This window comes from Mercenaria mercenaria, chromosome 12, assembly GCF_021730395.1.
Source record: "Mercenaria mercenaria strain notata chromosome 12, MADL_Memer_1, whole genome shotgun sequence".
Taxonomy (NCBI): Eukaryota; Metazoa; Mollusca; class Bivalvia; order Venerida; family Veneridae; genus Mercenaria; species Mercenaria mercenaria.
In genome coordinates, this window is record NC_069372.1 from 57011678 (window position 1) to 57130358 (window position 118681).

The 118681-nt window shown below is 35.7% G+C and overlaps 8 protein-coding genes across 11 annotated transcripts; 3 read left to right on the top strand and 5 right to left on the bottom strand.

The window, feature by feature from the left end:
* Nucleotides 1-3470: 3470 nt before the first annotated feature.
* On the top strand, nt 3471-7462 carry LOC123535063 (vitamin D3 receptor-like). Its single transcript, XM_045317594.2, has 2 exons — nt 3471-3628; nt 4968-7462. Exon 2 carries the CDS (start codon nt 4994-4996, stop codon nt 6809-6811), a length of 1818 nt encoding a protein of 605 aa, XP_045173529.2. The 5' UTR covers nt 3471-3628; nt 4968-4993; the 3' UTR covers nt 6812-7462.
* A 1408-nt stretch (nt 7463-8870) lies between these two features.
* Nucleotides 8871-21044, bottom strand: LOC123534020 (uncharacterized). The gene is made up of 5 exons (XM_045316052.2): nt 20418-21044; nt 19282-19457; nt 18170-18285; nt 15756-15972; nt 8871-14819 (listed from the first exon to the last, which is right to left on the bottom strand). The coding sequence occupies exons 1-5, from the start codon at nt 20557-20559 to the stop codon at nt 14475-14477; spliced, it is 996 nt and encodes a 331-aa protein (XP_045171987.2). The 5' UTR covers nt 20560-21044; the 3' UTR covers nt 8871-14474.
* A 1523-nt stretch (nt 21045-22567) lies between these two features.
* Nucleotides 22568-27901, top strand: LOC123534556 (60S ribosomal protein L6-like). Its single transcript, XM_045316843.2, has 5 exons — nt 22568-22676; nt 22993-23133; nt 23298-23346; nt 24802-24986; nt 27701-27901. The coding sequence occupies exons 1-5, from the start codon at nt 22569-22571 to the stop codon at nt 27860-27862; spliced, it is 645 nt and encodes a 214-aa protein (XP_045172778.2). The 5' UTR covers nt 22568; the 3' UTR covers nt 27863-27901.
* A 9311-nt stretch (nt 27902-37212) lies between these two features.
* On the bottom strand, nt 37213-67142 carry LOC123534143 (pescadillo homolog). 2 transcript variants are annotated; one of them, XM_045316237.2, is made up of 16 exons: nt 67040-67142; nt 57152-57231; nt 55517-55670; nt 54964-55073; nt 54262-54433; nt 52262-52351; nt 51397-51513; nt 50773-50928; nt 49744-49830; nt 48938-49071; nt 45809-45934; nt 45326-45498; nt 44281-44460; nt 43739-43809; nt 43069-43245; nt 37213-38106 (listed from the first exon to the last, which is right to left on the bottom strand). In XM_045316237.2, the coding sequence occupies exons 1-16, from the start codon at nt 67058-67060 to the stop codon at nt 38026-38028; spliced, it is 1929 nt and encodes a 642-aa protein (XP_045172172.2). In that variant the 5' UTR covers nt 67061-67142; the 3' UTR covers nt 37213-38025. The 2 variants fall into 2 exon arrangements, with proteins under 2 accessions (XP_045172172.2, XP_045172171.2); XM_045316236.2 differs by having other exon boundaries at nt 45314-45498.
* A 3922-nt stretch (nt 67143-71064) lies between these two features.
* Nucleotides 71065-80700, top strand: LOC123534893 (uncharacterized). 3 transcript variants are annotated; one of them, XM_045317354.2, is made up of 4 exons: nt 71065-71510; nt 71762-72048; nt 75034-75835; nt 76435-80700. In XM_045317354.2, exons 2-4 carry the CDS (start codon nt 72015-72017, stop codon nt 77240-77242), a joined length of 1644 nt encoding a protein of 547 aa, XP_045173289.1. In that variant the 5' UTR covers nt 71065-71510; nt 71762-72014; the 3' UTR covers nt 77243-80700. The 3 variants fall into 3 exon arrangements, with proteins under 3 accessions (XP_045173289.1, XP_045173288.1, XP_045173291.1); XM_045317356.2 differs by having other exon boundaries at nt 71210-71288; XM_045317353.2 differs by having other exon boundaries at nt 71065-72048.
* A 2346-nt stretch (nt 80701-83046) lies between these two features.
* On the bottom strand, nt 83047-83940 carry LOC123533386 (nucleotidyltransferase MB21D2-like). Its single transcript, XM_045315027.2, has one exon. The coding sequence runs from the start codon at nt 83938-83940 to the stop codon at nt 83047-83049; it is 894 nt and encodes a 297-aa protein (XP_045170962.2).
* A 2708-nt stretch (nt 83941-86648) lies between these two features.
* Nucleotides 86649-91310, bottom strand: LOC128547406 (uncharacterized). Its single transcript, XM_053520151.1, has one exon. It carries the CDS (start codon nt 91104-91106, stop codon nt 88830-88832), a length of 2277 nt encoding a protein of 758 aa, XP_053376126.1. The 5' UTR covers nt 91107-91310; the 3' UTR covers nt 86649-88829.
* A 14461-nt stretch (nt 91311-105771) lies between these two features.
* Nucleotides 105772-108799, bottom strand: LOC123534406 (uncharacterized). The gene has a single exon (XM_045316641.2). It carries the CDS (start codon nt 108408-108410, stop codon nt 107433-107435), a length of 978 nt encoding a protein of 325 aa, XP_045172576.2. The 5' UTR covers nt 108411-108799; the 3' UTR covers nt 105772-107432.
* Nucleotides 108800-118681: the final 9882 nt, after the last annotated feature.

Genomic DNA, 118681 nt, shown 5'->3' on the forward strand with positions numbered 1-118681 from the left:
AAAGGTGGGACGAGGGGGGCATTCAGCGGGCGACATTTGGCGGGCGATTAGCCATTATGAAAATGACGACCTTGAATGATGCGTTAGTTCTTAGCAATTGATATACCGTATAGCGGGTTATTTCTGCGGGTGGGATAATTCTGCGTTTCTGCGGTCTCTCGGTATAATCGCAAAAATATTTCAAGCAGAATATTTACCCGGCAAAAAATTAAAGCGCAATTTTTTTTTTCACCAACGTGTTTCACGCTTTGTTACTCGAGGCAATCCGAAGTTCACAATGGGATGGTTTAATTATTGGACATAACCGCCGTCATCTATCAATTACCGATTAATGGTATAATTGAGTGTGACGGTCAATCAAAGTCTTAACTGTTAATCCTACAGAAAACCTTTTTTTCATGTAGATACCGGTAATTTAGTTTATTGTTTTACACGCGCTAGTCATTCTTACGGCCACGCATCATATGCGGGGAAATACCTCCTACTTTGCAGCGAGAATGCTGAAATCTCTCTTCCTTTTATGTGAAAACGCAGAAATTTACATTCCTTTTATGTAAAAACGCAGAAATAAAACACGCAGAAATTTATTCCACAATGTTTGAATCCAAAACGCAGAATTTTTTGACCGCAGAAATAACCCGCTATACGGTAGTTCGTTAAACTATCATTGATCAATTTACTGAAAACATAAAGGCCGAAAGTACAAAATCAGTAGAACACAAATCAATAGTATAATATTAATATTACTAAACATGGAGTTAATACGGCTGCCTAGTGTAAAAGATAATGAAAAGCCGTACCAAGGGCATACCAGTTAAGTTTTAACCGAAACCGGACTATTATGGAATCGGGAACACCATAATGCGTTGTAACTGTAACCACCGCCATCTGCATTGAAATCCTTTTTTCTCTATTTTTCATATGCAGGCAATGAGAATTCACCGACTATAACAAAATGGTTGATGATGTTATACTTGCACGTGTTTTGATGCAAATGCAATCGGGGGTCGTTTTGTATAATTCTACCATTTATATTTGAAATTCCGCAAGAACGGCATTCCCTCGCTAAACTGTACAGAAGTGTTTACATTAAAGGCACATAATTGCACTGATTATATGTTAGTGACTGGAAGTGCTCTTGTTGTTTCCTGTTGATAGCCAAAAAAAAAAAAAAATGAATAAAAAAAGAAAAAAAAAAATAGAAAATAAGATAAGGTAAAACTCATCAGAAAACTTACTAATTACAGCGAAAATACCATCATTCGCCCGTATTTTTCCACCTTTCCTTCGATAGTTTTCCAACACCGCGGCGTTTGAACCACCGCGTCTGTAAAAGCTATAGACAGTACGCATTTATATAATTATAGTCGGAAAGCTTTTTCTACAAATAATATGAGCCGCGCCATGAGAAAACCAACATAGTGGGTTTGCGACCAGCATGGATCCAGACCAGCCTACGCATCCGCGCAGTCTGGTCAGGATCCATGCTGTTCGCTAACAGTTTCTCCAATTCCAATAGGCTTTAAAAGCGAACAGCATGGAGCCTGACCAGACTGCGCGGATGCGCAGGCTGGTCTGGATCCATGCTGGTCGCATACCCACTATGTTGGTTTTCCCATGGCACGGCTCAATTATAATCTAAATACAAAGTCTACAGCTTAACAAAATTTGAAAAATGCGTTAACTAGAACACAAAGCTGATGATTTTGGACAATTTGTTGAATATGCTTTGTGTCAAACCTTGCGCTGTTATAAGCGAAACATTCTGAGCATCTCCCTTTGATTAGTTAGGCTGCGAAACATCAACAGTATTCTCCACCTGCTTTCAAAGTGTTATTCACGTGTAACAAAGGGCACGAGTAATAGAGGCAAAGATGAAAGCATCACAAAAACACATCATTATCTTTAACTTGGGTGGTTCGGTGCTCTAGTGGTAACACATTTGGCTGTACATCCAGAGGCTTGCCCCGGGTCGAGTCCCAATCCAGGCATTGTGAATTTCTGTTTAGTGTTTCCAACCTAAGAGGTCAGCACTGGTTCGAGGGGAGCGGTGGTCTAGTGGATAAGGTGTCGGCCGCTCAATCCAGGGATCGTGGGTTAGAGCCCTATTGGGGTCACGACCATGACTTCTCATATGACACCAGTACTGGATTTTCCAGGAAGCAAACTCGAGAGTGGTTCCAATAAGCTTGAAGCTTTCATCACAATCGAGCTAAAACAAATTAGTATAAACTAAAGCACTGGTTCTTCGATAGAAAGACGGTTTGTCTGTATCGGTGCTACACACCGGGCACGTTAGTGAAGAGCTAGGCTAAGTTAGCCGGACATGCCTGTATGTACTGGTTTCCGTTTTCACAGAATGATTTCGGTAGCTAGCTGGCTTCGAATCCGCTGCGAGTTCGAAAACTTATAGGGTGTAGAAGTCTTGCATTGGAGGAAGCCATCAAACTGGTAAACGAAACTCACATAAGGTACACCTAATAGTTGGTTGGACTTTCGGGCACTTAAAGAAACTTTTATAATACGCTTTACTGTTTTGTAGATTCATTTTTGTTGATCCATTTACAGCTTTACGGCCAGTTCAGCCATTCACTGTATCGCACAAATGGTCCCGTTACTTAACAAAGTGTTACAAAATTTCATGTAGACTAGTTGTAACTGATATGTAGATAGTTACAAAGAAATTCAACGTACAGATAGGGTATCATTACAATCTGTCATGGCTGAACTGATATATTTCGAAAGTAGGACGGCAATATTGTAATATCGAAACAAAATGAAATACAATGTAAAATAAATTATTGATTAATATATTTATAGTGTGCGCCGTCACGGTAAAACACGTGCAATACAGTCGTATTTTCGGTCCCTTACATAAACTGTACCTATACTTTAACTACATATGCATATTAAGGTATATATATGTATTTCTTATTAAACATGTAAACTTTTACTGCAGACATTTCATATTGTAATGGCAATGAAAAAAGACTAAAACGGTTTTATTTTACTTCGTATTTACGAGCATAAACTGTACTTAAAACTGTAGGTGTTCTTAATACTGAACTTCAAGATATGTCGAACCATAATCAGAAGGCCAAGAAAACTATTTGTAGAATAGTTTGTAATATTGCCCCGATTATTTCATGATAGTAAAAAAAGTGTGCTGAAGATCGGTACATAATAATTGGAAGTGGTGATATTACAACGTTTTAGACGATTAATTTTAATTTCAAAACTGTGATATGACCATGACTCGCTTGACCATAAGAAAGCCACGGCCGCGTACTGTGAAGACTCCGAAAACTATTGTATAAGATATTCCATTCCAGTCAGTTCACAGAGTTTTGACATTTTTCTTCGAATTAAGGTCTAGGTTTAAGAATATGAAAAAGGATAAAACCCATTAGCTTTTCAATTTTACGGGTAGATATGATCGGCCTAAAATGACCTAGATTTTACCATATTTATCTTACAATGATAACATGTTTCGTACTTCTCTTAAGTTCTGACTTGTATGAATACTGATAGTGCATATAAGCTGTGCATGCATCCTTTTATCTTGCTTTAGAAGCAGGGTGTACAAAGTTGACGTGCATCAGGATTTTGAGAAAAGGCAGAACATCAGGTGAGTTTTTCAACTTTTTTTTAAACAAATGCTTACACCTTCAAACATGTTCGGGTCAGGCAGGCTCTGTGGCCGAGTGGTTAAGGTCGCTGACTTCGAATCACTTGCTCCGTTCGAAACCTCACTGTTTGTGTAGAATAATTATTCTTTCGTGCGGAGAGTAAGTAATTCAGCTCGTTCACGGAGCTTCCACGGTTCTACCAAGCTGCATTTAACCCGCCGTTTCTAAACTTTACCTATTGCCTACGGATAGTCTATCTCTCGTTCTTCTAAGAATAACATGTGATTCAAAACTGTCTCTCATACTTTAACTGCTTCTCGTACCTTATACTGGACTTACTGATTCTTAAAAGAATGTTCCCTTTCTTAAAAAGAACCTCTTGCAACCTGCTTCTTAACCACATATCGTGCTAACAATTTGTATGTTTTGTGTCGTGAATTATTGAACTTTATAAAAAAAAATAAAATAAGGCTAATACAAATTGGACATATGTTTAGTGTCCTAATCACTTTTTAAGCATGCTTGTTAAACAAACAAATGCCATAAAAATAAATTTAGTGTTAGACCTGATAGCTTGTACGTACATGGCATTAGCAATATTTGATTTTATGTTTTAAACGTCGTCTGCTACAGTTTTTTTACATTTAAAGGGAAAAAAAAGATTTCAGTCTGAGACCCGAAAGCCTAACAGCCCGAGGACGGTAAACATATATCCATTTTGTTACGACCTGACTAAAATTATCTTGTTCAATTTTCGGCTGGTAAGATCCTATATTACTCAAATGTCAAATACTATGATGTTTCTTTCTAGTTTTAAAAACTTTGATTAATCGACAATCAGCTGAGTACTACTTGCCACTGTTTAGATAAGAAACCGAAATTAAACATAAAATGGCTTATAGATAATCTGAATCATTCGACACAGTCCTACTTTTTGACTACATGTATGTATTTTACTGTAAAGGTTGACACAGCAAACATGCAAACATAAAATTCAGTTAAAATCTGTGACTGATACAGATCAAATACTCGTTTAACATCCAACAATAGTCTTAGACAGTTTGATATACCCTCGCTTTGGAGTTTGTATACTGTATTGAATTAATTTGTCTTAATACTGCTTGTTAAATCTATATAAACTGTTTTACATGTTGGATATGGGTCGTTTTTTGTTAATCTTCCTTTCCCCCAAGGAGAAATGTATTAATGCTTGAAAGGTATCAAGTTTAAATGTGAAATATTATTCGATTTTTCTTCATACTTTACTGATCAAAGTTCAGTTTAAATAGAGCATCAAGGATATTCCCTTATTCATATTTCTACTTCATTCTGTTTCAGGTATCAGAAAGACCAGTGACTTACAGATGGACTCGATGGATCTATTCGGAGAATTTTTCTCCTCTGAATATATAGCGGACAATCAAAATCTATCTGACAATATCCTTGACTCGAGTATTAGTCCGGAAGAGGAATTTTTGAACATCTTGGAATCGGCAGACGAAATGGATGACCTCGGTATGTCGCTTCTTGAAAATAATCACGATCTAATAGACATCATGACACCGATGTTTGCGACGCCATTCTCGCCCGTGCCTTATGATAACATAGAATTTGTAGATACCGACTTTCAACAAATGCATCAGCCAGTTGTAGAACAAGAAAAGCCTGAAACAACTAACTCCTTATCTCCATTGAAACAACTGCTTTTAAGTAAAACTAAAACACCACAAAATAAGCCCATGCCCACGCCGAATAAGATATCTAGCAGGCGCGGCTCGGAGAGAAATTCTAAAGCTTTGAAATCGTCCATGGAAAATTCCAGAAAACATACGAAGGATTATTCAGAGGATTACATATCGCACTCATCAACAAACACTTCCCAAGAAATGAGTGGCGTAAAACGGGACAGATCTAAAGGTAAAAACACGTCAAAAGCCCTGAAGTTCCCACCCTGTGCAGTATGCGGGGGTAAAGCCTCTGGGTTACATTACGGGGTCAATAGTTGTGAAGCCTGCAAAGGCTTTTTCAGACGGTTCATTATACGAAATGAAGAGTACAAATGTGCCAAAGACGGTAATTGTAAAGTTGTGAATAAAAATCGGGAAAACTGTTCTGGATGTCGCTTGAAGAAATGTCTTGAACTCGGTATGTCGAAAGAAAACTCTAAATTGGGGAGATACTCTCTTTCTCGAAGAACAGAAACTATCAAAAAGGTGAACGTCCTCGAAGGCAAAGAAAAGAAAACTGAAAAGGTGAAAACATTTGATGTTAATTTAGATTCTTTTAAATTTGATCATACTTACAGCGAAAGCGAGAGCGGCAAATCGTCTCCGAGTTTGCATGATATCGTTCCCGAAGATTGTTGCCCGGATAATCTTCTTCAAGAACTGGTCCGAGCGATGGAGGAAATTCAACCATATGGACCCAACATAACCAGCAATGAGCAGGTGCAGAGTGTGATCAAATATCACCATCAGCGTTACCAGATCAAACTGCAGACCTATGGGGAAATGAAAGCTGTTCCAAAAGATGAGTATTACAAACTTTTAAAAGAATATGGGATCGATGTGGACGGAAGGATTCAAGTGTTCAAAGAGTATGTGCTGAAAATCAAGCGACTAACGAAAAGTTATTATAACTTTGCGCATCAAATCCCAGGATTCAAGAAATTGCAGTCACGTGATCAGTCAAATCTTTTAAACGCTTTCCGATGCGATTTCTTCGTCATACTGATGCACGAGGGTTACAATGAAGACTATGGTGTGGTACTAGCGAGAAATGGCGTTGCGTACCACGTTAATGAACTGGCCGACAAGTGCTTCTCGAGAGAATTTATCACCAACATCTGCGAAGCATACGCCCGATTTCAGAGCCTCGCCTTAAGTAAAGAGGAACAATGTCTTCTAATGGCGCTGACCTTGACCTTTACTGATCGCTGTAACCTTGGAGATCCAGAATTCGTTGACAAGATCCAGTATCTCGTATCGGAAGTGATACGTTATCATCTTGAACGAACGGTTGGACCACAAGCGCAACAAAGGTTCGCTAAGTTTGTAGACAGTCTTGTTTTCCTTAGAGAAGTTTCTGAACAATACATGGCGGAGTTTAGACAATTATGCAAAGACGAAATGATGATAAAAGAAGTTCCGATGATGACCGAGTTTTTAACTGACGAATGGTGATAGGTCAAAGATTGTAGACTATGTGATAGCGCATATTAATCATATTTTAATCAGAGTAAAATCTCTATCTAATGGAGATAAATTCATATCGCAGTACTCTTGGCCTTTGTCGGCGGTAACTTTGTGTATGATATGAATTAAATGTATATAACACTCTGTCATATCAAGATTAAATCGTGTAGGTTCTTGAATTAAAATTATTCCCATCTTTGTACATGTACAATGTCAAACTCCAAAACATTATTACAACCCTTTATTGGTATTGTTTGACAATATTCTTGCACGGAGGTTGGGTACAATGTGTATTATAGTAATACAAGTAGGCCTTCGCAGCTAGAAAAGTGTTCATATGACAACAGTAAAGGCTGGTATGTGCCGGTTATGAAATGAACGATGTAAATGTGTATCAAATGTTGAACATAATGTATATACAGTAAACATTTTTTACGAATTCTTTCTCCAAAACAGCCTTTTAGAGTCTGTATGTTGATGTGTTTGTTCATATGAAAAGTTAGCAAAAGCTCAAGCCTCTGTTCTGTGCTTATTATTTGATCCATATATTAAAGGCCATGAGGGTAGAAATGTTTTTATTGTTTTAAATAATGACGCCACGTCTAACGAAAATAAAAGACTAGATGGTAACAGCTTTAATGGATTTCTTTTGTTTCATCGTGCCATGACAGCGATGCCTATATACAAGTATTCTTAATTATTTAGATCTAATAGATTCCGGCGCCAGTAAAAACATGATTATAAAATTTTCTCATTTTAAGGAGATAATCAGCCATTTTCAGACCATATCTTTTTTAATTGCAACTTTACTCGACATTGAATTCTCATCTCTTATCACTGATATGTAAATAATCGAATTATGAACAACAGATTTGTTGTGAATTTTTCCATCAGCAGGGATGGTCCGATTTGATATGTGATATAATCATGTACATGATTTTAAAAGTTTATAGGAATATTTACCTGGCTGAAATAGTTAAGCACAATCTTACAGGATCCTTTGCATGTCACGCCCGTTGCATAAATGTAATTTCCACTATTTTTTTCTCAAAAATTATTATGACCTACGGAATGCCTTATCTGCCTCTTTTTCACCATACGGCATAAACTGTTATACACTTTTTGAAAGTTGTTCCATTATGCAAGCTGTTTCATAACGTAACATTTTGCAAGCTGTTACGTGCATTTAGTAAGATGTAGGGTGTTTGACAGAAGAATATGCATATTATAAAGTTGTTCTTTATAGTATGTATAAGCTTTGTTCTGTATTTTATGTTGTTCTGTATTTCATGTTGTTCTGTATTTTATGTTGTTCTGTATTTTATGTTGTTTTGTTCTGTATTTTATGTTGTTCTGTATTTTATGTTGTTTTGTTCTGTATTTTATGTTGTTTTGTTCTGTATTTTACGTTGTTCTGTATTTCATGTTGTTTTGTTCTGTATTTTATGTTGTTCTGTATTTTATGTTGTTTTGTCCTGTATTTTATGTTGTTCTGTATTTTATGTTGTTCTGTATTTTATGTTGTTCTGTATTTTATGTTGTTGTTCTGTATTTTATGTTGTTCTGTATTTTATGTTGTTTTGTTCTGTATTTTATGTTGTTCTGTATTTTATGTTGTTTTGTTCTGTATTTTATGTTGTTCTATATTTTATGTTGTTTTGTTCTGTATTTTATGTTGTTCTGTATTTTATGTTGTTCTGTATTTTATGTTGTTTTGTTCTGTATTTTATGTTGTTTTGTTCTGTATTTTATGTTGTTCTATATTTTATGTTGTTTTGTTCTGTATTTTATGTTGTTTTGTTCTGTATTTTATGTTGTTCTATATTTTATGTTGTTTTGTTCTGTATTTTATGTTGTTCTGTATCATTTTTTAAGCTGAGGAATCTTAGCTAGAAGTTGTGGTGTTCATAAATTGTTGTTTATGTTGCTAGATATACGTTTTAAAGAATGGGTATACACTGTTTATGTATTATCCCACATGTTAAATGTCTGCACCAATTTATGTTCTATTGCAGAAGTTCTTAGGAAACCATGATAAAAAGTATGCTTTAAATTGTAAATCACCATATTATTTTCTTTAAACAGATAACAACATTTGTACATTGTAAAACTTATTAATATATATTAATAAGTTTTATTACGCACATCATTAACTTACAACAACGTATACAGTGACCAGAATAAGTTGCAAAAAGCACAGAATGTTTTGTAAAATATGCATAATATGTTGTACACTGTAAAGAACACTTTTCAAAATATACACAACAACTAACAAACTGTACAGAAGAAGTTATAACAAGTACAAATTAACTAAAAAAATGTTCATATTAAAAAACTTGCAAAATGTACAGGCCTAAATGTATAAACTGTACTGTATAAAATGTGTAAGACAATTTGGCATAAATATGTTCAAAAGGAGTCAGATTAGGCATTCCATAGTGATCTGCATAAGCCCTGAATATAGTAATTAGTGTTTGTTTATTATAGTGTCACCCCTACTGAAAGGGCCAGCCAATTTGGCTTATGAGACACATTCATACATTGAATAGCTTTACTTCCCGATTCCTATTTTCTTTTAATGCCAGGCACCATTAAAGGTAAATTTTTCATACTCAAAATGTGTTTTCACTTAAATTGTACCAGTAACCTAAATGCATGGAAAAAATACCAGTTTCAGTTTGATACAATCAATTTTCAAGGTTTTATGGCTTTTTCAGTAATGTATGCTAGCGCCCCAAATTTCCTGGAAAAAAGCTGTCGTGACATCATTTTTGACCACTTTTCCTTGCTTAGGCTTATTTTTGCCATATTTTATCAAGTTTTACCATAAACTGCACTCAAATCACACACAGTTACTGTAAAATATACCCAAACTCACCCCTGACACCTAAAATTTACCAATATTTAGTCAATAAATATGCATTTTTTGAAAAAAATACACCCAAAACAGTGATATTGAAATATTTTTAGTTTTTCTTCTTTTTCTCTGCTAAATTGCACTGAATTTGTCATTTTCTATCATAATCTGGCCAAACTAGCCTATTTACAGCCACATCTAAACAAGTTTCAATTTTTACCCCTGCACAACATATAGGTTACATTCAACCAATTCAATTCCTTATTTATTTCATATTAATAACAAAACATTCAGACCTCATTTTCAGCACTTTAGAGCATTTCAATGATATGAAAACCATATATGGTCATTTAGTATAACATGTCTTCTTATCAAAAATAGAAAAATATTGACATGTTATGTTGTATATAAGAAAAATAATCTGTTCCGAGACACATCACCCTCTAAAAGTGCCCTCATGAAAACAGCCGTTTAGCAATTACGCGTAGGTAGACATTTTTCACAAAGAATAAAACTTATTCCAGGAAATTTACAATGAAAATGGTCTAGATCTATTCTCAATACAATAAGCAATAAACATAAGCCAAAAATTTAACTGTCACCTCCTCATGTCACTCATTATACCAGATTTCTCCATAGCATGGAACTACATTTTGGACTACTTCACATGTAACACTGAGTAGTCACTTCCGGTTTGGTGTAATCCGTCCACCAGGCAGGTAGGCAATCGGTAACAATTATTTAACTTTCATTGGGGCTATGGTTTTTAACAAATAAATATGACCCAAATATTTTAGTAGATGGTCAGCTAAGGAGAAATTGTGTGAAATTCAGTTTCAGACAAGATGATTTTTGAAGTGCACCCTCGATACAAATAAAAGCCCAGTGTATTCTTGCCATGCGTTTTAGTAATCAGTTTCAGACCAAGTTTCATTAAGACTGGGCCAAAATTGTGACATTGTTTACAGTCAAATTAATGATGACAGACACAGGGTGTATCACAATAGTTCACCTTGACCACTGTGACCTTGATCTTTGATCTACTGACCCCAAAAACAACAAAGCCTCATTAGCTAAACCACAGACAATCACCCTATGAAGTTTGACATTTTTGTTTTGTCTTGTTGGGTTATAAACAGACACAATTATAGGCCATATGGCAACTATCAAAGCTTTTGATGGAGGAAGACCCTATGTGCCCTTCCAGGTATTAATTATTACAGACACAGGTAGGCACCTGGCAGCTAGATGGTTTCCTCAAATGAAGGAATTCTTCACCTTAAGCAAAGTTTTCAAATGAACAGTGGCAAGGGGCATGTGATTCAAAGTCATCGGCCATAACCATTGGATAGAAAGGCACCTGGAAGATTAGGCTACTCCAAGTACTGAGTTACTTAACTGAAATAAAAATTGTTTAAACTAAATTACTGGGTTAAAACCATTTTCAGCTAACTATGATTTTCACCTTCTGATCTTCAAAACAATAGGGTCTCACCTGATAATAAGTTAAGGATAAAAAACTATTTTCAGTCCTGAGGTCACTGTGACCTTAACCTTTGACCTACTCATCCCTAACACAATTACAGTCATTGATTTATCACAGGCAAGCTTCCTAAAAAGACTGCTTTAGTACCAAGCATGGCTGAAAGACAGACCATGCATCTATCTATACCAACCAACATGAACAAAACAATATACATGTATCATATCAGGACATAAACTTGGGAAATGTACAATGTACAAAGTTCCACTAAAGTGCCACAGTTCAAACGACTGTACTGGTAAATCAACAATGTCCGTTATGGTAAAAAAAACTCGATTTTATCATCAAAATGTTTTTTTTATATTAACAGGGAATACTTTGTAAATAATTTCTGATTAAAGGGAAACAACTGCAAAAACATTTAAAAACCTGGTTCCTTGGTATGACAAATAAAAATAGATGTGTTTGCAGCTGGAACTTACAGTCAGAACAGGACAGTTGGTAACTGATCTTACAAGGAAAAACATTAATGTGTCAATATGTCAAATATCAAAAACACAATTTCATTCATTTATTATAACAGATGAAATGTAACATACATTAAAACATGCATATTAAGACAATGACATTAAATTTAAAAGATTTTTCAACAAAATATTATATTTCTAGCTAAAATATTTTATATAATAATAAATATATACAAAAAATTACTAAAAATTTAATGCTTTCAATTTTCCAAATAAAGGAAACCATTGCATAACAACCAGTGAGAAAAATGTGTAAAAGCGTATAATGTACAAGTTACGGAGAAGTAAAGTGTTCTCCAAGAATGTTTCTAGATGATTAAAGGAAAAGGTTACAGAAATGTAATAATGTTCTTTTCCTGTTACTTTATTAGTGCTTTACAATATACTATAAAATATATATACTATACATACAGTAACATACTTGATTTAAATTTAATGATTTCTCGTAATTTTACTATTACAAAATGCAACTAGACAAGAAAAAAGCTATCTAAACTAGTGTGTATGGTCAGTGGTTCTACACAGGTGAAAAACACCAGTTTCTAAAGTAATGCCCTATTGAAGTAACATTGATCATTCTACACTATCAAACAGATCTGGGTCAATTTTTTCTAAATTCACGAAGTTCTTCCTTTTGTTAGTTATTGTACATAAAAAGTCAAAAGAATGTAAAATAGCTGGTGCTAGGCTGTATTTATCACATGTTTGACATTGTGGGACTGAAATAAAGCCATGATATATTTTTAGTATTTAGGAAACTGTAAAAAAATATTTTGACATTATCAGATAGATTTTGTCTCTAATACTTAAAGAAAAAAGATTTTTTGATGTTTCATGAGAAAAAGCTTACATATGATGAAAAGATTCCCATATTTGTGTCTTTCCCAATTAATTTATTAAACTTCTTGAAAAAACATGACAAAAATACTGTAAATCACTTTATATTAGTGTGATCTTTATTTCGCGAATTCCGACACCCTGAATTATTTCACGGATTTATGAATTCGCGATGGAAGGGTCAGAAATTTAAATTCGCGAAGGTTCTTATCTCTTGTTAGCGAAATTTCAGTTCCGGAAGTTGTGATTATATCAATGCCAATTTTTCAGTACCGTACCGAATTTATGCATGCCAAAGACTCGTCAAACACATGGTCCGTAACGCTTATTTCGTTTTAGCAATCGGTTACTTTATTCATACAGACTGAAATAATTGAGCCTTTAAATTCTTTATTCAATTTACTGGCGATTATTCTTAATACACTTAATAGCTGATAAAATGTTTGTTACAGCCATTTCATAAATAATCAACGTACAAGTATATAATACAATGGTGTGATAAATTGTCTGCTTATCCCTATTGTTGTCTAAACAAAATGTGTAAAAAAAATCAGGTTTGTTGAGAAGATAAGGGATGATATAGATCTTCTCCTCGTACAACATGCGCTCTGCTTGTTTGACACATACGAAGTGCATCCAGGAGATGATCCGTTAAAAACTGCCAGTGCATGTAAATGTAACCTTAAGCAGTATATTCTACATGAATTATTCATAATGTATTGAAATGTGAAATGAATTGAAATTCATTCAATAAACTTCGATGTATAGGCGGCTAGTATTCATTGCTGAACTGATATTTTCGGATATGTCTGTATTTTATGGAAGGATATTTACACAAATTCATGATTTCGTGATGAACCCAATTCGCGAAAAAAAGCGAAAATTAAAACATCGCGAATAATACCGGATTTACAGTACTCAGCAGAGCCTTGCATTGTATCAGTTTATTCAGTTTGTTTAATGTATTCAGTATTAAAGGACTGCATGTCTGTCATAAGATCCTGTTACTATTTGATTTATTACTGATGGTCCAGATTATTTTTCCACCGTAAATTGTTCTGGAGAGTCAGCATGCCTTAAAACGATTAACAGTTGGGTCAGTGAAAATAGTGACCACTGACCTCCAAGTGTGACCTTCAGACCAAAGAAGTATAAAACCTTTATTTTTATAGCTCTTTGCCTTGACTCAGAACAAATGACCTTGATTGTGCACTCCACAAATCATATCTTAAAGAGGTAAATAATTATATCTTATTGAAATAATATGTATTTAGAATTCAAAATAATCTCTAAACTTTCACATAATTTTGTTTTGACAATATGGATATTCTAAATAACATTCTTACAATAACATACACTCATACAGGAGCTACTAGTACTAAAAGTTCTTGTAATATTCACTCAACAGAAAATAACAAATAAATGTTGTATTAAATGGGGCTAAGGCTGCTTTATCAATAAACATATAGGCAGATATTATTCTTCAATATACCTATATAAAGTCTGTCAAAAATGCAGCTTGCATTTCACAAGGAAATACAAACAAGCTGAAAAAAAATCCCATATTGTACCTTCCAAAAATCCCGTATTGTACCTTCCATATTGTATGTTGCTGGACTACTTTCATTAATATGCATGAGCTGACACAGTTATATAAATAGCGTGCACAAAACATCATTCGTTTTATTTTAACGTCAATAAATATTTCAGATTTCGTTCGATTACAAATAAAAAAACAAAAAGGTGGAGGTATATATTAAAAGGGTCATTACAACAGTAGCTGGATCTGGGATTTTGTATTAGGCACTTGTGGATTTTGCAAGGACAGATATCACACTTGGCACATGCGCGCCTTGTGAGACCCGACCTGGCAAAATCCACTCAAGCCGAATACAGCATCCCAGATCGAGCTATTATATTAACATCATTTAAATTATGCACTCTAAGCTACCAAGTTTTTCCAAAGTTTGGTAACAACATTGACGGATTTTCTATCGTTACATCTGGGTCTGACTCCAGTAGACCCTTTAACACAATTTTTATCTCCCTTTGTCGAGCTGCTTCAATCACTAACTCCCTTGTTTCTCCTTTCAAATGTAAATCGTAGATATCTAAATGTTTAAGGCTCTCACAGTTCACAATAAGATCCAATATTGCACCATCAGATATAGTTTTTATCCAGCTCAAATTGAGTTCACGTAAGTTTTTACCATACTTGCAAATGGCAGCCAAGGATTTATTTGTTACGTGCTTGCAGGCAGCTAAATTTAGGGATTCTAATTTAGTCAATTTCTGAAAAGATAAAAATAATGAAAAATATACACAATTGAATCAGCAGTGGACGTTAAAAGACATTTTGAATTTGGACGATGTCTTTAATCATCTGAACAGTCCAAAAATGTATTTTTTTGTTGAAAATTCCAGATGAACAATTTTAGCAAATGAAAATATCTAAAAACATTCTTTCTTACAGTAATTTTTTTTAAAAGAACTTATTTTTAAATTAATCTGAACATCATTTCTTAAAGTGTTATACGCATCCAACAACAAAACAATGTAGTATTGTGGGTACCAGATTATTTTTACTACAGTTGACTTCCATTTCACTGTATGAAATTCAATCTGATTTTGTAAAGCAAATGTCTTGTATAGATTAGGTCTATAATTGAGTAAAAGCCTAGAAAGTATATACAGGTACTAATATTGTTCTACTAGTAAAGTGATTCAATTTTTAAAATCATAGGATCTGTTATTGGTTTATGGTTGAACCTGTTCAGCAGCCACTTGCCTAAAGCAGACAGTCAGCTAACTTCCCAAACTGTCTATCTGTTCTAATTTCAACTTGCCTAAAGCAGACAGTCAGCTAACTTCCCAAACTGTCTATCTGTTCTAATTTCAACTTGCCTTAAGCAGGCACCTGTCTTAACCCTTACCATGCTGGACACGATTAATTCTGCCTTTGTGACCAGTGTAGATCATGATCAGCCTGCACGTCCATGCAGTCTGATCAAGATCTGTACTGTTCGCCATTCAGTCAGTATCTTTTTGGTAGGCACCCCTTTTAACAGTTAATGGTACTGTCCATATTGAAAGATGGACAAGTTCATTATAGAAATTTAGCAGGGTAAGGGTTATACTCCTTGACTGGCTGCTTAACAAAGGTTAGACTGTATAACCATAAGCAGTGCAGCCCTAAATACTGTGAATAAAACTAACTACAGTACTTACCCTGAGTATTGTTTCCACAATATTGTCTGTGACAATATACCCACAATCCTTTAGACTTAAAACTCTTAGATTAGGGCAATTAGTCCACATTGTTTTAAGTATAGACTGTGTTAAGTAGACATCATTGAGGTCTAAATGTTCCAACACTGGTACCAACAACTGACGTAATGCCTTTACGTTCAATTTCTTCTTTTTCTTCAGTTGTGCTATCATTGCACTGAAGTTGGAAAATAGGACTCACATATCTGAGACTTTAGATACATAAAGTCAACAACAAGAGGACCAAATGGTCCTAGGTTGCTCACCTGAAAACAGCTTGATAAAATTTTATGAATATCCTGCTTAAAATGCAACCCCTTTTGCATAGGCAAAGTATTTCTTTGATTTGACCAGGTGACCCAGTTTTTGACCCAACATGACCCATATTTGAACTCGACCTAGCTTTCATCAAGACAAACATTCTGATCGAATTTCATGAAGATTCAGTGAAAAATGCAGCCCCTATTGCACACACAAGGTTATTCTTTGATTTGACCAGGTGACTTAGTTTTTGACCCAACCTGATCCATATTCGAACTTGACCTAGATTTCATCAAAGCAAACATTTTGATCAAATTTCATGAACATCCTGCTTAAAATGTAGCCCCCTATTGCATTCACTAAGTTTTTCTTTGATTTTACTGGGTTACTTAGTTTTTGACCCCAGATGACCCCTATTTGAACTCGACCTAGATTTCATCAAAACAAAGATTCTGATCAAATTTCATGAATAATCAGTACAAAATGCAGCCACTATTGCATACACAAAGTGTTTCTTTGATTTGACCGGGTGACCTAGTTTTTAACCCCAGATGACCATATTCTAACTTGACCTAGATTTCATCCAGACAAACATTGTGATCAAATTTTATGAATATCCAGTGTAAAATGTAGCCCCTATTGCGTACACAAGGTGTTTCTTTGATTTGACCGGGTGACCTAGTTTTTGATCCCAGATGACCCAAATTTGAACTTGATCTAGATTATATCCAGAGAAACATTTTGATCAAATTTCATGAAGATCTGGTGTAAAATGCAGTCCCTATTGCATACACAAGGTTTTTCTATGATTTGACCAAGTGACCTAGTTTTTGATCCCAGATGACCCATTTTCGAATTTGGCCTAGATTTCATCAAGGCAATCATTCTGACCAAATTTCATGAAGATCAGTTGAAAAATACAGCCTCTATTGCATATACAAGCTAAATGTTGACAAACGACAGAGAGACACTGGATGGAGCGATCACAATAACTCACCTGATCATTGCTCAGGTGAGCTAAAAAAGATACATAGCAAAGAGTCAGAACTGAAATGGAAATTTGCTAGAAATACACATTTTAGATAACTGTAATAATATGAGCTCAAAAAAAAAAAACAACAGCAATAAAGGGTGTTGCATTTTGCTGAAGTAAACAAGAGCTGTCACTAATGGTGACAAATGCCCCTGCAGCGCCTTGACCTTTGACCTGGTGACCTTGACCTTTGACGTGGTGACCCCAAAGTCAATAGGGGTCGTGTACTCAATAAGAACTATTAGCATGTGAAGTTTGAAGGTCCTGGTTGCAGTGGTTCGCAAGTAAAGTGCCTTCATGCAAAAAGTTAACGTTGGACCCTGTGACCTTGACCTTTGACCTGGTGACCCCAAAGTCAGTAGGGGTCGTGTTCTCAATGAGTACTATCAGCATGTGAAGTTTGAAGGTCCTGGGTGCAGTGGTTTGCTAGTAAAGTGCCTTCATGCAAAAAGTTAACGTTGTGACTAACGAACGAACGGACGGACAGTTGAAAACTAATATGCCTCCCTTCGGGGGCATAGAAATGGGGAAGGGGTTAACTGAATTTAAAATTTAACTTTGTAAGTGAAAACAGCTGTAAATCAAACTTCCTATCAATAAATCTGTTCAATGCTTACAAAATACCACTGAAATTAATATTTATTTTGTAAATTCAGGGGTGGGGGCATCTATTAGGAGGCTAGCATTTATGCAGGGTAATACAGTTTATAATTATAAATTCTATCTCAAGTGTAAGTCAGGGAGCACTGTTCATAATGTCATAAACTTAAAAATGAGATATGACAAACGGATAAGAATATGTGGCAGTAATGTCAAACATGGGGTCAATATCGCCTCTGAATAAAGGTTACTACATGTACTAAACAAAACAGCTTATAAAGGCTGTAAGTAACATTTGTCCAAGTCAATCCCCAGTAAAATTTGAAAGCTTAATTAGTAAAGGAACAGTAACAGTGTATAAATCATTGTATGACTTACTTGAATTTTTATCTAAACTGATCCAAATAATTTGTGTGCTCATGTTTCCAGTTGTATAGGTAGCTATGCAGTTGTATAATTTAGTACCGGTATGCAAAATTACCTTATAATATGTTCATCAGGAAAGTCTTCTAGGTCATAATCATCTAAGTTGTCCAGTATGTAACCCATGCAACACTGATGTAATGTTGTTACATTAGTTCCTTCATGAAATGGGCTCTGAAATCCAAAGAATCAAACTTATTTTGAAATAGTTGTTACACATGTATGAATTTCTGCAGACCTTTTTGTGTTTTTAAAACAATGATGTTAAATAACATTCAGACAATAGAACAAGTAAACTTTGTTTTGAATAGTCAATACAAATGTTTCTGATGTATCCCAATGTTACTATACAATATAGTGCTATCTTGTTTTAAATGCGTGTTACATTCCAGTAGTGCATAAAATACCTTCTAATAACAAAACATTAAAATTCTGTATTTGAAAAGCCACGGCCTGTTCTTCACTTTGGGCATCTTGTGCAAGTGGAAAAGGCCAAATACTGGCCAAAATACATGAAAAAGGGCAGGCAACAGACATAATCGTAGCATTTCCAGCACACAAGGGAAAATCAGACTGAAATATGATCATGTGATGTAATACAAAAGTAACGAAAACGGCTTTTAGCCTGTAGACACTATAAATGATGAAGAGACTCCATCAGCAACTTTATTCTAATTTATCCTCTCATATTATTTTTATAAATAAAATGTTTCCCCAAATCTGGATAAACTATTTAATCTTACAATCTCTTTCACAAACAAACTGCCCTTTAATTGTATTAGATTCTAAGAACAACGTCACTTATAAGGCCTAAAAAAAAAATTCTTTGTTTCTGGTAACATGCTAAAAAAATAGGGTAGGTAGTTTGGAATTTTTTTTTTGGAATTTTTTTTATTGAGATTTTCGGAAATTATTTTCGTGTCAAAAAAAATGAATACAAGTAAGGGGGTTATGCCTTTAGAGCATCAGTAAGTTGATTTCTAACATCACTGACCATGTTTAAAGCATAAAACGTGCAGTTCTACAACTTTTCGTTAAAAGGTTGAAAAAAATATTCTCCAAGGGTTGGGCTAAAAATTTAGGGTAGGTCGGGATACCAGAAACAAACAATTCTTTTTTATGTCTTATGTAACAACCCCTCAAAAAGCTTATTAAAAGGAGTATACTTACAGGCTCAAAGTTACGGCAAAACAGAGATCTGATCAATGTTTTCCCATTGTGCTGTTTACTTTCAAATCTTTTAGTGTTTCTATGACTAAGTGATGTGTCAATTTCCTTTAAAACTTCCTCCTCTGTGTGATGGCGCATCATGTTTACTTCCATGACCTCTTTCACATCAATAAAACCTAAAGGTACAAGTAATCAGTCAGTACTTGGTACTATGAAATATTCAAATTTTAATTTGGTGGGAATGAATAATTTGCATATTAAGCCTTTAAATAATTTACATCTCAGTTTTACATGTATAAGGCAAAGAACTGCCCAAAATTATCTATTAAAAATAACACTTTAAAAAGTCATGAAGATAAAGAAACATAATAATGCTCATGGACTAGTGCGTCAAATTTATAATTGCGAGAAAGGATCGAACCAGTCGCAGTAAACCAATAAAAGAGAAAATAAACAACATTTCTAATGCTTCAGAAGTTCAGATATCTCCAGATCTTTCTAAATAATATATACATATTTATGGACAGTCCAAATTACAACAAAGTCCTTTGAAAATGCATTTTATTTTTTCTAGCAAAAACCAGTCATTTCTTAACACATAACTGTCAGCTGGAATGACGTAATTATTTTTGCTATGAAGCACTTCAATCCAATGCTTAGCATTTGCGATTTATCAAGACTGCTGGAAAGGAGTATCACGCAGATCATAATTATATATCTATCTAAAAGTCTTTAGAGTCACTGGCTCCTGTCTGCCATAGAATCATTTTAGTTTCACACTTGATCACACTTATTATTATGGAATGATAAGATACAATTTATTTAAAGACGGTAAGATAGTAAACAAGTAGCACATAAGCTGGTCACTTGCTCCTGTCTGCCGTTAAATCATTTTAGCTTTTAAGTAAATATGTAGGTATCAGCAGAATATCCTAGCATCTTCCACTACCATTGTGGAATTAATGAAATTAAGAGACAATGAAAATAATTTAAAAAAAAAAAAGAATATAAGTTTTTCAACCCATCTCATTATTATTTACTTCATAAACATATGGTAAAGGTATAAATGCTATGAAATTGTGGCCATATTAACTTAGCTATCTGAAAAGCAAACAAAAATGAAAATTGCTACAGACCTCCATCATGGACAGTTAGCCCTTCTTTCAAAGCACCGTATCGGAGAATGTAGCACAACCGTTTACTAAGACGACCTGCATAACGATCTTCTGCTTCTCTGCTATCACTTCCTTTTTGATTATTGTTGTTTATATGTGGCATTATTCTAAACTTGTTTTAAACTCCTATTTCCAACAATGGGAATTTTAATACATCTATTTAATGATACATCAAATAAAAGTTATTTTTCCTCTAAATATTATTTGGCATAAATCATTGAGTTATTGTACAGTTATATGCAAAACGAGAGTTTGAACTTTTATATATCCTGTTGTCATGCTATTGTCACATATTGTGCAATAATACTGGGGCCCTAATACTGTACGAGCAGTTTAGTGCCAGTTTCAGTAGGGTTTCATCATCTGCCTTGACATTGTCATGAAATTGTTTGGGTAATTTTACAAAAAAAAGAATGTTCTTGATTAAGTTTGTCACACTGGTTTATAAAGTTTCTATTTTATTTTGCTCAAGAAATAGATAAAACAATTATTTGGCTGACCATTTCCTGCTAAAATGTTTGTAAACAAAGGGGACGTTACTCTTATACGTTTTCAAAACAGGAAGTCGTAAAACGTCACGACTTTGTGTGCCTCTTACTCCATACTGGGCAAAGTGAGTAGATGTAAATACTGATCATGAATTAGAATCCATAAATATCCCGTGATCTAACGTCCATCTGTCGATAATTCTTTTGCGAAACAACTTGTCAATGATTTTATTGTGCTTTTATGTTGTAGGAGAAACGTTATCTTGCCCGAATCGTCGAATAATGCCCTCCTAACAACACCACTGTCCATTGCAAAAAGCATGAGTTACATTATTCTGGAATGAATTTCGATATTTACCTGATAATTTACATGTACTGGAGTTGCAATACCGTTATTGTAATCGTAGCACTTGAAGGCACATCATATCCGAGCCGAAGGTCTGCCGTAAAAATGTCATTTCAGTGGTGATTCCCACTGAAACAAATTTATTACTTCGAAACTGGAAATTGACAATTTTGTGAAAGGCAGTGGACTACTATGGGTCCGATAACCTCACCTGCCGACCCGAGTTTAGAGGTCCGGTAATCGGTATGAATACTGATAATGATATTCTCAGGGTAGTCCAACTAATTTGACGCTAGCTAAATAAATTCAACGCAACCTGAATTGAAGCCATTTCCGATGAAATTTTCATCGCTGCGGACGCTTCACATGCTTTAGGTTTAAATGCCGATTATTTTACGAATAAGCCATAAATTCAAATAAAACTTGCATGTATTGAAAGGGATTCAATCCCTTATTGGTTATGCCAAAATTATCAAATAATATCCAAAATTACGAATAATCAATTTTCTGGTGATTTAAACCACATAGAGCAAATCTCGCCAACCTCCCGTGACAAAAAAACGAGATCTTGTTTACCGGAAGTGGCGCTTTCTCCACGCGCGAAAGCAATTATTCAGCGGTAAAATAATTATCACCGTATGACCACGCTTTCGATGGCAAAAAAAGACGTGTACTTCGTGTCTTAAGACCATTTCACATTAAACTAATTTGTTTAGAAGCTAACATGTATTTAAGTAGTTTTAAAGTACAAATTGTACTCATGCTCGCGATGTTTGTTTTTAGTAAGATAACCGAATCCGCTTGACACGAGCTCACGCAGAATTACAGCCAGTGCCATTCTGTGTATTATTCTTCTTTGGTATGTACAGATTAACTTTACAGTCTACAGTCACTACATGCCCAAATTGCGCAAGCGATAAAACCAATAACTTTACATGAGTGTATGTGATTTTCTTCCATTATTTGGTCTTCAAGTTTGACGTTTGATTGCCTACAATATAAAACAATCTGAAATGGATTATTTGACTATTTAGGAAACTTTCATTTATCTTTAAACATTAGCTACATTATCTTTGAACAAAGTTTGATAGCAGTGTATAACTATTAAAGAAGAAACACAGGTTTTGGCTTTGACAAGTTATATACTTGTATTGGTCAGCAAATTTTCTGCCATATATGTATCCTCACACGGTGAGGACATATCTGATGACATGGACAGTTTCTTAGTATTTTTGAACTAATTTACTATTGGAACTTTTAAAAATGATTTATTTCAGAATGGCCCCGAAGGCAGGTGAAAAACCAAAAGCAGCAGCTCGTATGGTCACCAAGAAAATTGGTGGTGACAAAAATGGTGGGGAAAGGACTGTCAGAGCTAAACGCTTGGTAAGCATTTCAGCCAGATAAATATGCTTTGAAATTTTTTATGTTAGTAATGTAAATATATTTACCATTTGAAATGCAGGTATTTTAATATGAAAAGTCTGATTCATATTAAGCTTACTATGTTATTTCCATGATACAGAATGCAGTTGATTGAAACATCTCATAATTGGAGATTGGATATTCAAATGAATTTTCTGCAAGACATGAAGAAAAATTTAATTGCAGTTTAGAGCTTGCTGTGAGACTCGTGCTGTATTTTGGAAATAAATATTGAGAACTTAAAGGTGATTTTTTAGTGTTATCTCTTGCTTCTCAGCCAAGATACTACCCAACAGAGGACCGCCCTAGGAAGCTGTATAACAGGAAGAAGAGTTTCTCACAGCACAAGTCAAAGTTGAGGGCATCTATCACACCTGGAACCATTCTTATTCTGGTTGCTGGCAGGCACAAGGGAAAGGTAAATCATTGATGATGACATTTGAAACATCGTCTTGCAGGCTCAATAAGTAAAAAAAAAATGAAAATGAATGGGATTTATTTCGATAAAAGTACTAAACACTGAAATATATTTCTCGCATACAAATTTACATAAAATATCCAGATTCTGTCTTTCCTTTTCAGCGTGTTGTCTTCTTGAAACAGTTGAGCTCTGGACTATTGCTCGTCACAGGTTGGTTAAATTGATATAATATCATTGATATCGTAATAACTGAACAACTCATTTATCAGTAGAAGTAAATTTGGGCTAGTTACTAGTAGAAAGCTCCAAAATATTATAGATGTTTGTGGGCATTTGACTGTGACCTTGACCTACTGACCTATTTTGTTTTTTAAGATACAGCCTTGAATTTTGGATTTCAGTGACCATGAATGTGACCTACTTCCTAATATTTTAGCATCAGTTTGCCATTTTAAACATGTGGCTCATATTACTCCGGTGAGTGATTCAGGGTCATCATGACCCTCTTGTTATAAAATTCGGTAATTACTCCCCTTTTTAGCTCGACTTTTCGAAGAAAATGTAGAGCTATTGCACTCACCCCGGCGTCGGTAAAGTCAAATATCTCTGTTACTATCAAAGCTATTGACTCGAAACTTAAAATAGATATTAACTATCAAAGTCTACAGCAGGAGAAACAATCCCCATAACTCTGATTTGAATTTTGACAGAATTATGCCCCTTTTTAACTTAGAATTTTTGGTTAAAGTTTTTGATAGTCAGATATCTCTGTTACTGTCAAAGCTATTGACTTGAAACTTAGAATAATTATTTACCATCAAAATCTACACCAGAAGAAACAATCCCCACAACTCTGATTGAATTTTGACAGAATTATGCCCCTTTTTAACTTAGAATTTTTTGTTAAAATTTTTGATGAAGTCAAATATCTCTGTTACTATTAAAGCTTTTGACTTGAAACTCAAAACAGTTATTTACTATCAAAGTCTACACCAGGAGACACAATTCCCATAACTCTGATTTGAATTTTGACAGAATTATGCCCCTTTTTAACTTAGAATTTAAAAAAAAAATGGATAGTCAAATATTTCTGATACTATTAAAGCTTTTGACTTGAAACTCAAAATAGTTATTTTCTATCAAAGTGTACACCAGGAGACACAATTCTCATAACTCTGATTTGAATTTTGACAGAATTATGTCCCTTTTTAACTTAGAATTTTTGGTTAAAGTTTTTTGATAAAGTCAGATATCTCTGTTACTGTTAAAGCTATTGACTTGAAACTTAGAATACTTATTTACCATCAAAATCTACACCAGAAGAAGCAAAGCTCTAATTCAGTCAAGCACTGAGAAAAGTCGAGCGCGCTGTCTTACTGACAGCTCTTGTTTATGGAAGTATTGCATCCCACATAACAAGTGGGGGCACCATTGTCCTATGGAAACACATTTGTTCCTCACTGAAATGCAGTATGACGCATGAAAAAATCTAAGCATCTTGTCATGCAGGACAACTTGCCAACACTGAACAATTTGTTGGGCTCTGTTTTATTATCTGCTTGAATTCCAAGAAATCGAGGCAGATGGGAAGATATTTATAGATGCCTTTGTGATGACACTTTTTGCTTTTTGTCTTAACTGTGAACTGATTTATTTCTGCTACAGGTCCATTCCACCTGAATGCTTGTCCGTTGAGGAGAATTAACCAAATGTATGTGATTGCCACAAAAACAAAGATTGACATTAGTGGTGTTAAGGTTCCAGATCGTGTCAATGATGAATATTTCCGTCGCAAACAGTTGAGGAAGCCTAAACATACAGAAGGCGAAATCTTTGATACAAAGAAAGAGGTAAGATAACATTTTCGAATTTCAAAAAAGAAAATTTAGTTACTCTGGAGTCTTTTTTGGACTACTACCATTTGTGGGACAGGGGATGGTCAGTTTGGACCGACATTCTAAATGATTCGGTTAAATTTTAGTCACACCTGATGGGAAGTAGGACAGAACCAACTGAGTTGTAGTATGACAAGTTGTGTGTCTTTGAAATACCAAAATGTTTTTACATAAAGGAATAGAAAGCTGTACAGGTCTATACTAACTTTCAGATTAATAATTTTTGTTATGCAGGAATTAGTGCCTTTTTAGCTCACCAGAGCAATGCTCAGGTGAGTTTTTCTGATCGCTCGATGTCCGGCGTCCGTTGTCTGGCGTCTGTCGTCTGTCTGTCAACATTTAGCTTGTGTATGCGATAGAGGCTGTATTTTTCAATTAATCTTCATGAATATTGGTCAGAACGATAACCTTGATGAAATCTAGGCCGAGTTCGAAAATGGGTCATCTCGGGTCAAAAACTAGGTCACTAGGTCAAATCAAAGAAAAACCTTGTGTATGCGATAGAGGCTGTATTTTCAATTAATCTTCATGAATATTGGTCAGAATGATAACCTTGATGAAATCTAGGCCGAGTTCGAAAATGGGTCATCTCGGGTCAAAAACTAGGTCACTAGGTCAAATCAAGGAAAAACCTTGTGTATGCGATAGAGGCTGTATTTTGTAATTGATCTTCATGAATATTTGTCAGAATGATTGCCTTGATGAAATCTAGGCCGAGTTCGAAAATGGGTCATCTCGGATCAAAAACTAGGTCACTAGGTCAAATCAAAGAAAGACCTTGTGTATGCGATAGAGGCGGTATTTTTCAATTAATCTTCATGAATATTGGTCAGAATGATAACCTTGATGAAATCTAAGCCATGTTCGAAAATGGGTCATCTCGAGTCAAAAACTAGGTCACTAGGTCAAATCAAAGAAAAACCTTGTGTATGCGATAGAGGCTGTATTTTTCAATTATTCTTCATGAGTATTGGTCAGAATGATAACCTTGATGAAATCTAGGTCGATTTCGAAAATGGGTCATCTTGGGTCAAAAACTAGGTCACTAGGTCAAATCAAAGAAAAACCTTGTGTATGCGATAGAGGCTGTACTTTTCAGTTGATCTTCATGAATATTGGTCAGAATGATTACCTTGATGAAATCTAGGCCTAGTTCGAAAATGGGTCATCTGGGGTCAAAAACTAGGTCACTAGGTCAAACCAAGGAAAAACCTTGTGTATGCGATAGAGGCTGTATTTTTCAATTGATCTTCATGAATTTTGGTCATAATGATTACCTTGATGAAATTTAGACCAAGTTCGAAAATGAGTCATATGGGATCAAAAACTAGGTCACTAGGTCATATCAAAGAAAAACCTTGTGTATGCAATAGAGGCTGTATTTTTCAACTGATCTTCATGAAATTTAGCCAGAATGATTACCTTGATAAAATCTAGGCCGAGTTTGAAAATGGGTCATCTGGGGTCAAAAACTAGGTCACTAGGTCAAATCGAAGAAAAACATTGTGTATGCAATAGAGGATGTATTTTTCAATTGATCTTCATGAAATTTGGTCAGAGTGATTGCCTTGATGAAATCTAGGTCGAGTTTGAATATGGGGTATCTGAGGTCAAAAACAGGTCACTTGGTCAAATCAAAGAAAAAACTTGTTTATGTGATAGAGGCTGTATTTTTCAATTGATCTTCATGAATTTTGGTCAGAATGATTGCCTTGATAAAATCTAGGTCGAGTTTGAACATGGGTTATCTAGGGTCAAAAACTAGGTCATACCTAAGAAAATGCTTGTTTTATCACAAGAGACCAATTTTTTGGTTCAGTCTTAATGAAAATTGGTCAGAATATTTGTTTCCATGAAATCACAAGGTCAAACATGTTTTACACTGTTATGGTGTGTTTCTTAGGTGAGCGACCTAGGGCCATCTTGGCCCTCTTGTTTTAGTTTTAACAAAATTTGATGGAAAGATTGGTACCAAAATTGTAGATATTCTAATCAGAATGGTAATGGAAACGCACCATTTTAGGCAAAGACAAAAATGTTTGTACAGGAAGACAGCCTTTCTGTTTTACTATGCAATTTCGTTACTGGTCCAAAATTTATTTAAGGTTGGTTAAAGTCTGTTTGAATCATACTGCAGCATTTAAACATGCTTTATTTGTGCAAGAGGAGGGGCCTTGTTTCTGAGTTGTGAAGGATATTGAAACCTCCCTTGAGGTGTAAAATTCTTACAAATAGGGAAGCCATCCTGATGGTTTATTGAAGGTCGTTGGTTCTAACCAGCTAACTGCCTGTGCCTGAAATGATGATCAGAGGGATCCTCGGATCTTTCCTACCATGTAAATTTGCTATATGACATATTACCTTGATGGTGTGGCGGTAATCGAAACAAAAAGATAGGAAAGAGTAAAAAAACATTTGAGGTATGCAGTTCTGAATGTGTGTATTAACTGTTCCATTTTCATGAACAGGCTCCAAATACCTTGGTAAAAATCTGTTTGGCCCTAGTATACCTGCATTGAAAACCTATCTCTAGAGCAATGTAGGCATTTAGCGTGCCTTTCTGAAAGTTTAAGACAGTAATGTCTTCAAAAATGAAGGAATATTTTCCTCTGCTACAAAATCAGTCAACTAATCTCTTAAATCTGAAGAAAATGTTTCCTCTATTTTAGGAATACACTGTCAGTGACGAGAGGAAAGAAGACCAGAAAGATGTAGATAAACAGGTCCTGGAAGCCATCAGGAAGAACCCTGATAAGAAATATTTATTTGGATACCTTGGAGCTATGTTCTCATTGGGCAGCAGTCAGTACCCACACAAAATGTTGTTCTAAATGCACTGTATAGACGAGCAAAATAAAGAGAAAAATCTATTTCTTGGTTATAGATGACGATTTCTTGGTTCCATCACTATAAAACTTGTACATGGAGACCAGTCTCAAAATATAAATTTTATTACGCTAAAAATTTTGGGCGTCGCACTTAAGATTTACCTTTGTCCATGGCTGCCCGCTTAGCTCAGTAGGTAAGAGTGTTGGTCTACGGATTGTGGGGTAGCGAGTTCGATCCTCGGTCGGGGCGTATGTTCTCCTTGACGATTTGATAAGACATTGTGTCTGACATCATTCGTCCTCTCTGATTCATGTGGGGAAGTTGGCAGTTACTTGAGGAGAACAGGTTTGTACTGGTACAGAATCCAGGAACACTGGTTAGGTTAACTGTACGCTGTTATATGACTGAAAAACGGCGTTAAACCCAAATCACTTCAAATCACTTGCCCCTCATCGATGTGGGTTCGAGCCTCACTCGGGGCGTTGAATTCTTCATGTGAGGAAGCCATCCAGCTGGCTTACGGAAGGTCGGTGGTTCTACCCAGGTGCCCGCTCGTGATGAAATAATGCATGAAGGGGCACCTGGGGTCTTCCTCCACCATTAAAAGCTGGAAAGTCGCCATATGACCTATCATGTGTCGGTGCGACGTTAAATCCAACAAAATAAAAAATAAAATAAACCCAAATCAATCAAACAAATGTCTGTCCGTCTGAATGTGTGGTGTATATTTAAAAGGTATTTGACCTAGAGCCATGAAACTTAATTGGATTGTTATTCAGCATAAGTTGTGAACCTGTGGTTTGGGATTTTACTCGGCAAGACCAGAATTATGGTCCCTGACAGTAAAAAAAAAATGCATAAAGGGCCAAACAAATTGTCATGTGTACCGTATACCAAAAGTATAAAGTCATGAAATCTAGGAACTGGGATTTTGTTTGGAAATTGATCCGAGGTCTGTATAAAATATGCATTAAGTTTGAAGTATTTGACCTAATAGTGAAACAGGGTTGTTACTAAGCATGTGAGGTTGTGCAGTGTTGGCTCACCTGAGCCAAAGGCTCCTGGAGAGCTTTTGTGACCGCTCAATGTCAGTCGTTTGTCGTCGTCTGTCAACAATTTCTAAAAAAGTCTTCAAAACCACTGGGCAGATTTACACCAATTCACTGGAATGATCCTTGGGTGACAGGTGAACCCCTTTCAAAATTGTTCAAAGAGTTGAATTCCACATAGAACTCTGGTTGCCATGGCAACCGAACTTTTAAAATCTTCCTGTCCAAAACTGCAAGGTATAGAGCCTCGATATTTGGCATGTGACATCATCTAATGGTCCTCTATGAAGATTATTCAAATTATGCCCCTGGGGTAAAAAAGAGGCCCAGCCCCGGGGTCTCTTGTTTTACATAGACTTGTATACTAAGAAACAACTGAAAAGATCTTGTCAGAAAGTTCAAGGGCTAGGCCTTTGATATTTGGTATCTAGCATTGCCTAGTGGTTCTCTGACAAGATTGTTCACTCTTGTTACTCTTATTGATGATTTGTAGTAGCCAGACTCGCGAGGACTCCCCCACCACACGCACACAAAACTAAGGTTATAATACTTTATTATGCCCCCCTCCGAAGAAGGAGGGGTATATTGTTTTGCAGATGTCGGTCGGTCGGAATGTAGACCAATCCATTTTCAGATGATAACTCAAGAACGCTTGGGCCTAGGATCATGAAAGTTGAAAGGGAGGTTGGTCATCACCAGCAGATGACCCCTATTGATTTTGAGGTCTGTATGTCAAAGGTCAAGGTCACAGTGAACCTGAACAGTAAAACGGTTTCCGGATGATAACTCAAGAAAACTTGGGCCTAGGATCATAAAAGTTGATAGGGAGGTTGGTCATCACCAGCAGATGACCCCTATTGATTTTGAGGTCTGTATGTCAAAGGTCAAGGTCACAGTGACACTGAATAGTAAAACGGATTCCGGATGATAACTCAAGAAAACTTGGGCCTAGGATCATGAAAGTTGATAGGGAGGTTGGTCATCACCAGCAGATGACCCCTGTTGATTTTGAGGTCTGTATGTCAAAGGTCAAGGTCACAGTGACACTGAAAAGTAAAACGGATTCCGGATGATAACTCAAGAACGCTTGGGCCTAGAATCATGAAAGTTGATAGATAGGTTGGTAATGACCAGCAGATGACCCTAATGATTTTGAGGTCTGTATGTTAAAGGTCAAGGTCACAGTGACCCTGAACAGTAAAACAGTTTCCGGATGATAACTCAAGAACGCTTTGGCCTAGGGTCACAAAATTTGATTGTGAGGTTGGTAATGACCAGCAGATGACCCCTATTGATTTTGAGGTCAGTATGTTAAAGGTCAAGGTCACAGTGACCCTGAACAGTAAAAAGGTTTCCGGATGATAACTCAAGAACGCTTAGGCCTAGGGTCATGAAAGTTGATAAGGAGGTTGGTCATCACCAGCAGATGACCCCTATTGATTTTGAGGTCAGTATGTCAAAGGTCAAGGTCACAGTGACCAGGAACAGTAAAATGGTTTCTAGGCAATAACTCTAGAATGCTTGGGCCAAGTGTCAGGAAAACTGATAGTTAGTTTAGCTATGACTAGCAGATGATCCCTATTGACTTTGAGGTCATTAGGTGAAAGGTCAAGATCACATACAAGGTACAGTTAAAACGGTTTCTGATCTTCTTGTCCAAAACCATAGGGCCTAGGGCTTTGATATTTGGTATGTAGCAAAATCTAGTGGTCCTCTACCAAGATTGTTCAGATAATTTCCCTGGGGTCAAATATGGCCCCACCCCAAGGGTCACATGGTTTATATAGACTTATATAGAAACAAAAACTTTGAAAAACCTCTTGTCCAAACCACAGGGGCTAGGGCTTTGATACTTTGTATATGACATCATCTAGTGGTCCTCTACTAAGATTGTTCAAATTATTCCCCTAGGGTCAAATATGGCTCTGCCCTAGGGGGTTACATGGTTTACCTAGACTTATACAGGGAAAAACTTTGAAAATCTTGTCCAAACCACAAAGGCTATGGCTTTGATATCTTGTAATGTAGCATCATTTAGTGCTTCTCTACCAAGTTTGTTCAAATTATCCCTCTAGGGTCAAATATGGCCCAGCCCCAGGGGTCATATGGTTCATGTAGACTTATATAGGGAAAAAACTTAGAACCATCATGTCCATAACTTACATCATTCAAATTTGGACCACATGTCGTGGCCTCAACGCGAAACTAGTCTATCTGCTTCTATTTCTATATACACATAGACTAGTTTCGCGTTGAGGCGACGATGTATAGTTTTGAGTGGCAAGATGAACCTTGACATGAGTTGACCTTGATCTTGACCTACTTTCACATTTCTGTAGCTACAGCCTTCAAATTTGGACCACATGCATAGTTTTTTGTTCCGAAATAAAATTTGACATTGATTCTGACTAGTGACCTACTTTCACATTTCTCAAGCTACAGCCTTCAAATCTGAACCACAAACATAGTTTTGTGTACTGAAATAAACTTTGACCTTGAGATTGACCTAGTGACCTACTTTCACATTTCTAAAGATACAGGCTTCAGATTTGGACCACTTGCATAGTTTTGTGTTACGAAATAAAATTTGACCTCGATTTTGACCTAGTGACCTACTTCCTCATTTCTGAAGCTACAGGCTTCAAATTTGGACCACATGTATAGTTTTGAGTGGCAAGATGAACCTTGACATGAGTTGACCTTGATCTTGACTTAGTGACCTACTTTCATATTTCTGTAGCTACAGCCTTTAAATTTGGACCACATGCATAGTTTTTTGTTCCAAAATAAAATTTGACATTGATTTTGACCTAGTGACCTATTTTCACATTTCTCAAGCTACAGCCTTCAAATTTGAAGTACATGCATAGTTCTGTCTACCGAAATGAACTTTGACCTTGAAATTGATCTAGTGACCTGCTTTCACATTTCTCAAGCCACAGCTTTCAAATTTGGACCACATACACATTGTTTTGTTCCGAAATGAAATTTGACATTGATTTTGACGTTGAGCAAGTCTTGAAATTTGAAACATTCAAAAATGACTCATTGGATGGCCCCAGGATCACTCTGTAATCTCTTGTTAGGTTAAAGGTCAAGGTCAGATTAAACCAGAATGGTAGAACTTTTGTTTTATATAATACAGTGAGCATATAATTTCTGTTCCTTGTGCAATTACTGAATGCATCAAGGGGGGCATTTTGTGTTCGACGAGCTCTTGTATTTAGTCTTGCATTGTGAATAACATAACAGTATAGTGACAGGAAGTGGTGGCACCAGCATTTAGTTTCTAGATCAAGTTTAGAGGTAACCAAATTTAGCTTATTCGAGCATAGTACTGGAGGCCTGCTGTGATCACTGTCTTTTGTTGACAATTGTACTGCTAACATTCAAGAGGTCTCAGTTTTGCCTATTGGGCTAATCTTGATAAAACTTCCACAGTATGCTTCCCTTTATCAAATCAGACTAGTTGCAAGGTCAGACAAAAGGGTCCAGGGACTTGATCCAATTATAAAAGATTTCATATACGGGGCAGGAGAAAGTTGACAATTTTACAAACATGATGGGAGAAAAATGATCTTTACAAATGTTTGGGTACAGTAGAATGTTTTGTGTATTATCTAGAAGACTCGTGATGCATTATCTGCAATTGACTCTGCCTCAAGTGAAACTATATTTACTGTGTTGCTTACAAATTGAACCCAGGTTAAAATATGAGTTGTTCTGTTGCCATTTGAACATTCTGACCATGTTTAATGTAAACAAGAGTAGAAAATGCGGCTTCTAGAGTATTCAACCAGGTTTTTGAATTACTGGATGGCTCAGTTTACTATATAAAGGACATTTGGACATGTGGCTTCTAGTGTATCTACAACACTGCGGAAAATATGTGCATATACGGGAGTATACGGTCCCGAATATGTCTAATATACGAATGTCATATAAAAGGTATCTTTCCTGAAAGTATGATCAAAACTTACACCTTAAACATACTTTTGGACCTTGACAACCCTAACTTTGAATACTGACATAAACTGTTGAAACGTATTTATGCCAAATATGAATGAACGGATCCATGTGAGAAAAAACATGAATGTCCAATTAAAGAATACGGGATTCCTGTATATGGAATGTTCCATATACGGGAAAAATGTTTCCGTATACGCCCGTATATTAGGAGTATACGGAATGCGTACACTTCCGTATACGGAACCATTTTCCGCAGTGCAATTTGACTTGACCTAGTTTTTCAACTTGGATGACCATGTTTTGAACTTTACAGATTTTTTAGCCTAAGACACACATTCTGACAAACATTAATGAAGATCAGGTAGAAGTGGCCTCTGGAGAGTTCCCAATGTCTTGATACCTGTTTTTGACCTTGGATGTCCAAGTAATTCTAGACTAGTTTAAGGCGACCTACTTTCAAACTTTTACATAGATTCATAGAAAACGATAGGTTAAAAGTGCAACCAAGATTTAAAGGTCCATTACTAAGGGAAAGTGAGTTGGCAATTTTTTTCATAGCCAGTGCATAGACTTCTGCAAGACACTAAATAATGAAGATTGGCAGGTCAAAACTTACAGAAGGTCTTTGGAACTCAAAGAAATGTATGTGTGTTATGTTGAAATTTCAATGAATCGACAGAATGACCCCCCAGGTCTTTTTAACTTTCTTCATACTTCATAGAAAAATAATTGTACATATACTGCGATTTATTTCAAATTTCTACATACCAACTTTCATTTTCCAATAAAATGAAATAGTTTCTGTGCTTTTTAAAAGAAATTAAAATGTTCACTATCCTAAGTATTGGACCTTAAACCTAGTGACCTAGTTTAGGCTACAGATTTCCAAATTATTAATCAATCCTAGATGTTAAAGACGACATTCTGACTGTTTCATAGAGACCAGGTAGAAAATTTGTGGTGTTTACAAGATTTCTATCACTTGGCCTACTGACCTAGTTATGTCTCCCCCAGGAGACATATTGTTTTTGCCCTGTCCGTCCGTCCGTCCTTCCGTATGTCACACTTCATTTCCGAGCAATAACTGGAGAACCATTTGACCTAGAACCTTCAAACTTCATAGGGTTGTAGGGCTGCTGGAGTAGACGACCCCTATTGTTTTTGGGGTCACTCCATCAAAGGTCAAGGTCACAGGGGCCCGAACATTGAAAACCATTTCCGATCAATAACTAGAGAACCACTTGACCCAGAATGTTGAAACTTCATAGGATGATTGGTCATGAAGAGTAGATGACCCCTATTGATTTTGGGGTCACTCTGTCAAAGGTCAAGGTCACAGGGGCCTGAACATGGAAAACCATTTCCAATCAATAACTAGAGAACCACTTGACCCAGAATGTTGAAACTTCATAGGATGATTGTACATGCAAAGTAGATGACCCCTATCGATTTTGGGGTCACTCCATTAAAGGTCAAGGTTACAGGGGCCCGAACATTGAAAACCATTTCCGGTTAGTAACTTGAGAACCACTTGACCCAGAATGTTGAAACTTCATAGGATGATTGGTCATGAAGAGTAGATGACCCCTATTGATTTTGGGGTCACTCTGTCAAAGGTCAAGGTCACAGGGGCCTCAACATGGAAAACCATTTCCGATCAATAACTAGAAAACCACTTGACCCAGAATGTTGAAACTTCATAGGATGATTGTACATGCAGAGTAGATGACCCCTATCGATTTTGGAGTCACTCCATTAAAGGTCAAGGTCACAGGGGCCTGAACATTGAAAACCATTTCTGGTCAGTAACTTGAGAACCACTTGACCCAGAATGTTGAAACTTCATAGGATGATTGGTCATGAAGAGTAGATGACCCCTATTGATTTTGGGGTCACTCTGTCAAAGGTCAAGGTCACAGGGGCCTGGACATGGAAAACCATTTCCGATCAATAACTAGAGAACCACTTGACCCAGAATGTTGTATAAACGTTCATAGGGGATTATTGTCATGCATAACGTAGATGACCCCAGTATGCGATGGTTTTCTGGGGAACATAGCCCGCCGGGTCGAACTCGGACCAGTCGTGACCAAGCTTTAACTGAGCTCACGGCGGCTCCAGAATGTTGAAACTTATAGGATGATTGTCATGCAAGTAGATGACCCCTTGATTTTGGGGTCACTCATTAAAGTCAGGTCACAGGGGCCTGAACATTGAAACCATTTCCGGTCAGTAACTGAGAACCACTTGACCCAGAATGTTGAAACTTAATAGGATGATTGGTCATGCAGAGTAGATGACCCCTGTTGATTTTGGGGTCACTCTGTGAAAGGTCAAGGTCACAGGGGCCTGAACATTGAAAACCATTTCCGGTCAGTAACTAGAGAACCATTTGACCCAGAATGATGAAATTTCATAGGATGATTGGTCATACAGAGTAGATGACCCCTAATGATTTTAGGGTCACTCTGTTAAAGGTCAAGGCCACAGGGGCCTGAACATGGAAAACCATTTCTAATCAATAACTTGAGAACCTCTCAACCCAGAATGTTTAAACTTCATATGATGATTGTTCATGCAGAGTAAATGACCCCTATTGTTTTTGGGGTCACTCCGTTAAAGGTCAAGGTCACAGGGGCCTGAACATTGATAACCAGTTCCGATCAATAACTTGAGAACCACTCAACCCAGAATGTTGAAACTTCATAGGATGATTGAACATGCAGAGTAGATGACCCCTATTGATTTTGGGGTCAGTCTATTAAAGGTCAAGGCCACAGTGGCCTGTTCATGTAAAAACATTTTTTGGAAATAACTTGAGAACCACTTGACCTACAATGTTGAAACTTAATAGGATGATTGGACTTGCAGAGTAGATGACCCCTATTTATTTTGAGATCACTTGATCAAAGGTCAAGTTCACAGAAGCCTGAACAGTGACTTAAGAACCACTAGGCCAAGAGTGTTGAAATTTAGGGGGATGATTGGACATGCCAAGTAGATGATCCCTATTGCAACCAACCATCAGTGTCTCTTTGACTTTTGCTCCTGACCCCTACTGACTTCTTGCCTATAGGACTTTGCATTGGGGGAGACATGCGCTTTTTTACAAAAGCATTTACTAGTTTAACTTGTTTTGTACTAAGATTTCAAAGAAAAATACAGAAGTTTCATGGAGATAAAGAGATGTAGAGAGTTTTGTATGAATATTGCAACACATCCATCCTTTCTGTCATGTGTATGCCAATCATGTTGCCATTTTATGAGAAGGTTCGCAGTTCTGTTAATTGCTGGGCAGCAGGGATTAGTTGTATTGAAGCAACTAGTTTCAAGTTGAGATGAAGCAAGAAACTTGAAAAAGTGCATGTCCCCCACGTCGCTTCATTTGAATGGAAGTGGTAACATAATGTAATATATAGGTAAATGTTTGGTCATTTTTTTTTTAAACCTGTATGTTATGGAACCCCTATTGACCTTTGACCTCGGTGTGACCGCAATCTTTTTAGCTAGGGGTCTGGGTGTGTGCATGACAAATTGTCTCATTCTGGGAAACTTGTGCCATGTCATATTAAAATCGCTACAACAATGACACAGTTGTGGACTGGACAAGAAAAAAACTAGCTCTTTTGACCACCAAGTGCGACCTTGACCATTGGGCTAGGGGTCTATGTGTTGCCAGTGACTTTTAGGGCCCCATTCCCGTCCAAAAAGGTTGTGGTTTTCCCCTATTTTTGAAAAAAATACGCAATTTTCCCCTTATGCATCGCGTCACAATTCCCCAAAAACTAAAAAAAAAAACACTACTGACCTTTGACCTCAGCGTGACTGAGCTAGGGATCTGGGTTTGCCCACTATACATTGCCTGATTATGGGGAACATTTATGGTAAATAATATTAAAACCACTAGATAGATGGCTGAGTTCCAAGACACGGCAGGAAAAAAGCCATGTTGACCGACAAGTAATATTAAAATCCTTTGATGGATGATAAAAGTTACAGACCGGACAAGAATTCAGAATGAACTGACGGACAGACCATGCGAATACTATATGCCACTCGCAAAGGGTGGGAGGGGGTGAATAAAAATGTGAATTTGGTGTAGAGGGCTCAAGTTTTGTATCTTACAAGTACAACAACTAAAGAACACCAGGGTGCAACTTCCATTTCTTGAAGATAGTTTCTACGGAGATTGTATAGTGTCCTTCAGTCACATCATGAGTGACGTCAGCGATAAGGGATTGTAAATGAGAACATCATGAATTGTTCAACATCATCTTCAATCAGACGCACACTATCATGCACATTAAATTAGGGAAAAAGGAAAAACTGCCAGCTCTTACATAAAATCATTTCATTTCTTCATAAAGCATTGTCAACAAATAATATACAGGTATGTGGTTTTTTGAACGATGAACCAAGACATAAATTTCCAAGATATCCTCATCTTTAAACAATTACAAACTTCCTTTGCAAATGTTTCCAAGGTTTGGAGACTATAGTCTCAAAGCTCAAGCATTTGATGGGCTGCTTCCGAGTACAGTTTTCAAATTAACCAATGGCACAGCAGTGTTCCAAGACACGACTTTATTATCCTGGCTAGAAAACAATGATAGGCAAACATTATCAATAATGCATGCTACAAAGTCAGCTGCCACTGTTGAACAAGGGAATTGTTCCATTCTATTAGCAAGGCAAACAATTGTCCATATAGTATAAGGTATTTGTAACGGTCTTATTTGCAATACAGCAGCTAATACAATGAACTGTTAGTATTGTTTAGACATGAGGTGTATCAACATTGTTCAAACCAGTATCTGTTTTCTAACACTATGGGTGTCATATCATAGCATATATTTTTAAAACTTGCCAACAATTCCCCATTTTCTTTTTCATAATGGAAATTGACAGATACTCAAATGCATTACTTGCATCTGATATGTGAACATGTGGCTGCAAGATGGGTTACAGTACAAGTTTAACTGCTTCCTAATAATGTCCAATAGTTGTACTGTTTCCAATATTCTGACATATTTCACAGCATTCAAAAGATGTTCCATGTAATATTTTTTAAATATACAGATCTTTGTATACTATCCTTACAGGTTTTATCACATTTTATTACAACTACAAATTTACTGTTTGCAAATTTATTGTGAGACTTTTTGTTTCTTCTTTTCTAGTTTTTGTTGTTTGTCTATTGCATGTCTCTTCTGTTTTAGTTTTAATGCCTGAAATAGATAGAAAAGGAAACAGGATCATTGTTCTATTATTTGTAAGGTTTAGAGTCACACTCACACATTATTATGAATGCAGGTCATATGGTGACTTTTCAAGCTTCGATGATGGCAGAGGACCCTTCTGGCATTATTTCACGCATGGGCGGGCACTAAGGAAGAACCCCAAGTCTTCTGTAAGCCAGCTTACACATGAATTCTACACCACAAGTGAAGTTTCTAACCCACATCGATGAAGGGCAAGTGGTTCAAAGTCGGCAATCTTAACTACTCGGCCATGGAGAACCCTATAATCACTACAAATCATTTCATTTTTAACATGCTATAGTGACAAATATCTTTTACAAAACCTTTGTGGGAAAACCAGTTTGTTGAGTTAAGTCTTACAGACACAGCAGATATTGCACCAGTGTCTTTAATTAAATAATAAAATTTGAGGGTCTGCTGAGCATTTTATCAATTTTATTCAAGTTCAACAAGCAAATTGGATGAATTGGTATCCCCCGCCGAAAGGGTTTGTGGTAAGGAATGGCAAAAAGATATATCCAGCAAAAAGTGAAAGGATGTTAATAAGAAGCAAATAATTTCATTAGTCAAAATCAATTTAACAGAAAACAAATGTTTAATTAAAGAGTATATAATAAATGTATGATACTTTGATCCTGACTAAAGAATTTATTTTGAATGGGATATGCTTACTGTAATAAGCTTAGCTTTTAAAATTAAATGCAGTTAATTGAAATATGAGCTTGAAGTTTAACTGGAACGAAATATTGTCTTCGAGTGGTTTGGCACCAGGTGTTGCTGTTTAAAATGTACATTTGAACTTAAAAGGACAGTTTCCTTAAGAGAACACAGGTAAGATATCTTGAACATGGCTGAGGGCAAGGTTTGTGCAGTCACAACTTAACATGTTGAAGGTTTGAACTTTAAAAAAAAAAAAAAACAAGAGGGCCAAGATGGCCCTAGGTCGCTCACCTAAGAAACACTCCATAACAGTGTAAAACATGTTTGACCTAGTGATTTCAAGGAAACAAATATTCTGACCAATTTTCATTAAGATTGGACCAAAAAATTGGTCTCTTGCGATAAAACAAGCATTTTCTTAGATATGACCTAGTTTTTGACCCTAGATGACCCATGTTCAAACTCGACCTAGATTTTATCAAGGCAATCATTCTGACCAAAATTCATGAAGATCAACTGAAAAATACAGCCTCTATCACATACAGAAGTTTTTTCTTTGATTTGACCAAGTAACCTAGTTTTTCACCCCAGATGACCCATATTCAAATTCGACCTAGATTTCATTAAGGCAATCAACCTGACCAAATTTCATAAAAATCAATTGAAAAAAAACAGTCTCTATCGCATACACAAGATTTTTCTTTAATTTGACCTAGTGACCTAGTTTTTGACCTCAGATAACCCATATTCAAAATCGACCTAGATTTCATCAAGACAATCATTCTGACCAAATTTCATACAGATCAATTGAAAAATACATCCTCTATTGCATACACAATGTTTTTCTTCGATTTGACCTAGTGACCTAGTTTTTGACCCGAGATGACCCGTTTTCGAACACGGCCTAGATTTTATAAAGGTAATCATTCTGGCTAAATTTCATGAAGATCAGTTGAAAAATACAGCCTCTACTGCATACACAAGGTTTTTCTTTGATTTGACCTAGTGACCTAGTTTTGACCCCAGACGACCTATTTTCGAACTTGGTCTAAATTTCATCAAGGTAATCATTCTGACCAAAATTCATGAAGATCAATTGAAAAATACAGCCTCTATCGCATACACAAGGTTTTAACGTGATATGACCTAGTGACCTAGTTTTTGACCCCACATGACCTATTTTCGAACTTGGTCTAAATTTCATCAAGGTAATCATTCTGACCAAAATTCATGAAGATCAATTGAAAAATACCGCCTCTATCGCATACACAAGGTTTTTCTTTGATTTGACCTAGTGACCTAGTTTTTGACCCAGATGACCCATTTTCGAACTCGACCTAGATTTCATCAAGGCAATCATTCTGACCAAAATTCATGAAGATCAATTGAAAAATACAGCCTCTATCGCATACACAAGGTTTTTCTTTGATTTGACCTAGTGACCTAGTTTTTGACCCGAGATGACCCATTTTCAAACTCGGCCTAGATTTCATCAAGGTTATCATTCTGACCAAAATTCATGAAGATCAATTGAAAAATACAGCCTCTATCGCATACACAAGGTTTTTCTTTGATTTGACCTAGTGACCTAGTTTTTGACCCGAGATGACCCATTTTCAAACTCGGCCTAGATTTCATCAAGGTTATCATTCTGACCAATATTCATGAAGATTAATTGAAAAATACCGCCTCTATCACATACACAAGGTTTTTCTTTGATTTGACCTAGTGACCTAGTTTTTGACCCGAGATGACCCATTTTCGAACTCGGCCTAGATTTCATCAAAGTTATCATTCTGACCAAAATTCATGAAGATTAAATGAAAAATACAGCCTCTATCGCATACACAAGGTTTTTCTTTGATTTGACCTAGTGACCTAGTTTTTGACCCGAGATGACCCATTTTCGAACTCGGCCTAGATTTCATCAAGGTTATCATTCTGACCAATATTCATGAAGATTAATTGAAAAATACAGCCTCTATCGCATACACAAGCTAAATGTTGACAGACGACGGACGACAGACGACAGACGACGGACGACGGACGCCGGACATCGAGCGATCAGAAAAACTCACCTGAGCATTGCTCAGGTGAGCTAAAAAGGAATGGAAATATATATATGTATATATACATATATGTATATATTTATTTTTTTAGGGGGTGGGGGTGCAGGGGAACGGGAGAGGAAACAAAATTTCACATGCTGATTATAAATATTGATTGAAAATTAAACATGAAAAAGAAAGGGTAAAAGGGTGAAGTTGGTGGGGGGTGGGGGGGGGGGGGGGGGGGGGGGGAAGAGGATGCATGATCAGTGGTGGGCATGACTGGGTGGAGAAGTGAGGTGGGGGAATGGTACAACTTGGAAGGTTTGAAAAAAATCTAAAATAAGAAATGAAATTTTTTTTTTTTTGGGGGGGGGGGGGGGGGGGGGGGGGGGGGGGGGGGGGGGGGAGGGGGTGTGACCAAGGCAAGTGGGTGACCAGGTGTGGGTGCGCAACTTCACATGTTTATAATAAATGTTCATATAAAAGAATGAAAGAAATTTAATGAAATTCTGCCAAATGGTAAGTTTGTTATGTACAAATAAATTATGTGGATTTTTAGACAATTAAAGGGCAATAACTCTGAAGTTACAAAAGAAATCCGTACAAAACTGTCTGTGCACAACCACATTATAGTGCTCTAAATTCTGTTAAAGTTTCATAGTTCTAGGTAAAATATATCAAAAGTTACGATGCAGAAATTGCCATATCTATAGATCTATAGTACCCTATATAGTTAACACTAGAAATTTCTAAGGGCCATAACTCTTGTGTTACTTGGGCAATCTGTCTGAAACTTGATGGGCCCCATAACCTCAGAGTGGTGAACATGTGATGGGCCCCATAACCTCAGAGTGGTGAACATGTATATGAAGTTTGTTTGAAAAAAATCTAAAATAAGGATTTTTTTTTTTTTTTTTTTTTGTGTGGGGGGGGGGGGGGGGGGTGTGAGGGGAGGTGTGTGATCAAGGTAAGGGGGTGACCAGGTGTGGGTACACAACTTCACATGTTTACAATAAATGTTCATGGAAAAGAATGAAAGAAATTTAATGAAATTCTACCAAATGGTAAGTTTGTTATGTACAAATATGTGGATTTTATACAATTAAAGGGCAATAACTCTTAATTTACAAAATAAATCCGAATGAAATTGTGTGTACACAACCACATTATGGTGATCTAAATTCTGTTTAGGTTTCATAGTTCTAAGTCAAATATATCAAAAGTTATGATGCAGAAATTGCCATATTTATAGTACCCTATATAGTTAATACTAAAAACTTCTAAGGGCCATAACTCTGGTGTTACTTGGGCAATCTGACTGAAACTTGACGGGCCGCAAGAACTCATAGTGGTGAACATGTATATGAAGTTTTAAATAAATATTCCCAACCATTTCCTAGATATGGCTCCGGACGGACGGACGGAAGGACAGACGGACGGACGGAAAGACGGACGGACGGACAACGCCAAAACTATATCCCTCAGACTTTCGTCGGGGGATAATAAACTAGGAGGACATAAATGAAAGATTCTTTTATCACATTTCATGCTGAAATATCAAAATTTCTTGAACTGACATTGACATTAAAATGTTATTACACTGGCATAATACTAAACTTGTTTTGGTTTTAGCACCATTTTCTAACATTTTTTTAGTTTATATATGTAAAAGGCAGACAGTTAACATAACCAGTGTTGTAACATGCTCTCAATAAGTAACTGCCAACCTTCCCACCTGAATCAGAGGTGGAAGATGAATGAGTTTAGACACATGTCTTATCAATCGTCACTGAGAACATACACCTGGCCTGGGGCTCAAATTCAAGAACCCATGATCCATAGATGTAGCTCTTCCTATTGAGCTAAGTGGGCTGATTCTAGTATTATGTATTAAAATACTTTATTTAACTAAAACTGAAAATTCAGAAAATTAAGCCTGCATTAATGATTTCTAAGTTCATGGAGACTGAGCAATGAAATCAATAACCCAAAACCCACCAATCTGTTGGGGTTTTTTTAATAAAAGAACATGAAAATAATCATACTTTGACATTTCATTCAATTTATATCCTTTTACTAAAATATATATGGACTCCAAGTACCTTGGCTTTAAGCTAAGGGACCAGAAATAATGCCAACACAGAGTCAAAGTACAGGGCGACATTTACAACTTCTATACAGTGCTGCAATATTATACTAAAAGTAAAACACTACAAACCTCTTGTGATTTCTTTTTCCTGGAGTACATGATTTTCTTGTATAATCGTTTCTTCTTTTTTGGAATCATCATCTCTGCTAGTCGTCGTTCTTCTGCCGTCTGTTGTTGTAAACGTCTGTTAACATCCTCCTCTTCCATTGTCCCCGCTTCCACAGACATTGTACTAGTGTTCTGTTCCTGTGGACAGTAAAATAAATCTCTCTTTTTTTTTTTTTTTTTTTTTACTCTTGCTTGCCTTCATACCATGAACATCTTTTCACAAACGCAGATTTTTTCTTTCCCATTAGATTAACTTTTTAATGAATTAATCACTCCAGAGCAAGAATAAAGAGTACTTGTTCCTTCTAGTAATAACAACTTCAGCTTGCCTAAAGATTGAACTTTGGACTACTTCTGAACTCCCTACTACATTGTCAGGATAGTTTTCTTCAAACAGAAATACATTTAGTATTTTATTTACCGCTAATACTAATACTGTGAAATCATTTTTATTTGCGTAGGACGAATTTTCGCGTATTTCGCACTATTACTATTTTTTGATTTTATTTCTTCATTTCTAAAATTGAAAATGCGCAAATTAAAGCCCACGCGAAACAGTCCTTTTTCACGTTTGCGCGAAGTTTCATGCCAGCGAATTTAAATGATTTCACAGTAGCTAATAATTACTTACATCCTTCTTTTTCTTCTTTTTTGGAGGTGTGGATTCTTCATCATTTTTTTTCCGCTTCACTGTTTCCTCTTCTGAAAGAAAGGGTATTAAAATGTGTCAAAATTAATTGAAAATACGTTCAAACCAACAACTAAACAAGGATGTGACCTTGATCTTTACCTCCCAAACCTTAGCTGCCATCTATTTACCATAGACAATCATCTTACAAAAGATTTTTGGCCAAAGGGAACAAACATTCTCAAATTATTGATCAGAAATCATTTTCAGTCTTAATGTCAATTAGACAATGCCTTTGACCCCCAAAACGACACTGGTGATCTACTGATCCATTACTCTATAGGCAGGCTGGAAGGCTTCTCTGGAAAGTCAAACACGGTAAGGCTTAAATCCCAAGTGTAAGGTGAAGTTATTTGAAGTACAGTCTCATAATCTAGTACGATTTTAGTACTGAGTTTCTCTTCCAAGAGACCGACATAAAAGCAATTTTCTTTAAAATTCATGTTTTTACAAAAGGTCCAAGTGTGTTTTAACTAAATTACTACCTGATTCATCATCATCACTGTCTTCATCATCATCATCACTGTCTTCATCATCTTCATCACTATCCTCATCTTCCTCCTCCTCCTCACCCGACTTTTCTTTAGCATCTGCTTCTCCTTCATCATCATCATCCACATTGTCTCCAGATTCTACTTCACTGTCAGAATCTTCCTCTTCTATACCTGCAGATTAAAGTACGAATTTATTTAATAAGTGGATAGTTTTTATAGAACATAAAATACTTTTAAACAATAATTTTATTTAGACAAGTTTTTAACTGATATATGTTAAAATCATTCATGGTAGGACATTTAACAACAGGACGTGCTCACTATACACATGTAAGTTTAGGTGTGTCTTATAAGGGTTTTTAGGTATTTTAACTTGTCAGAATACTGCAAACTACTGTTGCAAAGTACAGCAACAGCATTTCGAAATGAGTAAAGCATATATTTCCTTGAAAAATGATGAACCAATTCAACATGGATTTCAAGAAATATTTAAAATTATTTGTCACTCATTTTGCTATTTCTCAATGTCAATATCATATTGTATATACCAAATGTTTTGTAAATAAAAATACTACCAGTAACTTTCTTCATCTGAAATATCAACAAGTTGCTGTATTTGTTTTGATGCATTTTTAAATCAAAACTAGTGCTGCTTTTGAGAAAAGCGCACGTCTCCCACAACTGCCTAATCATCTAGATTGGCATTTCTTCTCCATTATGTATCTAAGTCAACCATGCACCGAGACCTGTATCACTGACATCAGTATTTTCGGTAATTCAAGGGCCATAATTCCAAAGTGATAGAACCTTAAACCTTCCCCAGGCCAGCCAGATGGCTTTTTTACACGACTACCTGAAGCAGGCTCTAAACTATAGAAAGTATTGAGTTTAATGATCTAAATACAGCAGCTAAAGCACTCACAGAGGCCTCAAACAAGTAACTTTAAGAACTTGTCAATACAATAAAGTGTTATTACTTCATACAATTTTAACCACCTTTCAGTCAGACATTTTAATTACATACCCGAGTCTATACCTCTCTGCCTGTTGAGAAGAACTTGTTTTTCTGGAGGTACATAATCTCCTTCCTGCTCGTTTACAAACGGAGATAGATGTGGCGGTAATACTGCCCCCATAAAATAGTCATCTGGTGGTAGTATCATCTGAGCATTTACGCAGTCAATTAACCACTGTGGCTGTACATAGTATCTGCAATTAAATTGGATGTAGAGTGTTCAAACAACAAGTAAGCTTTTTTTTCTTTTTAATGCCATTGCCACTTTCCTAAAAGTCAGCAGGTATTCTATCTATCTCGGTGAATATGAACTGTTTATCTGTTAACTGTCTATCTACAATCTGATGCATGATTTTATATCACTTACCCAGAATGGACCTGTTTTTCCATCAACAGTGTGTCTACAATCCAATGCATAACTTTATATTACTAACCTCGAAAGGAACTATTTTTCCACTGACTGTGGTTTATATACAATCTGTTGAGTAATTTTATATCACTTACCTAGAAAGGAACTGTTTTTCCATTGACGGTCTATCTACAATCTGATGTGTGATTTTCTCATCTGTTTCTTTGTATGTAGCACCAACAGCCTGGGTTTCAAACCATGATACTTCTCCTCCAAATGATCTACATTAAAATAGATTCTAAATATCATCTCAAATGAGTGTTTCTCAAAGCATAATTTCATGTAAATGCAGAAACAAGATACTTTTACAATCCTGAGTCGTAACTTCATCACACAACAGGATCTTTTTGTTTGTTTTGGGTTAAATGCCATTTTTCAACAGTATTTCAGTTATATAACGGCAGGCAGTTAACCTTACCAGTGTTCCTGGATTCTGTGTAAGTACAAACCTGTTCTCCACAAGTAACTGCCAACTTCCCCACATGAATGATCTGAGGTGGAGGACGAATGATTTCAGACATAATGTCTTCTATCAAATCGTGGCAAAGAACATAATTATGCCCCGCCCAGGGATCAAACTCAAGACCCCGCTGTCTGTAGATCTGTGCTCTCCCTATTGAGCTAAGCGGACGGGCTTCACAACAGGATCTGAATCTAATCGAAGTGAAAACCAACATGAGTGAAGGCTATGAGTGCCTGTCTACCAGGCCTAGATAACTTAAATCCATGTAATTTATACAATACAAAATTGGACAGCTATTGCTTTTTAGTTACAGTTGAACCTGTGTTAGCGGCTACCTGTGTTAAGCAACCACCTGCCTTAAGCAGCCTGTCAGCTAACTTTCCTAAATGATGTTGTTTGTTCCAATTTCAATTTGTCTTAAGGTAGTTCTGTACGTTTGAAAAACCGGAAGTGATGGCGTAACGTCATCTATCCGGAAAACGTAGAATAAAGCCTGGATTCGGCGTACGGAAATGAAAATCAATTTATGAATTAATCAAAACCTGTAAGTAAATTTATTACAATGGCACTGTTGCTATATTTGTAAAGCCAAAATATGATATTAAAACATATGGTACGTTAAAAAATTAAAAATAATGTCTTACAATTAACGTGAAATGTCCAGTTTCCTTTAATCATGGTCAGATATCTCAAAAATAAGCACACGGACCTATACATTTTATTTCACCAAATTATTGGCCATGTGTTTATTTACAACTGTGAGAAGTTTCACCAAAATCTACATTGTAGAAAAAATTCTATTTGCGAAAATGTTATGAAATTATGATTTTCCCATATACTCCCATTATGAAATATTGCGTGAGGTCCAAATTTTTCAAATCAGTCTAGCAAAAAATCAAGCACACGAACCTATCTTTTTTATTTGCTGAATTTTCTAGGTATATTCTAAGTTTTGAAAAATTAGAGTTTAATCAAATTCTACATTGTAGAAAAAAATTCGATCCAAACGTGCAGAACTACCTTAAGCAGTCATGCATTAAGCAGCCATGTTATGTCACTCTGGTTGCTTTTGTTGGTTGTATGCTTAATTTGCAATTAAAGCAAGAGTCATGATGACCCTGAATCCCTCACCTGAGTAATATAAGCCACATGTTTAAAATGGCACACTGATGCTAAAATATTAGAAAGTAGGTCACATTCATGGTCACTGAAAGTCAGTTTTAAGATCGGTGTGCAAAACCACATGTCATACATATTTCAAGGCTGTAACTTAAAAAACAAGAAGTAGGTCAGTAGGTCAAGGTCACAGACAAGTGACCCCTAATCACTTGTGGCCATCAGGTAATTATAACTAAACAGTCTAGGAAATATGATCTGATAATTTTTTAAGTATTTATTCCTATATAACAAGTGACTCCCAGGGCTGACCCCAGGGATCTTGTTAGAAATCCACTAGGCAATGCTACATATCAAATATCAAAGGCCTAGGCCTTGAACTTTCAGACAAGAAGATTTTTTTTCTCCCTATATAAGTCTATGTTAAATTTGGGACCCCAGGGCAGGGCCTCTTTTGACCCCAGGGGCAAAATTTGAACAATCTTGTTAGAAATCCACTAGGCAATGCTACATATCAAATATCAAAGGCCTAGGCCTTGAACTTTCAGACAAGAAGATTTTTTTTCTCCCTATATAAGTCTATGTTAAATTTGGGATCCCCAGGGCTGGGCCTCTTTTCACCTCAGAGGCATAATTTGAACAATTTTGGCAGAGGACCACAAGGCAATGCAACATACCAAATATCAAAAGCCTAGGCCTTGCAGTTTAAGGCAAGAAGATTTTTAAAGTTTTTTTCCTATATAAGTCTATGTAAAACTTTTGACCCCCGTGGGGGGAGTGGGGGGGGGGGGCTCTTTTCACCCCAGGGGCACAATTTGAATAATCTTCATAGGGGACTATAAGATGATGTCACATGCCAAACATCAAGGCTCTATGCCTTACGGTTTTGGACAAGAGGATTCTTAAAGTTTTTTCCTATACAAGGCTATGTAAAACTTGAGACCCCCCAGGGCTGGGCCTCTTTTCACCCCAGGGTTACAATTTAAACACTTTTGGTAGAGGACCACCAGGCAATGCTACATACCAAATATTAAAGGCCTAGGTCTTGTGGTTTTAGACAAGAAGATTTTTAAAGTTTTTTCCAATATAAGTCTATGTAAAACTTGTGACCCCCGGGGCGGGGCCTCTTTCCACCCCAGGGGCATAATTTGAACAATCTTCATAGAGGACCATTAGATGATGTCACATGCCAAATATCAAGACTCTACGTCTTGCGGTTTTGGATAAAAAGATTTTTAAAGTTTTTCCTTTCTGTTGCCATGGCAACCAGAGTTCTGCATGGAATTCAAGTCTTTGAACAATTTTGAAAGGAAGCCACCCAATGATCATTCCTGTGGAGTTTTATGAAGTAATTCTGCTCAGTGGTTTTCAAGAAGATTTTTTTAGAAATTGTTGACGGACGCACGACCCACGACGGACTACGGACATTGAGTGGTTTCAAAAGCTCACCATGAGCCTTTGGCTCAGGTGAGCTAATAAAAATAAAAAGCAATTGGAAACAGTCTGTCCTACAAAAAAAAAATCAAAATGTTTAGGTCATTTAAGCTACATTGTAAATTCTCTTACAGGCTATACTCACTGCACAAAACGAAAACTTGAAACTTACATCTTGTATTTAAAAACAGTTTTTGCATAAATGATTTACCTGATAATAAATACAAGAGGCTCTCTTGGAACTTCTCTATTCAGAAAGAATTTGAGGCCCTTGAAGAGGTTCTGGAACTTGGAAAGTTTTTCCATTTCTATTTTTGCTAGTTCAATACCATCTGGGTTGTCTGTCTAAATACAGAAACAGATTACACTGAATTAAGTACACAGACAAGTTCTTAATAATTTAAAGAGGGGACTTTGTATTTGTGTATTTAAATACAGGTTATACATGTCTAATGTTTGTTTTGGGATTAAGTCAGATGAAAAGTTCAAGAAATCCAAGCAAGATTTTGAACCCACATTGATGACGGGCAAGTGAGTGAGCCATGGAAATCTCTGCTTAGAATTTTGGTGATAAAACGTTACAACCTGAACTACAAGAACGCAACAGATGACAACAGCTTGAGTTCACCTGCCCGCTCAATAGACTTTAAACAGCTGTTAACTTAAATGAATGTCTTACTCCTAATAAAATGTGAGAAACAAATATCAAAAAATGTTTAAAATGATAAAACATTACTCTATCTACAGCTCTATTGAAATTTAATTAACAATAATTCATAAACCTTATGCAAATTAATCAAACTAAATTCTGTGAAATAATTTACAAATGTGGGGGATTCAATTGTGGATGCGTCTATCCATGAAATTAAATCCAAACAAATAAATAAAGTTGCCATTAATTTCTATCAATCCCAAACATATGAAATCCATAAATTCGTATCCCCACAATGTAACCAATATGGATGAAATCTTAAAATTTCATGCCCACAAACATAAATGATTTAACAGTATATATACCTCTGATGAGGGGAAATGATCTAACTGCACATCTTCATCCAATGTTGATCCTATTGTTTTTAAAGACTGTGTTAATGCAGATAATCTCTGAAACAATCAAAATTTTATACACATATTAACAAAATGACTGCTATAAAAAAGCTACACCTCAAACCTGGAAGTAACAGAACTAAAGTTTAAAAAAATCCCCAATTTGGTAAATCAAGCCTCTTCAAATGTCATGCAACAATACAAGTTCTTGTCGGGCAGTAATTACAGCAAATTTTCTGGTTTTTTTTTAAGATCAGAACTGTGGCTTTTGAACTTTACAATGTAGCCATATTTTTTTTCTTTGGGCAATATGTTTTGCCCATAATATTATTCTCTTGAATCTCTTAATTTGGCCATGAACTTTCTGCTTGTTTAAACTTGTAGAAATTTTCAGTTTGTTGGTCTTTGTCCTGTTTCCTTAGATCTTTACAACAACGCACTTCTGCATTTTGCAGGTGAATTGAGGTTACAGATAGCTAAATGTAAAATAACTTTTTCTTAAAAGGTCGCTTTCCATTACTTTGTTAACAGTTATGGTTTACTTGTCAGGCTGAACATTACTTGCTCACACAAAAAAATTGGTGAAAACTTTGTTCTAAATGTTGATGTACAATAACTTGCCTTTCATTTAGTTAAGGTCTGAATATTAAGGGAATGAAATAATTAATTAAACAGAACATGTTTACCTATGTACATGTACATTAAACTCGATAAAATGATTAATTAATAACTTTTTGAACGAAACAGACAACTGTTTTGTCAATTCTTTCTTCATGATGACACAATACAGCAATGTTTATAAAGATTTATATACTTTAGAGCTACATATTTAGAAAGTACAAATACACAACTCCAGTAAAGCATCAACACCCTATGGCAGAACAGTCAATAGTTCATCATTTCATCAACTGCCATTCCTAACATTGATATACGAGTAACTGCCCATTTTAGTAAATAATTGTAATATATTTTGCATTCAAATTTCAACAGTTCACATACCTCTTCCAAAGTTTCTTTCTCTACAAATCTGTTTAGTTTTGCCTCCTGTCTGGGGTCTTTCTTGCCTTTCTTCTTTGGTTTTTGTGTACTTTCCTTGGTGACCTCTGACATCTGTGACTGATTCACACCTTCATCCTTTTCACTGTCCAGCAGTAACTAAAACCAGTCAAAATGTGAAATTAAACTGAGAAATCAGAAAAAAAAAAGAAAACATTAAAGATTATGTGTTTGAATTCTGTTGGGGGTAGCTGTAATTAACTGAAACAAATTATTTCTGATTAACCCTTATCACGGTGGACACAACTGATACTGCCTTAGTGCAGTCTGATCAAGATCTGCACTGTTCGCCATTCGGTCAGAATCTTTTTGGTTAGCACCCCTTTTAACAGTAAATGGTACTGTCTAAATTGAAAGATGGACAAGTTCATTATAGAAATTTAGGAGGTTAAGGATTAGCAGAATTAAAGTATCAGGCCTGTAATGACATTCAATAACTTCTGTTCAATAACAGAAAGCAACATGCTTGCCAAGCTGTATAAACTACACAAATGGCCGAAGAAAGAAAAGTAAAATTTCATAATCAAATGAAGGAAAAAATCAAGAATGTACAGCAGTGTTACCTACTTTAGGGGGATATTTCAGGTTGATAGAATTATATAGTTTGAAGTTGACAAAACCAAGTAGTGTGGTATAAAATTCTGCAAACGTCTTCATAACTTTGTAGTCTACATCAGTGGGATGCTGAAAAAAATTAAGAATAATATTAAATTACTATGAAATATATATTTTCTTTAAACATATCTACCTTATTAATATGTGAAATAAGCATCAACATAAAATTATATTCCTTTCCATACTCCATTAGTTTTTTTTTTTCAAAAGGTACATTTTATTTTAAACTACTCCATGGAAATATAAATATACATCTTCATAAAGAACTAAAAGGGTGATTACTATGAGAAAATTCTAAATTTCTTTTAAAAAATAAATTAGTTTCGATTTTAACAAAAATACTCTTGGGGTATTTTCCAGTAATTTCCAAAAAGTTCTGAGACATTTTTAGAACTTTAATTTTTGATCTGTTTTTTATTTAACACTTATGCTGAACACAATTGATTCTGCCTATGCGACCAGTGCAGATCATGATCTGCACTGTTCACCATTCAGTCAGTATCTTTTTGGTCAACACCCCTTTTAACAGTTAATGGTACTGTCCAAATTGAAAGATGGACAAGTTAATTACAGAAATTTAGCGGAGTAAGGGCTAGACAATATTTCAGACACAGCTGGGCACCATGGTGAAACCACCAATCTTCTGAAAGCTGAGTTGTACAAAGCAGTGCTTGAACCCACAAGTATTCTGAAAACAGTGACCGTAATCATTTGGCCATGGTGCTCCTGCCAATACAGTTTCTACTCAACATTGTGAAATTAAACTTAACAATTTTCTGTAAGCATTTTCTAACTATGTTCATACATAAATACTTACAGCAAATCCAACTTTATGTGGTGTCACCCAAGTCACTGTCTGACCCATTATTTCAGCTTGGTAATAAATACCTTTTATTGAAATAAAAACCTGAAAACAGTAAATTATTGTTAATATTCAACCATATACACAGACACAACAAAAACACATCTGCTTTCCAAACAGGATTTCTTTATATCCTATTAAATTCATACAAAAAAAAACAAGGAGCTGCGTTCAATAAACGCTTGATGCCCCCGGTGGCATCCTTGTCGATACAAAGCAACCTAAGTCCAAAACGAGGTCAAGGTCAAACGGAGGTCAGGTGATGTTTGAAGATGAGGAATGGTCACAGGTTACATCTGTATTAGTATCAATTCATTCTTGTAAGCGGTATTGATGCTAGGCGAAACGGTCCCATTTGGTTAACCAAGAGATGGCCCATATAAAGCAACCTAAGTCCAAAATGAGTCAAGGTCAAGGTCAAACTGAGGTCAGGTGATGTTTGAAGATGAAGAATGGTCACAGGTTATATCTGTATTAGTATCAATCCATTCTTGTAAGCGGTATTGATGCCAGACGAAACGGGCCCATTTGGTTAACCAAGAGATGGCCCATATAAAGCAACCTAAGTCCAAAATGAGGTCAAGGTCAAGGTCAAACTCAGGTCAGGTGATGTCTGAAGATGAGGAATGGTCACAGGTTACATCTGCATTAGTATCAAGTCATTCTAGTAAGGGGTATTGATGCTAGACGAAACGGTCCCATTTGGTTAACCTCGTACGGATGGACAGGACGATCACTATATGCCTCCTGCATCAGTAGATGCCGGGGGCATAATAATGTTTTTTTCCTAGTAAAAGATCACTTTGTAAGCACTAGGTAAACCAGTACTGAGTAACAGATTCTATCTTTATTTTTTGTTTTGGGTTTAATGCCATTTTTAACAGTATTTCAGTTATGTAATGTCGGGCAGTTAACCTTACCAGTGTTCCTGGATTCTGTACCAGTACAAACCTGTTCTCTGGAAGTAACTGCCAACTTCTACAACACATGAATCAGAGGTGGAGGGCGAATGATTTCAGATACAATTTCTTTATTTAAGGCTAAATATTAGATTATCTATAGGCATCTATTCTTGCTAGTTTAAATGGTAAAATAAACAGTAAACAATAACAAACTTATAAGGCCAATATTGTCGGAAGTCTTCAGACTGCCCTGTCTGAAGGGAATTGACTGTTCAAACTGTGAAATATCTTAATTTTGTACTGAAATGGCCATTTTTCTGGAGGCCATGAACTCCTGGATTTTGATTTTTCAACACAAAAGCTGTCACAGGAGACAGCGTGCTCGACTATTTCGATGCTGGATAGTTAAATTGGGCATATCTGAGTAAGCTGGAGCTGTCACTAGAGTGTTTAATGACTCAAACGTGGGTGAAGATATTGAACAGTGGCTTAAGTCTGTGTCAAATGTATTTAGTAATAATTTTATTTTATTTATTTTGTCGGGTTTAACGTCGCACCGACACAATTTTAGGTCATATGGCGACTTTCCAGCTTTAATGGTGGAGGAAGACCCCAGGTGCCCCTCCGTGCACTATTTCATCACGAGCGGGCACCTGGGTAGAACCACCGACCTTCCGTAAGCCAGCTGGATGGCTTCCTCACGTGAAGAATTCTACGCCCCAAATGAGGTTTCGAACCCATATCGATGAGGGGCAAATGGTTTGAAGTCAACGACTCTAACCACTCGGCCACGGAGGCCCCTATTTAGTAATAATAGAGATAAAAGTATATCAAAACATTAATATATAAAGGGACATAATTCATTGAAAATTGCTATAAAAGTAAGGCACAATGTGTGATATCATGTGGCTCATAATGTGAAATAACAACTTCAAGTTTGAATCAAATCTATTTAGTAACAACTGAGATACAGGAAAAGTGCATCACAACTTGATCCTGAAACTCTAAGTAAAAATAAGGCACAACTCATAACATATTTAATCATTTACTTACTTTTCTGAGAGACTGTGAAGCAATTACATAATGCATAAACTCCACTGTCAGTCTCCGACATAGTTGTATAAAACGTGAATCTGTAATGTTTGTTTGTGGAAATGTTGAAAACAAGAACACCATAGATAAACAATCATCCAGGTCTCGTACTGCATCAATAAATGATGGATATCTGAAAATAGTGTGGATGTCAGTATAGTATGACATTATAACAGATCTGCTACTCATTGCTGTTCATAGGTTATTAACCCCTAGCCTGCTAGCGGCAAGTGATTCTGCCTTTGCGACCAGTGCAGACCAAGATCAGCCAGCACATCCGTGCAGTCTGATCATCGTCTGCACTGTTGGCCATTCAGTCAGTATCTATTTGATAAGCACCCCTTTTAACAGTTAATGGTATTGTCCAAAATGAAAGATGGACGAATTCGTTACAGAAATTTAGCTGGGTAAGGGTTAAAGGACTCAAATGTGTAACCTCTTAAAATAGCAGTTTCCAAGTTCCTTTTTCAACTTAAATCATTCCTTTAGAACTTGGCACAGAGACTTTGCAAAAAAATATTTGTCAATAAATTTATACATAAGTTCACTTTCAGAAAACAGAATTTTTAAGATTTTAGACAACTTCAATTTTACCCAACAAAGAAAACGAGTCACTTTAGAGAAAATTCTATTAATAACACCAAGTTTCTACAAGAAATGTACCTTTCTTTGACAATATGATCAAGTTTGTATTTTGGCCTGTTCTTTCGTATCCTAGCAGCGGCATTCAGATTTTTTCGGCCATAAGCTTTCTTCAGCCTTCTCATAAAATGCTGCAAAAAAATATTCAGTTCATAATCTAAAACAGAAACATTCTAAAATTAAACATTTTCCATTTTTTATATATATACATGTAATCGACTGCCACTAATTACAAGTTTCACAGTTCCTTAGTCAAATATGTGCTGTTGTTCCTTAGTGTAAACTGACTAAAACAGCAGCCATTAATACCTAACTTTAATTTTATGGTTCAACATATTACCTGACTGTATTTTTGTACAGACTACTCTGAACATTATGTACCTAGATATTTTGTAACTGGGTGTTTTTATAAATTTTTTTGACCAAGTATTATCACTCCACTATATGATGTCCCCTTTCATTGTGGCAAAGTGCTGACAGAGGCAGTAGGCGGAGTTGGTGTCAAATGTGCCTGGTTTTGAGGATAACAACTTACAAAGTTCAATATCAGTGAAATCAAATGGTAAAAGTTTACCTTGAATTCTCTGAACTTATTAATGAGTGGCTCGTGTAACAAGAACTGTATATCTTTAACGAAGTAGTATGTTCTGTTTGATGTGCTGCCCTTTCCTGCCTTCTTTCTGTGTAAAGGTTCTACAGGATATATTCCCTTCAATATACATAGTCGTCTGAAATAAATACACGGTAAAATCATTATTTCCTAGACATAACTAGTTCTATTACCAACTTGTTAACAATTAGCGTTTTGAGACACTAGTCCAAACTGCTATATATTTAAATGAGCAACAAAAACTGATACTGGACTGGTACAAGCCAGAGTCTGTAAGCTTATATGAATTTTCAAGAATTGTTACTAGCCAAAATTTACTTTTACACGGTTTTTACCTTTAGACCAGTACTAATATCAAGCATTGCATTAACTGCTTAAAGTCTATACGTTATACAGAAATGTGCAAGGGAGGAGCTTAATCATAATCACCTGAATAAATTTATCACTATTTTTATTTGCTTGGACCATATTTTTACTACCCAGTTGAACAATTTACAATTACAGTGAAGTAAAAATAACAAGAGCTGTCACTAATGGTGACAAATGACCCCGCAGCGCCTTGACCTTTCCCCTGGTGACCTTGACCTTTGACGTGGTGACCCCAAAGTTAATAGGGGTTGTGTACTCAAAAAGTACTATAAGCATGTAAAAGCTGAAGGTCCTGGGTGCAGTGGTTTGCGAGTAAAGTGCCTTCATGCAAAAAGTTAACATTGGCCCCTGTGACCTTGACCTTTGACCTGGTGACCCCAAAGTTAGTTGGGGCCGTGTACTCAATAAGTACTATCAGCATGTAAAGTTTGAAGGTCCTGGGTGCAGTGGTTCGTGAGTAAAGTGCCTTCATGCAAAAAGTAAACGTTGGCCCCTGTGACCTTGACCTTTGACCTGGTGACCCCAAAGTCAGTAGGGGTCATGTACTCAATAAGTACTATCAGCATGTGAAGTTTGAAGGTCCTGGGTGCAGTGATTCGCGAGTAAAGTGCCTTCAAGCAAAAAGTTAAAGTTGGCCCCTGTGACCTTGACCTTTGACCTGGTGACCCAAAGTCAGTACGGGTCGTATACTCAATGAGTACTATCAGCACGTGAACTTTGAAGGTCCTGGGTGCAGTAGTTCGCGAGTAAAGTGCCTTCATGCAAAAAGTTAACGTTGGCCCATGTGACCTTGACCTTTGACCTGGTGACCCCAAAGTCAGTAGGGGTCGTGTACTCAATGAGTACTATCAGGATGTGAAGTTTGAAGGTCTTGGGTGCAGTGGTTCGCGAGTAAAGTGCCTTCATGCAAAAAGTTAACGTTGTGGCTAACGAACGAACGCACAGTTAAAAACTAATATGCCTCCCTTTGGGGGCATAAAAATACATTCTATTTATACAGTTGAAATCAAATGATTAATTTTGAGAAATAAATACAATATACAATGTCATACAAAATATGTCCATTTCAGAAATAATGGAGAATGGGAGAATAAATTATACTTGCTTCATAAAGCGATGCTTTTAGAAATGAAAGATTTAACTCACAGGCCTGTGCAATGCACATGATCTGAAAAGGTAAAACTTTTCTGCAATAAACAATAAAGTGAACTGATTTACAAATATTTATACCTGAAATCCTTCAGTGAAATCTGTAGTCGTTTTACAGCTTTGGTTCTTGTGATGAAGGCTGTAGCAGCACCACTCTGATGCTGAAAATTTTGCAAAGCAAATTTTACCATGTTAAGAGCAGATTGCTTGTATTTATAATACAAAAGTTGTGTATCTTAGTTGATATGCAGTTCTACTAGTTTCTAACTTGCAAGACTCCTTTGGAAGAATAACAGTGGTGTTAGATGGAGGATACAATATACCTTTATTTGTTTCATTTCAATAAAACCTTGACACATAAATGATAATGCATTACACAGTTGATAATATGCTCTATACACAACTTGACTGGATCTCTGAATAACTGTTGATCTTTTGTACTGAATTCTATTGACCAAGGAATTTTTAGACACAGACTATTTTACATTTCTTATAAGATTTTTCAATAACAATGGTTATTGTGGTATGTTATACTATGGCAATACCATGTCAAGATATATATCAATATATATTATTATTTGGACAGTGGTGTTTCAAATAACTCCAATGGCAGAACTCTACATTTTTCCATTTGCCTATCTGTTGTACCAAAGTGCAATATGCTAATTAAATCATCAGATAAACAAGTAGAAATTTTCAACAAACATGTCCATTGAACAGCAATCGTAAAACTAAAAGGTATATTTAAATTCACTAACATATGAGCAGGTATATTCGTGTAATTGAGAAACGCATCTGCTGTAGCAACGTAACACACTGCTGTTTCACTCTCACAAATATATAGATGGAGCAAAATCAACAGCTACTTGTAATAGGATTCAATTATATTTACAACTTTTGTAAGTAAATGATCATGGTTTTCTTTATACAGAAATGCTGCAGACAATCTAATGTATATGACACAACCTCATCCAATAATTATAGCAGGTCTATTCTTAGCTTTCTCAAAGAGCTATAAAAATAAATAGATCGGCAACTGGAAAAGTCTAAGAAATCAACATTAACTGTTGTCGTTTGAAAATTGGACTATAATAAGGGTCTGTTGACTTGATCACGAGTTATTAAGTCAGCAAACGCTTCAATAAGATAATGCGGTGACATGTGCTTACGCGAGATTATCTCCTGTTGCCATTTTGTGCATTTTATACTTCTTTGGCTTGCTGCAGAAGTTACAATGTATCTAATTCTTGCTTTGTCTCATGAAAATTACTGCAAGTAGTGTACACAGTTAAGACTTGTGAAATCACTCTGTCTTGCAGTCAAAAAGTAATTTGAGACTAAAGTCGACCCAGCTGGTAAATGGGTACCAGCAAATTGCTGAAGGTATCTTAGAATAGGGTCGCTCAAAAGAGCTTATGTTCATTGTTTCACAAAGTGATGGTAAATAAAATTTACCTAAAGTTACAGTGCTTTAGGGTATAGCGGATAGCTAACTAATCTTTCCTGCATTCCAATTCAAAGAAATGAAATTTAGTAGCTTTTTTTTCTGTATATCAGACAGAAAACAGCTATAATTTTCAAAACATTCAGCTTTTAATAGAAATTTGTGTGTTTTTTCACTCAATGCCATTGTTTACATATGCGCTGATTTAGAGTGTACAGGATAACTTTAGTCATTTTTTACATTATTAATTTAAAATCCTCATCTAAACAAACTTCCCAAGATTTTTTTTACTATAAATCAGAATAATACTGTATTCCCTTTTCAAAAACATTTAGCTTTTTAATTTTCTATCAAATACTTTTCATTCACTGACATTCTTTACATATAGCCTGTTTGCACCTATTTTCGCCGTACTAAGGAAATAAATTAATAAAGGAAAGAAAAACAATATTATGTTGCTATTATTTCCTATTAACTTCGTAAACCTTTTCTTTTCTACTATTATTTCAAGCAGAAAATCATTTTTCTAGTCCTTGTTTACTTTCATTCCGATCATGTTTCCGGTGTATGTGACTTTCACTTTGGCCAAGGGAGTTAATTCTAATTTCGCGGTACGACATCCGACTTGATAAAGCGCTTCCTGTGAAAGTGTAAAATGTATAGGACCCCTAAAGTTTCAAAATAGATTTCATGAGTAAGACATTAAAAATTATTGCAATGTAAAATTAACACAATGGAAGGATAATTCCGTCAAATATTTGGACAACACACGATTCATTACCAATTTTACTTTGTCAAATGATCGACGAGGGCATTTAAAAATAATTGACCTACGTTTACAAAAATAGGGTGTGCAACATAATCAGCTTCCAAAGTAGGTCAAATGTGTTTACTGTAGAGAGCGCTACAAATTGTTGTTCTTACAAAAACCAAATACCGCGAGACCAGATGTAACGCGAAAATAGCAGCAAGTGGTATACACCGATTTAGTCAGTAGCGGATAACTTCAATTTTCATACAATAACGTATGAAAAATAACACAAAAAAGCAAACATTTAAAATATATGTCAGAAAGTCTGTCTGCATGCTAGTCTGGCATTTTTGCAGCAAAGAAAGTACAAATAAGTTAGAAACACTTCAACATAGGGCTTTGAACATTGTTTTTAATGATTATACATCTAGTTATGATTCTCTACTATGTAAAGTTGATATGCCAACCCTCCACACAGGTAGACTTAGACTCATTGCTTTGGAGGTTTTTAAAAGTTTAAATAAAATTTCTCCTTTATATATACAAGAACTTGTTTCAGTAAGATCATCAAATTATAATTTCAGATATACAAACACTCTTGAGGTACCAGCAGTAAACACAACCACTTATGGTAAGAAGAGTTTTCGCTTTGAGGCCACAGAAGTCTGGAACAGTCTTCCGAATAAAGTTAGATGGACTACGGATTACATGGAATTCAAGCGACTGATCCAGACTTGGAGTGGTCACAAGTGTGCTTGTTCTATGTGTGCCTGAATTATACCCAAAATGCTTAGTATTCTTTCTTTTGCTTTAACCCTGCTATGCATCCCTCCAGATTTTGATTCTGTTGCTTTTGATTTTGCTTAATCTTATTTAAGTTTAGTTTGTCCTAGCTGCATTGCTTCTTATTTATGTTTTTAGTTTGCCTTGACTGCATTTGACAACATGATTTGTATCTTATTTATGTTAGTTTGTCTTAGCTGCATGCTTTAGCAAATGTCCTAGTTATTTTTAGCTTTAGCTACACTGCATGTGTGATATATGTATTTCTGTTTGTTTAAATAATACTATATCATGACTTATTTTCATCCTGAATGGTAGCTGCTTATCATTTAATCTAAATCTGTTAAGAATTTTATTTCGCATGTCCTGACTAAATTTTCTCTATTATAGAAGTATTTTTAGACTCTTTTTTTGACCAGCAGATACTACACAGGTCTTAGCTTTTGTAAATTTTATCTTCATTTTTCACTGCTTAAATAAACTTGTATCTTTTAGGAATTAAATTCTTGGCAGTGGCTAGAGAACCGGAATCGGTTCCCTAGACTGAGAACTTATTCGTCCGGAACCGGTTCTCTAAGCAAAATACCGTATAAGGCTAGGGAACTGGAATTTTATTTCTATGCATAATACTGCCTAAATCCACTTTGTTTCTTGGTAAATGTCATGCATATTATTATCTTAATTAATTTTACCATGCCCTTGCATTTATCTGCGTTTACTGTCTCCCAGAGTGTACTCGCCGCATATATACCATGTCTGCCGTATTCAAATGATATAAACTATAGTACGAATGAATACGTGAAAACTACTTTGCAGTTTTTAAATGTTATTTGCTTTAAACTTGTACTATGTTTAAATTATTTAAATCTAAAATATTATTGGTTTGTATTTGCGTCATTACACGTTTATAGATGAACAAACTAATTTAATTCCCTTAAAACTTTATACATATTCTTTGATCACTTTAGATACTGGTTTGTAACACCCCGGCATTTCACGTTCAAAGATATGTAATCAATACTGAAATTACTTATTTCGTTTTAATCGTTTCTTTTATTGTCTTATACCTTTTAAGTTTAAATTTCAAATTTATTTCGGCTCCAGTGTCGACGATTTCGCATTCATTCGTACTAGTTTATTTTATCATTCCAATATGGCAGACAGTATGCTGCGAATACACTTCTGAAGACACAGTAAACACAAATAAATAAAAGGACATAGCTTGCTGAAATGGTAAAATTAATTAACTTATTAAGATAAGAACATGCACATGATACTTACCAAAAGAAACAAAGTGGATTTTGGCAGTATTATGCATAGAAATAAAATTCCGGTTCCCTAGCCTATGCACGGTATTTTGCTTAGAGAACCAGTTCCGCACGAGTAAGTTCGCAGTCTAGGGAACCGATTCCGGTTCTCTAGCTACTGCCTAAATTCTTAAGTAATCTATGTGCTTACCTCTATCACTATAATGTAATATATGTCTCTCAATTAAATTTTTAGGTTTGATACTCAGGTTTTAATCTGAAGAACTTATCTTAATAGCGAGGGTAGCTCACCTTACGGCAATGTGTAGGCGAATATAACAAAGGTGTGCCGAATGGGGCAAAGTGATGTAGGTGAAAAATTTTCCTCTCGTCTGGGCGCCGCCATTTTGGATGCCGCCATTTTGTTCTACTTCCGTCAAAGTCGGGAAAATTGTTTTTGTTTTTTTTAATTTTATATTTGAGTTACAATCTCTATGTTCATTAGGTGTCTTTATTTTTAGAAAGTTATGTTATGGAAGTAATTTCAATTTTGCTTTTATTTACAAAGTGCGTGTCGCTAGAGGACAGGTGCTCACAGGAAATGCTTTGTTGGCAGTGAATACAGAACTTCATTTGATTGCTGAATATTATCCATCACTCAAAATTAATGCAAGAAAGATTTCCAGTTGGTAGAAAAAAAATATGATTTTCTTTTAAAAGATCAAGCATTGGCCAGAAAATGGGATAAAATGTCATAAATAAGCATAAAGCCATAAGAACGCCACAAACTGGTAAATGACGTCACCGTGACACCGGCTTTCCATAAATTTTGCAACGTATGATATTCGCTGTTACAGGTATAATGACACTAAAATTTTGTTTCTTTTCAAGTGAATAGGTTCTCGGAATTGTTTTAAGCTGTGAATAGTTTCTTTGCCGTTTAAGCTACGCTCGCTCAGAGGCTTTGCCTTTTTCATTTTATGTCTTAATGATGCTTTTATTTACAGTTTGTTTGTTTGTATGTTATAGGATAATATGTTTATGTCGGATACATCAGGGTTTCAGAAATCCCATGTTCGGAGCCCGGGGGCTACCAGAAAATTCTGTCGGGCTACTAAATTTTTTCAGAGCGTGCCCGCCGGACTACCTTGAAACTCCGTATCGAGTAGCCCGGAAATCAATGATTTAGTATTCAAATATAATTTTGAAAGTTGTCTATAATCCTCTTGTTTATCAAGAGATACACGCCCGAGGCTTAAATTATTTTACCACCTACTGTCACAATCGGCAAACAATTAACGGTTTAATCGTATCCGCAGGCAAATGTTTACAAAAACATGTGCACGGGTGATTTTAGACTGATCTTATAACATCAAATACGCTGATCGGTATTGTTTAAAACAATATGCAAACCAGTCTTAAAATTACGTCATTTTAGCGCCACCTGCCAAAGTGTACTTTCGGTTTCGCTGACCTCAATATTTATCGAGCGATCAGAAAGAATAGATGTTTGATTTTGAGGCAGTTTAGTGCCTACACTAACTGTTTATGCTTTTCAATTTAAAAACTAACATGCAAAAACATCGACCATGATTAAACAGAATTTTGGACAAACATAATTTCGGATAAGTGAATATACAGTGCCAAGAAACTGAGAGACGTTATATACGCGGTTCTAGTCCGCTTATTAGACATTTGCGAATTAATCCGATACCGAATCCGAGGTTGTAATCCGATGTTCATACTGTATTTTAAGGGATAATCTCAAAACATTTAAATGCATCGGAATCGGAAATATTTGCCATCGGAAGTATTAGTCAATTTAATTCAGTGTTTTATTTTCAAAAAACAACATTAGGCCGAACAAAAAATGTTTGTTTTCGGTAACATGCTTAAAATAGGGTAGGTAGGTGGGTATCTTTGTTATATTTTTATTGTGTTGGAGCATTTGAAAATTATTTTTGTGTCAAAAAATGAACATAAATAAGGGTGTTATGCCTTTAGAGCATCAGTAAGTTGATTTCTAACATCATGACCATGTAAAAAGCATAAAAAGTGCAGTTTGGCAACATTTTGTTAAAAAGTTGAGAAAAAATCCCCAAGGCCATAAAACATTAAGGTCGGGCCAAAAATTTAGGGTAGGTCAGGATACCGGAAACACTTTTTGCTATGCCTCATAATGTTTGGTCGTTATTGTTTTATACAACAATGAAATTTAGTTGACACTATTGTGTTAAGTGTTAAGAAAAAGCCACACAAGACGGAGATTCTGTCTCGGACGTTATGACCTATTATCCGAGGAAACACAAAGGGCGGACAGTAGACATCTTCCTTCCTATTTATGGCATCTTGTCGTACGTTATCCAGTGAGGTCCTTGGAAAGCTTGAACTAAGGGATGTATATTATCCTAATACCTTAGTTGTTTCCTGGAGTAAATGAGAGATGACTCTTTTGTAATTCTTACGGACTTTTATGTCATTAAATAATAAAGATTAGATTTTCTTAAAAAGATCAGTAAAGAATTTAGCATAACATGAAAACGTGTTATAGTTATTTTTTAATTTCTTACACAGATAATCCTGAGCATATTAAGCTCACCTATCATGCCGTACTCGTAGTGTATCTATGATCATGAGACGTCCGTCGTACGTCCGTCATCAGTCCCCGTATTTATTGCTATGAGCATCTTCTCCTTAACCACAGAGTCAGATTGATTACTCCATAATCTCACATCACCTTTCTAAATTCCAGTTTGTTTACTTCTGTCCATTGTTTTCTCGTTTAGGGCAAACCCATTACTTAATCTGGGGACCAAACGCCGCTCTTCAGGGAATTACACACCACAACACGTGTATCATTGAAAGTTCAATGTTCATCGCTGTTTGAATACATCTTCGGATGTCTCTAAATTGCATTTTTATCATGTGTAAATGTTCAGTTCTGCTCAACCCAGGGCTTGATGGCGTGGACGGTAGCATGCATTTCCACTACCGTCCATGAACTGGCTCAATCAAACCGAGCCTGCAACATTTTCGTCTTTGTCGTATAATGAAAATATTGTGTCATCCATGCAGAGTTCTAGTTGCAATAGCATTCGAAATTAAGAACTTTTCTCCTTACTGACTCCTTTTTCAACATATTTTCACAGAAATCGTATCTTCACCAACATTTCAGTAAGTCCTGATCGCAAGTTTCTTGTATAGAATGGTCAAATCTTTCCGATTTTCTTAGGATGTTTTGCATAAATTTTGATTCGGTGGCCGTAAGATCATTCGCTATGTTAAACATGACCGTGAGGGGCAAAACAGGTTTCCATATAGTCTATAACTATAACGGAACTTTTTAGAATCGCTTTTTTCAAGACTGCTAAGCTGATTAAAATATGATTCCACGGAAATGTTTTTGTTTTTTGGGAGCCTTTGTCAGATTCATTCAGATCATTTGGTACATTAAAGAATGTGACTGTCAGGAAGCGGAGAAGTGTTTACTCACACAGCAAGAGCCTAAAATTCTGAGGTCTTCGAGATCTTTGTCATAAGGAGAACGGCATAAATTTTTTACTCTGCATTTATTGTCGGGTTTTCAAATTTACTTGGCAGAAATATGTCTCTTCCAAAACTCTGGAGTTGTGGCGATTTTCATGAGTATATATTTTTTACAAGCACGTAAGTTCGAAATAATTTATACGACATTTTATTTAACAAATAATCAAGGCCTTCGAGTGGATTATCGTCTGATTTACCACGGTTCAGAGTTCAGACGCGTAGGAATTGAACCACAAGGGTGTTAGCCCGAGTGGCTTAATACTGAAGCTAAACTAAACCTACAGAGACAGCAAAATCATCAATGGAATCCGTATCCTTTACTTTATTCAAAGTCAAATTTCTCCATTGCAATGGAATTTGTCTATTTATATGGTAGATGGGTCTAACAAAAATCAGCAACATGTTTGTGATCATGGCAATTAAAGTGTATTAACCATGTATTATGAAATAAATAATGTGACAGGTTTAGTTCCATATGCATTGAACAACACTTTAATGTTAGATATATACCTCTATAGCATGTATAGATATCATGTTTGTGAGCTACGGAACTATTAACATAAAAAGTAAAAAGTTTTCTATTTGGACGACAGCTTAGTAAATATGGTAGTCAGTTTAGCAAAATATGTAGTCAATCGACAAAAACAGCTCAACGTTAAATTGTTAGTCAAGAACCATTATTAACATTTGAACCACTAAATGTTTTGAGAAAGTCCCTAAAATAGATCCCATGTCAGATTCGGATTCGGCATCGGATCAATTCGCAAATGTCTATTAAACCAGACAGTTGTTTAGAATCAGACAGAATTATTATGTCAACTTTAAATAATTTTGAGATAAATCACAATTCATACAGCTCTAAAAAAAAATGCAAGTTTATGAAAATTGATTTGCATTCCTTTTACACTGCCATGTTGCAATAATTTAACTATCAGGAGTACTCCTTGTAATATTTCTCAGTTTAAATACATCTAGTTTTATCTTTTAAAATGATAAAAAGGAGAAATGATAATTGCTATTTAAGAGAACAAAATTTATAACAATGTGCGTATGGCTAAAATTATGAAATTTAATCATTCCATCCACTGTAGTACAGAAGCACATAGTAAATTAACTGAAATGACCATTGCCAAATAAACTTAAATGTTCGGGCTACCAGATTAAAATTTTGGTAGCCCAATGGGCTACCAATAAATTTGCAGATTTCTGAAACCCTGGATACATGCTTCAAGCTTATGTTGTAACTTTTATATATAACCGACGTTAAATAAATATTATCTTATCTTATGCCAGTAAAATAATGATATGAAAATTTGCACAATAGATCTAATTCAAGTCTGAATATAAAATTTATTGTCATATCCTTTATACCCTAAAGCACTGTACGGTGTTACCCCGTGTACCTATGTCCAGCCCAGGCCTAGTCTAAATAATGAGACCTCGGGCAGACTGATTTTACATTTTGATATTTTACGTTGTCTACCTAGAGGTCTCAACCAGAAACAATCAAAACTGTGGTGGAAACTGTGGTCAATTGAAATTACGATTTATCAGTAGTCACGATTTTTCTTTAGCCCTAACTGCTTACCTGTTGTTTTAAATCATAAATAGTAAATAAAAAACATAAGAAGAGGACATATTTATCAAGAATTTCTGTTGTAAAAAATTTAAACCTCTAACGTTTCAATTGTCTTCATGTAATGGCGGTCGGAGGCGTGACCAATGAAAACGCTTCGTGCAGTAATGTGTTTACCGGTGATCGGCCATTTTCCAATATGTAGTACACTCGTGTTAAACCTTGGCATTTTTTTAACTGCCATAGTTTGAATTTTTCTTAAGAAATCTCGGTAATATATACATCATTGAAAAGGAAAAATTACAGACTTTCTATGTATGTATTTCCTTTTTTTATCCGTTGCATTATTATAACATAATTCCCGCCCAACGGATTCCATTGGGTGTTACTTACGCAAAGAGGACAGTGCTACCACATTCTTTACCTTTTCTGGTTTGTACTCGGAGGCGGATATCGAAAGTCAAAATAATATAACGATATTCAACTCTCGAGTACAATTATTTGGACTAGCCCAGGCCAAAATTTTCCGAAACTGTTACCTGTAAATCAGTTTTCAATATGAAGATGACCGTAACATAGAAAAAATGCCGTTCTTGTGTCTACACATTGTAAAACGCCTTACCTTCTTCGTTGGTCTTCCCATATTTGACTTTTGTTTAATGGACTAACTTCACACGTGCAGGTTTGTAAAATTGTGAAATTCTCCTTTGCAGAGAGTATTGTAATGAAGGGAAATAATAAAAATAATTAATACAAAGATTAAGTATTATCCCAAAGGACATTTATAAACTGATGAACAAAAAAGTTCGTTTTGTAATTTCTAGAGACTTTCTGTCCAGTCTTGACTATTGAAAATTTAGGCTAGACTTTAGAATCTGTCCGTAGCTATTCTCGTTATTTGGGCATTCTTTTATTTATCGATATGGTAGCATGGATATATTTTCCTCGCCAGGTTTAGAAAATGCGGGGGGTGTGGGGGGCAGCAGCCCCCCAATTATGAAATATACAAACTAAAAAAGCCTTACCTTTATTTAAACCATACAGGTACTGGATATTGCAAATTATGCAGATTTTACCTACGGACAGATTCTAAAAGTGCTCCAAAATTTATCTTACTTACTGCAAACAACTGATAAGTAAAAACCTAAAGTTTGACTTCATTAAGTTTAATTATTTTAAGTCCGTCCATTTTAAAAGCTTGAAAATCCTGGTTCTTTAAAGAACCAGCTAGGTGTAAAGCACCGAAACGCATGACTCTTATCCTTATGTTAGTTGTTTTAAGTGGAAGAGCGCGGGATCTAACTTACCATCCCTGGTTTCCTAGTCAGAGAGTGTTACCACTAGACCAATATGCGACCGCTCTATAAAACATGGGTACATTGTAACTTTCCCAAGTGGGTACATTTTGACTTTTTTATTGGTTTATGTACGATTTGTCCTGTACCCCTAAACACAGACATTTGGAGGTCAAGCCCCCCCCCCCCACCCCCTCTCCCCTCACCGCCCCTGTCAGATATCAGCCAATATTTTTAGTCTTTTAAAACACACTGAGCATATATCACGAACACTGAATACGAGGGGTGTTCCAAAAATAATGTCATTTGTGTTTTATGTCGCGGAAATCGTGTCATGTGTACACAAAACTACCTCGTGTCGACAGAATGATCACTGAATCGTAACATAGGTAAATATCTCGCTCACACGTTCACTGACCTTGGTACAATATACATTGCTTTATAGCGTATTCATTACACTTTACACAAAATGACTGGGAAAAGAGCTGAAAATGTGCTTGAAATTAGGGCCTACATAAAAGGTTGATCGCAACTCGGCATGAAGCTTGTAGATATTCACCGTGAGGTGTGCAACATTTATGGGGAGGGTCAAATGTCTCATAGGACTATTTGTAGGTGGGCAGCTAAACATAGGACCGGACAGCAGCAACTCAAAGATGCTGCTCGCACAGGTCTTCCTGCAACAACTACGTCGAAAGGTAACATAGAAAAAATCTTCAATTTGCTGAAAAAGGATGCCCGATTCACCGTAAGACACTTGAGCCAAATGACAAACTTGTCGTTAGCACGAGTTCATGGAATTATGAAGAAACACCTAAAACTTAGAAAAATAAATGCAAGATGGATACCCCACTGGTTAACAGATGAACAAAAGAGGACCCGTGTAACAATTGCAAAAACATTTAAGAACATGTACCCAAATTTCAGCAAAAAGGTTTTTGATAATATAGTTACTGGTGATGAAACCTGGGTTTATTATTTTGAACCAAAGCGGAAGTATTCCAACCGAACTTGGGTCACCAAAATTGCGAGACGCCCAAGTATTGCCAAACGAATACGAACGGTGAAGAAGGTTTTGTATGTATTTTTTCACTCATAAGGGTCCAATCATTCAAATTCCGGTACCAAAAGGCAGTACGGTCACAGGAAAATTCTATAAAAAAGTTGTTCTAAGAAAATTGAAGAACTACTACAAAAGTCGCCGCCCAAAACAGGACTTAAGTACCTCCGACTTTTGCATGATAATGCACCCGCTCACAAGGCACGCATTGTGACCGAGTTTTTGGAGTCAGAGAAGGTTACCGTCCTTCCACACCCTCCGTTTTCGCCAGACCTGCCCCCCTGCGACTATTTTCTGTTTCCCAAACTTAAATATCATCTGTCTGGAAAGAGATACAAATCGAGAAATGCCCCTGGATCTGCTGGGTGTTCCCATAGAAGAGTATGAACAATGCTTCCAAAAGAGGATTGACCGGCTCAAAAGATGTATTCAGGCTGACGGAGAGTATTTTGAAGGGCAGAGCAAGTTAAAATGATCAGAACATTTGCAGTATAGGAGAACCGATGCAAATGACATTACTTTTGGAACACCCCTCGTATGTTTTGTTACAAATTCAGCATGTTTTAAAAATTACCATTTACTATCAAGGCAATAAAAGCGAGCATTGATAGAATATGGGAGTTTTTAAACATGTTGAAATTGTAACAGAAATTGTTGTATGATCGAGGCATGTGCTCAGTTTGTTTTAAAAGGCGAGAATATATTGGCTGAAGGTTGGCAGGGACGGATTGGGAGGGGTGCTGACCCCCAAGTGTCTGTGCCCCCAAAAGGCGCAGATAAGCTGAACAGACAGAGTCAGAGTACTTTGCGAATAGACCCCTTGGTTTTTTTAGAGCGCTCGTGAGTAAAGCACCGATACACCCGAAGCACTATTTCCAGGATGTAACCAGTATTTCGTCTTCTAGTTCGAAAGAAGACACTTCAAGAGCATCTTAGAAATTTCAAGCAGCCATGCAGTTCTGGGATTTGAAGCTCGATTGTTTGACAAATGAAGACTGTTGTCATTAAACTACAGGGTCAGTGACAAAATAATTCACCACTGGAGATAGAACACTGTTTTCTGCAGAATCTCAATTATTAGGTATGTCTCTAAAAAGGATCGGAAGATGTTTGTTCCTGGTTAATGAAAAATGGCCCATATACATACCAGTTTAGCTAGTTAGGGTAGGGACACAAATATATCCCGAGGGATTCTGCAAATACTCTGGCAGCAAACAGCGTGTAACCAGTGGTAGGTAGTGGTAGGTAATTGTTTTATTTTGCTTTTTATTATTTTAATTTTTATCTATGGCAGATTGTTATATTATTTGTGCGTTTTATAGAGGATCGTAGTTAGTCCAACTCGTTATCACAGACGGTCAGGGGAGGTAACCATATTTAATCACGCTTGTGAAATTCATGAGAACCGGAAAAAAATAATCCTACTACTTCTATGTAGATCTACACAAGTTTCCGCACCGACTTTTTCAACTTTTCAATGACTTTTCTCTCTGCCAAATTTTAAATCGAAACATTGATCATCGGATAGAAAATATCCAACAAAGAAAATAAAAGCTTCAGTGTTCCTTTCAGAAACGTTGCTGTCGCATGAGATAATAGAATTTCATTCTTTATTAGTTTAAAGCCATCACATAAATTTGATAATACACTAGTGTAATAAAACGTTGACGTCTGTTTATGTGTCGGATGGAAAAGCTAACATGTGATAAAAAGAATTTTACATTTGTGACTTCCCACATTGAATTTATTAAACTCGCATTTTATTATCTTATTCAACTCGTTTAATAAATTCAATATGAAAAGACACTCATGTAATATTCTCTATATACATTAGTTGTTAAATAGTCCTTTTTCATAAATTGCACATATTTTGCACAGCGTAATTTTGACGTATTTTAAGATTTAACAAGGACGTCGTCAGAACAGTTACACGTTATTATCGTTAGGCGTTATGGTAACTTTTGCGTCTTTCCCTTTTTGCGGTTCGTACTAAATTTTCAATGGAACGAATGAAGAGAAATATAAATGTTCCGTTTACAGTTACAGACTTTTTACTGCGGAGGTTGTCTCTACGTTGGCGTTGCTGCAGTTACCTAAACTATTTCCTGTCATCGGATTGCATATAGATCTATATATCACGTGTCATTGATATAATTCAGCTTAAATAGAAATTCTAAGCCGCCCAGAAAAGAAACAACAGTGCCTACACATATCGCATTAATAACCACAACACGTTCTTAATAAGAAAATATCGACCTAATTAACACCTGTAAAGAACGACCTTTCATACAAGAACAAAAGAAAACTCGTTACTTCAAACCATTTACGGAAGAGTTAACCGATAGAAAATCATTTCATGGAAGGAATATAATATCTCCATATCTCAACATGAGAATGTACAGTATTAATGACGCGAGACTTTCTTATTACGCTAATAATTCAAACATTAGCAAATACATAAAATAGCTGTTCGTACTGAAAACATTAGCGGGACATCATTATAAAATCGGGATTATGTAAAGCTTTAAGGATGCTTTAGAGATATTATTGAGCGGATTATAGCGCTATTCTGTGTATCATTTGAAGCAGAAGAAAGACATGATTTAGAAACCAATTTATTCAATAAATCAGAATATCTAAAATAAATTGCTGTGAAATTCTAGTTTAGTGCATCAACTTGTACTTTATTTACGCGAAAACCGAATAAGTTTTCTCCGCTCCGTAACAACTAGCTTAGGGTTGTAACTTGATTTAGTTTATATCAATATTTACCTTCTGCACTCGTATATAAACAGTAGTGATAATTAATTCTGATTCTATTGTTCTAAGTATTTGCTTTTTACCCTACGTCGAAGCAGAGTTATCATTATTCAATGTGGACTTTGTAATCCTTACGTTTTCTTTTGAAGTTAAAGCAAATATTTTTCAACGGGTTCTATTTGAACACAGTTTATAAATATGAAAACGACTACATTTTAATATCTTGCAGGGCTCGTGGATGTATTAATCAAGCAAAATACGTAATTGCGGAAGTTAACTCGTTGGAACTTTATTGAAAAAATTGTTACAAATTTGATAAAATGTTAACATCAGTCGTTAGATATACGTAAATTTTTGAGCAAACAGGAACTTTGAGAATAATGGTGGCGACAATGGGGATTTTGTGAGGATTGGGTATTGCTTATAAATACCCACATGAGATCGCTTTTCAGAAAAATACGTTGAGTATTGCAATATCTAACATGAACGGAATAAGTGGACTACCGGGTATTGAAGGTTTGTATATTTCTTAGACGAATGATCTTTAATTCTCACTGATATATATAGAAAACAGTTATATATTATTATTATTATATTATAATATTATATTTTATTATACGGTATGGGGTGCGAGCTCCCTTCTCTTAACCCTTATCATGCTGGACACGATTGGTTCTGCCTTTGCGACCAGTGTAGATAATGATCAGCTAGCACATCTGTGCAGTCTGATCAAGATCTGTACTGTTCGTCATTCAGTCAGTATCTTTTTGGTAAGCACCCCTTTTAACAGTTAATGGTACTGTCCAAATTGGAAGATGGACAAGTTCATTAAAGAAATTCAGCAGGGTAAGGGTTAATGATTTCGCGAATCTTATACATGCATTTTGCAGTTGTGGAATGTGACACAAGTTATGATATTTCAATTCCCTCAGAGATTCTAAGAATGCGTATACAATGATGTATTTTGGTTTATAGTAATCAATTTATCCATAATCAGTCAAGCTTTATTTTTAAATGCGGCAAGTACGATTTATATAATCAAGTTTTGAAGAATATTTGTATCATTGTATTCAATATGGAAATATAAAATACAACATTTGCATTGGACAGGTCTTATGATAGTATTAATCAATTGCACGAATTCCACATTTATGAATATATATTTTGGTGTATTTAATTTAACGTATAACTATTTAAGCAGCTCACGTTCTGAGCAAGAAGAGAAGTTAAGATTTCAACAGGCGTACTCGAAAAAAAAAAATGAAGTATACCTTTATGTTAAAAAAACACGTTTTAAAGTTCAGTTTTCGGTTTAGCAAGTGCATTTGAACGTGTAAATTTGGTAAAATTGAAACGTTTCGATTTTTTTTCACATCATACGTTTGTTGGAATCAAATAACCACGCCTAAACCAATCATTTACTGTGTACTTATATCAGATTTAGTACTTCGATCATATTTAGCGCATAAAGTAACTATTAGCACGTTATTTCAAATATCTATATCAATGCACACGTCATTTACAGTCAATGGCCAATATCACCATGGCAATGATTGTTTCAGATGTAGCCATTAATCAACGCTTCCTCGAAACTATTAACAAGTATAAATAAAATATAAAGAAAATAAAAACAGTGCAGATCCCTTCCAAATGCCAGGAGTCTGCTTAGCTGTGTAGCAACGCAATAAAAGCCTGATCAGAAGTGGTAATTTTGATAAAAAATCAAGGCATTTTCTCGCCATACCATATATGCCGCATGATCATGACATGCATTTGGATCTTTATCTTAATTGATATTTGCTATGATGCGCTTTTAGTGCCTATATTCTTGGCTTTCATTCTTTCTACATAGATGCATTTATTGCAAAAGTCCTTGCCGACCTTCTTATGTGTTTTAGCGAAAATGTTTCAACTCTGTTTGCATAAAAGTACAACAAAATAGTAAATTGAGCCGCACCATGAGAAATCCAACATAGTGCCTTTTCGACCAGCATGGATCCAGACCAGCCTGAGCAGGATCCATGCTGTTCGCTTTCAAACCCTATTGCAATTTGAGAAACCTTAGCGAACAGCATGGATCCTGACCAGACTGCGCGAATGCGCAGGCTGGTCTGGATCCATGCTGGTCGCAAATGCACTATGTTGGTTTTCTCGTGGTGCGGCTCAATTGTGGAATACGATTATCTTCTTCAGCTTTATTTTCAATGCGCATGTTGTATTTTATCGACTATAGTTAACACTTCAACATTGAATACAATGAAATAAATATCATTCAAAACATATTTACACGAGTCGGGCTTGATTGTATATCAAGACATATTTTTTGATGGATTCTTGGACGGTCAACATATGCACAGTTAAGGCTTATGCCTTGCATCGGCAGATCAATGTAGAGAATTGAAATATCATAACTGCAGCAAATATGGTATTTGAATATCTGAATTTGCTTTATCCCCTTAAACTACCTTGTAAAATATACATTTATGTCACAGAGTGAAAGACCTAACAAATATCCCCTCGCCCTTCCCCCATCCTCCACTCCATCCCCGCCACACACAAAATAAGAAAAACTAATCGGGTATTGCATTGCATGTATTGTATTTCCATAAACCATAAACTGATGCGTTATGTTCATTATTTTTTCATTTTTCTATAATATCATTCACATGTTTGTGATCTCGGGCCATAACGGATAAACTTATTTTTCTCATGACCCGGTATAGTAACACTGTCAAAGGGTTAATATCACCAGTATTAATGAAAGAGTTATAGGGTTATGTGATATCGATAGTATATCAATTATGATACATCACACATTATATTCATCAAAAGCCCCACGCCACCGGATAAAATTGAATTTCGAGCGCTCGTAACTCAGATCGCGTGACACTTGATTAAATTATTTGTTCCTGAGAATATCTAGTCCCGAGCCACAATAAATTCATCACAAACGCATCGACGATCTATTCAGACAGTTAAGAATAAATATGTCCGGTATGCTGACTCTTTGTTTACAGAACTGCTGATTCATTGGTGTTTCGTGCACCATTGATGATATCAAATGCGATAGTTATTTAGATCATTTTGACCCAGACATAATTGTAAAGTAACATCAGATTTTCGTATCGGCACATTAGTCACCAAGAGTGTGCGTTTCATAGTTATTCTTGGGGCACGGATAGCTTACAACTATCCACTATCTATAATACAAGGAGGTAAAATAGTTATGTTTTACCTTGTATTGCTTATACCTTGTATTGCTGATATTCTTTTTCTTCGGATACAGACAGTTCTGATTCGGATGGGAACATAGCATATGACGCACTTGCTCTCAACCGCGCGTCTGTTTCTCATTCCCATGTCCATTTGTCGTTCCACAGTGTAAGAATACAAAACAAGATTATCTATAACCAACTGTTTCACCAAAAAATCCTTGTTTAGAACTAGACAATACTTTTAAAAGTCTCTGCAACTGAAAACAATTTTGTTTTATGTTTTCAGCCCTATTCCGGGACCACAAACGTCTTGCCTCAAAGCTGACCTCTGATGAACTTAGAGCTATTCGGGATTATATCGAAGAACGAATCAGGCAGGAGCAAGCCGATATCAACTTTCGTTTGTATGCTTTACAGAATGATTTTGACGTAACTGTTCGAAAGAGTTCTGAAACCATTTCGGACTTGTATCAGGAGGTCAATGAAAAGAAAGAGGTCATAGAACATTATAAAAAATCAGACGAAGCAATTTCAACGGTTCACAAGCAAAGAGAACAAAGATGGGAGAAAAAGCAAGAATTGTTAGTGACGGAAATAGAAAAACTGGAAGGAGAAGCAACGCGATCGAAAACGAGATTACAACACGCGGAAAAGGATTTAGAAGAAAAATCAAACGACATCAAAACTCTCGAGGAGAAACTTGAAGAAGCCAACAAAGCCGTTGAAACTGTAGAAGAAGCAAAACTTGTTCTAACCGAGAGAGATGAAACGAAAAAAGAAGTACTTAAACTGAAAATGGAAATTGACAAGAGAGATCGGCTTGTGCAACACCACGAGAGAAATATAGCTGCTCTAAAGAACGAAATAGAAGAATTCAATCGAGAGAAAAAGATGAATGAAATGAAAGTTACTTCAGTGCAAGATGAGTTAAGAAAGCAAATGAAAGAGGTAGCTGAGAAGTGTAAAAAATTATCAGAAATACAGTTCCAGCTACAGATGGAGAAAAGACAGACAGAGAAACTACAGAAGCAACTGAAGCAGGCTACAGAAGATGTACGAAATTACAAACATATGCTTGAAAGTGCAAGGTATAAACACAAATTATTATCTATTGTTTTTGTTTCCATTTATATATACAATACGTCCAATATTGAACTTGCCAAATTTAAACCAAAATATTGAAATCTGTGGCAATCATGTTGGTTCAAAGAGACAATCAGACAGACAAACAAACAGACGGACAAAATATGCACTTTTTCTGTTTTCATACATTATTATGACTAGGTTTTGCCCATGTCTACATATCAATAAACATGATGTGTATGTCTTGTGATGTCCATACTAAGGTATATAGGCAGTATTTTGCTTCCAGCACTTCTTTACAAAGTTTTCGATGACAGTTGTCTAATAAAAATATACTTGAAAGAAGTACAAGGTTTGTGCGTATCTATATCAACGTTATTAACGTTTCGGCATTAAATATTGACCCAGCAAGGGAGTTATTTACAATAAACTAAAAATGCAAAAATAAATACTAAAAATCTGCATGATGTTTTCATACCCGTCCGTCAAGTGGTACATGCACTAGCATATTACCTCAGATATCAACAGTTTTGAAGAATTTAAAGTACGGTTAATTTAATACAATATGATCTCTGTTCTCTAATAATGTATTTATTTTTTGCAGGCCTCCATTGAATGCCAATGATCCAGTTGTTATTACAATGCGGAAGGACCTAGATATTATGGATATTCGAATTCGGTCCCTAGATATTGGTGTCAGATTAAGAATGGACGAGGTTAAAAGAGTTGAGGATCGATCGGAAGACCTTAAAGAAGATGAGAGATTAGCGCATCAAATGAGAAGTGAAATTTATCATCAAGGTGATACGTTTTTAGAACTTACTGCTACGGAATTAGTGAAACATTTGGAATTTAGACAACGTATGTTGCAAGAAGAGCTGAAATATGCGCGCGATTGGGAACAGCCAAAACGTGATGCAGACACACTAAGGTCTGAGATTAAAGCATTCATGAAGCAAGCAGCGATATGCAAAGTTACTGACCTTGGTGAACGTGCCGCAAAACAACTACAGAAAATTGACCTAATTATGAGAGGAGTCTCTGACACAACCAAGATGCCGAGGATTTATCGTGTTTCAGAACGATCAAATGCAGACCAAAGACAAAAGCAGAAACCCGCCAGCAAACCAGCTTTTCTGTCGGCATCTACTCCTATTGGCGCGTTTGACAATTCGAGTCTAAAGACAACCTCTAAGAGGAACCGGAAGCGACCGGAAGTCAATAAAGTCAGTACCTTCCGGCATCCGTCTCTTGAAAACCATACAGACGATTCGAAAATTCACTATATTGATACAGTAGAACTGGACCTTTCACGCGTGACGCCATCAATTATGTCAAGACGAGAAAGTCAGTCCGATAGAATGACCATGAAGTCTGTGTCATCCACCACGATTCCTGCGATATACAAGTAGCTTCATATTTCCATTCCTGCCGAAAACAATATGGGATATATAAAAGAAATAGTAGTGATGTTTACATGTGTTTATATCCAAGCTGTGTTGTTCATTTTGCCTTTCGTTAATCGTCTGTCTGAACTATAACAAACGAATGAAAACCCGTTACTTTTTTAAGTGTCGTATCAGTATTACTGAAATGTGTTTTAGTCTGCGTGTTGGAATTTATATCACAGTGGCGAGGTTTTAGGTGGTATGACCTAATTGTAGATTTAGTGATTGGGAAAGACCCGATGTGTCTCTCCGTACATAAACGTTACACATGTGTATAATCACTAACCTTTCGCAAAAGCTTCGAAGGAATTCAGTACCTTGAGCGAGGTTCGAACCCATTACGATGATAAGCGGGAGATTCTGTAAGTTACCTTCCCTACTGTGAAAATGATGTGGTCTTTCAGGAATTCCAACAAACATCTGTAAAATGGATGCACTTACGATGCAATACTAAATGTCTATATATCGACACATAGTATAAATAGTAACTTGTCCGTGAAATTTTCGTTGAAGAACCACCACTACTTTTGACAAATACCACATTGTTTCACGCAGTGACGTACACTAACACTTCTATGTTTTGCAAGTTTGGAAACATCAACTTCTTTTTTGCTTTAGCATACTCGCACGTTCAGTGTTTTCCCACGACATTTTTGGTGTCCAAAATGATTGTAAAGGCTTTTAAGTGAGTGAGTTTTATCTCCTTTAACGATACAGCAGAAAGAAGTTATAATAGCCAAACTATATTATTGTATTGTATGTTTTGTTTAAAAGCTTGTTTTGATGTGTAACAAGAACCGGTCGTATTGCTTTTGTCACAAAAGGAAGTACTATACATATCTTTTCTAACAACACTTGAAATACATACATGAAATTAATAAGCATTAGAGGCCTTGGTCAATTTTTACAAGGTTTTCGACATTTTTGCATACACTGTGCATCAATTTCTATAGCTTCAATACATTTTTTTTTTCAGATTGTGCGAATGATCAGTATATTTCTATTCCATCTTAATATTCAATGAAATTATAAAGTTAAATCAACCTGAAAAGAGAAAAAAAAAATATAAGGAAATCGTAAATTCTGATCTAAGTGATTTCTCCTACCAAAATGCAAGGTTATAGGCAAATATGAAAGCATGAAAAATATAGGTATATTCCAATTCTAATGCTTACAGGTACAGTCAATGTCTGCTGAGGCAAATATTTCAAAATAATAACTTTGAAGTAGAATCTACTGCTGTTTTATTTAAAAAAAAATCTCTGCAATAATGACACATTCTTTCAAAGGATATGCTTATGTGTAGACTGAATTGTGCATAAAACAATCAAAACGTTTTGATGGTGTTAAATAGCTTTTTTTTACTTGTATATGTATCACAGATTGCGATTACTGAATGTATTACCTTATTGACTTAACAATGGTAATCTAGTAATATAACGTTAAGCTGAATGTTTTATCTGTTAAGGATGTAGGATCGTTCTTTTTCTACCTTTAAGATTTTTTTCATACTCTATGAGCTTGAAGAACATTAGTATCTAAGTCAAACAAGACAGGAAAAAGCGCAGGTCATCGAACTCGTTTTAATCTTATAGGGTATTTTCCCCACCAACTGTTAAAGCATTTCTAAAATTGAAAAAAAATGGTGATACTTTATAAAACATACGAAATCAAAATTAATGTTATAAGAATTTCAGCTCTCACAGGTTGCTATGACATCATACAAGGTTATATCATTTTTTTCATGTTGACATTACTACCCCACCCACTTTATTTTCAGTGGTAAAAAACGTAACTAAATCTAAAAAAAATCTGCCGTTTAAGAGTTTAAAAGTATTTTACAACATTAATGACACACAAAATTCCTTCAATATGGACAGAAAAGAATTAAAGTTTTAAAATTAAAGATTTATTTAGAGAAAAAAAAAACGTTTAAAAACTGATGAACTTTTATATTTTTAATTCTATTTGTTTAAGTTTATATTTCTGAGAAAATATAACGTGCTATGTCCAAACATTAATTTCATTTTAGTCAGAAAACATCAGAACCAAACCTGATCTACTTTAAGGATTTACGAGCGATTTTTTTCTAACGTTAAGACTTTTTTCATACCCTGTGAGCTTGAAGAACATTAGTTTCTAAGACAAACAAGAGCAGAAAAAACATAGGTCACCGAACTCGTTTAAATTTTGTAGGGTATTTTCTTCACCCACTGTTTACGCATTTCTGAAATTTTGTAAAATTGAAAAAATGTTGGTACTTTATAAAACATATAATATCCTATTTAATCTTATAGGGATTTCAGGTCTTTCAGGTTAATATGAATATATGGTGATGTCAGTTATATATAAGCATAAATGTCACTAACAAATCTCTTTAATTTTTACATGTTGACATAATTACCCCACCCACTTCATTTTCAATGGAAAAAAATGTATTTAGATCTAAAAAAAAATTCCGACGTTAAGATTTTCAAAATATTTTGCAGCATTAATGACACATAAAAATGATTCAAAATGGAAAGAAAAAAAGTTGGGGTCACCGTGCATCTAAGAGATTTATTAAGGAAAAACTGTTAAAAAGTGGTGAATTTTGATATTTTTTGTTCTTTTTGTTTTAATTTATTTTTCTAGATAATATAAAGTGCTATCTTGAAAACTTTTATTTGATTTATAGCTTAACATTATATGTATCAGTCAGAAAAATATCAAAACCAAACCTGATCTACTTTAATAGATATTTGAAATTACCTACCCCTACCCCATTGTAAATCTTACGTCAATTTTAGGCAAATGCCAGCCAAAAATAAGGGTGAAATTTTTTTTCGCAAAAGCATAATATATTTGGTTAAATGGTACATTATTAGCCATATTTTAATTATCTAGCATTAATTTTTGGCAAAACTTTTGTTAGAAAGCAATATTCGAAGAAACATTTTTCAAAATGGCGGATATCCTGAAAAAAAAAACGCTCGTACATCCTTAATAGATATTTGAAAATACCAACCCCTACCCCATTGTACATCTTACAACAATTTAGGCAATGCCAGCCAGATATGGGTGAAAAGTTGTTTTTTTTTCGCAACATGTAGAATATGTTTGGTTAAATTGTACAATATTAGTCATATTTTATTTTTATTATTTAGCATTATTTTTTGGCAAAAATTTTGAATTTTGTTAGTAAGAAATATTCGAGAAAACATTTTTCAAAATGGCGGATATTCCGAGAAAAAAAAACGCTCGTACATCCATAACATATTAACGCCGCAATAACTTGTACAATGTTTTGTATTAGATTGTATTAAATACATGAGCAAAAAAAGCTTAGCCTTGCCAGTTGACACACTAAAACATGATGTCCAGATAGTATATTGTTGAATTATGAATTGCTCAATATTTCTTAATAAAGTTACGAATGTTTACTGCGTTGGTTATTATAGCTTTAGTTTAATCATACTTTATTGCATATCTTGTCATAGCTTTGCTGGCTGCCGGTGAAGGTAATTTTTCTAGGAAGAAAAACAAAGATCTCGATGGTACTTGTAGGAGAAGGCGTTATTACAACACAAAGTTCGATTACAGGAAATCATAATTCCAACACGATCCGATTCATTTTCCTATTAAACAAAAAGGCTGAAAACAGTGAATTATGATACAACAGTTCTGACATCACAATCATTACGTCATGGCGTCAAACGGCATAGCGGCGCGCTAGAAAAGAAACCGATTGAAAACGGGCAAATATTTATTGAATGCCGTCAATGATGTCCTTTAAAGTCGCTGGTAACGTGTTAGAATCGAAATGATATATCTCATTTAGTGATTTGCTCTTGAATAAAATCATTGTCGTTCAGATAAGTATTATTATATCACTCGGGCTACGCCCTCGTGATATAATTTCTTCGCATCTGAACTCCAAACAATGATTTATTCAGCGACAAATCACTAAATGAGATACATGTATATTATTTAAGTGATGATTCCATGTTAAAGCTGTATTAGATAGCTATTAACACCTTAATGTTTAGTCTATATTAACAATTATATTTAGAAAACTGCATTATACAACTAAATACTATGATAATCTATTTAACTATAATTCGTTAATATTGAGATGTTTGGCAATGTTTGTCCACGGCTCAATGCCAGACTGCTGCAATTGCTAAACAAGTCATGGATATTTCAAAAGACAACTAAATAACGTAAAGAAAATGAGCCTACTCCTAGAAAACAGCATAACACAACACAACACATTTATTTATTTCGCAAAAATCGGCAATTATTTGCCATTGACTAATGAACAGAAAAAAAACAACATTTTATGTCTTAATCAAAATACGCAGTTACAGGAATATATTTAACAATGTGTTTAGATAATATAATTAAATAAAATTGTGGGTAACCATAAATAAGTTAGACAATTTTATCACAAAGTTTCTTCACCAGTTTTGGAGAACAGAGTTATAAAGCTGCATTTCATACATTATACGCTTCTTTCAGGTATTTACAAATATCTAATACTGTTTTCTTCTTATCTGAAGACATCAGTCTGTTGAATAAGTTGATATTTGGCCATGAGATATGTGGTATAAGATTAGTGCGAATATAGTTACTAGTATTCCAGAAATGAAGTATTCTACTTTGAACGTGACATCAACTTAAATAGTTTTAAAATTATTAATTGCTCAATATTTGTTAATAAAGTTCTGGTTGTTTTTGATTACTAGCTACTGTTTACTGAGACAATTATCCGGATGGGACTGCAGCATGACCCGTGGATTAAATGAAGTCATCATCGCTAAGTAGCTGCACAGAACGTATGGAAATTCCCTAATTTAAGAATATCCGCATCCACCTTATTTAAGCGATGCGTGGGTTCGTACGTCGGAGCAAATGTAACAAACACACACATATATGCAACTTAGTAGCATTGTGATCCCGGGGGCTTTTCACGTAAAAACGCGCTTCACTGGCTGGGAATCTGTCAGGGTTATCGCTTAAGTTGTAGTCTAGTGATCTGATAAAACACATCAGTGCGGCCTCATAAAACCCTTGTTCAAAAAAGCAATGACCTAGAATGTTTAGCGCCGTCTCCATGTGTCCAAGATTTTGGTTAAGAAGGGTTTCGTTGAGTATTTTCAAAAGAGCCCTCTCTTGGTTACACACGTCTCCTATCTGCCGATAACATAGAAACTGGAGGTAGAACAACATAATTACTGGATCAACAGCAGCATGTCTCATCCAGGTGGTTCTTCCATTTTCGAGCTCACTCTCATGTCCGAGGGAACGAAACATTTCATATACAAGAGCTTTTGGTGTCATCGGATGATCAGTTCGCAAGTAAAATACACAGCGTGCTGTAACATTCCCTATAAGAGCGTCGAGAGAATGAGTTGATAAAATCTTGATGTCTTTATCATATATTTCTTGCGTTGTATCACGACATTTTCATACTGGTATCGTTTCCCTTTTGTAAGGATTTACCAATTTTTCTTCGATTAATTGCAGTTTAGATAAAGCTTCTACGAAAAATCCACATTTATACAGAACATTCGCGCATTTCAAACCGTTTGCCATGCTATCATCATGAAAACCTTCGCAAATATATTGAAATCCCATACGGAATAGCATTTTGCTCTGATCTTCATTGATATTATTTGCTTGAACGGCATATGACAAAATGTGATGTCCTAAACTTGAGGATACATGTGACGTCATTATGTCCATCAATGAAGCTGCGTTCAAAGATCGTATATTACTAAATTCGATTACAGATTTTGTAGCTGGGACATAAGCTTGAAATTATTTTTAATTACCAAGCCCAGTGTCTCAGTTAGGTTTGTTCTGTTGAACTCAGCAAGCTTTTCAATAAGCATTTTTAATCTCCAGTGGACGTACTGTCCAATAAGTTGCAATGCTAACGAGCAGAGCATGTTTCTAATCTTTTTCCATTCACTCCCTTGTTTTAGCCGATTTTTGGATAGACGAAAATACAGCATGCTGCCTATACTGTCGATTTCTAAACACAGAAAAAACTTATAATCACAGTTTTCAATCATTCGTCGTAATATTGTTTCAACTTGCAAACGGTTTCTTCCGTTGAATTTATGTCTAAGGAGATTGTTTTCCGGGATAAAATATTGAGGAATGTTTCCCTGTGCAACGAAATGAAGCAATCTCACCAAGCACGTGTGAACGCACATCACAATTTTCCCTGGCTGCCACATGTTTTCCTCCGTTGTTTCAATGACTGAAAATACAACATTTTTGCAATGATACGATGTGATACTGTTTGGGAATTTTGCTTTGATAAATTGTTTTGTAAGAAGCTTCATCAGCACAATGCATTTAAACTGCGTTTCATTCAAAGTCCAGATGAGTAAACGTTCTGCTTGGGAGAGCGACAATCGCCATTCGACAGCTCGGAATTCGCTTTCTGTATGCCCGACTGGTGTAATAAAGCCACCAAAAGTACGTAGAAGGTCTTGAACTTTTTTTTGTGGCCAAAACTGCCGTGCCTCTTTCTTAAACCAACCACTTGCTTGTAGAGGCCATGTTGAGCATTTCAGGGCAAAAATCCGATCAAGAGATGTTTTGGTTTTTGATGTCGATAATATGTCAGTCCTGGCTGGTCCATTAAGCTCATCACATGTTAATTTCATCTTTCCATATCCATTTTTCAAAAGTAATTTATCATTATCCGAAATGAGATATTTATAAAACGTTACGATTGATCTGAAAGTTTCTAAATGGTCGGCACCCAGTGGAATATCGTGTGCACATAATTTACGTAGCCAGGATGCGTTTTGTCATCGTTGAATATATACCCATAAAATGTTTTAAAATCTTCCCCCCTTTGCATCAGCGAGTGATTGTATTAATTCTATATCCGTATAACACTCTAGTACATCGCGGTCTGATTCCATTCCCTCAGTTGTTGTACCTTCAGTTCGACTACCGAACACAAACAATTCTACTGAGTGATCTCGGTACATCATACAATTTAGCCATTCTTCCTGGTTGCAACAATATTTCCGAAACCTTCGAATGAATGGAGACACTCCGACCCGATTTAGTATATCCACCAACAATAGGGATTGGTTGGACTGATTTTGGACTTTTGGCTTGTCCAACTTCATGTCACGTCATGTAATACATCTCGTAGTATTTTTACTGTTTAATGTTTAGTAACTTTTGGTATCAATTTGTGCCTTTTAATAAATCGTCTGGCTCTACAGGAGTCAGACATTTTCAATCCACCTTATGCGTTGTCTTCCTTTGTCGTGTCATAAATAGAACTGCAGTGGCGAGAGAGAGCAACTATAAAATAATAATTTATGTAGTGTAACGAAATAAAATTATTTATATTTGCTAAGTCAGTATTATATTATTCAGGGTAGTACCGAGCAGGTGGCTATAAGTCCTTTTACCTATATACGAATTTAGTAGTCTTAGACCTACCAACCTAATCGATATTCCAACCTCGTTTTGATGTCACGGCGTCCCTTGCAAAAAAAAAAAAGAATTTTTTACCGAGGATTTTAGCTTTCCTCGTCCTTCCCCACCACCCACCTGCTTGGTCGCCTCTATTACATTTTCACATTAATATGTATTCTGGTGTTCTTCTGCTCCCACATTTTGCAAAGTTATTCATTGTACATTTCAATTTAACATCGCAATCAGAGTAATGTTAGTACATTGTAATGTAAGGGGTGGGGACACCCTTCTGTTTGCAGCATTGGAAATCCACTACCTCCCCCCTTGCTCTCCAAAAAAAAAAAAATAGATTAAAAGATGAGGGTATAGTTAGGGTTGGTGCAGCCGGCTCGCAGTTTCTTAGCTTTCTTATGTACATTTAATTCATATAATATACGTTATTTTCAGGAATGTTAACCTGGACTTTTGGCTTGTCCAACTTCATGTCACGTCATGTTATACATCTCGTATTATTTTTTAATGTTTAATATTTAGTAACTTTTGGTATCAATTTGTGCCTTTTAACTTCTGGCTTGTCCAACTTCATGGACTTTTGGCTTGTCCAACTTCATGTCACGTCATGTAATACATCTCGTAGTATTTTTACTGTTTAATATTTAGTAACTTTTGGTATCAGTTTGTGCCTTTTAATAAATCGTCTGGCTCTACAGGAGTCAGACATGTTCAATCCAGCTTATGCGTTGTCTTCCTTTGTCGTGTCATAAATAGAACTGCAGTTGCGAGAGAGAGAGAGAGAGAGAGAGAGAGAGAGAGAGAGAGAGCAAATATAAATAGGGAGAGCTTAAGAACGAATTCTTGCGGATACATTTTCTTTCCATGAATGAAATTTTGTTGATAAAGAAATAGATATAATATGAAAGTGTATGTTCAAGACTATATTCACCTTTATATTTCGCGAAAAATCAATAGTCTAGTACCTGTCTTTTAAAACAAAACTTAAAGGTTTTAAGCTCCATTATACCACAATCTATTGGAATTTAAACTAATCCAGCATGTCAAAAGATAATAAATAAGAGTAGATTTCTCAGAAGCACAGAGCACCAAAATCATAGCCCCAGAGCCACGCATTTGCAGAGTAAGCCTATAACAAAAAGAAGCTGTAAATCAAAAATATTACAGACGGGTTGCTTCAAGCATCTAACAAGTACATATAAATTTATGCCAAATATAGACGGAGGGGGAGAAAATGGTAAAGGGGTAAAATGGGGGTGGGGCGGATGAATTTGAAGGGGAAAGCAGAACAAGGACGAACACACAAAGGGAAAGCCACGTTCCTTAATAACAGTCACACCACAACGTAAACCACAATAGCGCAGACACTCATGTACCAAAAATAAACACACAACCACACCCAACTAAATAACATAGAAAAACGAACAAGTATGATACAAGAAAACAGTAGGGCACCGTTTTAGACTCACAAGCATACAAACGCACCCACACAAGTTGGAAAAAACAATCGTGTACCGTCTTAGGATTCCGACAGTCAAAACAAAAGGGGAGCCACGAAAACTTACTCAAAGTAAAGAGGGAGGGATGCAAAAAGTAGCGTAAATGCAAGCCTTTTTAGGGGAAAGAAGGGGACAATAGGGGGAGTGAGGAGGAGGAAAAACACTTACAACAAACAAGAAAACATACGCAACAGACAATACAAGACAGACAAAAAACCAGTTGAAAATAGGGGCACTGCCTTGGAACGGTCAGTAACCTGTATAAAGGAAACTGGGGGTTTAAACGCGTTTAGGGCATGCCAACCTCGACTTACCCTATTTTCAACAAGTTAGAGAACACAATGTAAATAGATCCCCTCTTCAATATTTTCCTTGAAAATTAAATTAAATGAAATGATATGTGTACAAGACTCGCTCAAAGATACAATGTTAAGATACTGTATTAACATGAATAGATATTATAACCGCAAATAGAAATAAACACGTATTGATTACTTGTATTTATTTTTAGTCGGAAGCAAAAAATAATATTATTAAACCAATGTGTTGACTGGAAGCCCTGAAGTACGGAATTCCGTTGGGGCCATCGCCTTTGAATGTGATGATCTGAAACGCGATACTCGATAGTACGATGATAAAAACGTGAAATCACGAAACTACGATAACGAAAACGCGATAGTACGATGATGATAACGCGTTACTACGACAACGAAAACGCAATAATACGATAATATGATGACGATAATGCGATATACGTATTATCGCGTTATCATTATCGTACTATCACGTTATCATCATCGCACTATCGTGTTATCATCATCTCACTGTCGCATTATCACCATACACTCAGTTCCGAAAGAAAGTGTGCACTTAGTTTTCTGTTATTTTTTCTCGGTTATTTTCATGAAAACTTATAATGCTTGGTACCAAAATTTAAATCAATTCGTAAAGAAATTGGTGTGCATTTTAGATTTTGAGTTATACCTGAGAGTTAGTGTATGAAAAAATGAAACAGAAACGTCGGGGAATTTTTTGAAATATTTAAACTTAAAAAGTGCACACTTTCTTTTGGAACTGAGTATAGTACTATTGCGTTATCATCATCGTACTGTCGTGTTGTCACCATTGTACTGTCGCGTTATCACCACTGGACTGTCGCGTAATCATCATCGTACTATTTGGTAGCGGATATTGATGAAAATCGACAGCTGATTTATTGATAACGCTCCAGGTACAAATACGACTAAATATTTGAAATTATTTATTTAAGAAATGATATATCTCCTTTAGTGATTTGTCGCTGAATAAATCATTGTTTGGAGTTCAGATTTACTTCGTTCAGAGACTTACAGCTTTAACTTTCAATTAAGACAGTACTATCAACTATTGAAAGGGGTGTATACATACAAGATTCTGACTGAATGGCGAGTAGGGAAAGACACGCAAATTCGAGACACTGCCAATATTTATCCACAAAGTACGTAAATAGTTGTCCAAATTTATTTCCCTACGTCCGAAATATATGTATGTTTGACGCTCGTGTTTTTCAATCACAAGTTATAGGCAGTTAATTAAAGGTTATGTTGATAGGAAACTAATTTTTACAGAAATTGAATATGTGAACTTATTAAGTAAGTAAATCCAGATCCACTGTTTAAGCTGAACTGTATATATAATGATATGTGTACAATATCGCAATATCGCAGATCATATATAAAAAAGCAAGTTAAAAACTCTTCAATATTTTCCTTGAAAATTAAATTAAATGAAATGATTTGTAACCAAGTTTTTAATAAAACAGTTAGTTCATTGTTCCTTTAAAGTGGTGTCATACAGAGGCATAGATAAATACCAGGTGGGATTATCATTTGTGTCATATATTAATCTCCAGCACTTTATTTGCACGCTCTTAAATGATTGCAATAGATACATACGTGCATCACTCTGTTAAACTAGGTTTATCTCCAAATACAGAAAGTTTGTATAAAAAGTGTCTTATACTTGTTTTAACAACTCGAAAATTAGACAGTAAACAATGATACAATCCAAATCTAATGATAACAAGTACAGGCGATGGTTGTTAACGAAAACTCACAATAGACAATTACTAGTAATAAGGAATCAAGTGCCTTTTCTTTCACAACAAAACCCCAAATTCATTAAGTAAAATGTGCATAAACAAAAAAAATGCTTTTAAACTGTGCAGTGTTTTTTCTGTACGATGATCCGTTAGTCGACCTTCATAAGATTCTCGAATGTGCTACTGACCAACCCGTTACTGACAGGCTACAAGTCTGATACAATGAGCTTTATCCATTCCACAGTCTGTGATACGACTTTAAAATTTGTACATTGTACAGTTAGAAATGGAATATTCTGCTTCAAACATGACACCATATTACATAGTAGTAAGATAATAAATTGCTCAATGTTTGTTAATAAAGTTCTGAATGTATTCTGCGTTGAGATTTCTTAGCTGGCTAGTGCGTTAATTTTCCCAGCAAGATACGTGGGTTTAACGAGGGCATCAATGCTAATTGGCTGCACAGAACGTATAAATTTTCCGTAATTTCAAATCCCCACCATGGACAAACTCATCCACCTTATTTAAGCGATATACATGGGTTCATACGTCGAAGCAAATGTAACAAACACACACATATGTGCAACTTGGCAGCATTGTGATCCCGGGGCCTTTTCACGTAAAATCGCGCTTCTCTGGCTGGGAATCTGTCAGGGTTATCGCCCAAGTTGTAGTTTAGTGATCTGATAAAACACGTCAGTGCGGCCTCATAAAATCCTTGTTCAAAAAAACAATGACCTAGAATGTTTAGCGCCGTCTCCATATGTCCAAGATTTTGGTTAAGAAGGATTTCGTTGAGTATGTTCAAAAGAGCCCTCTCTTGGTTACACACGTCTCCTATCTGCCGATAACATAGAAACTGGAGGTAGAACAACATAATTACTGGATCAACAGCAGCATGTCTCATCCAGGTGGTTCTTCCACTTTCAAGCTCACTCTCATGTCCGAGTGAACGAAACATTTCATAAACGAGATCTTTTGGTGCCATCGGATGTTCTGTTCGCAAATAAAATACGCAGTGTGCTGTAACATTCCCCATAAGAGCGTCGAGAGAATGAGTTGATAAAATCTTGATGTCTTTATCATATATTTCTTGCGTTGTATCTCGACACTTGCATATTGGTATCGTTTCTCTTTCGTCAGGATTTGTCATTTTTTCTTCGATTAATTGCAGTTTAGATAAAGCTTCTACGAAAAATCCACATTTATACAGAACATTTGCGCATTTCAAACCGTTTGCCATGCTATCATCCCGAAAGCCTTCGCAAATATATTGAAATCCCATACGGAATAGCATTTCGCTCTGATCTTCATTGATATTATTTGCTTGAACGGCATATGACAAAATGTGATGTCCTAAACTTGAGGATACATGTGACGTCATTATGTCCATCAATGAAGCTGCGTTAAAAGATCGTAAATTCCTAAATTCGATTACTGATTTTTGTAGCTGGGACATAAGCTTGAAATGATTTTTGATTACCAACCCCAGTGTCTCAGTAAGGTTGGTAATTTCGAACTCTGAAAGCTTTTCAATAAGCATTTTTAATCTCCAGTAGGTAAACTGTCCAATAAGTTGCAATGCTAACGAGCAGAGCATGTTTCTAATCTTTTTACATTCTCTTCCGTTGTAGCCGATTTTGGATAGACGAAAATACAGCATGTTGCCTATACTGTCGATTTCTAAACACAGAAAAAATTTATAATCACAGTTTTCAATCATCCGTCGTAATATTGTTTCAACTTGCAAACGGTTTCTTCCGTTGAGTTTGTGTCTGAGGAGATTGTTTTCCGGAATAAAATGTTGAGGAATGTTTCCCTGTGTAACAAAATGAAGCAATCTCACCAAGCACGTGTGAACGCACATCACAATTTTCCCTGGCTGCCACATGTTTTCCTCCGTTGTTTCAATAACTGAAAACACAATATTTTTGCAATGATACGATGTGATACTGTCTGGGAATTTTGCTTTGATAAATTGTTTTGTAAGAAGCTTCATCAGCACAATGCATTTAAACTGCGTTTCATTCAAAGTCCAGATGAGTAAACGTTCTGCTTGGGAGAGCGACAATCGCCATTCGACAGCTCGGAATTCGCTTTCTGTATGCCCGACTGGTGTAATAAAGCAACCAAAAGTACGTAGAAGGTCTTGAACTTTTTTTTGTGGCCAAAACTGTCGTGCCTCTTTCTTAAACCAACCACTTGCTTGTTGAGGCCATGTTGAGCATTTCAGGGCAAAAATTCTATCAAGAGTTGTTTTGATTTTTGATGTCGATAATATGTCAGTCCTGGCTGGTCCATTAAGTTCATCACATGTTAATTTCATCTTTCCATATCCATTTTTCAAAAGTAATTTATCATCGTCCGAAATGAGATATTTATAAAACGTTACGATTGATCTGAAAGTTTCTAAATGGTCGGCACCCAGTGGAATATCGTGTGCACATAATTGTAACTTTACATAGCCAGGATGCGTTTTGTCATCGTTGAATATATACCCATAAAATGTTTTAAAACCTTCCCCTTTTGCATCAGCGAGTGATTGTATTAATTCTATATCCTTATAACACTCTAGTACATCGCGGTCTGATTCCATTCCCTCAGTTGTTGTACCTTCAGTTCGACTACCGAACACAAACAATTCTACTGAGTGATCTCGGTAAATCATACGATTTAGCCATTCTTCCTGGTTGCAATAATATCTCCGAAGCCTTCGAATGAAAGGAGAAACACCGACCCGATTTAGTATATCCACCAACAATAAGGAGAGCTTTAGAACGAATTCTTGCGAATACATTTTCTTTCCATGAATCAAATTTCGTTGATAAAGAAATAGATATAATAAATTATGAAAGAGTTTGTTCCAGAGATATTCACCTTACTATTCTGCGAAAAATCAATAGTATAGTACCTGTCTTTTAAACAAAACTTAAAGGTTTTAAGCTCCATTATACCACAGTCTATTGGAATTTAAACTTTTCCAGCATGTAAAGACTCGCTCAAAAATACAATGTTAAAATATTGCATTAACATGAATAGATATTATAACCGCAAATAGAAATAAACACGTATTGATTACTTATGAAATAATATATCTCATTTAGTGATTTGTCGCTGAATAAATCATTGTTTGGAGTTCAGATGCGAAGGAATTATAATATGAATGATATAATAATACGCATCTGAACGACAATGATTTTATTCAAGAGCAAATCACTAAATGAGATAACCGTCGTTTATATGGCTGAAAAATTGTTGAAAAAGACGTTTAACCCGAACACACACACTCAATGAGATATATTATTTCGATTCTAACACGCTACCAAGGACTTTAAAGTACATCCTTGACGGCATTTATTAAATATTGGCCCGTTTTCAATCGGTTTCTTTTCCAGCGCGCCGCTATGCCGTTTGACGCTATGACGTAATAATTGTGACGTCAGAACAGTGAATTGTTGTATAATAATTCACTGTTTTCAGCCTTCTTTGTTCAATAGGAAAATGAATCGGATCGTGTTAGAATTGTATTTATTTTTAGTAGGAAGCAAAAACTAATATTATTAAACCAATATGTTGACACCACTGCAAGATATGGAAGCTCTGAAGTATGGAATTCCGTTGGGGCCATCGCCCTTGAATATGTTGATCTGAAACGCGATACTCGATAGTACGATGATGAAAACGCGAAATCACGAAACTACGATAACGAAAACGCGATAATACGATGATGATAACGCGATATGCATAATTATCGCGTTATCGTTATCGTACTGTCGCGTTATCATCATCGTACTATCGTGTTATCATCATCGTACTGTCGAATTATCACCATCGTACTGACGCGTTGTCACCACCGTACTTTCACCATCGGACTGTCGCGTAATCATCATCGTACTATCTGGTAGCGGATATTGATGAAAATCGACAGCTGATTTATTGATAACGCTCCAGGTAAAAATACGACTAAGTATTTGAAATTATTTCTTATTTATTATACCAGATTTATATAGCGCTCTTTTCATGATAAACACGTTCAAAGCGCTTTACATAGCACAAAGGCAGCCACTCAGGGCGCCGAATTAATCCTCTACTAGTACAGACACAGAGCAATCTGACTAGAGGGACATAGTGAGATAGAGCCCCCAGATCAGAGAGATACAGGCATGTCCGGCTGACTTAGCTAGCTCTCTGGTTCTTTAACGTGCTCAGTGTATAGCACTGATACACGTGAAGCCGTCTTTCCCGGGAAGAACCAGTACTGGCCTCTTACTTAGGTGGGAGACACTCAAGAGCATCTCAGAAATTTTCAGTAGCTGGACCAGGAATCGAACCCCGGACCTCTTGATTGGCAGTCAAGCATGTTACCACTAGACCACCGGGCCATGATAAATGAGGCCTGAACATTGAAAACCTGAAAAAATGTTTTATATATGTATAAGTCTTTCATATAAAATGCATAGATGCGTCCAAAATATAGTACTTTTAAAGGTACTAACTGGCAGATTGAAGTTGTGCGCCGACTACGAGCGCCCAGGGTCAAGGTCATCCGTGAAGGTCAAAGGTTTGGAAATTTAACGAAAACTACATATTTTAATCTTAGGCGTACAAGTTCAATGGCAATTAAAATCTACAAGAAATTCGGAACTTGACACTTTGTAAAATTCTGCTAACGAAAGACTAAGTATTGCCATACTTGTTTGTATTTGCAAAATTGTTAGCAGAATGCTTATGGTCAGCTATTGTTATAGATGGGTAAAAGTCAGGCGTGCGGCATCTGGCGTGAAGACGTCCACATTTTCCTTTTAACCATTTTTATGAACTCCCTGACAAATCTTCACCAAACTTATTTTGTAACATTCATGCAAGTTTGTTCAAATGGTTATGCGAGGCGTATATACTCCGTGACGATTAATTCATAGATACCTACCGTATCTGAAGTCATTCGTCCCTCCACCTCTGATTCATATTGAGAAGTTAGAAGTTACATGCCGAGAACAGATTAATGCACACTGGTTAGTTTAAACATACTTATTCCCAGAATACAAACACTAATACATACATATGTCATACTTTGATCAAAAACGAGAGAAGGAAGAATTAAGACTGTCTCAGGGTAAGGGTAGCTAAAAGAATCTTTAACTTTCGGATATGTCTGTACATGAGTAAATATAGTCATGTTATCCTGATCAGAAAGGTCTGAGTTACCAAACTGAACAGTGTCCAAGTAAATATCGAAATTCCTCACATTATTTAAAAGATTGTTTCGACAATCGGTAAAAATGAAAGAAGAAGTGGAAGTTTGTTTCTATCTGTCCACATTGGCACAATGGTGTAGGAGAGATATTTAAAAATCAAAGCGCTCAAAGCGCTGATGGTGGCTGCTAATCAATGTTTAAAATATTACAAAGAAAGCGACAACTGAGGAATTGTTAATATAAACCATAAGAACATTTTTTTTTGCATTTTGTTTTTAATATTCGGCTTTGGTTTCAAAATTAATCCTTTTTCACTGCCAATCATTGCATACATACTGATTCAGTTTTGATCCTTTTTGATTATTTGTGACGAAAACTACAACATAAATTACATCGAAGATGTTTTACTATGAATAAATAATATAGCTAGGCTTTTTCTCCAAATCATTCAGCTTTTTAGATTTCTTTTTAAAGCTTTTGGGCAGTGTCTGTCATGAATTATTATACACACTGATTTGGTCCGTATCAGATAGCTGTGGTTTTCATGAGACTTTTGTGAAAGAAAACAACACAAACATGTACCACAAAATTTTAATGCACCTCAGAATGTCAGTTCTGCAGCCAGTGTATTTTAGAGGTACATTAATTATCACTCCATCTGTTATACTCAAAAGTTCGCTAGACATAACAGCAGGCTTCCCAAAAATGCTGGACATTAAATCAGACAAAATTACAACTTTAGTCAGACCGAGAAAAAAGTCGAAAATATGTAACTGGCGAAACGAAACCGTTTTAATTTTTATACATATATTTGTATCCAGATATATGAGCCGCGCCATGAGAAAAACTAACAGTTTCTATAATTCCAGTAGGCTTTGAAAGCAAACAGCATGGATCCTGGCCAGACTGCGAGGATGCGCAGGTTGGTCTGGATCCATGCTGGTCGCAAACCCACTATGTTGGTTTTCTCATGGCGTGGCTCATATTGAGACGCATCATGAGAAAACCAGCATAGTGCGTTTGCGACCAGCATGGATCCAGACCAGCCTGTGCATCCGCGCAGTCTGGTCAGAATCCATGCTGTTAGCTTTCAAAGCCTATTGCAACTAGAGAAACCGTTAGCGAACAGCAAGGATCCAGAGTGGTGTGCGGATCCGCAGTTTGATCTGGGTCCATGCTGGTCACAAATACACTATGTTGTTTTTCTCATTGTGCGACTCGAATGAATTTAGCTGAAGGGAGCTGATTCTGTCTTGAAACAATTTAATTTTTAAGTTGGTCAAATCTGTTAATCGACGACTTGCTACAGTCTGACAGATTGCAGTTTCAAAAAGGCGAGTATTAGTATCATCGCTGCGCCCACTTTCACGGGCTTACAAGTTGATGAAATCGTGATACAGTAGCACCACTTAGTCAAAGCGAGCTTGTTGGCGACCTGTGGGTTTCCACGTTGATAATTCGTGTTTTGTCAGACGAAATTATACCGAATACATGTGTATCTATGCATGTATATAGTATCTTATATTGTACATTTGGTGAAGGAAGGTTATCCGTGAGGGAATATTATTTAGAAAACATACATGTCTTTGATTCTCACGGCAGGTCACATTGCAAACAATATCGAATGAATTTTAACTGAATGTTCTTTTATTTTTGTTCACTCTCGTATTGCTAAGCATGTTTAAGTATATTTTGTTCTTGATAGTGATATAACGATGAACTGTACACATGTTCAAGTTATATCAATAAAGTACTTTCCTGTTCATAAATCATCTCACTAAATTTGCGCTAATTAGTGTTAATATTGGCAGTATCAACGCCTGAGAAATCCATATCACTGCTGATTATCGATTTTCTATAAATAGCCTAATTAACATGTGGTCATATTTTTGCGTGCTTGATTCAGTAACATTCTTAGATCACTAGGGTTGCATTAATATAATATCTTACAATTTGATAGCTATGACGAACATTTAAGTTTGTTCTGACATATCTGAAAAGTGTTACAACTTGCTGGAAAAGCTATCAGAGGTACAAACTGGTATTGTCTACGGACCGGAAATGTTTGGAAACTTTTCCGTTGAAATTCCGTTTCTATTTTTAGCCGCGAATTATTACTAGCAGAAGTCATTGTTCTTTATCAAATAAAGCCTTAAATTTCGGGAGTTATACATGTGACACTGCGGTTAGGAAACATTTTTGAATTGTCTCTGGATTCCCAGGCTAGGTTTCTATATATATAAGCTACCTTTTCTACGTTATAAGCTACGTGACCCCTGGGGCAGTACTATGCAATAGATAATCAATATCATCGCTCCAGTTCAGGTGACATGAAGTCATCGTTTATTCACGTGACCATAAATTTGCATATTTGTATTCATACACGTGGTTGTTTTAATTAAAACGTTGACTTCAGTTTGTATTGATTTTAGTCGCCGAATTTACATTAAAAATGGTATTAAGGCATATATTGTAGCTTTGCATATTCTGCACGTTGTGTAGATAATTGTTTACCTGGAAAGCTTGGAACTATTTTTGGTTGTGTTGTTAGGATGGTCTTAAGAACTGACAAGATTTCTCAAACGGAGTATTCTTTTTGACACTGGTGGCAGCAGCCACCAAAAAGACGATGGTTCAGTGCACTGCATATAGTACGTAGTCGCGTGTGGAGTACCTGTAGTTTCCTTTTTCCGATGTAATAGTACTCTGGAGTCCGTCGCTTGTTTTTGTTTATATTACTTTAAAATGATGATAGTGTTTCAGAGGTACGGATGTCTGGTCTCAATTAATTCCAGTCACGTACAACACAGGGCAGACGAATTGAAATATAAGGTTGCTCTTGCAGGTACACCGTGGATATATTCCGAGTTTCTTAAATTGTAGCAAGTTTCATCTGAATCAGGAACAAGAGAGGAAAGATAAGCTGGAGTCAGATTAGATTTCATTTTGAAAAACATGATAAGCCGGTGTTTATAACGTCTGTCTGAGAATGTTTCCCAGGGTATTTCTGTCTCCAGGTTATCTAAAGAAACAAGCTTGGTAGCTCAAGAGACGATGCGAGCGCATTCGTTTTGAATTTTGTCGAGTTGATCCAGTTCATTCTTGGTACAGTTGCTCCACACTACGTCAGCATATTCCAGTATCGGTCTAATGAAAGAAATATAAATAGTTTCAAGGAAGCGACAGTCAAGTTAGAATTTCAATTTACTCATTATATTTACCCTCTTCTATGCCTTTTCTAGAATGTAGTTGATATGAGAATGCCAGCAACAATCGTTTGACAGGAATACACAAAGGTGTTGTTATGTTCGAGTACCTCAGGAATAGTCTGGTTAAACATCCGAAGAGGGGGATGTAATTGAAAATTTCTTTTTCTTGAAATTAAGAGAGCTTCCGATTTAGACGGGTTAAATGAAATTGTTTGAATATCAGACAGGAGAAGATCTGCCGCAATGTCCGTTGCTCAACTATTATATAGAGGCTTGTGTCATCAGCAAACAGATTAATGCATGATCTGATTTCTTCTACAAAGTCTTTGATAAAATTAAAGAAGAGAAGAAAATCGAACCCTGAGGAACTTCAGCTTTTACAAAATGCCCAGTTAGATTTGACTCCAGTAAGTACAACACGTTGACGTCTATGTGAGAGATAATCTTGAAACCAGTTATAAATAGATACTGTAATTCATGCCTGTTTTAGTTTACAAAGTAAACCTTTGTGCCAGACTTTGTCAAAGGCTTTGCTGATATCGAAAAAGACCACTCGTACTTCCGAAACTATTATCGAGAGCTTTGTAGAGAGTATCGTATATGAAAACAAGTTGATTAACTGCGGAGTCGCCAGGAATGAAATCTGATTGTACAGGTGTTAGAAAACGAGAATCATGAAGATGGTTAAAGACGTTCTTGAAAATGAGGCGTTCAAAATACCTTTTCAATAGTATTTATGAGAGAGAGGTTGGACAATAGTTATTAGGAAGAGTTGCATCATCTTTTTTGAAGATTGTGCTAACATGAGCTTCCTTCCACGTGGTTGGTACAGTAGAAACTTGAAGTGAAGCATTGAAAAGGTCACAAAGAGGAAAAGAAAGTTCGTGAGATTCTGTTACTTATACCATCAGGACCTGCGGCCTTATGAACCTGTAGAGACGTCGAGACGTCTTCTGTTTAGTTTGGAGAAAGATGTATTTCACTTAACACAGTGGCTGAATTTGTAGGACCGGGATCAGGTATTTCTATATTTTCGTCAGCAATGTATGTCTGCTCTTTAAAGTAATCATTTAAAAGAACAGCTTTTTCGAAATCAGAAGATGTTGTTTGACGAGTGTTTGAATTAAATAGAGGGGAATAGTGTCATTGTTCGTGGTAGAGATGAAAATTTTTAAGGTATTCCACCAGTCTTTGGAAGAGAAAGGGCCATTTTTATGTTTGTCTGAAAGTTTGGTGAAGAACTGTGATTTAGCTTCACGAATTAATAAAACAGTTTCATTACAGACATGTCGAAATCTTTGCCAATGATGAGAGGAGTATGTTTTTTTAGCTTTTCTGTAAATTCGCATATGCTTGCATAGTTCTTCCATATGTCGTTGTTCATCCAAGGGGCGTCTGAAGGTCTAATTGTGACATTTTTGTTAGGAATGTTATGCTTTGCACTGGTTGTGATTTGATTAGTTATGCTGAAGGCATATGTATTGATATCAGGGTTGATACAGCTATTCCAATTGAAATTGTAAACTTCCGCTCGTAGAATATCATAATCGCCTCGATCATATTCCCATAATAGTCTGCCGAAGCATTTTTGTTTTTGTTTAAGAAATTTGAGAAGTCCGAAAACTGGAATGTGGTAACGTTGGTCTTGTTCAAGAAATTGTTCGCCAACACCAGAAAGAAGAATGTTATTTCTGTTTGATACGAAAATAAGATCTAAAGGTTAAACTGTTGTGTAATGGAGAGAATGTTCCGATGTGGAGTTGGATATAGGGCATTGTAGTTGAAATCTCCAGTGATTATGATATCAGGAATATTTTTGTCAGCTGCGAGACCAGTAGACTTAATTAGGTTATTGTACACATGTATGGTGTCTAAACTGGGAGGTCGATAGAAGACACCGAAAAGTATATGTTTATTGTTACAAAGTAATATTTTCCACCCATAGACATTCAAGACGATTGATCTCAAGGTCTGGTCTGCGCAAGTAATGTATATTTTCTTTAACATATAAAATAACTCCTCCATGAGAGTCACCAACACGGTCTTTTCGTTCGGGCTTATGATATGAGCGCAGCAATAAGTCTTCAGATGCAACTGAGAAATTCAACCATGTCTCGTCCGCCCGCTTAGCTTAATAGGGAGAGCGCAGATCTACGGATCTCGGAGTTGCGAGTTCGATCCCCGGACGGGGCTATGTTCTCCTTGACGATTTGATAAAAGACATTGTGTCTGATATCATTCGTCCTCTACCTCTGACTCATGTGGGGAAGTTGGCAGTTACTTGTGAAGAACAGATTTGTACTAGTACAGAATCCAGGAACATCGGTTAGGTTAACTGCCCGCCGTTACATAACTGAAATACTGTTGAAGAACGACGTTAAACCAAAAAAAAAAAAAAAAACAACAAACAAACAACCATGTCTCGGAGAAAGCCAGAATATCAAACATATAAAATATCAAGTTTGTGTTGTATTCTCTGGACATTGAAGTGAAAGAAGAAAAGATGGTTTGATATCAATTTTAAATGAGGTAATGTGTTTGTTTGAGAAGATAATGAAGAAGTTATTGATTCTGGACCTAGATTCTTGTGAACATCTCCAGCAATAAGTAGGAGGCAAGCTAGCCATGCTGAAAATGTGAAAACAAATAAAGAATTCAGAAGACGCCTATTGAACAAATGGTTATCGTGGAGTCGTGGCATATTTAGCTGAACGGTTTTTCGATGATATTTGATAGTGTTAGAAATGAGAGTATTTGCTAGCAAAGAGTAATGCAATGATAGGACATATTCAGGACACCTATGTTTACTTAAGAACAGAAGGAAGTGCCTAAAAACTGGTAGGAATCCGTAGTATCGATACGTGTACGTGACGGCTTGCTTTGATGATGATTTTAAAATCATGTAATTGAAAGGGTTGATAGTATAAATTCAAGAAAGGCCGTCATGCGAATGCGAATAGTATCAGGAAAACTTTTATAGCTTACAACCCCGAATGAGTCAGTAGTGAGAAAGTACATTAGACAAAGAAGACAAAGTATATAGAAAGAAAGTGGCATTCTAAATGGGTGGAGTGTGGATCAATGAGGGACAAACCGCGATATTGAAAACGGGCCATTTTGAATACGTAATTCGTCACTTAAGAATAAAGGTAAGGACAAAATTTATTCGCTTACTAAATGTTATAGTGGCAATGTTATTTGTAAAACATGTGTAATTCTGACGCTACAACGCACAGTCTGAGAAGAATTCTATGGACCGTTAATCATTTCAAAATTGTGAGCAACATGTATCATTTCAAGGTAAAGTTTCGCACAAAGCACAATAAGGATCAGATTTACATCTGAAGTACCAAGACATTTAGGAAAAAGTTCAACACGCAATATGACTAGATACTTGAACAAAAGTACCTGTTACACAAATTACTAAGCAGTGTTTTTAAATAAACATGTATATAAAATCAGTGCTTAACATAAAATAAGTATGCACACTGGTTATTTAACTGCTCGACGTTACTTATTATCTGAACATGGTTCTGATCCACTGCATACATAGAACTCTAAAGCTAAAAATCAAACATTTAAGATATCTAAAATATTTTTTTTCTCATCAAACATTTGATTGGACTTCTATTGCGTCAATGCATAAATCTCTCCAAAAAATAAAAATGTTTTAGTACGCTGCACAAAACGGGTAGCTCTACTAGAGCTGAAAAAGACAGTCATTGAAACACCTTCTCTTTAACAGCTAGAAACTTTGTATGCATTACGTTTGCATGGACTTCATCACTCACGACAATCAACAATATCGAACACCATATCCAAATCTTATTGCCAGTTTATTTATATATCGGTGCTGATACATTCAACTATAGTGAGTAGACCGAATCACACTTTGATGTGTATTAAATTTTTATACATAAAAAAATAAAAACCTTTGGAATCACAGATGACGTTAACAATGCAGCAGAATGACAGCATTGTATTACAATTTTAATGATTTCAATATCACTTGGATTTACATCCTCATTTTATATTTTAATTTGCCACTATAAGTAAATAAAATTGAAAATGTATGTATGAGCAACAAGGTGCAAAAAGACAGTGAAAGACGTTGAACTCAACAAGTAGCAAGGCGAAACAAACATACGCGACATTATGTATTCTCATACGGGCATCTCAGAAACGTTTTTGAGACCCGCGTTTTCCGTCTTCTGCGTTACTGATGACATTCCAAAGACAATGAGGCAGGCAGAGATTTTAGACATTTTTCCACGGAAAATTTCTCTTTATATATCGACATTCAGTCTGACACCAAAGCCCAGCGTCATAGTGTTTTATAGTGTCTTAGTTACGTATCTGCAAGTAAAAAAACTAAAACCTGACACAAGCACAAAGTCTTACATAATTTATATACTATAAGCCAATGCTAATCATTTTTACAACCATTATTCTAACCAGGGGTTAGGACCAAAGACGGCTGATGTCTTAAAACAGTAGCACGGGCAATTGCTTGTTAACAAACACTGGTTAACTGAATAAGTGTGGTGATAAACTGGGATTGAAAATATACAGAAACGTATGAATTCAATAAAATAATAATCATATTTGATAGTCTAGGCTACATCAGTTCAACGTCATCACTTCTCATACACACTTTCTCGAAATCTGGTTCAGAAGACGCACCAGGAGACGTATGATTTTGTTCCTGGTGTTCAAAACGCTCTTGATCAAGTTGTGCAAGATTTTCTTGATCATGCTGTCGAAGATAATGTTCATCAATATCCATTTCGTGATTTATCGTTAGAAATTGTCCTTCTTCTAGTGTATCCATTTCCGACATTGTCGGCATTCGTGAGTGCTGCATCATTCTAGACAATGCCGACGACCGTAGTGTGAGAGTGTCCGACATTTCATAGTTGTAAATCTTTTCTCGGAATTGACGTTCATCTCCTTTCGATTTTGAATAAATCCTCGGATCCACAAATTTCAGGGACATTTTCGGTCTCAATGACCCATCATATCCTCTTCTCCAATTTCATGGAAAATAGAATATCATTTAACCCTAACACTGCTAAATTTCTATAATCAACTTGTCCATCTTCTAATCTGGACAGTCAACTGTTAAAATGGGTGCTTACCAAAAAGATACTGACTGAATAGCGAACAGTGCAGATCATGTTCAGACTACACGGATGTGCAGGTAGATCATGATCTACACTGGTCGCAAAGGCAGAATCAATCATGTCTAGCATGGTAAGGGTTACATAGTAACAGACATATATAGCAAAATATGTGTAGATCACGTGAAAAGGCATAGTGCAAAACTTGTTTCAAAAGCTGCCATAGATGGAAAAGACTAGTAGACAAATAGATCCTACATTAAATGACGCTAATTTTGAAGAAAGCATATCACTGAAAGAAAAAAAATCATTTTATGACATGGCACTAGAAGATAAAAAGTTCCATATATTCACTTTACTAGTCATCATGTATCCAGATCAACAGCTTATTCACTGAAGAACAGAAGAATTCGAACTAGACAACTTTAACAAGAACAAAAGTTGTAAAACAGTAACAGTGGCCGAGTGGTTGAGATAGCTGACCTCGTATCACTTGCTCCTCATCGATGTGGGCTTGAAACCTCGCATTGGGTGTAGAATTCTTCATGTGATGAAGCCATCCAGCTGGCTTACGGAAGATATGTGCCCTCCCGTAATGGAATAATGCCCAGAGGGACACCTGTGGTCTTCATCCACCATGAAAAACTTGAAAAGTCGCTATATGACCTAAATTGTTTTGGTGTGACTTTAAACATGCCATCACAAAAAAAGGAAAAGGTTCACTTTAGCTTGAAATGGTCTACACATCTTGGAAAATTAATTGAAACTATTATGACATAGTATTATTTTCTAGAACTTTTAACTTCTATACAGAACATTTCTAAAAGGAATTATTAATTTGATCAAAACCTGTTTATGAACTATGTCCAAATAAATTTTTGTCGAACACGCTTGCGGAGAGCGAAGACATAGTCGTCCATATGATAGATAGATTTCTTTATTTCCTCCAATAGTGGAGAGCATAACGTATATATATGAACAACATGTGTCTAATAATATATATACATGAAAACAATTATTAACACAATTATTTCAAGTTAAAATGCATAAGCATCCATGGGCTAAGAATAATGAAATCGAAATAAACGAAATTAAAAGTTTAACGCCATGAATACCACATGCTTTGACATAACATAATATAGCAAGAGGAGTTTATGTAATTTCTCATTTAACACCACTATATGTACAGCCTAAACGACGAAATCGAAAACGTTAGACAGCTACCAAAGGTGTATATTTACAACTTGTATAGAGCTGATAACTCCAGTAGAAAAATTAAAGCTGCTCGGTGTATGTCCGTTATATAGTGCGTTAGAGCAATCGTTTTTTTTTATTCGGCATAAATGTTTGCCTAAGTGAGACGGAGTGTCGCGCGCAACACCTAGACTCCTACCTTACAGATCAAGGTCACACTTAGGGGTAAAAGATAATTTTAGAGCTTGTCCGTGCCATGACTTTGACATGTATGGAACAATCATATCTAAATTGGCATACTAGTGAATGTTTGCCTCAATGAGACGGAGTGTCGCGCGCAAACCCCATGCCATTATCTCAAAGGTCAAGCTTACACTAAGGGGTCAAAGGTAATATAAGATCTGATGCTATAACTTTGACATGCACTGATCAATGGATTTTTTTTATTTGAAAGATCCCTTTTTGTAGACTTTCATATATTTTTAATTGCTTCCCTTTGCTGTTACTATAAATAAATTATTTTGTAACATTTTTAGTTTTCGCCAGGGGGAAACACCGAGATCACTTTTCTATGGTACAACATGGATGGTACCTCAATTTTTTACTTGTACTTGGTAAGATTTTTTGTGGACTATGAATATTTTTTGCGGACTTATATTTTTTCAAATTACTTCCCTTTGTTGTTCCTATAAATAGCTTATTTTGTTTTGGCCATTCGGAATAAACAACACCATTTTTCTGTGGTGGAACATGGATGATACATCAAATTTTTAGGTGTATTTTGTCCTATATATACCTGGTAAAGATTTTTTGTGGACTTTTTTGTGGAATTATTTTTTTTGTGGATGATCGTTTTTGTTAAATAACTTAAGTTGTGTCAAAATATTGAAATAAAACTTGTTTTAATTGGCTGTTATGTTTGAGTCATTCAGGCGGTGTGTCAACAAATAATGGACTCGATATTATTGCCCTTTGGGCTTCCGCATTATAGTTTAAGAAACTTCTCATAATTTGGACATATCTGAATGCTTTTCGTAAGCACAATCAAGAACCGCAAAATATTTTAATAATACTAGTAGGTCCAGCTTCATTCTTAAAATTATGGTAATTTTTGCGGTCGACATCTTTGACATATTGAAAATTTCAGATTCGAGTCTCCTTACCGTGATAAATAAATCGAAAAATACTGCATGCTGTTTTTAAGTTCTTGGTGAAAGGAAACGTAGAATTCACTCCATTTAGAGACTTTAAGGCTATTTGGAGTGAGGGTGGGAGGGGGGAGGGGGTGCAAACTGATGGAATCTTCTCCATTATTACGGGACGACCTGACAACATATTAATTACTTCACACAGACGGGGATACATGGGTAGAACCACTAACACTCCGCAATCCAACTAGATGGCCTCCAGCGAAGTTCAAACCCATTGCGGCTACAGCCAAGAAATTCAGTAAGCGATCTAACAACCCGCCTTCCTATTGTGAGAATGAGGTGTACTTTCTTGAATTATCAACGGCTTACACTTACATAATGCAATTAATCAATTCCATTCAACATATGTATAGCTTATTGATTCATTAGGTGACACATAACAATTTGCTGTTTTACTATTTAACATGTTTTGGTGCATTAACATTCTTTTCCGCTTTAATTCTCAAACTTTCAATGATTCCATAAAAACTGAAACACCCACTTCTGTGTATATATTCACAGGCATTTAATATCCTGATATTATGAAACCGAATTAAAAAACAACGTCGGGTGATCTTGACTGATCATTTTGAAGCACGTTGTTTTAACGCTGAGCGCCAAATCAAATGTAAGCCTGCGCTGGTTTATCACAAGTAGGCCAAATATAAATAGCCATTATCTTTCTTCCTTTCCGGCTACGGTGTCCGTTCTTGACAGCATCGTGTGTTTTCTTTTACTCTACTGCGTTTCAGTATGTATATGTAGCATTTTATCGAAATTAGCATGTTCCTATCACATGCTAGATAAAAATTGCGGCGTTGGAACTTCAAGTCTCGGGGAAGATCAAAGAGTTGTATTTAACGAATAGTAGCTTTCTTATATAAATCATCAGTGTTAACACCATTTTTTTTCTTTTTCTATATTAGTGATATATTTCTTTACGGGAATATAAGTCTCTGAAAATCTGCTACGCTCGAATAAACGTTACTAATTATAATTAAACGGATTTATATGAAATACAAAACAACCGGATTTTTTGTTCAGCCTTTTAAAAGCTCTTCTAAAACGTCTGATTTTATTTTTCATGTAGTTCCCCGTGCAAGCAGTCCTACCTTTTAAAGCATGACAAAAACATAATCCCCAATTATAATTGGAACTTGTCTGACTGTGAAATAGTTGTCCAATACAAGTCATGCTATTCATATAATATTATATGTACCATATTGCACAAAATACAAATACAGAAAAAATCTTCAATCTTCAATATTTACCTTGAAAATTGACATTTGAATGAAATGACTTACCACAAAGTTTTTAATAATACAGATAATTCATTGTTCCTTTACAGTGGTTTCATACAGAGGTATAGATAAATACCAGCTAGGTGGGATTATTAGTTGCGTCATTGATTAATCTCTAGTATCATATCTGCATGCTCTTAAATGATCGTAAGATCACACATGTGCGTGTACCACTTGGATAAAACAAGGTCTCATATCCCAATCTATCAAAGTAGTGACACAAGATGCGGTGTCAAGCAAGAAAACACGAAGATTACACAGTAGACATCGGTATTCTCTAAATTTAATGATAACAAGTACAGTTGATGGCTGTTGAGGAAACCTAAATATAGACAATTTTATCACGAATCAAGTTTTAACAAGAAGTTTTTTTTCTTCACACACAAAATAACGAACGCATTTAGTAAAATGTGCAATGCTATGAAACTGTTCAGTGTTTTGTTCTTTGCTCTTTTGAATAATGACCTGTTATTCAACCGTCATAATATTCCTGAATGTGCTAACCAACCAATTACTGACAGGCTACAATGAGTTTTACCCATCTCGAAGTCTATGATAGACTTTAAAATATATACATCGTAAAGTTAGAAATGGAATATTCTACTTTAAACATGACATCATATTACATAGTTTTAAAATAATAAATTGCTCAATGTTTGTCAACAAAGTTCTGAATGTTTTCTGCGTTGAGATTGGCTACCGAGTCAATTTTCCCAGCAAGATAAATGGGTTTAACGAAGGCATCAATGCTGAGTCGCTGCACAGAACGTATAAATTATACCGAATTTCAGAATATCCACCATGGACATGCTCATCCACTTTATTTAAACGTACGTGGGTACATACGTCGAAGCAAATGTAACAAACACACACATATATGCAACTTGGCAGCATTGTGATTCCGGGGCCTTTTCACGTAATGTCGCGCTTCACTGGCTGGGAATCTGTCAGGGTTGTCGCTCAAGTTGTAGTTAAGTGACCTGTTAAACACATCAGTGCGGCTTCATAAAACCCTTGTTCAAAAAAACAATGACCTTGAATGTTTAGCGCCGTCTCCATGTGTCCAAGATTTTGGTTACGAAGGGTTTCGTTGAGTATTTTCAAAAGAGCCCTCTCTTGGTTACACACGTCTCCTATCTGCCGATAACATAGAAACTGGAGGTAGAACAACATAATTACTGGATCAACAGCAGCATGTCGCATCCAGGTGGTTCTACTACTTTCAAGCTCACTTTCATTTCCGATGGAACGAAACATTTCATAAACAAGAGCTTTTGGTGCCATCGGATGTTCAGTTCGCAAGTAAAATTCGCAGTGTGCTGTAAAATTCCCTATAAGAGCGTCGAGGGAATGTGTTGATAAAATCTTGATGTCTTTATGATATATTTCTTGCGTTGTATCGTGACACTTGCATACTGGTATCGTTTCCCTTTTGTCAGGATTTACCAATTTTCTTCGATTAATTGCAGTTTAGATAAAGCTTCTACGAAAAATCCACATTTATACAGAACATTTGTGCATTTCAAACCGTTTGCCATTCTATCATCATGAAAACCTTCTCAAATATATTGAAATCCCATACGGAATAGCATTTTGCTCTGATCTTCATTGATATTATTTGCTTGAACGGCATATGACAAAATGTGATGTCCTAAACTTGAGGATACATGTGACGTCATTATATCCATCAATGAAGCTGCGTTAAAAGATCGTATATTCCTAAATTCGATTACAGATTTTTGTAGCTGGGACATAAGCTTGAAATGATTTTTAATTACCAAGCCCAGTGTCTCAGTTAGGTTTGTTCTGTCGAGCTCAGCAAGCTTTTCAATAAGCATTTTTAATCTCCACTGGACGAACTGTCCAATAAGTTGCAATGCTAACGAGCAGAGCATGTTTCTAATCTTTTTCCATTCACTTCCGTTGTTGTAGCCGATTTTGGATAGACGAAAATACATCATGTCGCCTATACTGTCGATTTCTAAACACAGAAAAAAATTTATAATCACAGTTTTCAACCATCCGTCGTAATATTTCTTCAACTTGCAAACGGTTTCTTTCGTTGAGTTTGTGTCTGAGGAGATTGTTTTCCGGAATAAAATATCGAGGAATGTTTCCACGTGCAACGAAATGAAGCAATCTCACCAAGCACGTGTGAACGCACATAACGATTTTCCCTGGCTGCCACATGTTTTCCTCCGTTGTTTCAATAACTGAAAAGACAACATTTTTGCAATGATACGATGTGATACTGTCCGGAAATTTTGCTTTGATAAATTGTTTTGTAAGAAGCTTCATCAACACAATGCATTTAAACTGCGTTTCATTCAAAGTCCAGCTGAGTATACGTTCTGCTTCGGAGAGTGATAATCGCCATTCGACAGCTCGGATTTCGCTTTCTGTATGGCCTACTGGGGTAATAAAACAACCAAAAGTACGTAGAAGATCTTGAACTATTTTGTGTGGCCAAAACTTTCGCGCCTCCTTCTTAAACCAACCACTTGCTTGTTGAGGCCATGTTGAGCATTTCAGGGCAAAAATTCGATCAAGAGTTGTTTTGTATTTTGATGTCGATATTATGTCAGTCCTTGCTGGTCCATTAAGTTCATCACATGTTAATTTCATTTTTCCATATCCGTTTTTCAAAAGTAATTGATCATTCTCCAAAATGAGATACTTATAAAAGGATACGTTAGATCTGAAAGTTTCTATATGGTCGGCACCCAGTGGAATATCGTGTGCGCAAAATTGTAACTTTACGTAGCCAGGATGCGTTTTGTCATCGTTGAATGTATACCCATAAAATGTAAAAACTTCTCCCGTTGCATCAGCAAGTGATTGTATTAATTCTATATCCGTATAACACTCTAGTACATCGCGGTCTGATTCCATTCCCTCAGTTGTTGTACCTTCGTTCGACTACCGAACACAAACAATTTTACCGGCTGATCTCGGTAAATCATACGATTTAGCCATTCTTCCTGGTTGCAATAATATCTCCGAAGCCTTCGAACGAAAGGAGAAACACCGACCCGATTTAGTATATCCACCAACAATAGGGACAGCTTAAGAACGAATTCTTGCGGATACATTTTCTTTCCAGGAACCAAAATTTGTTTATAAATAAAGATTCAATATGAAAGTTAATGTTTCAGACGATATTCACCTTGATATTCTACGAAAAAATCAATAGTCGAAAACAAAACTTAACGGTTTTAAGCTCCATTATATCGCAGTCAATTGGAATTTAAACGTACCCAGCATGTCAAGACTCGCTCAAAAACTACAATGTTAAACAATATTGTATTAACATGAATAGATAACACCGCAAATAGAAATAAACACGTATTGATCATTTGTTTTTATTTTAGTCGGAAGCAAAAAATGAGAACCAATGTTGTATTTTTATAATGATAACTGCAAGATATGGAAGCGGGACGTTTAATACCACACGCTAATTGCATGGCTTGTTGGTCAATAGTCGGAACTATTGCCCGAGGTCCGAAAGAGCCATGTAATAACAATACTCGAAGACTTCCATATCAATTAACTGATTCAAGATGAATAGCTGGTACCTTCAAATAACCACAGAAGAACGAGAACCGGTGTAATATTTGTAATGTTGGCCTTTTAGAATCATTTTGTTTTCTTTTATTTTCTTTACAGAGATGCTTTCATATTTCAGTACTTTTGTACTTTTACAAAATATAATTGTAACACATTTTGAAACGACTTTCTTTTATAAAAAAGAAAAAAAACAATGTGGTCAACCCGTGTGACACTTCGGGGATAGGCACACTAGAAAATTCGCTCGATTCAGGTAACATTTTTGCTTACAATTTTCACATTTCTAGATTTTAATAAGATAAAAAGGCCGAAGACTAGAAAACATGTGTTTTCTTCAGCACAAAGCGAGTGCTAGACATTTTTTAATACTTTCCGCAAACACTTCGTTCAAATCCGACTGTGAACGTAACCTAAATATATCATGATCCATGAACAACAACAAAAAGAACAATAACAACAACAAAACAATAACAACAAAACATTTGTGCCTGAAGTTATACGGCACCCACTTCTGATTCATATGGAGAAATTAGAAGTTACATGCCGGGACAATGGTTAGTTAACTGCTCGACACTGCTTATTGTCTGAACAAATAAACAAACAAATTGTTCTGATCCACTGCATACACAGATCTCTAAAGCTAAAAACCAAACATTTAAAATATCTAAAATATTCCATTTACTAGTAACTGGACTTCATCAAAGTTGACTCTATTGCATTAATGCATAAATCTCTCTCCAAAAATTAAAAATGTTCAAGTCCGCTGCTCAAAACAAGCACTAGGGCTGAAAAAGACGATTATTGAAACACCCTCTCATTTACTGCTAGACTTACCTTTATAAAACTGTGTATGCAATACTTTTGCACGGACGTCCTGAAAGTAAGGTATTTTTTCCAAAAGACTATTATTATAGAAATTGTAAAATCAATTCACAACAATCAACAATATCGAACACCATATCCAAACCCTAGTGCCAATTTATTTACATATCGATGCTGAAACATTCAACTGGTGAGCTGACTGAATCACACACTTTGACGTGTATTGAATTCATACATAAAACAAAAAATAATAGCTTTCGAATCACAGATGACGTTTTATTATCAAAGATAACAATGCAACAGAATGACAACATTGTCCAGCAACATGTGCACAACCATTTTAAGGATTTCAATTATATATACATTTATATATTACTTGGATTTACAATCTCGGGCTATATTATAACTTTGCTACTGTAATTAAATAAAACTGAAATGTATATTTGAGCAACAAGGCGAAAAAAGACAGTCTTGTCGGACAATCTTCTGGCAATACTACGTTGAGCAGCAAGGCGAAATAACAATACGCGACATTATGCATAATCTTACGGGCATCTCGGAAGCGTTTTGAGACCCGCAATTTCTGCCGTCTGCGCTACTGATGGCATTCTCAAGACAGCGAGGCACACACCGGGAGGTAGACAGACTTTAGACATTTTCTCACTTTAAACTCCTCTTTATATATCAGTATTCAGCCTGACACAAAAAAATCAGTCTCTTTGGTGTTTCATGGCGTCTTCTTTACGTCTCTGCAAGTGAGAAACTAAAACCTGATATAGGCACAAAGAAATTTGCACATACACAAATGTTAAAACAAGTTTCATACAGGGGATGAGAAACAACGGCATGGAAGGCGGCTGATGTCTTAAAACAGTAAGAAGGACAATTGTGTTATAAACACTGATTAACTGAATAAATGTGATGATACACTGAGATAACGTATATATTCAATCAAATAATAACCACTGTGGATAGTCCAACCTACATTAATTCAACGTCATCACTTCTCATACACACTTTCTCGAAATCTGGTTCAGAAGACGCACCAGGAGACGTATGATTTTGTTCCTGGTGTTCAAAACGCTCTTGATCAAGTTGTGCATGATTTTCTTGATCGTGCTGTTGAAGATAATGTTCATCAATATCCAGGTCGTGATTTATCGGTGGAAATTGTCCTTCTTCTAGTGTATCCATTTCCGACATTGTCGGCATTCGTGAGTGCTGCATCATTCTAGACAATGCCGACGACCGTAGTGTGAGAGTGTCCGACATTTCATAGTTGTAAATCTTTTCCCGGAATTGACGTTCATCTCCTTTCGATCTTGAATAAATCCTCGGATCCACAAATTTCAGGGACATTTTCGGTCTCAAAGACCCATCATATCCTCTTCTCCAATTTCCTAGAAAAAAGGATATCATTTAAACCTTACCATGCTAAATTTCTATAATCAATTTGTCCGTCTTCTAGTTTGGACAGTTCCATTAACTGTTAACTGCACGGATGTGCAGGCTGATCATGATCTACACTGGTCGCAAAGGCAAAACCAATCGTGTCCAGCATGGTAAGGGTTAAATAGTAACAACCATATATAGCAAAGTATGTGTAGGTCACGTGAAAAGGCATAGTGCAAAACTTGTTTCAAAAGCTGCCATAGACGGAAAAGGCATCCTACATTAAATGACGCTGATTTCAAAGAAAGTAAATCAATGAAAGAAAGAAGAAACAGTTTGATGGCATGACACTTGAAGATAAATATTAATCAGCTTGTATCCAGAGTAACAGCTTATTCACTTCAGAACGGAGGAATTCAAACTAGACAACTTTAACAAGATCAAAAGTTGTAAAACAGTAAAATTATAGAAAACTGTAGAATGGTCAACCGCACCAAAGTACAGAGGTAAAAATTGAAACAGATAACTGCAATCAAAGAGTAATATTTTATATATCGCAGACGTTATCAAGCGAGAAATCCCTAGCAACAAGATGTTTAGAAGACAATTCAGATCTGAAGGAGACAGCTAGATTCGTAATTGTGAGAAACCTACCAATCTAATGAACAGAGTAATGTATTCTTGAAATTAAGTGTTTTATCTACACCAAGAAGTGAATTTATCAAGAATGGCATTTGTTTACTATAAACGAGAATGTTTGTTCGTATTTTTTACTCATTTCAAAAGGTAACATAGTACAGGCTTCAAGAACTTAGTTACAGGCCTCGAGTTAATTTAAATCTACTTACTATAAGGAAATGTTTCAATGTATAGTTTTCTCAATTCAAACGGTGTCATAGTTACTGGCTTCGAGATGGCTTCGTCTTCTTCGTCCTGTAAAAATGAAAAATACAACATTTGAAGCTGGCCAATGAAATATTAATTTTGCATTAATGTTGACACGTGCTGTAAATCTATGTTGTTTTGTCAACGACTCGTAATCTGAGTATGAAATTATATATACAACCGACCATATTTTTGAACCCTCATTTATTTGGTCTCCGAAAAGTTTATGACACTCTGAAAATACATAATATGCACTTGTTCCTAAGTGAATGTTGGTCGATTTTTATATGACATGTTCTTGCATATTTTGCGGCAACTAAACTGTTTTTGAAGAGTTCATCTTCTTATATATTTTGTTGATTTATCGAATCATTTTTTTTTCTTACCTGCTCAAGTTTTATATGTGAAGCTGTTGTTGGTCGTGAGTAGGTCTCAGATTCGCTCTCCGTGCAGATGGATTCTGTATCCGAATGTGGGTGTATCCGCTTATTCCTGTGGGCGGCGTATGCAATAGCTCCTGCTACTATACCGAGAACGAGTATCACCCCGCACACGATACCGACAATCAACCATAACGCTAAGGATATAATAATCAGTTTTGCAACATATTATAAGGAACAGTGAAAACGCATAATAAAAAAGATATTTTTTAGACAAAATAATTTTGCTGTATGTAGGTCTTATAAAACTGTTTTACTTGTGCGCCTATCATAATATTATGATATCTACATACATTTTGTAACTACTTTCATGTCCAAACTTCACAGCAAATATCTATTTCTGAAACATTGTTGTAAATTTCCGTTGTATATTTAAGATCTATATGTTTTGATTAAACAATCTATATCGAGTTTCCTGTGGACTTCAGTCCTCATTGCACACATTTACAAATACAAGTAATTTTTCTGTCATAATCTTACCATTATTAGAAGATTCTCTGACCTCAGTGGTTGTTGTGTTTGTGGCGGCAGTGGTTGATATACAGCTCACTTCTGCAAATGTAAGATTTTATCTTTCACACACGGATTTCTTATGTAATGATTTAAAACTGCAATGTTTTATAGATAATTTATATGTATGGGCTGAGATATAGTTCTTTTGTCCATTTCTTTATCGTTTATCAAAACCACAAAAGATGACTGAGAATTAAATACACATTCTCATATATATGAAAAAAAAAGCAATAGTTAATAACATATAAACTCGGAAGGTCAATGCTTGTTGTCGACCTAATTAATGCGGATAATTCGTATGGACAAAACAATACAAGTTTGTCGGCATATAAATGCATCTGACGCGTGGGCAAAGGCTATGTATCTAAATGCTGTAAATATGGACAAAAGTACTAGTTATTGACATATAATTATGGAATGAATGTAAAGAAAATTATTTCTGAATAATTGACACGTACGAGGGAAGGCGGTATGAGTAAAGAAAAGAAACGGTTATTGACAACAAAATATTCACACAATGTATGGAATTTATTGAAACAATTTATATCGACCCGTATATTTGATATTTATGAAAAAAAAACAATATGTACTGACATTCACTTTTGAGATGTTTGGAAAAGCACCACAATATGTTAGTTTAAACAATATTCATTCAACATAAATTGCAATTGTTACAATATAAACAAAAATGATTGAGCTATGTTAGAAATAACATAATTTCAACGGTAACAAAAATAAATCATCTATCTTACATATGGTATGAGACATAAATTTGTCAAACTGTAGTATAAAATAGGCTGAGAAAGGAATACATTTTCGGATATAAAATTTGAACTGTTTATATAAACTTAAATCTGAACTTAAACAACTTTGTTATATATTAATATCTCAAAAGATGGGATAGGAAAGAACGAAGTGAAATAGAGGAATTGAGAGTAATATGTCATGAATGTCACTTTATGCTCATGAAGGTTTAAGGTGTGTAGTAGGGCTAATTAAGGAGGCATGGAACATGAAGCTATTATCACAGCTATTGTTGTGAATATTATTTAAACTACGTATCAAATCTCTTTGTTTTTTGTATATTTATGTACATGTAGAAATAATGATTCATAGTGTGCTTGAAATTGAGAGATCACCACATAACAATGTATTTAGTGTAAGTAGCATTGGCCTAATATTGTTTAGGAGATCTGTGCTTTGATATAAGGGACATCTGAAAAAGAAATGATATGTGTTTTCTACACCCCCAACCCCCACCACACACACACACACACACACACACACACACACGCACACACACACACACACACACACACACAATTGACAGTTTACAACATTCTTTTTGAAAATAGATGTTCATTCAGAGAGCTGCAGAGAGTCCTAGTATTCCATGAAGAATCTGGTATCTTCGTTCACCTGCATAATAATGACATGGGACTTTCAGTACGTCTGAATAAAGTTGTCTTTTGAAGATGCTTAAGGATAACATGGTGTAATAGGCCTCAATTTCACCAAAAGCGTACATACAACTTGATAATGTAAGCTTTAAAAATGTCAAACGATAGAAATAAGGTGCATATTGGCAAGTTATACAGTGACAGAAGTTCTCCAAAATTTCCTTTAGATTACCTCCCCTGATAATTTTGGTTTTTCACGAGTTATCTCCCCTGAAAACTAGCAAAAAATGATTTTCTCCTTTTTCCTACGGGGAATTTTAGATTTATTTTTGCTATTTGTATCAGAATCATATAATGCAGCTTTCTAATACAAATTTTTCTCGAAACTCAAGTTCAGATTCCCATTATCAAAGAAATTATATATTTCCCATAGGCATCAATGTTAACTTTAATACCGATTATCTCCCCAAAAAATGATAAAATTTGAAATATCTCTTGGTGGAAAGTTTTTAATTTTGAATGTCTTTAAAGTGACCAAATTTCATTTAAATATTACCATCCAGTTGCAAGATATGAAATATGGCTATTACACCATGTTATCCTTAACGTGGGGGAATTCCTGTGATCTAATGGTAGCTGGTTCCAGTCAGTGACAGTTGTTGGCAGAAAAAAGTTAGCAAAAAGTTGAGTGTGGTAGTGCAGGTTTCTAGAATCACCGGCATTTCTAAGATTGTATACGGACGTTTGTGCAACACTTCGAGATTTCAAGGAGGAAAGACACCGTGGAGTTAAATGATTATTCATTTTGTAGAAAAGAGTGAGTTTGTGTTTTTGTCTTCTGACTTTAAGGGGTTGGAAACCAGTTTCTTTATAAAGATTATCAAAAGAAACGAGTATGTTGGCCCCAGTGATGATTATGCATGCTACGAGGTGAGAGTGATTTGAGTGTCTCCGTTACTTCTTCCTCTGTGATTTTATATGAGTCAAGTTTTGGATGTGTGTATTGGTTTGCATTAATTTTGTGGCAGTGTTTTGTTATTATCTATATCTAATAGTGTTTGAGACTGAAAGAAATTATTAAGTAGGGTTGCTTTATCTGTATCTGCTATGACTAAAATACCATTATCATTTAGTAGTGGAACAGATGTGTTTTTGATGGTGATATGAATTGTTTTAGTATCTTCCAGTAGTCGGTTAGGGTTTCGTTCTGTAGTTTGTTTGATAGTTTTTGTGACAATCCTGCTTTTGCATTTCGTAATAATTGTGTAGTTGTGTTTTTTATTTGTGTGGAAGTGTTCCATTGATGTTCATTTTGAGTTCGTTTGGCCTTGTCGTATGCTCTCCTTCTCTTTCTAATGTGTTTTCTGATATCGTTATGCATCCATGGAGGGTCTGATTGTCTGATGGTTACCCTTTTGTTTGGAATGTGCTTTTTGATATGGATAGAATTGTATCAGTAATATTGCCAGCATATGTATCAATAACATCATCAGTTAAGGAGTCCCAATTACTGGAGGCAGTTTCTCGTCTCAGGTTGTCATTATCCCACTGGTCGAACTTCCATATATTACGCTTATAGTTTTTTGAGTTGGGGTTTGAGCAATTAAGACAACAATAGACGGGACAATGAAATCTAAGATTTTGATCAAGAAAGGGGTCTCCTACTCCGGATCTATAAACACTGCATGCATAGGATACCAAAAAAAAAAAGGTCGCCAAGAGAGTGAGATGTTTCAGTGAAATGAGTTGGTTCATTTATGATCTGATTCATTTTGTATTGTGTAGCTATGTCGTTTATTCTTCTATGTGTTGTCGGTTTTAACATATCTTACAACATGTAAACATACATTTGATATGGTTGTATAAAAGCCTAATCTACTGATATGTACATTTGATATTTGAAAAGGTATGTGTACACATATTTTGAGGTATGATTGATATTTATGTAAAAGCAACAACATACTGAAATATCGACGTTGTTGACCCCAAAACCCAGTAATAGATTTTTTTTCCTGCAAAATTTCCCTCTCCTCGTCCCGGTAGACAATCGTGTTATTTCAGTACAATAGTGTGAAATAACCGAAAACTCTGTTCACTCATGGGATATTTCGTTCTTATAAAAAATGGGAATCTTATACGCTGTTTCGACTCGGCGTTCTGACTACGGGTTTTGAACAACTCGAAAAGCCACCCCATGTTGTCAGCCATAATGTTTTATCGTACTAAACAGCATTAAGAAGCAAGTGAATAGGGACCGCATTTTTTTAGATTGGCGGAAGAAGATTTGCAACTTCTATAATGAACTTACAGTTTGGACAGTTCCATTGACTGTTTAAAGGGATGCTTATAAAAAAGATACTGACTGAATGGATGTGCAGGCTGATCATGATCTGCACTGGTCACAAAGGCAGAATCAATCGTGTCCAGTATGATAAGAGGTATGTAAGATGTTTGTTACAAAGGGTTCGCCCTTGCTATGACAGGGTAAATACGGTTTTATCGAGAAGCAAAGTAACTTTAAACTTTTGTCAGAAGAATTATTAAAAGAAAGATTAAGAAGGATTTTAACTATGTATAAATATCTAATCCTTATGCTTTGTGAAATTTTATGAAATAGGCTGTAATTTAATCACGATTTAAACCAAAACAGGAACTGCAAATATCAACAACTTTGAATTTAAACCTTATTAGTAATAATTGGTAATAATGTCAAAATGGTGATGTGATCTTGTCGCCAGTTGGTTCGATGATAAATTCATCTTTTTTACTATCTGTTAAAATGTGTGCAGTTCTTTCTTGAGATAACAAAGTACCGCCTTCTTATTACCTGAAGACTTTGGCTTACTTGTCACATTGCGCTCTTAGAAGCGCTTTCTCTCTCAAACATTATCTACATGCTGAATGGTGACATTTCTAGAAATGTGTGGCATACTGGTAAAAGGTAATCTTGAACCCCGACAACCCTAATGGTTTGTGCAACATACAGATATGATTATAATATTCAGAAGGAATGATAAATTTGCATATTTATTATGCCCCTGTATGTATTTTCATTCTTTCCATAATGATAGGGGACGATTACGGGATATTGCCAACTGACAAAAATTAAGATACCTAGTTAACGTTAGTGAATATGTGGATGGCAGTAATGGGCACCAACAGTCAGTTTTGTTCTGTTACGATACTGAAGTGGATAACACGCAGTTTTGTCACTTGCCAGATAATAACTGAAGAAGTGACATTATTACGACAAATTTCGAGATAAACAAGTGGATGTGTGGTTGGTAGAAATATGCCACCATAGTTGTTAATATTTTTATAAGTATTACTAAAAATTCTATATCCGACCAGTATTCATAAAACCCACACATTAGAAGAATAAAACATTTGTTTGATTCCATTGCTTTTATGAGATATGTATGTAAGTCAATGGGGAAAACTTTTTCATGGATCTTATTTTGGCACATTAGTCCAACAATTTTGTATTGCAGACAGAAAATTGTCCGAACGAGATTGATTGTCATTCAAAATGAAGACTACAGCTCATTTTTACAACTGAGCCCTTAATTATGTTTAGAATCTTAGTAGAAAAAAATAAATAAGTTCGTAATTTAAGATTTTCTAGAATTAAATTTTTCATTTTAATTTAAAATCATTCCTATGAATTGTTTTTCCCCATATGTCTTTTTTAAATTCGAATATTAAAACCATAGAAATAGATGTTTAGAAAAATTCTAAAGATTTAAAGAAGAAACATTTAATTATGAGGTCGGATTCACCTACTTTGCAGAACCCGTTTGTACATATATTGTAACGAGTATTATTTTTAAGTTACAGTAAAAATACTTACGTGTGAAATAGAGCAGGAAAGCAAATATCCAGAAAGAAAAGTCATTTTTCCTTTTATAAATCATAGCTCTTTATCGAAAATCATCCTTGAATACGAACATGGTAGATTTTGTTAAAAAGAAACACAGTTATACACGTAACGTATTGACTGTCACATCCTTAACGCTAAAGGCTGCTGAATACACATTTTGTGACAAGAAACAAATCGATCACATCTAGAAAAATAAAATCTTTAAAAAAATAAAATCTTAAAGACAAATATATGCACTTGTCAGGGGATTAAACAATGTATAAA

What these genes read in the sequence shown, in the direction of transcription:
- LOC123535063 (XM_045317594.2), top strand. Translation starts at nt 4,994, where the DNA reads ATGGACTCGATGGATCTATTCGGAGAATTTTTCTCCTCTGAATATATA.
- LOC123534020 (XM_045316052.2), bottom strand. Translation starts at nt 20,559, where the DNA reads ATGCCACATATAAACAACAATAATCAAAAAGGAAGTGATAGCAGAGAA. An exon ending in TTTGCCGTAACTTTGAGCCT is followed by an intron (nt 18,286 to 19,281) that starts GTAAGTATACTC and finishes TTTGGATTTCAG; the next exon opens with AGCCCATTTCATGAAGGAAC. An exon ending in TTGTGGAAACAATACTCAGG is followed by an intron (nt 14,820 to 15,755) that starts GTAAGTACTGTA and finishes TTATCTTTTCAG; the next exon opens with AAATTGACTAAATTAGAATC.
- LOC123534556 (XM_045316843.2), top strand. Translation starts at nt 22,569, where the DNA reads ATGGCCCCGAAGGCAGGTGAAAAACCAAAAGCAGCAGCTCGTATGGTC. An exon ending in CTGTCAGAGCTAAACGCTTG is followed by an intron (nt 22,677 to 22,992) that starts GTAAGCATTTCA and finishes CTTGCTTCTCAG; the next exon opens with CCAAGATACTACCCAACAGA. An exon ending in TGGACTATTGCTCGTCACAG is followed by an intron (nt 23,347 to 24,801) that starts GTTGGTTAAATT and finishes TTTCTGCTACAG; the next exon opens with GTCCATTCCACCTGAATGCT.
- LOC123534143 (XM_045316236.2), bottom strand. Translation starts at nt 67,060, where the DNA reads ATGGGAAGACCAACGAAGAAG. An exon ending in AGAAAGAAACTTTGGAAGAG is followed by an intron (nt 49,831 to 50,772) that starts GTATGTGAACTG and finishes TGATTGTTTCAG; the next exon opens with AGATTATCTGCATTAACACA. An exon ending in CCTCTTGTATTTATTATCAG is followed by an intron (nt 45,935 to 48,937) that starts GTAAATCATTTA and finishes ATTTTAATGTAG; the next exon opens with ATCATTTGGAGGAGAAGTAT.
- LOC123534893 (XM_045317353.2), top strand. Translation starts at nt 72,015, where the DNA reads ATGAACGGAATAAGTGGACTACCGGGTATTGAAG. An exon ending in TGGACTACCGGGTATTGAAG is followed by an intron (nt 72,049 to 75,033) that starts GTTTGTATATTT and finishes TTATGTTTTCAG; the next exon opens with CCCTATTCCGGGACCACAAA. An exon ending in CATATGCTTGAAAGTGCAAG is followed by an intron (nt 75,836 to 76,434) that starts GTATAAACACAA and finishes TATTTTTTGCAG; the next exon opens with GCCTCCATTGAATGCCAATG.
- LOC123533386 (XM_045315027.2), bottom strand. Translation starts at nt 83,940, where the DNA reads ATGAAATTAACATGTGATGAGCTTAATGGACCAGCCAGGACTGACATA.
- LOC128547406 (XM_053520151.1), bottom strand. Translation starts at nt 91,106, where the DNA reads ATGTATTCGCAAGAATTCGTTCTAAAGCTCTCCTTATTGTTGGTGGAT.
- LOC123534406 (XM_045316641.2), bottom strand. Translation starts at nt 108,410, where the DNA reads ATGGAATCAGACCGCGATGTACTAGAGTGTTATACGGATATAGAATTA.